This window comes from Salvelinus fontinalis, chromosome 26 (genome assembly GCF_029448725.1).
Source record: "Salvelinus fontinalis isolate EN_2023a chromosome 26, ASM2944872v1, whole genome shotgun sequence".
Taxonomy (NCBI): Eukaryota; Metazoa; Chordata; class Actinopteri; order Salmoniformes; family Salmonidae; genus Salvelinus; species Salvelinus fontinalis.
Window position 1 is genome coordinate 14,255,498 of NC_074690.1, and position 144,179 is coordinate 14,399,676.

Genomic DNA, 144,179 nt, shown 5'->3' on the forward strand with positions numbered 1-144,179 from the left:
GATATTGGCGTTTACCTCAGCTCATTGGCTCTCTACCAAGCTAGATTTCAAGACGATCAGTGGTCATTGGGCCAAAATACAGTCAATCAAAGAAGCACTGGTCATATCATTGGCGCGCAATGGGGTCATTGTTTGGTGTGTTCAAATCAGTTCCTTTCGGTCAATACGTCCCGTAAAAATAACCATCAGGTATGGTTGTGTTACTAACAAACAGAGGATTGCAATGAAACCCACCATGACTAGATACACGTACATTTAGTGTGAGTAATTACATTGACTGTTTCGTCGAAAGTTGAAGGAGTCGAAACTCATGACACAAGCCGTTTACAAAATGTGTCGTGTTATGCTATAAAAATGGATTTAATCGAACAAAACGACCATTTATTGTGAAGATTGGACCTTTTGTATTGCCAAAAGAAGAAGATCTTCAAAGGTAATTGATTATTTTATTGCTATTTCTGACTTTTGTGACGCTACTGCTTGGTTGGGAAATGCTAGTTATACTTGTGTGTGTGGCGCGCTGTCGTCAGATTATCGTACGGTATGCTTTCGCCGAAAAGCATTATTGAAATCTGACACCACGGTTGGATTAAGAAGTAGATAAACTTTTAAATGATGTTAGATACATGTATTTACAAGAACGTTTAATATTACGAATGGTGTATTTAGAATCTTTGCGCTATGCTATTTCGCCGGATGTTAGCCAGGTGGGACGCTACCGTCCCACCTAGCCTAGAGAAGTTAACAAACTATAGTTTTGGCAAGTCGGTTAGGACATCTCCTTTGTGCATGACACAAGTAATTTTTCCAACAAATGTTTACAGACAGATTATTTCACTTATAATTCACTGTATCACAATTCCAGTGGGTCAGAAGTTTACATACACTAAGTTGACTGCCATTATACAGCTTGGAAAATTGAGAAAATTATGTCATGGCTTTAGAAGCTTCTGATAGGCTAATTGACATCATTTGAGTCACTTGGAGGTGTACCTGTGGATGTATTTCAAGGCCTACCTTCAAACTCAGTGCCTCTTTGTTTGACATCATGGGAAAATCAAAAGAAATCAGTCAAGACCTGAGAAAAAAAAATGTAGACCTCCACAAGTCTGGTTCATCCTTGGGAGCAATTTCCAAACGCCTGAAGGTACCACTTTCATCTGTACAAACAATAGTAAGCAAGTATAAACACCATGGGACCACGCAGCCATCATACCGCTCAGGAAGGAGACGCATTCTGTCTCGTAGAGATGAACGTACTTTGGTGCGAAAAGTGCAAATCAATCGCAGAACAACAGCAAAGGACCTTGTGAAGATGCTGGAGGAAACAGGTACAAAAGTATCTATATCCACAGTCAAACGAGTCCTATATCGACATAACCTGATAGGCCGCTAGGCAAGGAGGAAGCCACTGCTCCAAACCGCCATAAAAAAGCCAGACTTTGGTTTGCAACTGCACATGGGGACAAAGATCGTACTTTTTGGAGAAATGTCCTCTGGTCTGATGAAACAAAAATAGAACTGTTTGGCCATAATGACCATCATTGTGTTTGGAGGAAAAGCGGGACGCTTGCAAGCTGAAGAACACCATCCCAACCGTGAAGAACGGGGGGGGGGCAGCATCATGTTGTGGGGGTGCTTTGCTGCAGGAGGGACTGGTGCACGTAACACAATAAATGGCATCATGAGAAAGGAAAATTCTATGGATATATTGAAGCAACATCTCAAGACATCAGTCAGGAAGTTAAGGCTTGGTCGCAAATGGGTCTTCCTAATAGACAATGACCCCAAGCATACATGGCTTAAGGACAACAAAGTCAAGGTATTGGAGTGGCCATCACAAAGCCCTGACCTCAATCCGATAGAAAATCTGTGGGAAGAACTGAACAAGCGTGTGCGTGCAAGGAGGCCTACAAACCTGACTCAGTTACACCAGCTATGTCAGGAGGAATGGGCCAAAATTCACCCAACTTTTTGTGGGAAGCTTGTGGAAGGCTACCCAAAACATTTGACCCAAGATAAACAATTTAAAGGCAATGCTACCGAATACTAATTGAGTGTATGTAAACTTCTGACCCACTGGGAAGGTGATGAAAGAAATAAAAGCTGAAATAAATAATTCTCTCTACTATTATTCTGATATGTCACATTCTTAAAATAAACTGGTGATCCTAACAGACCTAAGACAGGGAAGTTTTACGAGGATTAAATGTCAGGAATTGATCGAATAAATGTTTAAAAAAGGTATAATTTTTGTGAATGATATCATAAATAGGACTGGTGGAGTAATGTCACACATGCAGCTAACACAGACATATGGAAATGTCTGCTCTACCCAAAATTACAACCAATTAATTGCAGCATTACCACAAAAATGGAAGAGGCAGGTAGAAGGGGATAAAAGTAAGGAACTTGAATGTCGGCCTTATATTAAAGAACATAAATGGTTAAAGAAAAGTGTGATGAATAAAAACATATACCAATTTCATTTAAGGACCAAAAAACTTACAGCTGTGCCATATAAATTGCAAAATAGTTGGGAAGAGATTTTCGATGTACCCATCATCACATGGTTTATGAATTGATACGCAAAACAACGCCGGATTCAAAACTTCGAATTTTTCAATTTAAATTATTGTACAAAATTCTTGCAACTAATAGAATGTTATATATATGGGGGATACAATCTTCCCAGCTCTGTAGATTTTGCTGTGAGAAGGCAGAGTCATTAGACCATTTATTTTGGTATTGTCCGCATGTAGCTCGTTTTTGGTCACAGGTCCAGGAATGGTTGAAGAATTGCAACATTTGTGTAGAACTAACGCTACAGATAGCAATACTGGGGGATTTGAAAAGCCATAGTCAATCAATCAATAATATAATAATTATTTTGGCAAAAAATGTTTATTTTTAATTTACAATCCGTGGAAGCTATGAGAATGGGAAGATTCAAATCTTTTGTGAAGCATCACAGCACAGTTGAGAAATATATGGCAAATAAAAATCCGAAATGGATGATGTTGGAAGATAGATGGGAAAGGCTGAGTGGAGCTGAAGGGTGGGACTAATAACAAGATAAACAATGTAGGGCATACGGGATCTGTGAAATGTGTATAGGTGCGGAGCTATTGTGAAATAGCACAGTTACAAGTGGAAATCAAACTGGATGGACAACATAAATAGAGGAAGGACTAAGGACAAACAAGAGAGAACTATTATAAAGTAGACTTGTCTGTAAAATGTGTATAAGATGTATAAATTGAAGGTAAAAACAGAAATGTTTATCAGTTTACTCCAATTGGGGGATCGGTGGTAGGGTTTGCGGGGAATAATAATAAAGGTATACTCTTTAAAAAAGTATGTATGTCTATGTAGGTATGTGTATATATATATGTGTATATGTATGCATACGTGAATGGATATATATATATTTACCCCAAAAAATATGGGGGATTGGAAATGATGCAGACAATTACATTGGAAGCAACATTCTTTCCGCAATATTAAGCTGATCCACCCCCAAAAGAAAAAGAAAAAAAACAACAACAAAAAAAAAACAAGAAAAGAAAAAAGAAAAAAAAATGTCAGGAATTGTGAAAAACTGAGTTTAAATGTATTTGGCTAAGGTGTATGTAAATTTCAACTGTACATTAATGATTAATTTTGTTTGCCTATCCTGATGTGAAGTGTGTTCTATAGAAAGTATTTTACTTGGATGTGTGCCACAGAAAGTGTTTGACTCTAGCCACAAAATTAAGGAAATTTGAAGGGGGAGGACTTCGGCAAAGGCTATTTTCTTGCCTCCCGAAATATCCCCCCTTCTATTTTGGGACTGCAAGGCCTGGCACACTTCAGAATAATTTTGGTAGCTCATGTATGTTGACCAGTGTGCCACAGAAAACACAATTCGAGTATCAAGAAACGTAAACATTTATTTTAGAAATATTTTGTAATGTTTAAGAAAATAAAGATAATAAACAAATATCACACAATAACATAATCCCATCACAGAAAGTTAAGTTTGTTAACAAACATTAAATAAGAAATACACATTTTGATCTTTGCATAATAAGATATGAAATGACAATAAACCAAATTTAAAAAGACAATAAATAACAAACAAATGTTGGAAAGCTACAACAGCTCGACTGAACATTTAGTTCACTTTTTATGGAATTTTTTCTCGGTGATACCGTCACCTGGAACTCAAGTCTAACCTAGTCCTGACAGGCAGCGCAGACATAATCCTCCAATGATGGGATGGTTTTCATACAGGACTGGTGGAACCATCGTGGGCAGCGGTCACAACCAATCTGAAATTTATGATGAAAAATTTTAATATATTTAAAACATTAAATACATTTTCTTGAATTACAATTATTTCATTAACAGACAAAGCAGATGATACTACCTCTAGAAATATTACTGCTTATACAAATTCCTACTCGTAAAAATGTGCCTTTAGAAGTGAACAAGCAATTACCCAGTTAGTGTCTTCCTCCATTATTGTTCACATCCCCACAGAAGTGGCTCAGGTCATCTAGCAAAATACACTGCTCAAAAAAATAACGGGAACACTTAAACAACACAATGTAACTCCAAGTCAATCACACTTCTGTGAAATCAAACTGTCCACTTAGGAAGCAACACTGATTGACAATAAATTTCACATGCTGTTGTGCAAATGGAATAGACAAAAGGTGGCAATTATAGGCAATTAGCAAGACACCCCCAATAAAGGAGTGATTCTGCAGGTGGTGACCACAGACCACTTCTCAGTTCCTATGCTTCCTGGCTGATGTTTTGGTCACTTTTGAATGCTGGCGGTGCTCTCACTCTAGTGGTAGCATGAGACGGAGTCTAGAACCCACACAAGTGGCTCAGGTAGTGCAGCTCATCCAGGATGGCACATCAATGCGAGCTGTGGCAAGAAGGTTTGCTGTGTCTGTCAGTGTAGTGTCCAGAGCATGGAGGCGCTACCAGGGGACAGGCCAGTACATCAGGAGACGTGGAGGAGGCCGTAGGAGGGCAACAACCCAGCAGCAGGACCGCTACCTCCGAGCACTGCCAGAGGGTTGCAATGGTCATGAGAACGGCGAGGAAGCCCAGAACTACACGGGAGGATCTTGTCAATGATCTCAATGCAGCTGGGACCATAGTCACCAAGAAAACAATTGGTAACACACTACGTCGTGAAGGACTGAAATCCTGCAGCGCCCTCAGGGTCCCCCTGCTCAAGAAAGCACATATACATGCCCGTCTGAAGTTTGCCAATGAACATCTGAATGATTCAGAGGACAACAAGGTGAAAGTGTTGTGGTCAGATGAGACCAAAATGGAGCTTTTGGCATCAACTCAACTCGCCGTGTTTGGAGGAGGAGGAATGCTGCCTATGACCCCAAGAACACCATCCCCACCGTCAGACATGGAGGAGGAAACATTATGATTTGGGGGTGTTTTTCTGCTAAGGGGACAGGACAACTTCACCGCATCAAAGGAACGATGGACAGGGCCATGTACCGTCAAATCTTGGGTGAGAACCTCCTTCCCTCAGCCAGGGCATTGAAAATGGGACGGGGATGGGTATTCCAGCATGACAATGACCCAAAACACACGGCCAAGGCAACAAAGGAGTGGCTCAAGAAAAAGCACATTAAGGTCCTGGAGTGGCCTAGCCAGTCTCCAGACATAAATCCCATAGAAAATCTGTGGAGGGAGCTGAAGGTTCGAGTTGCCAAACGTCAGCCTCGAAACCTTCATGACTTGGAGAAGATCTGCAAAGAGGAGTGGGACAAAATCCCTCCTGAGATGTGTGCAAACCTGGAGGCCAACTACAAGAAACGAAGTACCAAGTACTAAGTCATGTTTTGCAGAGGGGTCTTATTTTATACTTATTTCCCTCATTGAAATACAAATCAATCAAGTTTATTTTATATAGCCCTTCGTACATCAGCTAATATCTCGAAGTGCTGTACAGAAACCCAGCCTAAAACTCCAAACAGCTAGTAATGCAGGTGTAGAAGCACGGTGGCTAGGAAAAACTCCCTAGAAAGGCCAAAACCTAGGAAGAAACCTAGAGAGGAACCAGGCTATGAGGGGTGGCCAGTCCTCTTCTGGCTGTGCCGGGTGGAGATTATAAGAGAACTATGCCAAGATGTTCAAAAATGTTCATAAGTGACAAGCATGGTCAAATAATAATCATGAATAATTTTCAGTTGGCTTTTCATAGCCGATCATTAAGAGTTGAAAAACAACAGGTCTGGGACAGGTGGCGGTTCCATAACTGCAGGCAGAGCAGTTGAAACTGGAATAGCAGTAAGGCCAGGCGGACTGGGGACAGCAAGGATTCACCACGCCCGGTAGTCCCGACGTATGGTCCTAGGGCTCAGGTCCTCCGAGAGAAAGAAAGAGAGAAGGAGAAAATTAGAGAGAGCCAAGATTTTCAAAATGTTCATAAATGACAAGCATGGTCAGATAATAATCAGGAATAAATCTCATTTGGCTTTTCATAGCCGATCATTAAGAGTTGAAAACAGCAGGTCTGGGACAGGTAGGGGTTCCGTAAACGCAGGCAGAACAGTTGAAACTGGAATAGCAGCAAGGCCAGGCGGACTGGGGACAGCAAGGAGTCATCATGCCCGGTAGTCCTGACGTATGGTCCTAGGGCTCAGGTTCTCAGAGAGAGAGAAAGAAAGAGAGAACGAGAGAATTAGAGAGAGCATACTTAAATTCACACAGGACACTGGATAAGACAGGAGAAGATCTCCAGGTATAACCAACTGACCCTAGCCCCCCGACACAAACTACTGCAGCATAAATACTGGAGGCTGAGACAGGAGCGGTCAGGAGACACTGTGGCCCCATCCGAAGAAATCAATTTATAACATTTATGACATGCGTTTTTTCTGGATTTTTTTGTTGTTATTCTGTCTCTCACTGTTCAAATAAACCTACCATTTAAAATTATAGACTGATTATTTCTTTGTCAGTGGGCAAACGTGAAAAATCAGCAGGGGATCAAATACTTTTTTCCCTCACTGTATCTAAATCTTCTTGGCTCTCTGTTATTTGATGGTAAAACTGTGAACTTCTTGTTTAACGATTTAATGTGCATTTCTAACGCCATCTATTTAATCTGTATCGAGAGAGTGCGAGGGAAAACGAGCAGAAGTGCCCAATGCATCTCCCGTGCACTCTGGCTGTTCAGAGATGAGTGGAATGTTTCTCTGTCATCTGGACGAATTATCTTCTTGTCTGAGACTCTTTTGGCTTTTAAAAACAGGCCTAGTTTTTTACTTGTGACCTGGTCACTTATAAATTAAAATTATTATAGAAAAAGTCTTAGTGGTCGACGCAGGATATCTCCGAGCAATTGTCAGGATTTCAATCATGATTCCGTTTGTTAATGATTCTAATGCTCATTTTTAGCGATCTGCTAACACAATTGAATTCTACATTTACACCCAACTGCATGCAATAGTTATTTTTTCCACTGATTTTGCTGTTCTCTTAGTCAGTCCTTCCTTGTGTGTCAGCAGTGTGGAAAAAGTTGTTATGTGAGGGTGAAGGGAGTGGTGTTTCCAGGGAGAAAACTGATCTTCTGAAATGTAATTTGTGGATTTATGCTCCCATCTATTGGAATGATTTAGTAATTGCAGTTCATTCATTTTTTTTAACAATCTGATTAGACAATCAAAAGTTTCAATACCTAAAGTTACTGAATAAAGTGTATATCCTTACTGAAGTTGTAATTACTCAGAATTCCTAAATGTTAAATATTTGCTGGTTCATTTTATCACTTACAACCATAAAATAAAACATTTACAGCATAACAATTAAACTGATGGTCCAAAACGCCTTTAATCTGGTTGACAACCTCCTTCGTCCACAAAATGAGTTCTGCCTTTGCCTTTAATCTGTGGTTGACAACCTCCTTCATCCACAAGATGAGTTCTGCCTTGGCCTTTAATCTGTGGTTGACAACCTCCTTCGTCCACAAAATGAGTTCTGCCTTGGCCTTTAATCTGTGGTTGACAACCTCCTTCGTCCACAAAATGAGTTCTGCCTTGGCCTTTAATCTGTGGTTGACAACTTCCTTCGTCCACAGGATGAGTTCTGCACATATATTGTGTTTTAAAATAACATCAAATTGATCAGAAATACAGTGTAGACATTGCTAATGTTGTAAATGACTATTGTAGCTGGAAACGGCAGATTTTTTCTGGAATATCTACATATGTGTACAAAGGCCCATTATCAGCAGCAACCATCACTCCTGTGTTCCAATGGCACGTTGTGTTAGCTAATCCAAGTTTATCATTTTAAAAGGATAATTGATCATTAGAAAACCCTTTTGCAATTATGTTAGCACAGGTGAAAACTGAGGTTCTGATTAAAGAAGCAATAAAACTGGCCTTCTTTAGACTAGTTGAGTATCTGGAGCATCGGCATTTGTGGGTTTGATTACAGGCTCAAAATGGCCAGGAACAAAGACCTTTCTTCTTAAACTCGTTAGTCTATTCTTGTTCTGAGAAATTAAGGCTATTCCATCCGAGAAATTGTCAAGAAACTCAAGATCTCATACAATGCTGTGTACTACTCCCTTCACAGAACAGCGCAAACTGGCTCTAACCAGAATAGGAGTGGGAGGCCTCGGTGCACAACTGAGCAAGAGGACAGTCTGCTTGGTCTTAAAGTTTACACAATTTGTAACGTTCAGCTCTCGCTATACATTGGCTGGTCTAATGTACATTTTGTTAGCCAGGCTTTTATCCTCGGATAAAAAGGGGGCGTTCCATTATGCCGACACAATGTCTGTGCTCACTTGGGTGCGGTTACTGACGGGGCACAAGTTTATATGAAAAACAATTATCTAATTTAGAAGGCTAAAATCACATTGCTACCTTCACAAAAATATTCTCATATTTTATACATTTAGATGTAAAGTTGATACCTAGAATGCGTACACTTTCAGATTTACTTTGTTATACGATACTTAATGACATCACAAAATAATAAACAATATGACAGGATTATTCTTTAGATCCCCACGGACCATTCTTAACATTCCTATTTTATGAATATTGTTCCAAAGTAAATTCATTGGCCGGCCGTTAGAGTTTTTGGTGGCAAAGGTATCTGGAACAAAGATGTTTCAGTCTTCCCATACTAGAGAGCCAGTGGGAGAGTTTCTGCAAACTATTTATGACCGGCTGTTAAGTCATACAACCGGCCCAACTCCCCCCTCTCCTCTCCTGTGGGAGAGAGGGGTGTCTGGCTATCTGTCAGCCATTGCCAAGCTGATCTGGCACCTTTGGTCATGACACTATCCAGAACAATTTTATTGAGTGCACACAGGATGAGTCTTGAATGTTGAAAATGTTGCTACTAGAAACCATTCCCATGTTCATGAATTTGAAAATAAGGCCAACTTTAGTAATTATTCCCAGATAGCAAAATGTTTGTGTCCAACAAAAAGTCACCTGCCAGCATCCCATGCTTCACTGTGGGATGAGACTTCCATTTCCAGATGCAGTGATCCTTGGGACAGATCTGTAAGATAAAGACAGCATACAATAGTCTCCATACCACTATAATATACCCCCCCCTTCCCCGTACGCGGTCTTGGTCTCCAACCAGCTCTCTCTTGGAAGAGAGATTTTATCTCGATGAGACACAACCTGGATTTAAAAAAATACTATTACCAAGTTACAGCTTTTTTTGCACAAAGGGGTGGCAGGTGTCCTAGTGGTAGGTATCCTAGTGGTTAGAGCGTTGGGTCAGTAACCGAAAGGTTGCTAGATCGAATCCCCGAGCTGACAAGGTAAAAATCTGTCGTTCTGCCCCTGAACAAGGCAGTTAACCCACTGTTCCTAGGCTGTCATTGTAAATAAGAATTTGTTCTTAACTGACTTGCCTAGTTAAATAAAGGTTAAAAAAATATTTAAAAATTTGCGCAAGCATATTTACTTGGGTGGATGCCAACCAATGTCTAAATGGCATAGGAGATACAAGTCTGTGACATCCTTCATTGTATGCATGTAGAGAAATACAACAAACCCATGAAAGGATTGGATTAACTCACCCATTCAATGACACTTGCTGTGCCTTTCGAACTGATGTGGACCTCAGAGGTTGGAAGGACATGGCAATCTTCACCTGTTCACCTGGTTGTGGAACAGGCACTAATTCACAGGTAGCACAAGACAGTTTGTCAGATGTATTCAACTGTCTTCATAAGTGATGCATGCTTGCTTGCCAATGATGTCCTCCTCGCAAATCACTTGATGTGGATGGAGGTGTGTCTGTGGATGGAGGTGTGTCTGTGGCAGGAGAGTCTTCTAAAAGGATGGAGTCCATGCACTGTCTCTTCCACACTGATGACCGGTAGTCTATCAATGCGCAGCTGTGGATTGAGAGATCCACCTGTTCTGTTTTAACACAGAATATAATGTGGATAAACAATTTTGGAAAAATGGGACAGATGCACATTTAAAAATGTATACAAGTCTAAAGGCATGGAATGATAAACATACCGCACACAAAGTGAAGGAATGTCTTCTTCGTCCGAGCTGCTGTCCCCAGAATCTTAAAACTCATCAGACTCCTCTTCATCAGAATCTTCATACACCTGTGATTCCTTTTGAGGGACTCCAGGTCTCATCAGCACCAATGTCATCATCCCAATCGATGGTAAGTTTTAAATACAAACAACATAAGTAAGTACACTAGCACATCACAAATACGAAGAACCATCTTACACTTACACACTATTCATTAGGTCATTGACCTCATCTTCATTTACTTCAATGGTCTCTTTGGAGATGCTCATATTCGCCAGACTAAAAAGAAGTGATAGAACATAACAAAAAAAGTAAATTTACTGAATAAGATCTGTACAACATTGTCAATACACATATAGGGTGATATAGGGAATAGTTTTTGCCTTCTGTTGCCTCCAGGCTCCTCCCATCTAGCTCAACCGCTCCTGGCCCCTCCATGGTGCTCCCATCTAGCTCAACACCTCCAGAAACTCATACCCCCCCCCCCCCCCCCCCGTTTAGAAAAAGATAGTCGCTTACACTCCAAGAATATAGTATCTTCATTACTGGCAAACCATTTTGAATACTAGAGAGAGAGTGAGATGATAGTAGCAGAGAGACACACCCCCACATAGGCTTCTCAAAGGCAAGGCAGGCACAAAGAGGAGTGATACAGAAAACAACCAGAAGTGATGCACACACAAGAAAGACATCACTACCCAATAGCCATCACTAAAAATAATGGAAAAAGGATATCTAGCTATTCTCCTATTGAAATGAAGCGTGTGTTCTCACCTATCTGACAGCGTGGTGCTGAATGCCACTCCAATGCTTGATCATACAGGCAGCGGTAACACTTTCCCTGGAGTGGATTTTGGTGAGGCCTTTTCATAACTAGAAGATGAGAAATTACATTTTTATTTCACGCATTATTATATCGCATTATATCTAGCTAGATAGCTTGCTAATGTATGACACAAAACCTAGCTAATGCGCTTGCTTGTCAACTCTCTACCAAGCTACATAATGTTAGCTAGCAAGCTAACATTGTTTCAGTACTGTTCTGTAATATTGTTAGTCACTTGGAAGTCTCAGAAAGGTGAGGCACCATTACAGCTGCTAACGTTACAGCGCTATCACTCTCAAACAGAGAACTGCACGTGAAACGTTAGCTAGCCGCCGATGCAAAATGTAAGTCGGTTCTAAATGATCATGACTCTTAAAAACCAATGTTTATGTCGATATCCTGACTGGTTTTAAATAATAGTTGGTAAATACCATGTACACCTTAGTCAGTGGCGATTTTAGCATGTACATTTTGATAGGGCAAAAAATATATAAAAGTGGGATGTATGCCAGCAAAGCCACAACACTAAACAAAAATACATGAATTGCACTATACCACCTTGCATACCACTGCTGGCTTGCTTCTGAAGCTAAGCAGGGTTGGTCCTGGTCAGTCCCTGGATGGGAGACCAGATGCTGCTGGAAGTGGTGTTGGAGGGCCAGTAGGAGGCACCCTTTCCTCTGGTCTAAACAATAACCCAGGGCAGTGATTGGGGACACTTCCCTGTGTAGGGTGCTGTCTTTTGGATGAGACGTTAAACGGGTGTCCTGACTCTCTGAGGTCATTAAAGATCACATGGCACTTATCGTAAGATTAGGGGTGTTAACCCCAGTGTCCTAGCTAAATTCCCAATCTGGCCCTCAAAACCATCACGGTCACCTAATAATCCCCAGTTTACAATTGGCTCATTCATCCCCGTCCTCTTCTCTGTAACTATTCCCCAGGTTGTTGCTGTAAATGAGAACGTGTTCTCAGTCAACTTACCTGGTAAAATAATGGATAAAAAAATAAATATATATATATATATATAACGGTGACAAACGGTGCCTACATGAAGCTGTCCCCTCAGCAGTCCTATCATCTTACCACGGCTACACCTGGCTATCAGTGGAGCCTTGTCTGGCAGCGAAACAATTCATTCAGCCTCATTTACTGCCTTTAAAAAGAATCGTAGCTGATAAGGCTGACTTGCTGAAACAAATGTGGTTTCTAATAACAATTGAGATGTACAAACTATGGCATAAGGGGATGACAAGCGGATAAGAGGCAATCCGTAATTTCCATTAAGACATTAATGAGCGAGCTAGGACGGACGTAACGTTCGTCAATATAACTATTTGTTTAACACTTTTGAAATGTACAGCAACAGAATTCAGAACATGGGTTGTTCTTACAGTGTTCTCCCTGTACACCAAGTCAGAACGGTAGGAAAAATAAAGGGGGCATATAAGCAGAAAATGAAAGTTCTTTCAATATTCGATGGTTGCATTTCTCTAAAACAGATTATTGGCTACATGTGCAGCACCAAGTCAGAACAGTAAGCAAAATGAAGATTGGTAAATAGACCAAATTATTAAGGTGAGGCTACTAACATCTTACTACACAAAATACTTAGTATTACTTTCTTAGCTACAGTATAAAAAATATAATCAAACTTTATTTGTCACATGCGCCAAATACAACAAGTGTAGACTTTACCATGAAAGGCTTACTTACAAGCCCTTAACTAATATTGCAGTTCAAGAAGAAGAAAATATTTACCAAAATAAAAAGTAATAATAAAAAGTAACACAATAACGAGGCTATATACAGGGGGCACCGGTACCGAGTCAGTGTGCAGGGGTTCAGGCTAGTTGAGGTAATCTGTACATGTAGGTGGGGGCAAAGTGACTATGCATAGGTAACAGACAAACAGCGAGTAGCAGCAGTGTACAAAGGGGGGGGGGGTTCAATGTAAATTGTCCGTGGGGATTTTATGAATTGTTCAGCAGTCTTGTGGCTTGGGGGTAGAAGCTGTTGAGGAGCCCTTTGGCGCTCCGGTACCGCTTGCCTTGCGGGATCAGAAAAAACAGTCAATAACTTAGGTGACCGAAGTCTCTGACAATTTTATGGGCTTTCCTCTGACACAGCCTATTATATACAGTGACACCGCCTATTATATACAGTTGAAGTCGGAAGTTTACATACACTTAGGTTGGAGTCATTAAAACTTGTTTTTCAACCACTCCACAAATTTCTTGTTAACAAGCTATAGTTTTGGCAAGTCGGTTAGGACATCTACTTTGTGCATGACACAAGTCATTTTTCCAACAATTGTTTACAAACAGATTATTTCACTCATTCACTGTATCACAATTCCAGTGGGTCAGAACTGTACATACACTAAGTTGACTGTGCCTTTAAACTGCTTGGAAAATTCCAGAAAATTATGCCATGGCTTTAGAAGCTTCTGATAGGCTAATTGACATTCATTTCAGTGAATTGAAGGTGTACCTGTGGATGTATTTCAAGGCCTACCTTCAAACTCAGTGCCTCTTTGCTTGACATCATGGAAAAATCAAAAGAAATCAGCCAAGACCTCAGAAAAAATATTGTAGACCTCCACAACTCTGGTTCATCCTTGGGAGCAATTTCCAAACGCCTGAAGGTACCACATTTATCTGTACAAACAATAGTAAGCAAGTATAAACACCATGGCACCATGCAGCCGTCATACCACTCAGGAAGGAGACACGTTCTGTCTCCTAGAGATGAACGTACTTTGGTGTGAAAAGTGCAAATCAATCCCAGAACAACAGCAAAGGACCTTGTGTAGATGTTGGAGGAAACAGGTACAAAAGTGTCTATATCCACAGTAAAACAAGTCCTATATCGACATAACCGAAAGGCCACTCAGCAAGGAAGATGCCACTGCTCCAAAACCACCATAAAAAAGCCAGACTATGGTTTGCAACTGCACATGGGGACAAAGATCATACTTTTTGGAGAAATGTCCTCTGTTCTGATGAAACAAAAATAGAACTGTTTGGCCATAATGACCATCGTTATGTTTGGAGGAAAAGGGGGAAGCGTTCAAGCTGAAGAACAACATCCCAACCGTGAAGCACGGGGGTGGCAGCATCATGGTGTGGGGGTGCTTTGCTACAGGAGTGACTGGTGCACATCACAAAATATATGGCATCATGAGAAAGGAAAATTATGTGGATATACAACATCTCAAGACATCAGTCAGGAAGTTAAGGCTTGGTTGCAAATGGGTCTTCCAAATGGACAATGACCCCAAGCGTACTTGCAAAGTTATGGCTTAAGGACAACAAAGTCAATATTGGAGTGGCCATCACAAAGCCCTGACCTCCACCCTATAGAAAATTTGTGGGCAGAACTGAAAAAGCGTGTGCGAGCAAGGAGGCCTACAAACCTGACTCAGTTACACCAGCTCTGTCAGGAGGAAGGGGCCAAAATGCATCCAATTTATTGTGGTAAGCTTGTGGAAGGCTACCTGAAACGTTTGACCCAAGTTAAACAATTTAAAGGCAATGCTAGCAAACACTAATTGAGTGAATGTTAACTTCTGACCCACTGGGAATGTGATGAAAGAAATAAAAGCTGAAAGAAATAATTTTCTCTACTATTATTCTGACATTTCACATTCTTAAAATATAGTGGTGATCCTAACTGACCTAAGACTCCTGTCTCCTGTCTCCTGTTTTTACTATGATTAAATATTAGGAATTGTGAGAAAAAAAGTTTAAATATATTTGGCTAAGGTGTATGTAAACTTCCGACTTCAACTGTATATATTTTACACTAATATAATTGCCCAGAGAAAGAGATTGTGTACTACATTTTTTTTCTAAAAAGATAGGATGTCAAAATTATTGGCACCTCTGTTTTCAATACCTTTCAATACCTCACCTTGTGAGGATAACAGCACTGAGCCTTTTTCTGAAATGTTTTATGAGATTGGAGCTACACATTGGAAATTCACCATGTGAAGAAGGTGGATCTTTGGACTTTTATAGCAATAGTGGTAAATGGAACCGATCAAGTTGAAAAGAAGTCAAGAAAGATTGACATCGTTGTTTCTATTGTTTCTGCTGTTGAACCGTTCCTTGGATTAAAATATTTAATGTACTTTCTCGAGCGGCCCTATCCTCTCATGCCCCAGAGCCTGAGTAGGGAGTTACGGAGGTTTTGACATTTGTTACGTGTAAAAATACATGTTTTATTAGTGTGTGTGTATTAATGACTTTTTTTCCCCATATCTGTAATGGAATGTATACATTTTTTTTTTTACCCCCATCCAGTTGATGGCGGGAATATAACATTAGTTTTGGTCGCTACACCATAAAACCTTAGAGAAGAAGACTGGAACTGAATCCGTTCGTCAACAGGGCTGCCTGAGGAATGTAACCTATTCGGAAGATGGCGGAGGCGGATGTTTTGTTTGAATCAGATGGCGCGTTGAGTGGAGACAAGTGAAAAGGAATGGATTACAGTGGCAAATAAAAAAGGAAACAAGAGAAGGAAAGTGGTTGTGGAGTCTAGTAAATCCAAGCCTTAGTCTGAGTTTTGGATCGAAAGAGAAACCTGGGAGATCCATTTTGAAGTCTCGACGAAAATCTTAGATGAGGTGGCGTCAGTGAAAATAACAAGAAATATATATATTTTTTTGTATGTCCAAGGAGCAGAAGGAGCGTGCTTTGCACCTGAAAAAGATATTGGATTTGAATGTGTCGCGTGTGGATCTGCGATGCAGGGCACCTATCAAGTGGGTTATCTCTGGAGTGGCGCTAGAAGTGAGTGCAAAGGATGTAACTGAAGAAATAGATGCAGTGGTTGGTGCACACCGATTGACCCATATGGTGGATGGAATGAGGAAGCCCAGTGGTTGGTGCAGGCCGACTGACCCATATGGTCAGATAACACACATGGTCACTCCCCTCTATGTAGATGATTAACACCCCTTGGCCTCTTGCCACCATTATCTTTCTTTCTCAATTCATGCTTGTTTACAGATTATATTGGTGGCGTAACCATAGCAATGATACAAAAAAACAAGACACACATAATGCAGGTGTCTGTCTAATGATACTCATAGGATTACATAATGGCTTCCCTAAGTCTGTAATGGCACAGACATACATATATAATACAATCACATGCCTTAAAGCCAGTCACAGGACCAGGCATTGACTTCCCTCAGGCCTACAACTGCACAGGCATATATTTTCTAATTACGTTCTGTTTTTACATGTCTAGTGATTAACTCCATGTCGACTCAGCTCTGTTCAACTGAGCTCAGCCTTTATTCTGCTTGCACATGTCTATTAATTAACCTTATGTTGATTATGCTTACTACTGGCAGAACAGTCTAGATACTGGAAAATCACCCATAGTCATGAATTTCCTCCTGCAAGACCTCAGTAAATGTTGCTCGCCAACCGGATCCTGACACAATGCATGTTAAAAAAAAGGTGGACTTTGTATTGTTTATTGCATTGGTTATAAACTGTACAGCGCAAACAAATAAGACATCTGAGAAAACAGGCATTGTGAGTGTGGCTGAATGTTTTTTTATTTATTTTACAGCAGAGGTATTACAAGGAATCTTGTCTATGAATGCTCTGTCTACACAGGCCCCTGAGCCTGTCTAGGGATGTGATTTGTTTTATCACTGAAGGAGTGCGGTGGGCCTTTTTTTAAATAAATGTTATTTTTGTAATGTATATGATTGTGGTATTATAACCCCCCTGTCCCGCAATGGATTTTCTTCCGTTCACTACCCGTACAGTAGGTGGCGGCAATAAACCAATAGGTCTAGTCTGCCGTAAAAGAACAAGAGAAGCCTGCGTCATCACGTAATTCTGAAGGGAAAAATAATGGCGGCTCTTGTTATGGGATGGGATAGTGCATGCATGAGATAAGTCTTCAAAATATTTTTGTGGTAAATCTTTCCGGGGAAAAAAAATCCGTTAGAATAACCAAGGTGTCAACGTAACAAGTCAGAATGGCTCACCGATACCTCCGCTTGTCAAGAGGTGGCAGGAATTTATTCAAAATGTTGCTACCTCCAAACGTCAGAACATCTAACGTTAGCTGTGCACGATTGGTGAGTTGCAATCTAGCTAACGACGTTACAACATCAAAACAAACCGTGCTTGTCGATTCTTATTGCGTGACAAGGCATTACGAGTTTGTTTTGGGAATAGGCAGTCTTTACATGTCGTCTGTTTGCAGAAAATCTAGATACTGTCCTAATCCAACATTATTTTGCCCAACAAAACAACCTGCCATTCTAGCTAGCGTAACAGGCCTGCGAATGACATTGCCGTGGTTCGATAACACAGGGCGAGATTACATCATGAATTCACTTGTTATTTAACGTTAGCTAGTCAACTATCGCGTGTTAAACCAACGTTACAACATGTCTAGATATTTTAGGTAACGTTATGTAGGCACATGTAGTGACTATTTTGTATTCGCCAATGTTACAATACGGACTACGCCGGGCACGCACGCATGGTGATTGTGTCCTTCCACACCAGATGCGATCAAGACACGCAGGTGGAAAGATCACAAAGAACTCTGAACGAATTCATTTAATTTGGGGACAGGTCGAAACGCATATGAAACATTCATGGACATTTAACTACCTAGCTTGCTGTTGGTAACTAATTTGTCCTGGGATATAAACATTGGGTTGTTATTTTACTTGAAATGTACAAGGTCCTTTTTCTTGCTGGATCTTTGTAGAATATCAACCCATTTTGAGTCACACAAAAGTGTGTGTTCTCTACTCCTACAATTAATCCACAGATAAAAGGGGAAACGCAGTTAGTTAAAAAGTGATCTCTCCTAGTAAGGTCTTCTTTCTATTTTATGTGGTGTTGGCAACCTGCTGGACTGTGGACCTCGTTCATCTTTAATTAAATCACCTAAGCGGGTTTATGCTCCTAAAAACCAATGAGGAGGCAGGACTTGCAGCGCATCAAGCGTACCAAGTTCTATTTTAGCGCCTGGCTATGCAGATGGAGCAATTTGGACGAAACGATTGAATAACATGTATGTGTACATTTATTTTGCAATGCTTGCACACGCAATGCAGCCAGTGTGGTCAGGATGTTGTTCAACTTGACAGTTCAGTGAATCTTTAAGATTTCAGAGCGATCATTAAACTAGCTAATGACGCTTCCGTTTTTTAAATCTCTACCTATTTTATGTTGTAGTGTTACTCTGAGAAATGACAGTAGGCGCACCAACAAAAAATTGTAATGGTGCAATATTTCTGAAGTGTATTCCATGACATTTTCACATGCACTTGTTTTCTATACGTAGTACTCAAGTAAAGACAAGTGTTTCTCAAATCTTTTATATTTTATTTATATCGTGGTATCCAATTGGTAGTTACATTCCTGTCACGTCGCTGCAACTCCCATACGGACTCGGGAGAGCCTGGAATCGAACCAGGGTTCTCTAGTGGCACAGCTAGCAACTGCGATGCAGTGCCTCAGACCACTGCGCCACTCGGGAGGCCCGTGTTTCTCAATTCTAACTATTCCAACATTACTACTACTACTACTACTACTTAAATACGCCAATGTTTTAAAAACTAGACCTAGTTGAGCAGTTGAAAATGTGCTGCTGTTGGAAATCAAAACGTTTAAAAGGAAGGTGGTGTCCACAGATGGAGTTGAGGAAAAAGGGTATTTATTTAGTGCAACATTGCTTTTTTTCCAAGGATTCTGGTTCTGTATGGCTCAGTTCGATGGTGCATGGCGCTTGCAACACCAGTGTTGTGGGTTCAAAGCCCTGGATCGTCCATACGTAAAATGAATTGCATACATGACTAAGTAGCTTTGGATAAAAGCGTGATACTAAATGCCATATGTTATGTTGATTGTCATCTTTCATTTTCAAGGTCTCCAGCCAAGCAGACAGCCAGATAGTACTTGAAAGGAGGACTCTGTTTGAACATGTGTTAGGTGCCTATCAAAGACTCTGCTCCAAACCACCAAAAGGTATGTACCTCAACGTTCACTGTATTCATCTAGCAGATTCCCATTCTGATTATGTATAACACAAAGCATAATGTATTTATGGGTCATTAAAATTAGAGAAGTTTTTCATGCTCATTTATGATTTTGTGCGCTCTAAAGTTTGGTGTTCTTACGTCAGGATTTGAAAAATATTTCCCCAATGGTCCGAAAAATGAGCCGAAGAGCAGTGAATCCAACCCAACCAGTGGAGAAGCCAAAGGTAATTTAGACCACTGACTAAATATACTTTCTTGTCCTATGTTGTTAGCTGGCTAAGACCTACTGAACACTACAGTGCATTCGGAAAGTATTCAGACCCCTTCCCTTTTTCCACATTCTGTGACGTTACAGCCTTATATTAAAATCTATTAAATAAAAAAAACAATCCTCTTAAAAATAAACAAGGAGTGCCCCATAATGACATCCCAATACCCCATAATGACATCCCAATACCCCATAATGACATCCCAATACCCCATAATGACATCCCAATACCCCATAATGACATCCCAATACCCCATAATGACATCCCAATACCCCATAATGACATCCCAATGCCCCATAATGACATCCCAATGCCCCATAATGACATCCCAATACCCCATAATGACATCCCAATACCCCATAATGACATCCCAATACCCCATAATGACATCCCAATACCCCATAATGACATCCCAATACCCCATAATGACATCCCAATACCCCATAATGACATAGCGAAAACAGGTTTTTAGACATTTTTGCACATGTATTAATGTATTCAGACCCTTTGCTATGAGACTCAATTGAGCTCTGGTGCATCCTGTTTGCGTTGATCATCCTTGAGATGTTTCTACAACTTCATTGGAGTGGTACGTTCAATTGATTGGACATGATTTGGAAAGGCTGTCTATATAAAGTTCCACAGTTGACAGTGAATGTCAGAGCAAATCTGGGGATGGTTTATCTAAACATTTCTGCAGCATTGAAGGTCCTCAAGAACAGTGGCCTCCATCATTCTTAAATGGAAGAAGTTTGGAACAACCAAGACTCTTCTTAGAGCTGGCTGCATGGCCAAACTGAGCAATTGGGGGAGAAGGACCTTGGTCAGGGAGTTGACCAAGAACCTGATGGTCATGCTGACAGAGCTCCAGAGTTCCTCTGTGGAGATGGGAGAACCTTCCAGAAGGACAACCATCTCTGCAGCACTCCACCAATCAGGGCTTAATGGTAGAGTGGCCAGACGGAAGCCACTCCTCAGTAAAAGGCACATGGCAGCCCGCTTGGAGTTTGCCAAAAGTTACCTAAAGACTCTCAGACCATGAGAAACAAGATGCTCTGGTCTGATGAAATCAAGATTGAACTCTTTGGCCTGAATGCCAAGCGTCACATCTGGAGGAAACCTGGCACCATCACAACGGTGAAGCATGGTGGTGGCAGCATCATGCTGTGGGGATGTTTTTCAACGGTAGGGACTGGGAGACTAGTCGAGGGAAGGTACAGAGAGGTCCTTAATGAAAACCTGCTCAGGACCACAGACTGGGGGCTAAGATTCACTTTCCAACAGAACAACGACCCTAAGCCTACAGCCAAGACAATGCAGGAGTGGCTTCGGGACAAGTCTGTGTCCTTGAGTGGCCCATTGAGAGCCCGATTGAAACATCTCTGGAGAGACCTGAAAATAGCTGTGCAGCGACACTCCCCCTCCAACCTGACAGAGCTTGAGAAGAATGGGAGAAACTCAAGGCTGTAATCGCTGCCAAAGGTGCTTCAACAAAGTACTGAGTATAAAGGTTCTGAATACTTATGTCAATGTGATATTTTTTTATTGAATTGTTATACATTTTCTCAACACCTGTTTTTGCTTTGTCATTATGGGGTATTGTGTGTAGATTGAAGGGGGGGAAAAACAATTGAATCAATTTTAGAACAAGGCTGTAACGTAACAAGCTGGTGAAAAAGTCAAGGGGTCTGAATACTTTCCCGAATGCACTGTATGTGGTGATTTAACAAAATGTTAACTTTTCCAGTATTTAGATGAGCTATGTCATCATGTAAACGATATCTATGGAAGCCTCTGTGAACTACTGCACTATACCAATTCCATGTTCTAAACAGAGGGTTGACTTCGGTTTTAGGCTGAAAACTAATGTGTCTATCTGCCTTCTCAGAGGCCAAGCCAACTACCAATGCACAGAAGGCCACTGGTAAATCTAGTGGAGGAGGAGGAGGTGGTGGAGGCGGAGGAGGAAAAAGAGGAGGCAGGAAGGATGAGTCCCATTGGTATAGCCGGCTCCAAAAGGTGAGAATCAACACCTGAAACCTGGTCGGAAGTTGACTTCATGATTTGGGTATTTGGAGCATGCTAACCAAGGTCTTACCACTCGTACCAGTATTTTTGCACTACTGTTAGCATCCTGTCAATGCTAAACTGTTGTAAACAAAACCCAACAAGACAATATAGTGCACAGTGCAAACAGAGCAAATGAGACAAAACAATACAATGAAATCGGTTGTTATTTCGAATTCTTCCGCAACGTGTTTATCCTTAGGGTGATGTGCCATGGGACGATAAGGAGTTCCGTATGTACTTCCTGAGTGGTGCTGCGTTTTGGACCATGGTTACGTATTTCTTTTTTTTACGGGAAGGCGGGAGAGAGGTCACCTGGAAAGACTTTGTCAATAACTACCTCTCGAAAGACGTCGTAAGTATTCTATTAGTATCATTGATAGGGAAAATGGTGTGTAATTTTTTAACAATATAGAAATCGTGTGTCAGGCTTGAGGTTAGATGTTCGTTTGCTAGATGTATGGTGTGATGATGATGATCTGATGATTTATCCACTGCTGTTGACCATCTCACATTCGGGGACTTGAATTTGGATCTTTCTTTTTCTCTAGGTTGACAGATTGGAGGTAATAAACAAGCGCTATGTGAAAGTGGTATTTACACCCGGAAAGACTCCAGTTGATGGAGTAAGTTAAATATTTGTACCCATATAAAAATAAAAATAAATTATGCATGTGTTCTCTTCACTTGTTAGAACAAAGGTAGTAATGAGTGGTTATCAAAAAGAAAGGAGGACCAAGGCACTCTTCATATAATTAATTAAAATGCCTTTATTAGTATGGCATGTTCAATAGAAAGTTTTAAAAATCTGACGCGTTTCGGATTTTTTAAAACCTTGTTTCTATTGAATATGCCATACTAATAAAGGCATTTTAATTAATTATATGAAGAGTGCCTTGGTCCTCCTTTCTTTTTGATAACCAATTTACCCCTTTTACCAAAGAGCACCTTCTGTCTACCAAATGTACTATTGTGTACCTTAGTAGCGCTTCCCTTCCTCCTCTTTCTACTAGTAATGAGTGGTTTGTGTTTTGGTACCCAGCAGTACGTGTGGTTCAACATTGGCAGCGTGGACACGTTTGAGCGAAACCTAGAGACAGCTCAGTATGAGATGGGTATCGAGGGGGAGAACCGTCTGCCAGTGGTGTACTCCGCTGAAAGCGACGGGTAAGTTGGACACCAAATGGACTGAAATGGGAAGAGATCGCCTTAATAATAAGAAATGCTCCTTTTTTCCTTTTCCGTTAGGAACACGGCCCAGCTCTAATCCCAGTATCACATCTCTCTTCTCCCCTCAGGTCGTTCCTGCTCAGCATGCTGCCCACCGTGCTCATCATCGGTTTCCTGCTCTTCATGCTGCGACGGGGGCCAGCGGGAGCTGGCCGACCGGGCGGCCGGGGCATGGGCGGACTATTCAGTGTCAGCGAGACAACGGCCAAGGTGTTGCGTGATGAGATCGACGTGAAGTTCAAGGACGTGGCAGGCTGTGAAGAGGCCAAGCTGGAGATCATGGAGTTTGTCAATTTCCTCAAGAACCCCAAACAGTACCAGGACCTGGGCGCCAAGATCCCCAAGGTGAGCCAGCAGGAGAGACCTTTGCTTATAAGGATAAAGAATATGTGAAAATTCCACTTAGCCTATCGTAGGGCAAGGTGGAGCTACCACCATATTGCCTATACATATAAAAAATCTGATATCATCAGGGGATAGGGGCAGGGGGTTATTTCTAGGAGTAAGTAAGCAATGAGCATGTTCCAGAGGGTCGATATGTTATAGCAGTCTTCTGGGATATGCACAGCATGACTGCAAAACCGACATCCTGGAACACCACAAGTCATGCTCTTCTATGTCACAGGGGGCCATCCTGACGGGACCCCCTGGCACAGGGAAGACCCTGCTGGCCAAGGCTACCGCCGGAGAAGCCGACGTCCCCTTTATCACCGTAAATGGCTCAGAGTTCCTGGAGATGTTTGTGGGCGTGGGCCCCGCCAGGGTAAGTGACAACACTGTGGATCTTGGTGTCAGTATACTTTGGGTTGATGGACATTTCTAAAGGATTGCACAATGTATTGTTCATTTCACCATGTCAACCTTTTTTTTTCTTCTTTTTTTTTTTTAAATCAAAGCTTAACTGTGTTCCAACACTCTTTCATTTGAATATTCACCTGACAAAGGGAAAGGACAGCCATCCAATTATTTTACATCTACCTGCCCTGTCGAGCCCCGCCCAGTAGTGCCCCGTCCTGTCAGCCTTGCCAAGTGGAGCCATGTCCTAATGTTCATACTCACAATTCTTGACAGTTGCGTCTTGCTCTCGATTGGAAGATTTCTGAAGCAGGACTCCAGTTTAAAAGCAATATCAGTGATAGGCTTGTGCGGTATCCAGAGTATCATTCCTGCATACCGACCTTTATACCATCCCAGTATATTGGGTGATACCGGCACTGAACACGAGGGGCTATTTATTTATTTTATCCGAAGGTTAGCAATGCAAACAAGTACATGTAAAATACCATAGCGAATGCTAGTTAAATGCTAACAAACGCATGTGAACATTTTATATAGTCTCTTGCAAACTATTTGCAGGACAGACATCCCAGCTCATAAAGTTAAACGAGTAACAACATTTTTTGTAGCGTTTTTCTGCATGCACAAAACAAATATTAGACAGTATGGCTCTTGATCCAGGAAGGGTTTCTCTGCTGTTACCAATAGAGGAGCTTGTTTGCAGGAAGCTAACCACTTAGCTAGATAACTAGGTACTAAGTTGGGCAAACCAAATGCACAACTGCAGAGCATCTATCACATTTTAGAAAGTTAACTTATTAGTTCTAAGATATCTAGCTGGCAAACATTTAGTTGTGAATTCCATTCTGTAACTAGATAACCATAGTGCGTGCTGCACGGTGGTGAGTGATTCCCGATGCTCTGGTCTCTCGTCGTTGTGTACTTGTAAACAAGCAACATGTGACTGGGGACTACCGGTTAGCTTCATAATGTGGCAGGTGAAATGAAGAACACGATCTGCTTTATCTCCTAACGTATTGCACAAGTTGACTGCAGGTATTTACTTAATAAAAAGTAGCTACAAATATTAAGATTTATTAAACTTTTTAAAGAAATTGTTTCAACAGTATTGAAAAACCATCCCGTGGCTAATTCCAAATACCCCGGTATATACGGTGTACCACCCAAGCCTATACACGGTGTAACGCCAAAGCCTAATGTACTCTGGGTTTTATTCTCTCCCTGCTTTGTGCTTTCCAGGTTCGAGATCTGTTTGTCATGGCCCGTAAGAACGCCCCCTGCATCCTTTTCATTGACGAGATTGACGCAGTAGGACGCAAGAGAGGCAGAGGGAACTTTGGTGGCCAGAGCGAGCAGGAAAACACCCTCAATCAGCTGCTGGTCGAGATGGATGGTGTGTATCGCTCAGGGTCAAATTAACGAAGGCTCAAGGCAAAACATGTATAGTTTATCAAATCCAGCCAACATTTTGCAATTATTGTGGCAATAAATGCCCCAGCAAAATATACGTAGTCCACTCATTTTGCGAGGTCTGTCTCTACACAGACCACCGCAGTAGGGATGAACACGGTTATTCGAATATCCGAACATACTTTAGTATTCAATTACTTGGGAGAGTATTCATTTTTGAAAAAAATAGGAAGTGAAAGTGGGGAGATTTTATTCAATGCAAGAATGGAATTCAAATTACGGAATTAAGTTGGCTACAATGATCAACCAACATTCAGGTTGTTTCATATGAATGGAGTTGTAGACATTGGTCAGGGAGCGCAGTAAAATGGCCTCAATTATCCATGCTACCTGAGCTGGCTACCTGAGCTGGCTACCTGAGCTGGCTACCTGAGCTGGCTACCTGAGCCGGCTACCTGAGCCGGCTACCTGAGCCGGCTACCTGAGCCGGCTACCTGAGCCGGCTACCTGAGCCGGCTACCTGAGCCGGCTACCTGAGCCGGCTAACTTGGCTGGCTGGCTAATTTGGCTGGCTACTGATTGAAATTATAATTAGACGTTTCTTAATCCTGGTCTGGTAGACCCAAAGGGGTCCACATTGTTTTTAGTTTTTGCCCTAGCACTACACACCTGATTCCACTAATCAAAGGTTTGATAGTTGATTCAGTGTTTCCCCTGGTATTGGGCGTGGCCAATTGCACGTTCTCCAACCAACATTTTTGCCACAGAGACATTTTGCGGTTTAATGCTAATTTCCTGCAATTCTACACATCTTTTCATGGGGCTGTCGAGAATGTAATGTCATTTTTAAAGCTACTTTCCTGCAATTCTCTTTGTCCGTATGCTATCTGAGTGACTCAAACATTATAACGAAATAACTGGAAATAACCATGCCAAATTTTTGATTCTCTCTCAAAGTATTTTTGTTAGTTCTCTAAGATGATCTTATAAAAAATAAATATATAGGTTTATCTTTTCTACATACTTTTATGTACATCTACAGATTGGTGTCTGTTTGGAAGCACACCACTGGTGGGAAAATGCACATTTTCTTTATGATTTTTTAGAATATTCTGTCACCAGCTGGATGGGTAGCTACTGACAATAGCTAGGCCCGCTATTGCTAAATGAAAATAGGGGAAACACTGATAATGGAATCAGGTGTGTGTGTTGCAGGATAAAGAAACACTGATTTAAACAGAATCCGTATGACACTACTTTTTCCCCTCGGTTTCCAGGGTTCAACACAGCAACCAATGTGGTCGTGCTAGCAGGTACTAATAGACCTGACATCCTGGACCCTGCACTGATGAGGCCCGGGCGCTTCGACAGACAGATTTACATCGGTACGAGCCCATCGTTTTATTTTATCATATGCCCCCTGACTGCTTGGGTTTCCTCCTGTTCTGGATTAATGTAGTTGTTGGATATGGTAAAAAGAAAATATGAATCCACTGTAATAAAGGAACATTTAAGTTGTACTATGGTTGTACTATCTGTTAATGAACCACAGTGTAATGATGATCCTATTACCACAACATGTCACATATCATTACCTATCCAGGAGCCTGAAATTGTTTTCTTTTTAGTAGTAATTGGTCAACCTTTAGTTGATGCTAAAAGGAATGACTGACCAAGTTAGGAAACTGTGGAAAAGCTTATAAACATTGGTAACATTGTTTTCGCAGGTCATCCTGACATTAAAGGCAGATCGTCCATATTTAAAGTGCACTTGAGGCCTTTGAAAATGGATGCAGAGATGGACAAAGAAGCTCTCGCCAGGAAAATGGCTGCCCTCACCCCAGGCTTCTCAGGTAGGTTTTTGAGGCACACTGGGGATGCCATCCTAGACAATGGTGTCAGAACTGCCATCATTGGGTTTATAGGCCTAGTTAAAATGATCAAACTGTTACCATATGGTTGACAAACCATATTCAGATTGTCATATACTGCATACCAGGGTTTAAGTTAGCTGGTAATAACCAGCTTTTGCCCATTTATTTTTTTTAATTAAAGTTACAATATGTCACTTTTTGGGCGACATGATCAAATCCACATTGACAGATCTACAATTCAAAATTTCTTTCTCATTGAAATCAAGTCTAAGAAGTGGTAGATCTGTTCTATGTAAATGTTTTTTTACTTTCGGATTTGTGCACTAGCTGAAAATACAATATTTTTGGTTATGGAAAAGATTAGGTAAATTAGGTAAACTGTTAGAATTTTAGCAACCAGGAAATGGCGACGCGATTTCTGCACGGTACATCTTTTTAAAAGCCGATAAATAAAATTGTAGCAGGCCAAATTTTGCATATCATGCATCCCGATTGCTCGCTTCTGCACCTTCCTCTCACTCCGTGCGCGCTGACTTGGGTGCATGCTGCTGAGAGAGCAAGATTGGAGTCTTGGGCTTCTGTTGATGTAAGAGGATGGGATGCCTTTTTCATTGAAGTAAAACGAAAATGAGAGTGTATGCCTACAGTGAAAAGCCTACAAGGGGAATTTCCTTAAAGATACGTTTTTAATACTGTAGTGAACAAAGATGGGAAGAATGTTGGCACGGCCAAATGCAGGCTACTTTGCAACTCGCTATTCAGGTAGGATGCAATTTCACTTATTTTTTTTCGTATTTATAGTTTTGTATTACTATTGCTGTATATCATTATTATTGTAGACCTATTTATTAATTAAAACCAGTCTTTAAATATGCACAATGTGTTTTGTTTCATTCTGTTGAGACAATTTCCTTGGCTAAATTAAACTGAATCAGTTTTTTCTTTATTTTGTGCTCCGTATTTAGTTTAAGATGGGTTGTAAAGTAGGCCTGTTGTCAAATCAATATTATCATATTGCTGTCATTTGTTGGGTACGGTAGGCACTAACCTTTCTTGTTATTTGCTACAGTACAGCCTGTTCAATACTTTTGTGAAGGTTTATTAAACCAGTTCGTAAATGTTTTGTTTCAATCTGAGCCATTTTCTTTGGCCAAATTTAAGTTCCAACTGTAATGTTTGCCGCAATATAATATCCTACTCATATTTTTCCTATAAACAATGGCTTGAGTCACCCTAATAAAGTTTAGAAACTTTTGTGAAGGTGTGGCTATCAGCCTGTTATACTGCAGTCCTACGATATGAAGGCCATTGCACACCGTCGCACCAATTGACTCCGACAGTTGAACTTGAGGTGAGGAAGAATGTTTTAGTTACACCAAAATCTTAAAATATAATGCTACTCTTCATGAAAAAATAAAGATTCTGATTTGAACATTTGCGAAGTAGCTTCCTGTACACCTATATCTGTATAACAGGCGCAGTAGTCTGACAAGGATAATGAAATGTATGTCGGTGTCGTAGCATGCCGCAGACATCTCTCTCTCTCTGGTGCTAGGTCTAAGCTTCTCTTCCTTTTTTATATGTATTTGTTAAATATCAATATCCTACAGTGGACTCCTAAGTCTGTATGCAATGCCCTGCTGCATTTAGCGTTCAAATATCCGACAGCTGAACCGTGAGGTGGACAATTGTTATTTTAGGGGAAGTAAAAAAACAATAACACAATAGGCTATACATTTTGTAATGCTGCACATCGAAACACAAGGAATAGTGTTTTTGATAATGGCTGTTTTTAAGGACACGTAGTTATCTGTTTGTTTTTGCGCTGGCTGCGTGGGTGGACGCCCTAGTTAGTGCATTACAGATCCAATGCTTATATGGATGACCAGTAAAGTGCTCAAATGTCAGTTAATTAAAACATTTCCCGGTCACTTGTCCGGCGAAAACCCTGCTGCTTACATGCATACATACATACTGTATAATGTTGCATTTTCCCTGTACATTTTCATATTGATATTTGTATACAAAAATTAAAGATGAATTTGTGAGGTCTTTCTTACAATGCTCATATAGATATATTTTTTGCCTTTCAATTTTAATATGCTCGTTGAATACTGCTCTGGATGAGGTTTAACAATAAAAATAAATCAACTTAAATTCTGTTTTGTTAGGTGCTGATATTGCCAATGTGTGCAATGAAGCCGCGCTGATTGCTGCTCGCCACCTAGCGGACTCAATCAACCAGAAGCACTTTGAGCAGGCCATCGAACGCGTGATCGGAGGTGAGCACAAGCGCATACATATACAAATGAACACATCCTGATTTTGTTACATACCGTATTAAGCCACTCGGGTCACCCAAGTGGCGCAGCGGTCTACTGGCACTGAATCTCAGTGCTAGAGGTGTCACTACAGACCTTGGTTCGATTCCACGCTGTATCACAACCGGCCGTGATCGGGAGGCGCACAATTGGCCCAGCGTCGTCCGGGGTTAGGCCGTCATTGTAAATAAGAATATGTTCTTACCTGACTTGCCTAGTTTAAAAAAAGTTTGACCCCTTTTTCGTAGTATCCAATTGGTAGTAACAGTCTTGTCTCATAGCTGTAACTCCCGTACGGACTCGGGAGAGGCGAAGGTCGAGAGCCGTGCGTGTTCCGAAGTACAACCCAACCAAGCCTCACTGCTTCTTGACACAATGCCCACTTAACCCGGAAGCCAGCCGCACCAATGTGTCGGAGGAAACACTGTACAACTAGACCGTGTCAGCGTGCGCCAGACAGGAGTCGCTAGAGCGCCATGGGACAAGAAGATCCCTGCCGGCCAAACCCTCCCCTAACTACGCTGGGCCAATTGTGCGCCGCCCCATGGGTCTCCCGGTTGCGGCCGGCTGCAACAGAGCCTGGACTCGAACCAAGATCTCTTGTGGCACAGCTAGCATTGCGATGCAGTGCCTTAGACCACAGCGCCACTCGGGAGGCCTGACTTGCCTAGTTAAATAAAATAAAAATGTGTAACATGTATTGGCTACTTACAAGCTGTGTTGTCAAGACCAGCAAACCATAGAGATGCAAGGAGCTCTAATATGACTTCTCTGTCAATTGTAACGTGATTTATTAAATTTCACCTGAAATTTATTCAACTGAAAGTACAATGTATTCTAATCTATATGATCTAATTGAACTAGTGTGGCTTGATACATCGACTGGACTTTTTACACAGCAACAAAGATCAAACGTCATTGATTACTCGCTCCTTCTGTTATACCTTCTTCATTCAACCTTTCCATATAAATTGGGTACCTTCTTTGTCATGCAGATTGTTTCGATAGTCGCACAGGTAAGTCAAGTACTTTCTGTTGTTGAATGTACAGGTCTGGAGAAGAAGACTCAGGTCCTGCAGCCTGAGGAGAAAAAGACTGTAGCTTACCACGAGGCAGGGCACGCTGTGGCAGGCTGGTACCTGGAGCATGCTGACCCTCTGCTCAAGGTAGATTCTAGTCACTACCAACATTTTACCTGCCTCTATACAGGTAGATTCTAGTCACTACCAATATTCTACCTGCCCATCAATGCTGGTAGATTCTAGTCACTACTAATATTCTACCTGCCCCTCTATCTGGGTAGATCCTAGTCACTACCAATATTCTACCTGCCCCTCTATACAGGTAGATTCTAGTCACTACCAATATTCTACCTGCCCCTCTATACTGGTAGATTCTAGTCACTACCAATATTCTACCTGCCCCTCTATACTGGTAGATCCTAGTCACTACCAATATTCTACCTGCCCCTCTATACAGGTAGATTCTAGTCACTACCAATATTCTACCTGCCTCTATACAGGTAGATTCCAGTCACTACCAATATTCTACCTGCCTCTATACAGGTAGATTCCAGTCACTACCAATATTCTACCTGCCCCTCTATACTGGTAGATCCTAGTCACTATCAACATTCTACCTGCCTCTCTATACTGGTAGATTCTAGTCACTACCAATATTCTACCTGCCTCTCTATACTGGTAGATTCTAGTCACTGACAATATTCTACCTGCCCCTCTATCTGGGTAGATTCTAGTCACTGACAATATTCTACCTGCCTCTCTATACTGGTAGATTCTAGTCACTGACAATATTCTACCTGCCCCTCTCTCTGGGTAGATTCTAGTCACTACCAATATTCTACCTGCCCCTCTATGCTGGTAGATTAATATAATAGATATAATATTTACGCTACACCGGCTGGCTTTGGTGAGTTGGATGGTCTTTACCATGCATCCTTAGAAAAAGTGTTATGTTAATATTGACGGCTTTGTAAAACATCAGTCTGACTAGCTCTAGAGAATATATGCATACTTTGCAAGATATTAAAGGGATAGTTCACCTTTTTTTCCCATTTTTTAAAACATTTTAATCCCATATCAGCCAGATTTAATACTGGGTGACCAATAACTGCCAGGCTCAACTTACCACTGACATTTTGTCCTCTTTCCAGGTATCCATCATCCCCAGAGGCAAAGGGTTGGGCTATGCCCAGTACCTACCTAAGGAGCAGTACCTATACACCAAGGAGCAGCTGCTGGACAGGATGTGCATGACGCTGGGTGGCCGCGTGTCTGAGGAGATCTTCTTCGGTCGCATCACCACGGGGGCCCAGGACGACCTCAGGAAGGTCACCCAGAGTGCATACGCCCAGGTCTGTCCGTCCCCGTCCGTCCCCACCGCCAGATTTATTAGCGTTTTTCACAGGGCTAGTACACAACGGGTTTATGATTGGGTAAGACGGTTGTACTAATCTCATGAAGGTGTGTGTGTCACATTTCAGTTGTTGTTGTTGAAGTAGAGTGGATTATTATATGAGATTTTGCATTTTATTGAGACAGTAATGAAATGAGAGAGAGATACATTCAAGTGGGAGAGTCTGTGAGAGGGGAGGACATGAGGATGGACCTCAAGTTTCCGGTGGGGAGAAGCATACACTGAGTGTAGGAACACCTGGTCTTTCCATGATATAGACTGACCAGGTGAAAAGCTATGATCTCTTATTGACGTCACTTGTTAAATCCACTTCAATCAGTGTAGATGAAGAGGAGACATGTCAAAGAAGGATTATATGTGTATGTGTGCCATTCAGAGGGTGAATGGGCAAGACAAAATATTAAAGTGCCTTTGAACGGGGAATGGTAGTAGGTGTCAGGTGCACCGGGTTGAGAGTGTGAAGAACTGCAACGTTACTGGGTTTTTCACGCACAAGTTTCCTTGTGTGTGTGTGTGAAGAATGGTCCACCAACCCTGGTCTTTTGGGTTGTGAACATGTACCCAGACCATGGTGCCTGCACACATTATATATATTTGTTTAATTAATTGAATATACTGAAAATCTCAGGACATTCCAATAAAGTGTTACTCTGTTTCTACACCATTGTTTTTACAGATCGTGCAGTTTGGCATGAATGACAAGGTGGGCCAGGTGTCCTTCGACTTGCCCCGGCAGGGCGAGATGACCCTTGAGAAGCCCTACAGCGAGGCCACGGCGCGCCTCATCGACACGGAGGTACGCAATCTCATCCGAGAGGCGTACGAGCGTACCCACACCCTACTGGCTGAGAGGAAAGACGATGTGGAGAAGGTACGTGTGGGAGCAGGTGTGGTGGTAGGACATAAAAACACTTACTCGGAGGCTTACACTGGTCTCACACAGACACACAAGTAAATCTTAAGCCAAATGTAATAATACATTTACCTTCAATGGTTGCCTGGTCAGGTGGCGCAGCGTCTGCTGGAGAGGGAGGTGCTGGACAAGAAGGACATGGTGGAACTCCTGGGGGTGCGGCCTTTTGCTGAGAAGTCCACCTACGAGGAGTTTGTGGAGGGCACGGGGGGCATGGATGAGGACACATCCCTGCCTGAGGGCCTCAAGGACTGGAACAAGGAGCGCGACAAGGAGGAAAGCACCGAGGAACAGGTGGCCCGACAGATCTCCGGAGGAATGCCCTTCTAACGGGGACTGCTTGGCCTCACCGAGGGTTGTTTTTAGTATGAGGCTGTACTGAGATTAGAACAGGTTGGTGGAAGGATGTCAGTAAGCACCACCTAAACGTTACCTGACTGAACCATGCCCAGGATCCCTCTGATTGGTCAGTTGCATCCTTTGCAATGGTCTGGGGGGTGTATTCAGCGAGATGAAATATTCTGAACGTTGCAGATAAAAATGTCATACAGGAGTTAAAAGTTCTGTCATGGTTAGAGTAAACAAAATATATCAAATCTTGTGGGTGGGAGGGGGGGGTTATTATTTTGGGTAAAGAAGACACTAGGCCACACATCTAAATGTCTAATGTACACATCTAATGTACAAAATATAATAGACCCATTTTTTTATTTTTTATAACTTACCTGTTCTGGCCCTCAAAATTGATTTTGACTAACAAATGGTCATAATAAAATAAAATCTGTGCAGCCCTCAGTTGAATTTCAAAATCCCAATGTGGCCCTTGAGCCAAAAAGTTTTGCAGCCAAATCTAAGAACGACGTAAATTGCAGTCATGATTTTTTTATTTTATTTTTGTGTATTTAACCTGTCATTAATAAAGCTATGTATTCCCTGTTCAACATGGAGGAATAAGCATATCTGTTCACCACCAGAATATTTGAGCAGAGTTGAGCAGTTGGAAATCCCACGCATCGCTCACAGATACAAAAAATGTGTTTCTCTCATCTCTTGATGATCAGGTAGGCTACTTCAGTTGTAACTGTGGCTCTGTAGTGCTCACATTTTACAGTTGATGGACAAATTTAACACTGTTACATGGAATCCTTTTTTTTTTTTTTTTTCACAATGGCCTTTTATAAAAATCTAAAACCTCTCTGTTGCTGCTACATGAGCTCATTCGTTGTCTTGCCATCAATTACACAGGCTGCGAACTATTTGTTAGTCGACTCATATCAACATCTTTGAGCATTAGTAGTGGAGGTAGGCTAAAGAAATACACAAGAATAGGCCTAATTTAAAATAACAGTCATGAAGGACTTTTTTTAAATGCTGCCCAGAGCTCGTGGCTGAGCGGTACCAGAGCGAAATTGGAGAGTGAGAGAGAGAAGGCCCCGACTGTTTGTTTTTTAAAAACTTTTTTTATTTTTAGATCCGCTGCTTGCTCCAGCCAAATTACGCACGTTCTGCTCCTCCCTCCACTCTGCTCACATCCTCTGTTTTACAAAGTACATTTCTGTCTAACTCCACCCAGTCTAAACAGGCCCCAGAGAGACTGAATAAAATGCAATTTTTCCAGGGATTGGATGGGAGTACTGCCCTTGATCTTCATGCCTTGAGGCCCCCTTGAGTATAAGGCATGCTGTGTGGGACACTGGAGGAGTGGGAGGGGAGACTTAAGTTTATTATATACTTCACAACCCAGCCAGTATTTAACTATGGATTACTTCAATGACCAAAAAAAATCTAGAATCTGTCAGGCTTTGGAAAGAAAGTTCACAGAAGTGTAGCTTGGGGTTGTTCCTTTGTTTGGAAAAGAGGATTGTACATGAGATGTCAAAGCCAAGGTTGCTTGTATAGATTTTGAGTAGATGGCAAAATGACTGAAATACTCCAGTAGTACATGAAATGTAGAAGGAACAAATGATGTTCAGGAAATAAAGAAATTATGCTTTCAATCCCCCCCCCCCCCCCCCCCCCCCCATGAATCTTTACTTCTGTGAAGTGGAGTCAAACTCAAACTAATTGAAATATGTGAAGATTAATGTCTATTCACTTTAATCCAGTTCGTATTCTTACCGAAAAAACTGACCAGGGCGATGGGTGAGTGATTCATATAGGCCTAGTTCAGTTGTTTCGTATTTCAAATAGCTTGCAGTAAACTAAACTACTACCTTGCATTCAGTAATTTAATTATTCCTGAATTTTCTCCCCAAACAAAATTTTAAGCCAGTTTATATTTTCACAAGACTATCCACATGAAGAACACCTATTAATTAGAATATTCAGACTCCTACATTTTTACCTATTAATTAGAATATTCAGACTCCTACATTTTTACCTAGAAAAATTTTAGCATCGTTGAGACCACCTCCATTTAATTTAGGATCAAACTGTTGGGTACATTGTTTGATATAATTTAAGACTCTTAATAAGTTTCAGGAAGTGACCATTAGTAGCCAACTTCTTGGAGGGGGAAGTTGACTGCCCCGTCCCGGACCTCCTCTCTACCCAACATTAGGCCTACAGCAGCACCACATTGTCAGAAAATCATGATTGTACATTTGCAACATATTTCCAGTTAGCTACTGGAAATTAATTTGCACTCATTTGTATAGGGTTTTCACTTTGTTTTTAAAAGGGTAAGTTCATCAAATTTATGTTTGGGTCAAACTTAAGTTCATCTTAACTGAATGAACATTTACCCTTTTAATGTAGTCAGTCCAGTTTAGATCATAAAAGCATATCATGGACACATTCATCCAAAAACACAATCAAGATTGCTTTCACTTTTTAATTAACAAGTACTCGTAAGTATGTAGCATACCATTCCTACTGAGGCAGTTTTCGGCAAAACAATCACGGGTGTCGCATCTGCGCTGTTGTGGGGTATACAAGGCCGCCGGGGCTGCGCTGAAGTGGTACTCCTAAAAAATTACGGTTGGCAGGTCTGCGTCACATCATACGTACCTCAGTGCTGCTTGTAATCATAAAATGTAATACAACTATTGGTGAACGCATCTCCAGCAATGTTCATGAACGCCAAAAGCTGTCCATATTTATGCCACCACAGTGCAACGCTACGTAGTCGTGTCTGTCGTTCTGTTTTTGTTGTTGGTGTGTGCCATTGGACATTATGGAATATTATCAGTAATCAGCCAAGACAGCCTTGTTATTGTCGCTCAAACTCTCATTGTAGGGTTGTGTAATGTGTACATTTTGTATTTTGCTCAAAAAAAAAATGTTTGATGCAGTGTGAACATGACAATTATATACTGATCAAAAAATATAAACGCAACATGTAAAGTGTTGGTCCCATGTTTCATGAGATGAAATAAAAGATAACAAATGTTACATACGCACATCTTATTTCTCTCAAATTTTTAACACATTTGTTTACATCCCTGTTAGTGAGCATTTCTCCTTTTGCCAAGATAATCCATCCACCTGACAGGTGTAGCATATCAAAAAGTGGATTAAATAGCATTATCATTAGTGGTGCACCTTGTGTTGGGGACAAAATGCCACTCTAAAATGTGCAGTTTTGTTACACAACACAATGCCACAGATGACTCAAGTTGAGGGAGTGTGCAATTGGTATGTTGACTGCAGGAATATCAACCAGAGCTGTTCACAGATAATTTTATATGAATTTCTCTTCCATAAGCCACCAACGTTGTTTTAGAGAATTTGGCAGTATGTCTAATCGGCTGCACAACCGCAGACCACGTTTAACCACGCCAGCCCAGGAACTCCACATCCGGCTTCTTCACCTGCGGGATCATCTGAGACCAGCCATCCCGACAGCTGATGAAACTGTAGGTTTGAACAACCTTAGAATTTCTACACAAACTCTCACCAGGGTTTTGACCTGACTGCAGTTCTACGTTGTAACCGACTTCAGGGGGTTATGTGTCGCGCTGCATGAGGAAAATGGTGGTCACATCTGATACTGACTGGTTTTCTGATCCACACACCTACCTTCTTTAAAGGTATCTGTGACCAACAGATGCATATCTCTATTCCCAGTCATGTGAAATCCCATAGATTATATTTTTGTTCAGTATATTTAATCACAACATGCAACAATTTCAAAGATTTTACCGAGTTACAGTTCATATAAGGAAATAAATTAGGCACTAATCTATGGATTTCACATGACTGGGGATACAGATATGCATCTGTTAGTCACACATACCATTAAAGAAGGTAGGTGCGTGGATCAGAAAACCAGTCAGTATCTGGTGTTTCCACCATTTGCCTCATGCAGCACAACACATCTCCTTCACATAGAGTTGATCTTGGCCTGTGGAATGTTGTCCCACTCGTCTTCAATTGCTGTCCGAAGTTGCTGGTTATTGGCGGGAACTGGAACAAGCTGTCGTACACGTCAAATCCAGAGCATCCTGAACATGCTCAATGGGTGACATGTCTGAGTGTGCAGGCCATGGAACGACCGTGCCATTTTGTCAAGTTCAAATTAAATGGAAACCCTCTAGAAATGTTGAGTGCAAATGATTATATCACTTTGTTTTTAAAATTATGATCATTTAAAAATGGATAAACAATTGAATATTTACCCTTAATGTGTCCGGTTTAGATCATAAAAGCATATCATGGACACCATTTCATCCAAAACACAATCAAGATTGCTTTCAGTATATTTAAAACGCAACAATTTCAAAGATTTTACAGAGTTACAGTTCATATAAGGAAATCAGTTAATTGAAATAAATTCATTAGGCCCAAAAGTGAAACTTACCCTTTTAAAAACAAAGTGAAAACCCTATAAAAAATGAGTGCAAATTATTTATTTCTTTTGAACTTGATTTTACATTTTAACCAAGTCTTAGAATTGCTTTCTCTCTGATATTAGCAGGATACGGCACATAATTTGTGGCGGAAAACAGTGAAGGACAGCCATGATATAATGGCATCTCAAAGTGCGATGATGGCTCCAGCCCCTTTAATTCAGGACGTCATGATTGGACAAATGATTTAAGACAAAGCAAAGAATCTACTCATATTCAATCAGAACAAAAAAGTTATATTTTTTGGAGATAAGGGCTATATTGAATTCTCAACCAGATACAATTCTAATGTCATGCATTTCACTAACAAGGCTGCAAATTAGACAAAATGGACCCATAGCGCCCTCTGATCTAAAGTCAATGGTGTCAGGATATATTATCTTGGAAGAAACGCCAAATAACAAGTCTGAAGGTTGCCAACCTATTTTTTTAAAAACGAGGTAAAAACGAGAACATAATATAAAAATAAACAATTTTACACTGCATCAAAAAAAATTATAGAAAAGTTGGAATAGAATCTCACCGTAAACTATATTTCCCCCAAAAATGAACATAAAAAAAAGATTCACTAAAAACTATTACTTCTAACAGTCAGGGAAAATCACATTCAAAGCAGTTTTTTTGCATGGAGGAAGGCATGATTCTTCATATTTACCATTTTAATATGCTCTGTCTACATCTGGAGTGTCAGTGGGGCACATACTGTACTGTGCTATCACTTAAAGGCTAATAACAAATGGTGTTTATGAGGGGCTACTCCTGTTATCTACTCTACATTTCCCTGATTGTTTATAGTATCCATTTACATTCAAATGGACAGTTGATCACATCATCCATTCCTGTTGGGAAGTCACAGTAAATTTCCAGGTCTCTACAATCTGTGAGAGGCGTATCTCGTCTGGGAAGGAGGCCACCACGTCAGGCAGGACTTCTACTTCTTTGCGGTCCATGTATCCAGCCAACGTCTCTTTGACACTAACAAGGTAGAATGAGAGAGAGAAGAAAAATCTTGTGATTTCAGACCTCAGACTATTTATTTAATTTCACCTTTATTTAACCAGGTAGGCTAGTTGAGAACAAGTTCTCATTTACAACTGCGACCTGGCCAAGATAAGAGCAAAGCAGTGCGACAGACACAACAACACAGTGTTACACATGGAATAAACAAGAGTACAGTCAATAACACAATAGAAACAAAGAAAGTCTATATACAGTGTGTGCAAATGGCATGAGGAGGTAAGGCAATAAATAGGTCATAGTAGCGAAGTAATTACAATTTAGCAGATTAACACTGGAGTGATAGATGAGCAGATGAAGGTGTGTAAGTAGTGATACTGTTGTGCAAAAGAGCAGCAAAGTAAATAAAAACAATATGGGGATGAGGTAGGTAGATTGGATGGGCTTTTTACAGATGGACTATGTACAGCTGCAGCGATCGGTTAGCTGATGTTTAAAGTTAGTGAGGGAAATGTAAGTCTCCAGCTTCAGTGATTTTTGCAATTCGTTCCAGTCACTGGCAGCAGAGAACTGGAAGGAAAGGCGGCCAAAGGGGGTGTTGGCTTTGGGGATGACCAGTGAGATATACCTGCTGGAGCGCGTGCTACGGGTGGGTGTTGTTATCGTGACCAGTGAACTGAGATAAGTCGGAGCTTTACCTAGCATAGACTTATAGATGACCTGGAACCAGTGGGTCTGGCGACCAATATGTAGCGAGGGCCAGCCGACTAGAGCATACAGGTTGCAGTGGTGGGTGGTATAAGGGGCTTTGATAACAAAACGGATGGCACTGTGAGAGACTACATCCAATTTGCTAAGTAGAGTATTGGAACAGTTTTTACCCCCAAGCCATAAGACCCCTGAACAGGTAACCAAATGGTTACCCGAACTATTTGTATTGTGAGCCTCCCAACCCCTTTTTTTTACGTTGCTGCTACTCTCTGTTTATCTTATATGCACAGTCACTTTTTTTTTCCTTTTTTTTTTTTTTTTAATTTAATTTTATCCCCTTTTCTCGTGGTATCCAATCGCTAGTAATTACTATCTTGTCTCATCGCTACAACTCCCGTACGGGCTCTGGAGAGACGAAGGTCGAAAGCCATGCGTCCTCCGAAGCACAACCCAAGCACAACCCAACCAAGCCGCACTGCTTCTTAACACAAGCGCGTCTCCAACCCGGAAGCCAGCCGCACCAATGTGTCGGAGGAAACACTGTGTATCTGGCCCCCTCCGTTAGCGCGCACTGCGCCCGGCCCGCCACAGGAGTCGCTGGAGCGCGATGAGACAAGGATATCCCTACCGGCCAAACCCTCCCTAACCCGGACGACGCTAGGCCAATTGTGCGTCGCCCCACGGACCCACCGGTCGCGGCCGGCTGCGACAGAGCCTGGGCGCGAACCCAGAGACTCTGGTGGCGCAGCTAGCACTGCGATGCAGTGCCCTAGACCACTGCGCCACCCGGGAGGCCCGATTGGAAGGTATTTTGTAGATGACATCGCCAAAGTCGAGGATCGGTAGGATAGTCCGTTTTACTAGGGTAAGTTTGACGGCAGAGTGAAGGAGGCTTTGTTGCAAAATAGAAAGCCGATTTTAGATTTGATTTTGGATTGGAGATGTTTGATATGAGTCTGGAAGCAGAGTTTACCGTCTAGCCAGACACCTAGGTATTTGTAGTTGTCCACTTATTCTATCAGAACCGTCCAGAGTAGTGATGCTAGTCGGGGGCGGGCGGGTGCGGGCAGCGAACGGTTGAAAAGCACTATATTGTTTAGGGCTTAGGCCCATTAATTAGACTAATGCATACATGCACAAAATAATTATACTTTTCCCCTTTTTTAGAAAATGAGTGAAAGTTCATTTTTGAAAGTTTTAACTTATTTTCAACTTTCCCAGGGTGCTGTAGCTTCCTTCAAAATAAAAAAAAGTTATTTAGCTGGTGTCTTTGTGCTAACAGATGCAAGCCGTTTCTACTAGCATTGCTACCATAGAAATTTGAAATAAGAATGAACAGAAAGGGCGTCTCCTTTTAAGTCAATGATGCCATAATGGGTGGACTGGCAGCCATTTTGAGTGTACCCATGCCAGGAAGTAAAACGCAGTAAGTGTACCCTTCAATCTGTTCTGTGATTGAGTCAACTCAACTGACAATAACTGGTCATTTGGATCCTGGATGCTGAGTGGACGAGCAGCTTCAAGCCGTGCTGGGATTGGCCGTCACAGACACACCTATGCCTGCTAACAGTTCCATCTGAAAATGATCCCTGCGCCTCCATAAATATATCTTGTTCATGTTGCTGTCCCAATCATCTCCTGTATTTATCAACTTCCTGCCTAGCATTTAGCTTGGTACAACGGGAGTTAACCTCTAGAAGTCTAAGCAGTTGGGGCGGTCATACCATGGATCATTTAGCAGTTTGATTTTTAGTTTTAGGACCCATTTAGGTATAAAAAAAAAATCTAAATACATTTTAAAAAATCAAATATTGGCCTTTACTACTATAGTCCATAGAAATGCATTGAATAACACATTCATAAATGTAAAAAAAGACAGTCCAAAAAGGAATAAGGTTTTGAAGTGTCTGTCCTATATCCAGGATATATAAGAAAGCTCAGGAATTCGAAAACATTTTTGGACACATATTTAACTCCTTATTTTTATCGGCACAAAACTACTTCCATTTGTTTGTATGGGTTACCTTGAGACGAGTCCTGTGACACTTATGGGGGTCGTAGAGCTAAATGGAGAACAACATCGTGTTCGTGAGAATCTCCCCTTTTTAATGAGTGGTCATAACCATTCAGAGCGTACAGACATTTTCGTGAGAAAACCGGTTTTCGGGATGTCTCATGGTCTGACAAACACAGCTGTATCTCGATCACCTTCCACTACAGAAGCCGAAGGCCGACATAGGTGGATACAGTGGATTGAGACACAGCCCATGCAAATCAGGTATCTCAAGCTTAAACTAAGGAATTTTGACGGGGATTTTTTTTATTATGTTACTTAGATTGATGCACCGGTGCGTCAATAGACTCCCTTAGGGATTAATATAAGCCTCACTGTCTGCCTGTCCAACCTCGGAAACAATGTTTCGATCTCTGTAGTACCATACATAGCTAGCTAGCGACAAGAACGTTGTCCAGCCTGCATAGCAACCATTTTGTTTAGAACGGACGACCAGTCCTTTTGTATAGCAACTACGCAAAAATAATTAACGACTGGGTCGCGTCTCTAGCAACATGGCTAAAATAACTAACAACCAGATTTTTGTCCGGACTTTATCTTCTGGTGAAAGAATGAAATTTGTATGACTTGACTTATCAAAATAAAATGTATGAAAATATGTAATTCATTGTTATTTGAATATGATGGTCACAGTTTTATAAGAGCTATCGTGCCGTGGCTGAGATCTTTGCGGGCTATACTCGGTCTTGTAACAGGATGGTAAGTTGGTGGTTGAAGGTATCCCTCTAGTGGTGTGGGGGCTGTGCTTTGTCAAAGTGGGTGGGGTTATATCCTGCCTGTTTGGCCCTGTCCGGGGGTATCGTCGGATGGGGCTACAGTGTCTCCCGATCCCTCCTGTCTCAGCCCTCAGTATTTATGCTGCAGTAGTTTGTGTCGGGGGGCTAGGGTCAGTCTGTTATATCTGGAGTATTTCTCCTGTCTTATCCGGTGTCTTGTGTGAATTTAAGTATACTCTCTCTAATTATCTTTCTTTCTTTCCTTCTTTCTCTCTCTCGGAGGACCTGAGCCCTAGGACCATGCCTCAGGACTACCTGGCCTGATGACTCCTTCCTGTCCCCAGTCCACCTGCCCGTGCTGCTGCTCCAGTTTCAACTGTTCTGCCTGCGGCTATGGAACCCTGACCTGTTCACCGGACGTGCTACCTGTCCCAGACCTGCTGTTTTCAACTCTCTGGAGACAGCAGGAGCGGTAGAGATATTCTGAATGATCGGCTATGAAAAGTCAACTGACATTTACTCCTGAGGTGCTGATCTGTTGCACCCTCTACAACCACTGTGATTATTATTATTTGACCCAGCTGGTCATCTATGAACATTTGAACATCTTGGCCATGTTCTGTTATAATCCCCACCCGGCACAGCCAGAAGAGGACTGGCCACCCCTCATTGCCTGGTTCCTCTCTAGGTTTCTTCCTAGGTTCTGGCCTTTCTAGGGAGTTTTTCCTAGCCACCGTGCTTCTACACCTGCATTGCTTGCTGTTTGGGGTTTTAGGCTGGGTTTCTGTACAGCACTTTGAGATATCAGCTAATGTAAGAAGGGCTTTATAAATACATTTGATTTGATTTATCGCGCCGGGTCGAACGCCGCCATTTACCCGTGACTGTATTCATGATACAGCACGGCCACTTGTGCCTTATTGCTTAAATTACAAAAAATACATTCCATTGCATGGGTCACATCAGTTAGCATCATTTGATAGAACATTCCAAAATTATTGCATCACAATACCAGGCAGCCATTGCAAGTGTACCCATGAGTTTACCAATCAATTGCCAGGGTTAAAGCTTCCAAGCCCGTTCTGTTCATTCTTATTTCTATGATTGCTACATACTCGAAAAAATGTTAGCCACAAAACAAGCCAAACTAGAAAAGTGAACTATCCCTTTAAAAAAGTTAGAATGAGTGAATATCGTTGCATGGTTTGGAACCTATGATTTGACCCAGAGTTCCTCCATGGTTGCCATTTGACCTCACCTCCAGTTTGGTTTGTAGGTGTCTGAGACATGTGGTTTCCCCAGATTCAGCAGGAGGAACTCGTGCATCTCCAGCAGCCAGGTGTCAACGTGACCCTTGGAGATGAATCCTTGGAGCAGTCTCTTCTGTTCCTCCTCCAGAGGCTGCTGGTACTCTGCAGACACCCCAGAGAAAGGGTCCTTGAAGAGGAGAGAGGGAGGAAACTCTCTCAGCTGTGCAAATACTAACTTAACATTTTACAATGTAATACGTTTGAATTTAAAACATTGAACCCTCTCTCAGAAAGAGCTCACACAATTGACACAGTCACGTTGTTTTGTGGATGATTGTGTCATGTTCTGTATCTCGTTGGTTGGTCTGAACGTGTCTTACCCTCTTCAGACTCTTCAGCATGTTCTCTGATTTGAGGGAAGACAGGAGCTGCCACAGAGCCACACAGTGCTTCAGACTGCACCTGCCCAGAGCCTACAGAAACGGGACCGCATAGAACACACGTTACGAACATTGAAAACAATTCACCACTTGCATTTAAGGTAGAATTAGCGATGCACAAAATAAAAAAAAACAGCAATATCTGGTTGATTTCTAAACAACTAAGAGCGTTGAAGTGCGAAGGCTAAACCTCTCCGCTGTTTTGGTTCACGTTGTAGCAGAGTGAATCGCACAGCCGTGCACATGCACAGATACTCTCTGTGTGACTGTGTGAGAGAGAAGTATCGCATCACGTTCATCTCAATGTCTGCAGTGCTGTTTGTGACATCATCCTGTTGCCGAGTCTCAGTTTAAGTTGATATTGACCAAACCAAGTCATGCGTTTCATGTAATATCATAAATGGTGTGGCGGGGCTGTGTCACCTTTAGGATGTTAGAGTCCATCTGCTCGCCCATCTTCAGCATGTTCTCCAGGTAGCAGACCAGGGGCATCTGGGAATCTCCCCCAGTCATGGACAGGAAGCCCAGAGCCAGCTCCACAGCCTTCAGGGCTTCACACACCTCACTGTACGACTGCAGATCCCTGGACAGGGCTGTGAGGGTCAGCGATGGCAGATGCTCCTAGAAGAAACAACATTACAACATTTTAATATTTTTTGTAAAGTGAAGTGAATAATTACATGCCATATTAAGAGTATAAACAGAAACAAGTTTGATGATGAATAACGACTTGCCTGAGACACATTTCCTTTCACCATTTTGAAAATGATGTCATAATCTCTCTCGTGTCTGGTGACCAGAGTGGGGATTCCCTGAAAGTCAACACATTGGTTCAGTCAGTGAGTGCCATATTACCTTCCACTAATAGACCAATATTCCACTCAGATCTGTGAACACTGGCCTCCCGGGTGGCACAGTGGTCTAGGGCACTGCATCGCAGTGCTAGCTGCGCCACCAGAGTCTCTGGGTTCGCGCCCAGGCTCTGTCGCAGCCGGCCGCAACCGGGAGGTCCGTGGGGCGATGCACAATTGGCATAGCGTTGTCCGGGTTAGGGAGGGTTTGGCCGGTAGGGATATCCTTGTCTCAGTATGTAAAAAATGTAATAAAATGTATGCACTCTACTGTAAGTCGCTCTGGATAAGAGCGTCTGCTAAATGACTAAAATGTAAAATGTAAGCACTGAAAGGGTAGGAACTATAGAAAGTGACTAGGGACTGAAATGGAACCAAGCCCTGGACTTACAGTCAGTGTGATGAGAGGCTTGCCCTGCAGGAAGCGGGTAAGAACCTGCTGCTGGATCTTGGGCAGGTCGTACTCAGACAGGGTCTCCTTGCCACGCTCAAGGCTGTACTGACAGTTAGACAGCACCAGGGGCAGCAGGTCCTTCTCCAGCTCATAGCGGATCACATGCAGCTCTGTCAGCTCTGACAGGCTCACCTTGTAGCTGTTGATGCAGAAAGTAACCACCTATTCAGTCAACAGGCTTTAACCTATTTAATTTATACTGTTCATTGCTTTATTAATTGCTTCCCATATTTTGATCATTAGTCCACTGTTAATACAATCCCCAATTTTTCAATATTAAGCACTTTTCAGTGCAGAGCGAAAACTGTGGTGATGATGCAAATGGTAATTTGAACAAATGAACAAAATCCTTACATATCGTTTTGAGTAAACAATCTAATTGAAATAAAATGTATTTATAAAGCCCTTTTTACATCAGCAGATGTAGTACTTGTACAGAAACCCAGCCTAAAACCCAAAACATCAAGCAATGCAGATGTAGAAGCACGTTGGCTAGGGAAAAACTCCCTAGAAATGCGGGAACCTAGGAAGAAACCTAGAGAGGAACCAGGCTCTGAGGGGTGGCCAGTCCTCTTCTGGCTGTGCCCGGTGGAGATTATAACAGTAGATGGCCATTTAAAAATGTCTCTTTAAGTAAGCGTTCGGTGGAACTATCTCTCATTCTTCATTAGTGTACCTGGTGTCTTCCCCAGTGTGGCGGTCCACAGAGTGCAGCAGCTCATTGTGAAGGGCCACCAGGTGGCTTAGCAGAGCCGTGGAACACAAGCCTGGACCCTGGCGCCGCGGTAGGAGGTAATGGAGGTCACTGTCCAGGTCCAAATCCTCCTTCCAGAAGTCCTCTGGGATCTTTATCTCATCTGCACACACACACACACACACACACAATGACAACGTTCATTATTCACAGACAGGAGCTGTCAAAACCACACACTAAACAGTAGATTCTTGTTTTTGACTATTCATTCTGGTCGTAAGGGCAACCTGCCATGTTTTATAGAGGACAGGGTAACTCACTGATGGCTACAGATACTCTGAGCAGGTTCCATGTGTTCAGAAATATCTGGACTCGCTTCTCGTACCACACTCTCATTGGTCCTGTTAGAAGATAAACATTTATTGAGAACAATTTTATTTATTTTTTATCACAAAATTCTGTTTTTAAGGAAACCTATATGAAATTGGGCAAATCGTCAATAACTCGGCTGGTAACTGTGTTGCATAGTACCACGGATGGATTGTTACGATGCAGTTACCTGACTGTCTTTGGATGAACTCTCTGATGGAGACATCCATCAGGTCTGATGAGTTCTGGAACTTGTTCACCAGACTCTTCTGTAGGACCAGGATATCAGGAAGGAACTTGACCAGCCGAAACTCCGCCTCCTGTTAAATCACCAAATGAATAAAGCAGCCGATCATGTGATTTAAAAATGTCCCAGAATCACTAAGAAACCATTCAAATATGCTGTTGACATTTTACCACATACAATAGCAAGAAAGAGCACATATTTCATAATAATAATAATACATACTTACAGAGCGTTTACGAAAAACCCAAAGACACTTCATGACTGTTTACCTTCTGTAGGAACCTCCAGAGTAATGGCAGCTTGTCCTTTCCGTCATTCTGCTCTACGATGTGGGTGAGGCTGAGTAGGGACACCCTCTCTCTGCAGCTCCAAACCCCTGAACAGTGGACCTGGGAGCCCTGAGGCAGGGAGGACAACGGACACTCGTCCCCAAATGTCACCCTCATGACGAAGTTAGAGGAGACACGGGAGTCGTCTCTGATGGTGGCGTTCACCTCCCTCAGCTGCTGGTCAAGGTTCTGTGATGACACACACAAATGGTTGTCATTGTCCTTGTCAAAGCTGGAATAGAATATCTTTAAATCACGCTGTACAGTACTAGCCAACTGAAAATATTATCCAAAAAGATTCACCTTCAACTGAGGAGTGATGATGTCAGTAGCAACGGTTGTCTCCCAGGTATTTCTGGCCTCTTTAGTTGAGAGTTGGGGATCATTGCCAGCCGGCACTAGAAACAAAGACACGACGAGTCAATGATGGGGCTACTAGTGTGCTATAGTCTTTTTTTTTAGCTTTCATAATTGTAAACAGCAGAATTCAGCAGGTACTCGCACTTAAGCCATAAAAAGGAACAAAATATATACTAAAATATAAAAATAAAGCTATTTTGTTACTTTACAACAGCACTTTATGTTTTCTTTCCAGCATGGAATTAAATTAAGTATATTTTACATCCCGGCCGTCTTGTTTTTTTTCTCCCTTTTATGGCTTGAGTGTGAGTACCTGCCAAACTCAAAACAGTTCCCTTTGAAATGAACGTCCTTACAGTGATTGGTCGGTGGTGGTTCCAGAATGGATCTGACTATCAGGTGGACGGTGGTGACCGTGTCATCAGTTCCCTTCCCCAGGGCTTTGGTCAGCTGATCCATGTCTTTCAGCAGGTGACAAATCAGAAATTCGCAGGCGTCCTGGACTGGAGGCTGAATGATCTGCTGGATGAACTGGAAAGAAAACGGGGAGATTATTGCAGGAAAGAATACAAGAGGGTGAAAGTGCAAGGTGCTGTAAAAACAAACCAAAAAAAAAGGAGCATACGGCTTCAGCCTTTAGTTAAAAAGTTCTACCTGATGACATCATCAAAAGTTAATCACTGTTTTAGAAAATATTTTTATTTTTCAAACACTATGAGATTCGCGGTGACGTGGAGAGCAAGAAAACACCCTGCCTCGGGATAGAAACTTGTTGCAAGTTTTGAAAATCACTGTTTTAAAAAAAACTTTTAATCCTACCCTGTGATGTCACAGAGAAGTATTCTTTTAGGACCTCCTTATCTTTTGAACCACAGATCATAGAAATTGTGCTATTTTCACATATTGTAGACGTTGGTTAGGTGCTGGAGATAACGAAGGAAGTTTAAACGTGGCATAAATGTCCTTTAATACTAATGAAGTATATTATCATACATTGGTTTGGTGCTGGAGATAATGAATGAGGTTGAAAAGTGCCATAAATGTCCTTTAATACTAATTAAGTATATTATCTTACATCTCGGCCACGTTGGGTCTTTCCTTTTCGTGGTTTTAAAGTGCGACTACCTTTTGAACTCTCTAGATATTTTTTCTCCTACGTACCAGCCACCTTTCATTCTAGCCTGAGCGCAAACCTTCATACTGACTTTCGTGGAGAATTTTATTGTGAAATACTGCCTTCTATAAACTTCTTTGGATTTCATTACAATAGAACATTTGAAATTAGTCAAATAAAACTAACAAGCTGACTGATGCTACATCTACACAGGTCTTATTGTGAGCTATATAACTGAGTAAACAATGGTACACAATTTAAATTTACTTAAGGTAGGTTGTCCAATCAAAAACGCATATTTTGACCAACGGGTAAAATAATATGTTAATTGTGTGGATCGGTGCTGTTCAAGATGAGGAGGACAATATTTTTTTTTATGACCATGGCCTTATTTCTATTACAGCATATTGGATGAATGTCATTCATATTCCATTCACCCAGCTCAATGTAACATCGGTAGGTTTAGGTTACTACATGATACTCGATTTTCCCTATACCCGTCATGAGGTTGCTACAACCTAGCCTATGAATGAAATTTTACAACGTAGCTTGAAAGAAACAATTTGAGTAATGAAGGTGACAGTCAGTGACACATTCAATACCACCTTGCACTCTTGCCTGCATCTAGCTGATCTAGAGTGTAATCATTAGTCCAACATTTGCAAACGAGAGTTTATTTTGGACAAATTTAGGTATGTTTATCCCCATTTCGTTCTTTATGCTTCCGTTTAAGAAATGTTTTTCAACAGAATCGGTTGAATGAATACACCCCTGATCACACGCAAACACAGTTCACTTTCATAGCAGCCACATACAAACAGCATAATTCCTTCTCGCATCGACGCACTGCACTCTCCTCCCCTCACCTTTTCCCTTCGCTTGTGGACTTCAGTGCACAACACATCAGCTGTCTGGGACCTTTACAAGCCAAACCTTCATATCCTAACTGCTAAACACAGCCTACATCGTTGTCACCATATTAGCTAACGTCATAGTCAACATAGCTACTAGAACTAACGCGTTATTAAACACGCTACAATCTTGCTGTACAGTGTACAGTCAGCAAGCAGTTTAGCATTTACACCGGCGGGCCCTGGTGGCAATACATATATAAAACCAAAAGCTTACCTTGACTTGGAAAGGTTTGAGCCGGATGTTTGAGTAGGCTAAACTAGCTAGCTAAGTAATTGGAGGAAAAAAATACAACGAAATCTCTCTCTCTCCTTCATTGAAGAAATGAATTTGTTCAAAACTGTTCAACTATTGTCTTTATCGCTCTGAGTCAACTACTCACCACATGTTATGCACTGCAGTGCTAGCTAGCTGTAGCTTATGCTTTCAGTACTAGATTCATTTTCTGATCCTTTGATTGGGTGGACAGTGCATGCTGCAAGAGCTCTGATAGGTTGGAGGATGTCCTCCAGAAGTTGCCATAATTACCGTGTAAATCTATGGAAGGGGGTGAGAACCGTACCTGACCTCTGGCTACACCATGGTGCAACCGTACAGAGTGCTGTTGAGACTACTGTAGACCTTCATTGCAAAACAGTGTGTTTTAATAAATTATTTGGAGACGTAAAAATTTTAGTATGGTTTTATCTAAAGCATAACTTTTTTACTGTTTCACTATTTTTATGGAATTCACTGAAGATGGTCCTCCCTTTCATGCTCTGGTATAGATAATCCTCTAAGAAAACCAGTGGTTCAAACCTCATGTCTCGATCACAATCTGTTAAGAAGTTAACAGAGTTTTTACCCTTGTTGGAAGGACAGAATTAGGGCGACTAAATCAAATGGGGGCCAGAGAGAAAAAAAGTGGTCAGAAATGTTGAACATTGTATTGTGTCAGCTAGTCTGGATTCTGTGCAAGAATTAAGGCTACCTGACAGGCAAACTTTCTTGTTGAACTCGTTCTTTCTTCTCGAACCCACAGGACATAAAAAAATTGAGAGGTAAGATAGATATCGATTTTGAGACAAATTATTTCATGTTCTTTTTCAAATATTTCTTACAAAAACTAGCTTATCTCTGAAATGTCAACTGAGCACTGAGCGTATACCAAGCTTTTTATTTTCAAAGCCTTTTACATTTAATTCAGCTCGTCATGCAAATGTTGCTTTTAGCGACCTGCAGAAACGACTTTGAAGGCGAATACCCCAAAAATATAAAATCATCAAAAGTTGTTACTAGATACCTGCAGAGCTCGATAAATCAGATTTATAATGTTGTGAAATCCGACTTTAATGTTGATGATAAGTTCAAGAAAGAACCCACTGAACAATTAATAACATGAATTATCATATTTCTATTGGTAAAATGTATTTTATAATACAAGGAAGTGGAATTTCATCACCAAAGCAATCACTCTGGGCAGCGTGGGTGGACTCCCTACTTAGTTAAGGCACTGTTCTTTCACACACTGGACCCATTAAGCTAGAAATAGTTGGCAGCCTTTGGCAGACCAAGATGGCCTACCTGTGGCTGCTCTGAGGCCCCTCTCAGCATGGCCAGGTGGGTGAGCAGTCTGACCAGGATGAAGGGGGTGAGGGACATGTTTTTGGTGTCCATGGTGTCTGGGTTGTCCCTCCTCTGAGGGTCTCCCAGGATGTGGCCAGTCCTTGTGAGATCTCCCCTAAGAGGACACGTTCAGTTATTAGTCATGACATGAGATCTGGAGCCATGTATCAAACGTATCAGAAAACACTCTTAGAAAAAAAGGATTCCAAAAGGGTTCTTGTCTTCATAGGAGAACCCTTTGAATAACCTTTTTTTGTTGTTCCAGGTAGAACCCTTTTTGGTTCCAGGTTGGACCCTTTGGGGTTCCATGTAGAACCCTCTGTGGAAAGAGTTTTACATGAAACCCAAAGGGTTCTACCTGGAACCAAAAAGGGTTCTTCAAAGAGTTATCCTATGGGGCTAGATGAAGAACCCTTTTTCTAAGAGTGTGGGAGTGCTGATCTAGGATCAGGTCCCTCCTGTCCATATACTTTAGTTTAACTTTAAAGGCCAAACTGATCTTAGATCAGCACTCCTACTCTGATGCTTTGTCAGTAATATCAATGTTGGGCCCTTAGAGAGCTGACTTACTGCTGTATCTCCATCTTCTGGAAACCAGTCAAGGGAACATGGTTCTCCCCTCCAATCTCCGCCCCACACTCTAGACATTTTGCCTTATGTGTGGGTTGACCACACTGCAATAGAGTGGGTAAATCAGTTGGCTGTTTGCTTAGCTAATGAACATAAAATATTAAACTAACGCAATTTTACATGAAGAAGTTTGCTTACCTTATCCACAACACAGGGGTGACCATTCGGACAAGCTGTTGAGATTTGAGTCAAAACTGAGCTTATACAGAAATGTCATTGTTTTTGACCCAAAATTTTATTAGCTGAATCTGAAAATAACAATCCATTTCCAACAGTAGATATCCATAACACAGTTACTGTCTATATGCTTCCGGTAGCACGATGTTAACAAATAAAATTTCACAGAGGTGTACCTCCGATGATTTACTCATAATTCAAGTTACAGTACAAGCGAATCTCAGGTTAGGATTCAACATGTCTGTACTTACAGTACCAGGAGAGTCCATAATCCACCTCATTCTGTGTTATAAGCCTTTGAGCGACAGCCAGCATGTCCTCAGGCATTGTGGGTAGAAAGGCACTCTGTTGGGGTAGACATAAGCAGATAAAGACAACTCTCACAGTCAATAAGGATAAGGAGAAAGTCAATGTAAGGAGAAATAATAAGGAGAAAGTCAATGTAAGATATTGACAGGTGCTGATGAGAATCATACCAGCATATTGTTGGGAGACAGGCCAAGCTGCTGTAGTGGTGTGAGCAGCCCTTCTGTCCCAGTGAGCAGCACAGCAGACATGTGGACAGCCAGCTCTATAAGGGTGTGCTCCACACTGGACCGGTCTGCCAGGACACTCAGTCCTCCCATCCTGTTGTGAACCAATTCTTTGGCAAAGTCCCTCACTTCCCTGCGATTTAGGTACCTTGATCCCTCGATGAAGTCCTCAAGTGCTTTGCATTGCTGGAGGAGTAAAACAAAGGACAGTCATTTTGGATAAGTGTAATTGGGATTTTCTGAAGTCTACAAAAGTCTATATAATTCAAAGTATAACTATTATAACATCAAAATCAGAATAGTTTGCCAACTCTATTGTTAGTTTTGGGCTAACAGTTTTCCCTCTGATGTGGAGTTGAAGGAGGTGGTCTAATGTGTATAGCTTAGGGGCGGGGTAGAGGCCTGTGTTCCTATCTTAGGGGCGGGGTAGAGGCCTGTGTTCCTACCTTAGGGGCGGGGTCGAGGCCTGTGTTCCTACCTTAGGGGCGGGGTAGAGGCCTGTGTTCCTACCTTAGGGGCGGGGTAGAGGCCTGTGTTCCTACCTTAGGGGCGGGGTCGAGGCCTGTGTTCCTACCTTAGGGGCGGGGTAGAGGCCTGTGTTCCTACCTTAGGGGCGGGGTAGAGGCCTGTGTTCCTACCTTAGGGGCGGGGTCGAGGCCTGTGTTTCTATCTTAGCGGCGGGGTAGAGGCCTGTGTTCCTACCTTAGGGGCGGGGTAGAGGCCTGTGTTCCTATCTTAGGGGCGGGGTAGAGGCCTGTGTTCCTATCTTAGGGGCGGGGTAGAGGCCTGTGTTGTCCTACGTTAGGGGTGGGGTACAGGCCTGTGTTGTCCTACGTTAGGGGTGAGGTAGAGGCCTGTGTTGTCCTACGTTAGGGGCGGGGTAGAGACCCGTGTTCCTACGTTAGGGGCGGGGTAGAGACCCGTGTTCCTACCTTAGGGGCGGGGTAGAGGCCCGTGGTCCTACCTTAGGGGCGGGGTAGAGGCCCGTGGTCCTACCTTAGGGGCGGGGTAGAGGCCTGTGTTGTCCTACGTTAGGGGCGGGGTAGAGACCCGTGTTCCTACCTTAGGGTCGGGGTAGAGGCCCGTGGTCCTACCTTAGGGGCGGGGCAGAGGCCCGTATTCCTACCTTAGGGGCGGGGTCGAGGTCTGTGTAGTCCTACCTTAGGGGCGGGGTAGAGGCCTGTGCTGTCCTACCTTAGGGGCGGGGTAGAGGCCTGTGCTGTCCTGCCTTAGGGGCGGGGTAGAGGCCTGTGCTGTCCTGCCTTAGGGGCGGGGTAGAGGCCTGTGCTGTCCTACCTTAGGGGCGGGGTAGAGGCCCGTGTTCCTACCTTAGGGGCGGGGTAGAGGCCCGTGTTCCTACCTTAGGGGCGGGGTAGAGGCCCGTGTTCCTACCTTAGGGGCGGGGTAGAGGCCCGTGTTCCTACCTTAGGGGCGGGGTAGAGGCCCGTGTTCCTACCTTAGGGGCGGGGTAGAGGCCCGTGTTCCTACCTTAGGGGCGGGGTAGAGGCCCGTGGTCCTACCTTAGGGGCGGGGTAGAGGCCCGTGGTCCTACCTTAGGGGCGGGGTAGAGGTCTGTGTTGTCCTACCTTAGGGGCGGGGTAGAGTCCTGTGCTGTCCTACCTTAGGGGCGGGTTAGAGACCCGTGTTCCTACCTTAAGGGTGGGGTGGAGGCCTGTGTTGGCTGCTCGGTACAGACTGGTGACTTCTCTGAAAAGAGCCAGCAGGATATACAAGGTCCGCCTCCTTGCAGGTGCAGTACATCTCTACAACAAAACAACACACAAAGCTGAGGACAAATTCACCAAACATCCATAAACTCTTAGGTTAGAAATAGTTTTAATAAAACTAATACACACACATTACATACAGTGGTATTGAGTTTAGTGGAGTTAAAGTAATACCTGGCAGGTATCCTCAATCTCCTGCACACTGTCCTCTAGTACTGCTTTGGCAACAGCCTCGCGGATATCCTGGTAATCCTCTCCATAGATGAGATACTGGTCCATCTGGCCAACATCTTCATTCTGCATACAAGACGATGGAAGACCCTGATATCTATAACATCGTCCTTCACAGTACTAGCTAGGAAAATACACATCGTCGTATCTAACCCGCTCAGGTCCTCTTTAGAAACATGTTTGTAAACACTAAGAGGACAGAAAACAGGACCAATGGGTATTTTCAACAGTTTAAAAAAAAAATGGGGTTGTATGAAACGTTTCATGAAACCCTGTGATGTACCTGTTGCTGCACCTCTTCAGGAAAAAGCCACCCGTACTTCTCTGTATCCTTCAGCATCCTCTGGACATACTCTACACCCTGCTGGCTGCTGATGTTGCGAATCAGATAGACCCGGTACCAGTCGTTCTTACTCTCCTTACACAGTCTCCTAACAGCGCACAGGAACTCCTCGACCACATCCTGAGGATCTTCACATTCCCCTGCACACAATGTGAGGAATCGAGGACAGATCTTGGATCAGTCAGTCAAAGTGATTGCAAGTGTTCCTTATAAAACATTCCTTATAAAAAAAAACAACAACATATAATTAATTTACACCAACAAGCACAATTTTTGAAAGCAACAAGGATCAGAATTGGTGACGTCATATCGACTGAGTGTTTTTTACCAGACTGTGTGCTATGGAGCAAGTGTGCAGCCGTGTCCAGGCATAGACGGACCCTCGCGATCTGTTGCAGGTACTCTATTGTGACAGTCTCAGCCGACGCAGTGACAGAGTCCAGGAAGTGACTCAAGAACTCAGTCTCTTTCTGCAGGTAGGCCTGCTGATCTGCAGGCTTCTGACATTCATGTGGTTTTCTGTCGAACATGGAGTCCTGCAGAAAAACAGTTATAAACATCTATTCTATTCATTTAACCTTTATTTATCCAGAAAGTTCCGCTGAGGTTAGAAGACCTCTTTTACAAATAGAATAGTGATAGCACTCCATTGATTTAGGGTGAAATCCTGTCAGATCCTACCTCAAGGCAGTTGATGTAGAGCGCATAAAGTTCATTTTTATCCTCAGCCTCTAGAATGTTGCTCTCTTCTATCAATGTCAAATACTGCTGCAGATATTCTTTGACTTCATCAAAGCTAAAAACACAACAACAACAAACAAAAAAAAATTCAGTCAAATGTTTGATAACATCTGAAACAAACTGAATTGCGTTGCTGGTTACAGCAGCATTGCAGTGATACACTACATGACGAAAAGTATGTGGACACCTGCTCGTCAAACATCTCATTCCAAAATCATGGCATTAATATGGAGTTTGTCCCCCCTTTGCTGCTATAACAGCCTCCACTCTTCTGGGAAGGCTTTCCACAAAATGTTGCAACATTGCTGCGGGGACTTGCTTCCATTCAGCCACAAGAGCATTAGTGAGGTCAGGCAATTAGGCCTGGCTCGCAGTCGGCATTCAAATTCATCCCAAAGGTGATCGATGGGGTTGAGGTCAGGTCTCTGTGTAGTCCAGTCAAGTTTTTCTACACTGATCTCGACAAACCAATTCTGTATGGACCTCGCTTTGTGCACAGGGGCATTGTCATGCTGAAACAGGAAAGGGCCTTCCCCAAACTGTTGCCACAATGTTGGAAGCACAGAATCGTCTATAATGTCATTGTATGCTGTAGCATTACGATTTCCCTTCACTGGAACTAAGGGGCTGAGCCCGAACCATGAAAAACTGCCCCAGGCCATTATTCCGCTTCCACCAAACTTTACAGTTGGCACTAAACATTGGGGCAGGTAGCATTCTCTTGGCATCCGCCAAACCCAGATTCGTCGGTCAGACTGCCAGATGATGAAGCGTGATTCATCACTCCAGAGAACACGTTTCCACTGCTCCAGAGTCCAAGCTTTACACCACTCCAGCCGACGCTTGGCATTGCGCATGGTGATCTTAGGCTTGTGTGCGGAATGCTCGGCCATGGAAACCCATTTCATGAAGCTCCCGACAAACAGTCCTTGTGTCGACGTTGCTTCCAGAGGCAGTTTGGAACTCGGTAGTGGAGTGTCGCAAACAAGGACAGACGATTTTTACGCGGTACGGGCTTCAGCACTCAACGGTCCAGTTCTGTGAGCTTTTGTGGCCTACCACTTCGCAGCTGAGCCATTGTTGCTCCTAGACATTTCCACTACACAGTGATAGCACTTACAGTTGACCGGGGCAGCTCCAGCAAGGCAAACATTTTACGAACTCACTTGTTGGAAAGGTGGTATCCTATGACGGTGCCACGTTGAAAGTCACTGAGCTCGTCAGTAAGGCCATTCTACTGCCAATGTTTGTCTATGGAGATCGCATTGCTGTGTGCTCGATTTTATACACCTGTCAGCAACGGGTGTGGCTGAAATAGCCGAATCCACTAATTTGAAGGGGTGTCCACATACTTTTGTATATATATATAGTGTATAAACAACACTTTATTTTCTGGTTCACTCACGTGTACTTGAGCAGAAGCTTGAGTATCACTGATCGCACCACAGGATTCTTGTCCATAGACTCATCAAATGGTGAGAAATCTTTGGTGTGTATCTGACTTTGTGCTGGTACAAATATAATACAAATCAGAACACAGATAAAAAACATTTTACTGAGACACAATCTTCCCTCCGGTCTGTTTAAATGCTTAAAATGTAAAAAGGAATACAGGAACAAACGGAATCTAAACTCTATATTTTTGACTAGTGTGTTTATGTGTGTGTGTGTTATAGCATGTGTGTGTTGAGGGTACCTCTGATGAGTGGGATGGGTTCTGTCTCGACCATGAGGAAGGACAACAGGTGCAGGATGACACCTTTTGATGGGGGGATGTTGTCCTTGAAGCACACAGTAGTGACCAGGTCTATGAAAAACGCATTGCAACTCTGCCTGAACTGGGCGTTTAGGGTGATGCAAGCTCTGCAAAACCATAATAGACAGATTTAGACAGATAAGACGGTTACAGGGAAAGACATGTCCTTTATCATTGGCTATCCAGTTTTAAAAAAAAAGGGTAAAACACACCCACCTTATGTCCTCAGACACTTTGACCTGGAAGTCATCTGGGAGTTCGTGTTTGCACATGGGGCAGTACATTTGGCCTGTGTTGAGACATCCTCTGACACAGGTCAGACAGAAGATGTGGTGACAGGGCAGGTCCACCGGGTCTTGTGGTTCCCCCATGCACACACGGCACTGGAAACCAAACCTAAGAAAAAAAATTGCTGGCGTCATTAAACATCAAATTCTGTATACAGCTTATCAGCCACAGCGAATAATGTAGACATATAATATGAATAGCTTTTTACACTAAATAAATTATATCATATAGACTTACTTGCAAATCAGATCACTTGCTTTTTGCTTGCAAGTCTTCAGTACTGTAATGATGGCCGCAAATGGTTCCTCCGATTTTACGTCTGAGTTTTTTGCCAGAATCTGCCACACGAGATAATTAGCAGTCACATATTAGTTAAAATTACATCTAACCAATTGAGTTGATTTCCGTTTTATTTTTATTACACAGTTGTCGCCCATTACTCCCATTGGTTTTCAGCTAGTGGTGTCAAAAGTTAGCTGAAGTTCCAGGGTTAGGAACCGTTTAAACATTCACTTGTAAAATACTGAATTTATCCTTTAAGCACAAAGTTCAATGTAATGAGAAAATTGCAATACGTTAACATAGTTCAAGAGCTCAGGTTCACATATACATAGTTTAAGTCTGATGGGTGCTAAACCTGAAATATGGGATGGAAATAAATATATAAGTATAAACAAAGCACAAAATGTAAAATCGGTGGCATGTTGACTTAAATAACAAAAATATATTATGTGAACTCACTTTGCCTAAGGTACGAGTGTGATCAAGGACCAGAGACTTGAGCTCCCTCTCCTCAGACTCAAAGCCTAGCAGCATGTGTTCCACAAACAGAAAGACGATGCAGATACGGTTCCAATGATTACTAAAAACACAAAACAAGGACAAATCTTTACTTATTCTGGAAGAATTAGCCATATCTGGAAGAAAGTTAATTCAGACACACCAATTACTTACTTTACAGGTCTCTTCCTCTTGCCTTGCACTAATGATTCTCATGAATATATCTTGTCATAATTACAGCCAGTGTGATATAAATATATATATATATTTGTTTGACTATTTTCTACATTGTATCAAAACACAAACACAGGCATCAAAACTATGAAACAACACATATGGAATCATGTAGTAACCAAAAAAAGTGTTAATTCAAAATATATTTTATATTTGAGATTCTTCAAAGTAGCCACCCTTTGCCTTGATGACAGCTTTAAACACACTTGGCATTCTCTCAACCAGCTTCATGAGGTAGTCACCTGGAATGCATTTCAATTAACATGTGTGCCTTGTTAAAAGTTAATTTGTGTAATTTCTTTCTTTCTTAATGTGTTTGAGCCAACCAGTTGTGTTGTGACAAGGTAGGGGTGGAATACAGAAGATAGCCTTATTTGGTAAAAGACCAAATCCATATTATGGAAAGAACAGCTCAAAGAAGCAAAGAGCAGCGAGAGTTCAGCATTACTTTAAGACATTAAGGTTTCTTCAAGTGCAGTCGCAAAAACCATCAAGCGCTATGATGAAACTAGCTCCCATGAGGACCGCCACAGGAAAGGAAGACAGTTTTATACTACAATGTAGAAAATAGTAAAAAGAAAAGAAAAACCCTTCAATGAGTAGGTGTCCAAATTTTTGACTGATACTGTATATTTTTTGTTATTGCTTTTTGAATATCATGGATATGCTTGCTTTACTACTTCATTCCAACATGTGTGGATGGACTAGCACCTTGAATTCAGAACTTTATACAGTGAAGGTCTTCACCTCTTTCGCAATGCATATTGACTTTCTTAAAAAAAATTATAATAAAGAAAGTCAAATGGCCCTCTGTAGTCTTTCAAAGAGACATTAGTCTTTCAAATAGACATTTAGTCTTTCACACCCTTAGTCTTTCAAAGAGACATTTCCCTCACCAGATGTAGTCAAACAGTTCCCGACTCCTCTCTCCATACTGCTTCAGGCTTCTCTGGGAGCAGACCAGCTCCATAGACCCCTTCAGTCTTTTCACCTGCTTCAGCCAGTCCTGGCACTGGGCATCAGAGTCCAATGCAGGGGGTTCCAGGAGCTCAACACAGGCAACTGCTGCATAGACATCCAGAACCTGGCAGAGGAGTGAGAAAGAAACATGGTATAGTTACTGGCATGTTTACTATGACATTTCTATCAGTATGTTGGCAGTACAGTATATACTGTACTAGTAGAAAGAGGAGGAAGGGAAGCGCTACTAAGGGACACAATAGTACATTTTGGTAGATAGAAGGTGCTCTTTGGTAAAAGGGGTAAATTGGTTATCAAAAAGAAAGGAGGACCAAGGCACTCTTCATATAATTAATTAAAATGCCTTCATTTGTATGGCATGTTCAATAGAAACAAGGTTTTAAAAACCCGGCTGCATGGCCTTCGTCAGGGAGTACTCCCTTTGATGACAGTATATACCGTACTGTAGATAACCTGGTAAAAGTTCAACTACCATATATACTGTATGTTCAACTTCTATCATACTTTCATATATACTCTATACAAACATTTGGCACATAACAAACCTGATTTCTCATAACTAAATGTGGCAGTGTGTGGAAAATATATACACTTAGCATCTCTGGGCTGTCCTTCACTAGTGTGATCCTTACCTTCTCTGGGCTGTCCTTCACTAGTGTGATTCTTACTCTGGGCTGTCCTTCACTAGTGTGATTCTTACCATCTCTGGGCTGTCCTTCACTAGTGTGATTCTTACCATCTCTGGGCTGTCCTTCACTAGTGTGATTCTTACCATCTCTGGGCTGTCCTTCACTAGTGGGATTCTTACCATCTCTGGGCTGTCCTTCACTAGTGTGATTCTTACCATCTCTGGGCTGTCCTTCACTAGTGGGATTCTTACCATCTCTGGGCTGTCCTTCACTAGTGTGATTCTTACCATCTCTGGGCTGTCTTTCACTAGTGTGATTCTTACAATCTCTGGGCTGTCCTTCACTAGTGTGATTCTTACCATCTCTGGGCTGTCCTTCACTAGTGTGATTCTTACCATCTCTGGGCTGTCCTTCACTAGTGTGATTCTTACCATCTCTGGGTTGTCCTTCACTAGTGTGATTCTTACCATCTCTGGGCTGTCCTTCACTAGTGGGATTCTTACCATCTCTGGGCTGTCCTTCACTAGTGTGATTCTTACCATCTCTGGGCTGTCCTTCACTAGTGGGATTCTTACCATCTCTGGGCTGTCCTTCACTAGTGTGATTCTTACCATCTCTGGGCTGTCTTTCACTAGTGTGATTCTTACAATCTCTGGGCTGTCCTTCACTAGTGTGATTCTTACCATCTCTGGGCTGTCCTTCACTAGTGTGATTCTTACCATCTCTGGGCTGTCCTTCACTAGTGTGATTCTTACCATCTCTGGGCTGTCCTTCACTAGTGTGATTCTTACCATCTCTGGGTTGTTCTTCACTAGTGTGATTCTTACCATCTCTGGGCTGTCCTTCACTAGTGGGATTCTTACCATCTCTGGGCTGTCCTTCACTAGTGTGATTCTTACCATCTCTGGGCTGTCCTTCACTAGTGGGATTCTTACCATCTCTGGGCTGTCCTTCACTAGTGTGATTCTTACCATCTCTGGGCTGTCTTTCACTAGTGTGATTCTTACAATCTCTGGGCTGTCCTTCACTAGTGTGATTCTTACCATCTCTGGGCTGTCCTTCACTAGTGTGATTCTTACCATCTCTGGGCTGTCCTTCACTAGTGTGATTCTTACCATCTCTGGGTTGTCCTTCACTAGTGTGATTCTTACTCTGGGCTGTCCTTCACTAGTGTGATTCTTACTCTGGGCTGTCCTTCACTAGTGTGATTCTTACTCTGGGCTGTCCTTCACTAGTGTGATTCTTACCATCTCTGGGCTGTCCTTCACTAGTGTGATTCTTACCATCTCTGGGCTGTCCTTCACTAGTGGGATTCTCTGCAAGTGATGAACCACCTGTGGTTGCAACGACATCATCCTGGTGAGGTTGTGCAGACGGGTACGGTACATGTTGTAGGCAGTGTGGATCAGGGGCAGGGAGGGAATCTCTTCACTTGGAGCTTTTCGTCGCCTCTGGAGCTCATTCACACAGCAGCTCAGGGCTTCACACAGATGCTGGGAAAATAGTATTACATATATTCATTAGGATCACCTAATTGATGGGTAGCCATATTATTATCATATTTGACAGTAAATAAAAAGGACCTTTCTATAAATGGAACCTAATTGTTTTACTATTTGTATGTATTGAAAACATGATGATGTTGCAAAGGCATACCTTTAACTCCGCCTCCGAAGCCACTTTCATCGTCATGGCAACGAAGTCCTGCAGGTACCTTTGGAAAAATTCCCTCTGCAGTTTCTCACCCAATGTAGCCAGATACTGACCAAGGGGGATTTTCTCAAAGAACACCTCGACACGTCCTACCAAGATTTTTTTTTGTAAAAGTTTGAGTTTATACAACTAAATACTGTAAGTAGTCCCACATGAGAGTTAAGAAATACACATTTTTACTAATAATGTATTACATTTGCATAAGCTATACAATTGTTATCTAAATGTATCTTTCATTTATTTTTTTAAAAGTCTGAATTAAAGGCATTCAATTATTTACCTCTGGTCTGCTGAGTCTGAATCAATAGTTCATCCAGGATATCTCTGATCCTCCAGCTAAAGGGCATAGCGCAGCACATGGTCCTCTCAGCTGTGACATGGCTCTGCACCAGGATGGTCTTAGACTCAGAACTGTGGGAAATGGGGAGTTTGTAAACAGTGACATCTACCTGTTCCACTGAGACACAACACAGGCTACATAAAACCTTACACATCATACAAGGACTCCAGGCAGTCCAGTCGGTTTCTTAATCCAGTATGTGTATCATCACACATAAATCACTCACTTGAGATCAACGTTAGGAATATCAAGCATCTCGTTACTGCCGAATATCTTCAGCCACAGGTTTCTGACTTCCTCCCCACTGTTGCTGTCCAGCAGAAGGTCAAGATTACAGTCCCTGTCGATGACTGAGACCAACTGGGCCAAGAGGGGTGTGACCACTGCTTGGATTTTCTTCCATAGAGTTTGTCTGTGGAACAAATACAGTATGAACTGACTATACTTCTGAACAATGACAAGACCAAATAACCATTTGAAAAGGAATGAAATTATAGATATTCCATATGCAGAGTAGCGCAGTATCATTGATTAACATACGTGAAGGTTCCCCCCTCCTGAAGAGCATCGATGTTGGATGCCTCCGTTAACACCCAGTACTTGGGGGAGGGGATGTTTCTCTCACGGTTCTCCAGAAGAGAGTGAAGACGGCTTCTCAGGGTTGTCAGGAACGTAGCTTAAGGGCACAATACAGAAATCAAGCATATAAATTCATGTAAAAGCCAGTTACCTTTAGTTACAGTATTTACTTGCTGTTACAATCTGAGATAATTGTTCGTCACAGACGTTCTATTTTTTGATTTAGAGCCCCTTTATAATAAAAAGTACTATAGTATTCACTGTAGTATTTTTGCGGATTTGACTGTAGTATACCGCAGTATTTACAGCTAAATATAGTATAAATTACTGTAATAAAACAAAAACTGTAGTAAATACTAGAGTAATGAATGTAGTATACTGTAGTATTTACTGTAGTGTTTTTACAGACATAAAAAAGTGTTTTGGCTTACTTTACTGTAGTATATACTGTAGTATTTACAGTTAACTATAGTATAAATCCTGTAGTATAAGAAAACTGTAGTATATAGTAAAGTATTTAATGAAGCGGATTCCACGCTTCAAGAAAGCTTCGATCACGTGGACTGGGATATGTTCCGCATTGCGGCAAACAACAACATTGACGAATACGCTGATCCGGTGAGCGGGTTTATTAGCAAGTGCATCGGCGATGTCGTACCCACAGCGTCTATTAAAACATTCCCAAACCAGAAACTGTGGATTGATGGCAGCATTCGCGCAAAACTGAAAGCACGAACCACTGCTTTTAATCAGGGCAAGGTGACCGGAAACATGACCGAATACAAACAGTTTAGCTATTCCCTCCGCAAGGCAATCAAACAAGCTAAGCGTCAGTATAGAGACAAAGTAGAGTCGCAATTAAACGGCTCAGACACGAGAGGTATGTGGCAGGGTCTACAGTCAATCACGGACTATAAAAGGAAAATCAGCCCCGTCGCGGACCAGGATGTCTTGCTCCCAGACAGACTAAACAACTTCTTTGCTCGCTTTGAGGACAATACAGTGCCACTGACACGGCCCGCTACCAAAACCTGCGGGCTCTCCTTCACTGCAGCTGACGTGAGCAAAACATTTAAACGTGTTAACCCTCGCAAGGCTGCAGGCCCAGACGGCATTCCCAGCCGCATCTTCAGAGCATGCGCAGACCAGCTGGCTGGTGTGTTTATGGACATATTGAATCAATCCTTATCCCAGTCTGCTGTCCCCACATGCTTCAAGAGGGCCGCCATTGTTCCTGTTCCCAAGAAAGCTAAGGTAACTCAGCTAAATGACTACCGCCCCGTAGCACTCACTTCCGTCATCATGAAGTGCTTTGAGAGACTAGTAAAGGACCATATCACTTCCACCCTACCTGACACCCTAGACCCACTCCAATTTGCTTACCGCCCCAATAGGTCCACAGACGACGCAATCACACTGCACACTGCCCTAACCCATCTGGACAAGAGGAATACCTATGTGAGAATGTTGTTCATTGACTACAGCTCAGCATTTAACACCATAGTACCCTCCAAACTCGTCATCAAGCTCGAGACTCTGGGAACTGGGTCCTGGACTTCCTGACGGGCCGCCCCCAGGTGGTGAGGGTAGGTAACAACATCTCCACCCCGCTGATCCTCAACACTGGGGCCCCACAAGGGTGCGTTCTCAGCCCTCTCCTGTACTCTCTGTTCACCCACGACTGCGTGGCCATGCACACCTCCAACTAAATCATCACGTTTGCAGACGACACTACAGTGGTAGGCTTGATTACCAATGACGAGACTGTCTACAGGGAGAAGTTGAGGGCCCTCGGAGTGTGATGTCAGGAAAATAACCTCACACTCAACGTCAACAAAACAAAAGGAGATGATCGTGGACTTCAGGAAACAGCAGAGGGAGCACCCCCCTATCCACATCGATGGGACAGTAGTGGAGAGGGTATAAAGTTTTAAGTTCCTCGGCGTACACATCACGGACAAACTGAAATGGTCCAACCACACAGACAGTGTGGTGAAGAAGGCGCAGCAGCGCCTCTTCAACCTCAGGAGGCTGAAGAACTATGGCTTGTCACCAAAAACACTCAAACTTTTACAGATGCACAATCGAGAGCATCCTGTCGGGTTGTATCACCGCCTGGTACGGCAACTGCTCCGCCCATAACCGTAAGGCTCTCCAGAGGGTAGTGAGGTCTGCACAACGCATCACCGGGGGCAAACTACCTCCCCTCCAGGACACCTACACCACCTGATGTCACAGGAAGGCCAAAAAGATCATCAAGGACAACAACCACCCGAGCCACTGCCTGTTCACCCCTCTATCATCCAGAAGGCGAGGTCAGTACAGATGCATCAAAGCAGGGACCGAGAGACTGAAAAACAGCTTCTATCTCAAGGCCATCAGACTGTTAAACAGCCATCACTAACACTGAGTGGCTGCTGCCAACATACTGACTCAACTCCAGCCACTTTAATAATGGAAAAATGTATGTAATAAATGTATCACTAGCCACTTTAAACAATGCCACTTCATATAATGTTTACATACCCTACATTACTCATCTCATATGTATATACTGTACTCTATACCATCCACTGCATCTTGCCTATGCCGTTCTATACCATCACTCAATCATATATTTTTTTATGTACATATTCTTATTCATTCCTTTACACTTGTGTGTATAAGGTAATTGTTGTGAAGTTGTTAGGTTAGATTACTCGTTGGATATTACTGCATTGTCGGAACTAGAAGCACAAGCATTTCGCTACACTCGCATTAACATCTGCTAACCATGTGTATGTGACAAATAAAATGTGATTTTGCGGATTGTAGTATACTGTAGTATTTGCTGTAGTGCTTTTGCAGACTAATATTGTGTCGTGTTTTTTGCAAACATTACGGTAGTATTTACTACAGTGTTTTTGTTTTACTATCTTTGACATAGAGGTGTAGGCTTTCTCCTTGAGGAAACCTACTGGATAAATACTAAAAGATTACATTATCCATAACCTGCAGGTAGGTAGGACTGGGGTCTGAACGGATAGTTCAGAGATTCTGCTCTTTTGTATAACCTGTAAGGAACACAAAATATGGTCTATACTTGGCATGCAGGTTTCCAACTTATGGGTGGCACAAATTGGGATATGGGGATGGGAATGGGCAGGGTATATGCAAATTAAATACAGTAGTATTTACTATAGATTTTTTTTTTAAGTGTTGTGTTTTTGCAGACATTACTGTACTGTATTTACTACAGTGTGTTTTGTGTGTAAAATCCTATAGTATTTACTATAGTTTTCTACAACATTCGATAGTAAGTACTACACATGATCGAGGGATACTACAGTGTGTAATATAGTTCTTAATATAATATAATTCTACATTATACTACAGTATTGTTGAATACTTGTTTCTGATTGGCTAGAAGGGCATTCTAGAATGGGCATTAAAACCAGATAATGGACAGTTGGAAAATATACATCGGGACACCTACACATGCAGACCGTACTTGCTACAAAGTTACAGAAAGTTAAACCAACAACCACACAAACCAAAATAGGATACATTGTAAACACAGGTCTAACAAGGAAAAACTCAGCTAGTTAGCTACTTTTTTTGGAGCATCTGATGACCTAACATGATGAGTGATGAACATTAATTTCTCTCGTCCCTACTGTTGCAGTCATGATGCAAGTGGCGCTATGCTGTCAAATACTCCCACGGCTCTAGTTTAGTGGTGCTATGCTGTCATATCCTCCCACGTTTCTAGTTTAGTGGTGCTATGCTGTCATATCCTCCCACGTTTCTAGTTTAGTGGTGCTATGCTGTCATATCCTCCCACGTTTCTAGTTTAGTGGTGCTATGCTGTCATATCCTCCCATGTTTCTATTTTAGTGGTGCTATGCTGTCATATCCTCCCACGTTTCTAGTTTAGTGGTGCTATGCTGTCATATCCTCCCACGTTTCTAGTTTAGTGGTGCTATGCTGTCAAATCCTCCCACATGTTTCTAGTTTAGTGGTGCTATGCTGTCAAATCCTCCCACATGGTTCTAGTTTAGTGGTGCTATGCTGTCATATCCTCCCACATGTTTCTAGTTTAGTGGTGCTATGCTGTCAAATCCTCCCACATGTTTCTAGTTTAGTGGTGCTATGCTGTCAAATCCTCCCACGGTTCTAGTTTAGTGGTGCTATGCTGTCATATCCTCCCACATGTTTCTAGTTTAGTGGTGCTATGCTGTCAAATCCTCCCACGGTTCTAGTTTAGTGGTGCTATGCTGTCAAATCCTCCCACGTTTCTAGTTTGACCAGCTGTTTTCAGCAATTGATATTTTTTTTATTTACAGGTTCAACAAATTATTTAGCTAGGTTCTAGCCTAGTGTTTGATACGTAATGCAATCTCCTTGTAAAGAACAGTGTCAAGTGTCCTGACAAGAAGGCAAACTTTTCTAGCTATGCCAGGCAAAATCAGGCATCATCAGATTGATATGGATGTATCCAAATGAATGTCAATAGAGAACAGCTTAAACAAACGCAAATACAGCTACTTCGCTGTTATTCTGGCTGCAGAGGTCGTAACTGCGTTAGCCGTAGCTATTTGGCTAGTTAGCAAAAAGAGGATAAGAACGTTGCCAGTGAAAATATCGAAGAAACACATATAGAACCATCAATATCAAACTAATCGAACAAACGACTGGGTCGCGTCTCTAGCAACCAAAAGATGAGGAAGTACGAATTTGTTTTTATAAACATTTAAATATCGACTTTTTTTGTTCTACCGTTAAAATGTGTGCTTTAATATTATTTTCTTTGGCAACTAATGATATAAGCGGAATAAACGCCTCCTTTCTGCACATTACATTGGAAAAACGAACTCCGCAAGAGGACTCGGCTCTGCCTTGTGTCGCTGCCTCGTCCATTATTTCCAAGGTAATGTACAGAACGTTGGCGTTTATCCCTTACACATAATACAACATAAGCACTACACGATCGAGGGATACTACAGTGTGTAGCATACTGTTCTAGTTTATTACAGAATTCTATAGCAAGTACTGTAATATTTTATAGTGAACTGTAGTATTTGTTTTTCAAGTGAGAGGGTTCTAGGCCATGTCTTTAACCACTGCAACTACAGTAACACACTGGAAATATTGTGGTTCCGTAACCTTTCATGTCCTCGTTATCACTGAAATTACGGTAAAACACAGGAAATATTGTTGGTTAGTAACCTTTCAGGTCCTTGCTATCACTGAAACTACAGTAACACACTGGAAATATTGTGGGTCAGTAACCTTTCAGGTCCTCGCTATCACTGAAATTACGGTAAAACCTAGGATATATTGTTGGTTAGTAACCTTTCAGGTCCTCGCTATCGTCCAGAAGTGTCAGCAGGATCTCAACCCTCCTGGTGCTGAGAGCTCCACTGTCCTCCTGATCTCTGAGCATGCTCACTGCACTCTGCACACAGCTTCGCATCAGATCTGTGGCATCAAACTCAGCCTGAAACAACAACATGCTCACATGAATAACACACCTCATACCTTGTTAGGTTTACAGAAACCAGAAGCACCTGCATATCTTAATTAAGAACTGCAATACAAACTTGTATACAATATGTAGTATACATTACTTACAGAGTGCTCTACCCCATGTGTCTCGATGTATGTGTCATCTGTTTGCATTGCTGGAACAAGAAAGAAAACTATGAAAAAACGAATTATCTAGGATTATTTACAGTCAATTCTCAACTATGGCATTTGTGCTACTGTGCAAAATAACAGTTGGTAAAGCATGGCACTTGCAATGAAAGGGTCATGGGTTCTCTCCCTACTGGGGCTGGCCATAAAAAAATTGTATTTAAGTAATTTGGGATATTTATCATTTATAATTCAAGTAAAATGTACCCTCGGACGGCTCTTCAATTTTCTCAAAAAGTTGGCTGATGGGTAGCTTTCTCAAGGACTGGACGTCTGATACAAACTCTTTGGATTTTCTAAGGTCGTCAATGTGAACTGATTTCCAGGGTCCTTTGCAAAGAAAAAGAGGATGGAAAATTGCATACCGGTAAATATTAAAGAGAAACCCGGCATACTGCTATTGCTAGTATCACTGTTCTTTATTAACGCATCGCGCCTTCAAGGCCTTTTGTCAAAGCTCTGACGATACTATAAGCTTGAGTAAGAACAGTGACGCTAGCAAGAGCTGTATGCTGCTCTCTCATGTCTTTCATGTTATTCAATTTTTACCATGCACCTACAAAAAAAAGATTGCTCGCATTGAATCGACATTGAACAGATCATTTCTTTGTGGGATGCTAGATCATACCATTAAATCAGCCTGTTGTATAGCTTTTAACACAAACTCACCTCCATGAAATCCAACATAGGAGGTTCCACCTTTAATTCGGGGCAGTTTGGTAACAAAGTATACAAACACCCTTCCATTGTCACCTTCTTTTGATTTGTTTATTTCATTTATGGATGAATATCTGAGGAGATTCAAAGATCAAACATTTAAATGAAAAAAAATACAACAAGTGTAACCTAATACTTCAGTTTAGTTCTCTCCAATAGTTGTGACGACAAATCTAAATGAGAATCACTCACTTGGCAGATGCCAGAATGTTCATGCTCTGGGAGTCCTCATCATAGTCTGTTTGGATGATGAGGACTTTGTCGGCAGATGTGGAGTCAAGAAATTGCCTAGAGAGAACACAGTTATTTTCCTAATCCTGTACCATTCTTATGAATGATCTACAAGGTGACACACACAAGTGATACAATTAGGGTTGCAAAAATTCTGGTAACTTTCCCAGAATTCCCAGAAATCCTGATTGGAAAACGCCTGGAATCAGAACGGAATAAGCAGGAAATCCAGGAATCTTCCAACCAGGAATACTGGAAAACATTTTGGGATAGTAATTGGAATTGTGCAACCCTATATACTGAGCTTCTCTTCAAAATGTTAAGCAGACCTGATTTCTTTGAGGAAGGAATGCTCCGTGTCAAACTGTTGCAGCGAGAGAAGTTTGACGTCGCAACGCTCTGTGATGTTCTGCAGCTGATGGATATCTGCTGCTGTCAATAGCCGGGAAAATGTTGTGACCTTCAAAAAGAGCAAAAAACGATTTATGAGCAATATAAGATGCATTCTATTCAAGGTATATTCTTAAAAAGATAAGATTCAAGTGAATTACCTCTGTAAAGTAGTAATGCATCCATTCCTCCTCTTGTGTGTGAGAGGCAATGAAGTCTGCCAGGGAATGATGATTCTGCTCCTCAAAATAGATTTGCGTCAGGTTCTCGGTCTCATCATCAGATAATTTAGTCCCGTCAAGTCGAATGACAGAATCTGGAGTTGCACAGTTCAGCATGATAAGTTTGGCTTCATCCAGGACTCTCCTCTGAGTGTCAGATTCGTCAGACTCAGTTTTCATCTTCTCAGTCACTTGCAGGACCACAGAGGGGCATGTGTCTGAGTGGTAACCAATGAAGACATCATGTGGCTTGTAGCGGTCTGTTTTGGACTGTTGACTTTTCAAGGAGACAAAGTGTTTGACCCATTCCTTTAGTTGTTCGACAATCTCCTTCTGGTCCTTCTTGAGAACAGTGTTGATGTCCAGGTAGTGCTTTTCCAGACGGTTTATCAGGGGAATTGGGAACTGCTTGTAGACCACCTCTTTCTCTTCAATGACAATTAGCCGGAAGTCTTTGTGAACTCTGCACTTCACACGATGGGTTCCCAATCCAAGATCGACATACTTCTGACCCCCAAGTGAAACATAGTATTGGTTGAGAGCGTCGTAGAGACTTTCGTACAGATTCTGAAGGTTCAGAAGCACAACAGTCTGGCCAGTTTCCATGCAGATCTTCACTCGGTTGATATTTCTGCAGATCTGAGTGTACTCTTGATCCTTTGGGAAGCTGGAACCAAAGATGATCTCTGGATGGTTGTTCTCTGAGAAGAATGTCTGCTGGAGAATCTGAAGGGCCGCATAGTTTTTGGTGAGGACAAGGAGATATCGGCACTCCTCATCTTGGTAAATGGAAACGATGTTTTGTTTCACCAGATCAATAGTGCTGATGCCATCCAAATCAGGTTGATTGAATTTGCCCGGCAGCTCTTTGGTGAATATACGCACTGCGTCCACATCATCCCTTCCACTGAAGTTCCTTAGGACTGCTTCAATGATTTTACCTGTACTGGGGCTCTGCTTAGAGGCCTTGGTGATGGCGAACATCATCTTCACCAGACTATAGTAATCTCGTAGACCGAAAAACCCTTTGCCTTTCTTGCAAGTCGTCATATATGCTTGGGAGAAAGGTGTGAAGAGGTGCCTAACCTTCTCCAGAATCATCTTGTCAGATGAGCATATGCCTTTCGCACTCTCAAGTAGCTCATTTTGGTCTGGGTCACCACGGGACACAAAGAGGCCTCTGTTCATCTTGGCAGGGTCCAAGGCCCAATTGGAGATGCCAATGAATCCAACTCTCTTATGAGGCAGTGGCTCATCATCAATGCAGCCTTCCTCCAGTAAAGGGTGCAATGTTTTCAGAGGCATTTTTGGGGAGTCCTCTGCCAATCCAATCTCATCTAGCACAACAACAGAGATGTACTCCTCCAAATTCTTGCTCTCTTGGAAGCGGGCACATTGTCTGAATGTGTTGATGATGCCCTCTGGCGTGGAGTGAGGACTGCACTGGAAGGACACCAGGTGAACCTGTTTCAGCCTTTTGTACAGTTCAGAATGTGCAGCTTGGCCCTGCATGGCATCTGCAACCAGAGTTTTAGACAGAGATTTGGAGCTCCCTGGCTTGCCAACCAAAAACAGGGGGATTCGTAACTCGATACAGATCACCATCATGAAGACATTCTCTTTCAAAGCCTTGTTTCTTGCTATTGTCTCTCCCATTGGGACACCGCTTAGGAGAAGGTCCTGCATGACTGAGATTTCCTGCTTCATCTGCTTTGGGATGACTTCGGGAAGGAAGTTGCAGATTGCGGTCTGGTATTCACCTTTTGTCTTTAAACAGGCTTGATAACATACACCAACAGCCATCAACAGTGACCAAACAACTGGATCACTGGCAGGTGAGTGTAGCTGGTCACTCCTGCTCCTCTCCTCCTGGGGTTGTTTCTGGAGGAATGCTTTTAACTCATCCTGAAACAGTGAGTGGTTGTTGTAGAACCACACAAATACTTGCATGCAGCGCTCCACATCCCTGAGACTGACGAAGCTGCATTCGTCTTTCCTCTCTCTCATAAATCCCTGTGATGACGACAGCACATCAGTGATCATCCTGATGGATCCTCTGTTGATTGAATTTGTTTCCACAACTCTCTGTACGATCTGCTGGATGTACATTTTCTCTGTGTGATCACTGAGTTGCCCAAAGTCCCACACCAGAGGGATCATGCTCGGGGGCAACACTTGGACCCTATACACCAGCTGACGAAGAGGGATTGATCCAAGTCTTTCTTCAGTCTCTTCAGCTCGGACCCTGTACCCCAAACCAGCTTCCTCCAGCCTCTTGATCATCTCATCTGTGTGTTTCCTGTAAGGATTGCACGCAGCAATGATTTGCAGGCCAGTTTGGGAGCTGAGTTGTTGTCCTTGCACAGTGTTGTCACATAGGATCTCCTTAATGCTGCTTATTGCTTCAGTGGTATTAGCTTCATCGAAGAAAAGAACAGAATCAAAATCGTGTTTCTCTTTATTGGCAACCGCAATCTTCTCTGCCTCCCGCACCTTGTTGTAGATCATGTCAGATGTAGTTCCACCGTGAACTTTGACGAGTTTCATGTTCTCCGTGGGCGCCCCACTCCTTCTCAACTCACACAGGAACTTGATGAGTCGTGTCTTCCCACAGCCAGTCTCCCCCATTATGATGACTGGAATGCCACACCTGAATCTCATGTGAATGGCCATCATCTTAAGTATGTTGTCGGTGGTGAGCTCATACGTTTCATCAGGGTCTGTTGGCCACTTGGTCCCCAGCACACTACATAGACGCTCAATCTTATCTGCTCGAGAAAGTTGGTCAAAGTCGATGTTAAAGGGAACTCTTTGATGTCTGAGGCCATTGTACAGGTTTTTGGTCATAATGTTTCTCTTGATTACCGCATTTGTTAATGGATTGATGGCGTCAACCCCATTTTGCTCGTTCAGCCGTAGGTGAAATCCAATGAAGGTCATGGACACATGGTCATCATTGAAGAAGATGTATGGATGTGGTTCTGATTCCCATCTCTTCCTGATGAGGAACGGGGCTAGATCTCTTTCGTTGAGTCCAGTGTCCATCGGCTGCCTCCCATGGCTCTGGTCAGCGATGCAGAGAGACGGAGTGGCAAAGTCCTTGGCCATCAAGATCATGAAGTCAACCACAAAGTTTCTGAATCCCCTAAGAGTGTCTCCAACAAACTCAAAGTTGCAGAAATCCGATGTCTCACAGTCTAGCAACTGAAGATTGAGGAATCCAGCAAAGTTCTTCAACTCTGCCCAGGATGGATCAATTATACCACAGTAGATGAAGAGCATTTGAAGACACTCTGCATGAGTTCCTTCAACTCTTTGGTAGTTGAAGCTGTCGAGATTTTCACCCCTATGGAACCGTGTTAGATACTGGTATGGTCTTTGAAAGGTCTCACTCCTGAAACACTGGTCATCCATGAGTGGGTCCTCAGTGTCCAGTACTGGATCATCGCCATTTCTCGCTTCCAACCCCATAACCTCTTTTGGTGGACGGCAGAAGACCTTAGGAAAGACCTCAAAGAGAGGAAAGTGTCCCTTTGGATCCTAAACAGACAAATTCATGTCATATTAAGTATTTTGACAAACACTACCTCCATGACTAAAATGAGTTGTCTAACAGAAAAAGTATTTAAAGATATATTTATTAAATATTGTTGTATTTTGTTCATTAGTCCACTGTTGATATGATCCCAAAAAAAGTGTGCATGTCAACAATAAAAGTATTAAGATAAAAGCATTTTATGGACAAAGCAAAAAGTGTGATGATGAAAAATGCATCATTTAAAGCTAAACGCAATGCTAACCGTAAATCACTGTAGCCTAGTAAACAAAGTCAAATCTTGGGTTGCTGACTCCACCCCACGGACTACTTTCAAGGTAGAAAAGGTCATGTTTTTTCATGTGAAAAGGTCTATCCCCTTTAATAATATATATATATATATTTCCTGCTCATAGTTGGTTAAAATTACATGATGCACACTAGATGATGTCATCAGTGTTTTCAGATAATGACATCGGAAAACACTGATCTTCCTCTATCTCTTTTGACCACAAAGAAATGTCCATTTAACACGCTAGCAGCTAGCCACTGGTCTGCGTTTGGTAGGGCTATTTAACACTATACTTCAAACCGTTTCACGTGACTTGACAAAAAAAAAAAAAAAAAAAGATTGACACTTACAGATCTTGAAGCATGTCTGAGCGGTTCATTGGTTGATAGTAGTGTCTCAATCACATACAAGTGCTTGTTGCTGCATTTCCACATCAGTCCATCGGAATCCGTCAGGTAGCGCAGGAAGAACAGTTTGAATAGAAATTCATGCAGGCCTTTCTGTACCTGAAGCACATCAAAAGCACGCAAGTAAATCTCCTGTCACAGAAAAACATAAACTATTTTCAATATCTTATTATTTACTAGGAATATTTACCGAGGATGTGACATCAAAATGAAAGACTTTGTGTTCCTTGCTCTCTGGCGTTTCAAACAAGGACTGAAGAATGATATGCTCATCGACCTTGGGCTCAATTAAGCGAATGCATTTACGGAATGTGGTTCCCATTGTCACAGTCCCCTCCAGTTTTTCATACAACCTCTGTATGTACAGAGATTTTCCTACAAATAAATAACACATTTGATTCAGCTCTACAAAGACCTAGGTCAAATGGCATTGAATCATTTCTACTTAAATAACTAATTTATGTGTTGAGAGTATAAACTATTAGTATTCCTGAAACTCAAGACTTGCAACTGAAATTAAAAACGCACGTTTAAAAAAAGAACACATTCATAATATTAAATATACCAGGGTTACATTTGAAAGCCCATGTTTGGTTCTGTGGGACTATATGAAGTGAAAAAAAAATCAGTATGGTATGACTTACCAACTCCAGCCCTCTGGGAAGACACAATCCCAACAAAGTGTCGACCTTTGAACACAGATGCCGCACTGGTCTGGTGTGAGGGGACAGTGTAATGCCTGGACAGGTATCTCTGAATCCTCTCAAGAGACTCCTGTGGCACCATGTTCCGTTTGAACTGACTGAAGGCCGAGGGGATGTAGGTGTGCTCTCTTTCTGCGCTGCAGATGATCACCAACCTGTAGTTGCTCCTGAAACATGAACTCAGTTTCTGAAATAACTTCTCCACTGCGTAGCTCACCTCATAGCTCAGCTGGTCTGCGAAGAGCAGGGTATAGATCTTCTCACCCAAGTAGCCTGGTGTGAGACATCGGCGGAAGAAAAGCTCCACCTGCTCATAAGACGTGACAGGGGTACACAGGAGGACTTCATCGTAGGTAGGCAGCTGCTCATAATCACTGGTCATATACAAGCAGATGCTTGAAGTCAAGATTTCATCTTGTGGGCAGATTATGAGATTAGGTTGACAATTGAAGAGGCCTTTTGGGAGCTTTCTCCGGACTGTATTCTCACTTGGTTCTAAAAACATGGGTTCTTCATCATCTTCTTCCTGGTTCTCTTTGTTGGCCAACATCTCTAGCAATATACCAAAGCTTCTGGTGTCTAATGAGTCCTGGAGAATACTCCTCATATCTTTCATGTAAGCATCCCAGACCAGATCCAGTTTTCGTAAACCAACAGCCTGATCCAGAAGGCTCTGCAGAACATCAATGGCGCATTTTCCCTCATCAGCAAAAGAAGAATCAAAGTCTTCCATGTCATTATGAAGGTCAATGAATGTCTGAAATCTGGTGTCGTCATCTTGCTCGGTTTCTGTCATGTTGTTCTGAAAAGGTATCCACGTCTCCCACACATCTGACACGGAGCACTCAGGTTTGATGAAAGAGAGCATCATCAACACTTTTTCATCCAACTTAGTGTTCAAATTCTTCTCTGTCAACACACTACAAAGGTAGACTATCTGCTCTGCGGTGTAATAGTTGAGGTAATAGTGCTGAGATCTTTGTTTGTCCATGAATCTGTTCCAGTCATCCAAACACACCTCTATCTTCCTGCACAGGTCTGTAAGATGGTCCATTGCATTGCCCTCCACCTTTATGGTTTGTAGAATGTTGCCAAGGTTGAATTCCATTACGATACCAGTATCACTTTGAGTATTACAGTGAATCCTGGCTTCCCAACACCTAAAAAGTGGGTTCCCAGCTGCATAAAGATCTACAAACGCTACAGCTAGCCTCTGGACACTGTCAAAAACCTGAGAAGATAAAGCAAGTTATTGCTTAAAACTTCAGTTTCTGTACATAAAATCATATATTACAAATAAAATATATAAATCTCAGGTATGTTCATTTAAAGATTCTGTGATAGCATGATATTTTCAGTAATTATTATTTCAGGTGTGTGATGATCCTCAAGGTCCCCAATCACATTACCTCAGTAAAGTGATCCACCTCAATCTGGCTTTGTTCCCCCTTTCCAGACATCAGCATTAGCTTGTTCTGCAGATCTCTCAGGTCTTCTAAGGAGTAGTTGCGCATCTGATCTTCCTCCTGCTGCTCTGGAATCTGCAGCTTCAGGGCAGTGTCTAAACACAGCTATTGAAGAAAACAAAATGGACAAGACCCAATATAAGAAGCATCAATCTACTTATGCGGGTATTCAGGAAAGTGCTTACAGATATTTGTTAAACAATTGTCACGTTCCTGACCTGTTTTCTGTTGTTTTGTATGTGTGTGATGGTCAGGGCGTGAGTTTTGGGTGGGCAGTCTATGTTTGCTGTTTCTATGTTGGTTTTGGGTTGCCTGGTATGGCTCTTAATTAGAGGCAGGTGTTTTGCGTTTTCCTCTAATTGAGAGTCATATTAAGGTAGGTTGTTCTCACTGTTTGTTTGTGGGTGATTGTCGCTGTGTCTGTGTTTGTTGCACCACACGGTACTGTCTCGTCTCGTTCATTCGGTCGTTCATGTGTTCTTCGTTTCATGTAAGTTCGTAGTTTAAGTCTGTCTAGTTCGTTTTGTTATTTTGTATATTTAGTCAAGTGTATTTCGTGTCTGTCTTCGTCTTACAATAAAGTCATTATGTATTCATCACCCGCTGCGCCTTGGTCTACTCACTCACCGAAAGAGGGCCGTTACAACAATAGCAGAAAGAAATTGAAGACCTCGTATGAGTACAAACACAGACAGCAGTGCTGAGAGATTAGTGCCTTCCAAGGTCGGTAATCGCTCAACACTACTAGACGGTAACTCCTTAACGAAGATACATCTTCCAACAAACTAATATAAACTAATCTTTCAGTTGTTTATAAACACAGTAACCTTCCTAATTTTATTGAACATACCTTCTTCTGGTTTTGTGCACTGATAATGTAGATGCCTCTTGTGTTGATGGATTTGGCCAATGATAGAGAAGAGAGTTCCACCGAACCATGGCTGTCCTTCACCGTTTTCAGCCACTCCAAATGGCGTGCAGTATCCCGCTGCAATCAGAGAGTAAACAATTGTGAATATGGTTTTAAAGCATTATTTCTGTAGCTCAGTCTATAGAGCATGGCACTTGCAATGACAGGATAGTGGGTTCGATTCCCGGGTCCACCCGTAAGTAAAAAATGAATGGACGCACGACTGAGTCGCTTTGGATAAAGCTATCTGCTAAATATATTACATAATATCATGTCCGGTAAATGGTGCTCTGCAAATAAAACACAATTCTGAAAGTGTAGTGCTGAAAATCTATTATCTACAACGTTGAAATACAGGCCTCAGTCCTTCAGGTTTGACACGTTTTCCCAAAATGTTAAATATGTCATAATTATCATAACATCTAACCAGCTTATTTGGTATGTTGCTGTCATTTCCAAGCGCCTTCCACAGTTTTGTCAAAGCATCCTTGAAGGCATGAAAGTCGGCGTCTGGTGGAAGCCCATAGAGCATGGAGGAGTAACCAAGAACAGCATCATGGAAACAGGCCACACGGTCCACATCCAAGTCGTTCTCTCCGGCGGAGATGGAGGCCAGGTCAACAAACACTTTCAGCTCGTTGATATCTGCAACAGCAAAGAAAAACGGTTTAAGTTCCGTTATGGGAAACCCTAACCAGTTGGCTACTACTGATGCTGTTCTTTCTCTGCCTTGCCTTCTGGTATGACCTCACCTTCAAGAGCTTCTTTCACCCATTTGACAAAGTTTCTCCTCAGTCCGAGCTCTCGAAGACACTGTCTGCGAGGTTCTGTGATGTCCTCAAGATCCTTCTTGATCTCCAGCAAATTGTCATCAATGCGATTCAGACTCTCTTCCTTAAAGTCCTCCGTGTTCTGGAAACACCATGATAATTTATATGAATAGACGATAGTAATGCTACACTCTTAGAAAACAGGCTTACAAAATGGTTCTTCGCTGTCCCCATAGGAGAACCCTTTTTGGGTTCCAGGTAGAACCCTCTGTGGAAAGGGTTCTACATTGAACCCAAAAGGGTTCTGTAAAGGGTTATCATATGGGAAAAGCCAAATCACCCTTTAAGGTTCTAGATAGCACCTTTTTGTTTTCTAAGAGTGTAGAAATGCTTAATATATTGAACCAAGATCACTTTTGTGAAGTGATAATTTTTCCAACTCACCATATCTAGCAGTGTCTGTAGCACTTTGAAGTCCCCCTGAGGACAGACAGTCTCTCTGACATCCATAATGACCTTGGCTGATTCCAATGCTAGATGAAGGTCATGGTATTGTTGGATTTGCTGGACCCTGCTCTTGATCCATTTTCCATCATCAGATGAGTTGATCCTGCACATTATCTTCAGATCTTTTTCCATGTCTTTGTACTTGTCTTTGTAGGCTTCAAAGATGCGATCCACCTCCTCCAATGGTATCGTACCAGATTTCAAACTCTCATAGATCCTCGTGTAATTATCGTTGCAACTCTGGAATATTTCGCTGTGGATCAGATCGAGAGTGTACACTTCTGTCTCCCTCTCAGGCTTTGCTTCTGTCTCATCTGTGTCAAGTTGGTTGTGTGAAAGCTCTTTGGCTTGGTTCTCCCAACACATAGTGAAAATGTAGCTGTCCCTGATAGCACGTAGGCTAGATGCCATCTGCCTGGTGTCGTCACACAGGTTGAAGTATGTGACCACCCCAGTTACATTAGAGGAGTCACGGTCAAGTCTGTGAACTTCCATGAAATCATCCAGCGTCATCTGATCTATGTTCTCTTGGTTTTTGCGCTGCAGCTCTCTCACGTCGACTGTGGATTAATATGGCATTTATGAGAACCTTAACCATGTCAAGTCATAGGGCTACAATTTCCTCAAGCAAAGCACGCAATGAACAAAATAACTATAACAATCCAAAATTCATGGTGATTTGTGCATTCTATAACTGAATCACACAGTTTACTTAAACTGTGGTTAAATATATCGTCTCCTTCTCAGGGAAATCATTTGCACATATCGGTCACTGGCGTAGCACACAGCCCCGCAGCCCCCACAAGGCAGGGGGGCCCACGAGATTAAAATGTATTTCATCTTTATTTAACTAGGTAAGTCAGTTAAGAACACGTTCTTATTTTCAATGACGGCCTAGGAACGAGGCAGAACGACAGATTTTTAACCTTGTCAGCGCGGGGGACCCAATCTTGCAACCATACAGTTAACTAGTCCAATGCTCTAACACCTGATTACATTGCACTTCACGAGGAGCCTGCCTGTTACGCGAATGCAGTAAGCTAAGGTAAGTTGCTAGCTAGCATTAAACTTATCTTATAAAAAAACAATCAATCAATGACTGTCATTGCTCCAATGTGTACTTAACCATAAACATCAATGCCTTTCTTAAAATCAATACACAAGTATATATTTTTAAACCTGCATATTTAGCTAAAATAAATCCTGGTTAGCAGGCAATATTAACCAGGTGAAATTGTGTCATTTCTCTTGCGTTCATTGCACGCAGAGTCAGGGTATATGCAACAGTTTGGGCCGCCTGGCTCTTTGCGAACTAATTTGCCAGATTTTTACGTAATTATGACATAACATTGAAGGTTGTGCAATGTAACAGGAATATTTAGACTCATGGATGCCACACGTTAGATAAAATACGTAACGGAATAAACGTTTTGTTTTCGAGGTGATAGTTTCCGGATTAGTCAAAGGTATATGGTTTAGAGAGAAATAGTCGAAGCGTTATAATTCCTGTAATAACTTGCGGCTGAACTTGAAAGGGGTTCCTTCGTTATTTTACCGTTCATGTCTTCCATAAAGAATGTCTTGATCTACTTCAAATAAGGTCTGTTTCGCGGAGGAGCAGACTGACAGGGGACCATGCAGACAAGCTCTGCTCATGTTATTTGAGACTAAATTGATTTTATTTATGTATTATATTAAGTTAAAATAAAAGTGTTCATTGTTCATTCAGTATTGTTGCAATTGTCATTATTACAAAAATGTGTGTGTGTGTATGATATACAGTGGGGAGAACAAGTATTTGATACACTGCCGATTTTGCAGGTTTTCCTACTTACAAAGCATGTAGAGGTCTGTAATTTTTATCATAGGTACACTTCAACTGTGAGAGACGGAATCTAAAACAAAAATCCAGAAAATCACATTGTATGATTTTTAAATAATTAATTTGCATTTTATTGCATGACATAAGTATTTGATCACCTACCAACCAGTAAGAATTCCGGCTCTCACAGACCTGTTAGTTTTTCTTTAAGAAGCCCTCCTGTTCTCCACTCATTACCTGTATTAACTGCACCTGTTTGAACTCGTTACCTGTATAAAAGACACCTGTCCACACACTCAATCAAACAGATTCCAACCTCTCCACAATGGCCAAGACCAGAGAGCTGTGTAAGGACATCAGGGATAAAATTGTAGACCTGCACAAGGCTGGGATGGGCTACAGGACAATAGGCAAGCAGCTTGGTGAGAAGGAAACAACTGTTGGCGCAATTATTAGAAAATGGAAGAAGTTCAAGATGACGGTCAATCACCCTCGGTCTGGGGCTCCATGCAAGATTTCACCTCGTGGGGCATCAATGATCATGAGGAAGGTGAGGGATCACCCCAGAACTACACGGCAGGACCTGGTCAATGACCTGAAGAGAGCTGGGACCACAGTCTCAAAGAAAACCATTAGTAACACACTACGCCGTCATGGATTAAAATCCTGCAGCGCACGCAAGGTCCCCCTGCTTAAGCCAGTGCATGCCCAGGCCTGTCTGAAGTTTGCCAATGACCATCTGGATGATCCAGAGGAGGAATGGGAGAAGGTCATGTGGTCTGATGAGACAAAAATAGAGCTTTTTGGTCTAACTCCACTCGCCGTGTTTGGAGGAAGAAGAAGTATGAGTACAACCCCAAGAACACCATCCCAACCGTGAAGCATGGAGGTGGAAACATCATTCTTTGGGGATGCTTTTCTGCAAAGGGGACAGGACGACTGCACCGTATTGAGGGGAGGATGGATGGGGCCATGTATCGCGAGATCTTGGCCATCAACCTCCTTCCCTCAGTAAGAGCATTGAAGATGGGTCGTGGCTGGGTCTTCCAGCATGACAACGACACGAAGCACACAGCCATGGCAACTAAGGAGTGGCTCCGTAAGAAGCATCTCAAGGTCCTGGAGTGGCCTAGCCAGTCTCCAGACCTGAACCCAATAGAAAATCTTTGGAGGGAGCTGAAAGTCCGTATTGCCCAGCGACAGCCCCGAAACCTGAAGGATCTGGAGAAGATCTGTAGGGAGGAGTGGGCCAAAATCCCTGCTGCAGTGTGTGCAAACCTAGTCAAGAACTACAGGAAACGTATGATCTCTGTAATTGCAAACAAAGGTTTCTGTACCAAATATTAAGTTCTGCTTTTCTGATGTATCAAATACTTATGTCATGCAATAAAATGCAAATTAATTACTTAAAAATCATACAATGTGATTTTCTGGATTTTTGTTTTAGATTCTGTCTCTCATAGTTGAAGTGTACCTATGATAAAAATTACAGACCTCTACATGCTTTGTAAGTAGGAAAACCAGCAAAATCGGCAGTGTATCAAATACTTGTTCTCCCCACTGTATATATATATTTTTTTTTAAATCGTCCGATTAATCGGTATCGGCTTTTTTTGTCCTCCAATAATCGGTATCGGTATCTGCGTTGAAAAATCATAAATCGGTCAACCTCTAATTTGTACTACATTTTTTAAATAATCTAATGTTTGAATTAAACAATCAAGGCCTTTAAACACTTGCTGGACAATGAGTGTAAAAATGTCATACCTGACAGTTGACATAAATCCAGTTTAGTTGCATTTTATGAAAAGAAATATACAGTATATAAATAGGTTGTTCCTTTACATGGTGTATTAGTTGATACTTTGGTCTATCAAATATATATTTTAAATGTTGTTCATATTATTCATATTGTGGAAAGAAAGTTTAGTTTTACTAGTTTTTTAAGAATCCCTGAGCTCTAAAACAGCAACATTGTTTCTCAGCCTCATGACAAAATTTGTAAAATAGCATGAGATTAATTTTCCCTGGTGGACATTCCTGCAGTCAGCATGCCAATTGCACGCTCCCTCAAAACTTGAGACATCTGTGGCATTGTGTTGTGTGACAAAACTGCACATTTTAGAGTGGCCTTTTATTGTCCCCAGCACAAGGTGCACCTGTGTAATGATCATGATGTTTAATCAGCTTCTTGATATGCCACACATGTCCGGTGGAAATGGCAAAGGAGAAATGTTCACTAATAGGGATGTAAACAAATTTGTGCACAACATTTGAGAGAAATAAGCTTTTTGTGCTTATGTAAAATTTCTGGGATCTTTTATTTCAGCTCATGATACATGGGACCAATAGTTTACACGTTGCGTGTTCAGACCGTGCGATATGCCACTGTTGTTTTGCGTGAGGAAATTGCTGCAAATACTTAAACAAATATCATAAGCTCTTAAGAAATATATACAGTGTTGAAAACATTGAACTCACTTTTGAGATGTTCCTGGAGTTTGTGGCAAAATTTGAGAAGGCTGTCAACCATCTTCTTGTCATTGACGATAGCCTCCACTTCCTCCTCTCTCCATCTCAGTAATCGTTTCATGGCGTCCCTGTCCTGACAACGACCATCGTCACACAGGTCATCTGTTTTGGAAAAATACTGACGTCAACACACATCCTACAGTTTGAGATGTTCTTTTTCCATCTGGAGTGAAACAATATTAACTATATATATATGTTTTATTGTTGACTATTTCCCAGAACAATCACCTATCTTCAGCAACTCAGTGAATTCTGTTTTTCTTTCAAGGATTTGATTGAGAGTCTTAATCTGGATTTTCCCGATGATGAATTTATTTGCGACAGAACAGAACGCAGAGCTTGCCACTGCCATCCGCTCTTTAGCTTCATCTGTCAACCGGTTAATCAATGCTCCATTTGCACCTGAAAGTAGACAAAAGTGTCAATTGTGGGTAGAAAGAAATGGGGGATAATATGATCTTACTCAAACACAAGGCTCTGAATGCAATATAGGCAGGTATGTGTTCTTTTCTTTTTTGTATGTGTTGCAATGCAATGCAATGCATGTATACTATATGCACCTTGTACTCGGAAGATGCTTATGGCCATAGGCCAGCTGAGAAGGTGCTTCATCACCAACTCCTCGCCCTCGACGTACTGTCCATCGTCATTTTTGCGCCAGGACTTCAGGACTATCATAGACATCAGCTTCCCAAACTTGCTGAAGTCACGTTTCTCCAACAGCTCACGAAGATCAGATTTGTTCTGATAATGAAAAGTGGTAAGACACAATCCAACATCGAAACCATTCCAACTTTTTCAAATAGGATGAAGCATTTACTGTCATACGCACTTCAAATACATTTTATCATTCGAGGTACATACAGTATCAAAAAAAATGTAATCTTGCCTGGCAAATGGCGGTGACTGCCTCCGAGGCACATTTCTCCAGAGAGTTACACAAATAGGGACTTGTCTTGCCCACTTCCTCGACCTTGTCACAGTAGATTTGAATCTGATGCATGGGCTTCTCCTGATGGACACACACGATCAACAGTTTTTACTTTCACAGTAGTACAAATGGCTATTTGTTTGGTTAAATGGGCAATCCGGAAACCAAAAACTGCAAAGCGATCACCCCGTCACGTGTTTGGTAAACAGCTGAGGGTATGGGGCTAGAGAAATGTAACCACTTTAAATTTCATAGACAGAGCTATGAATGCAAGGACCATCAATGAGATCAAAATGATAGTTTTAACTATGTTGTGAATCTATACAACATTTATTTACAATTACCTTGTTTACAAACAAGCTTTTTGTTTCTGATGGGGAATGACAGTTCAACTATGCATATGATTAGACATTGATTCTTTTAAAAGTAAAAGAAATATATGTACCAATTCCGGACATCCCACTTTAAATGTATTATATGTTTTACAGTAAATTTAAATATATTTTACAATTGATTTAAAGCATAAATACCTTTTTTAGTTTTCCTTCAAAATCATTCACAAAAGTACTTCTCCATTGTTCAGTGAATTCTTCATTCCCAAAAGTGACTGAGATCAACCTTTTCCAGACCTAGAGGAAATAATCTCTCTGAATGTGAAACAATCACTGTACACATCAAAATGCTATGCTAATGTACAATTATTTTTGACAGATTCTTCTGATAAGGATTTAAAACTGCACAGTTCTCATTGCTTGGACTTTAAGCCCAACAATTCCTACCTTAATTTCAGGCTCAATCTTTGAGGTAAAATAGGACCCATGGTTAACTAGTTTGTCTGGGAATGCTTTTCGTCGCCAGTCCCTCATTGTTCGAAGTGTCTCCCCCAGAACTTTGTTTTCCTTACTTTTCACTGGCTGGAAACCAAGACATTGATCATATTGAGATATTATTATACTATAATGATCATATTATAATTATGAAGAATAACACTGATATTTTTATCTGATTCCTCATTTAAAATGCATTTGCGTTCAAATCACTTTTACCAAGAATTGTGCTCAAATAAAGCAATACAAAAATATTACAACATGAACAAGTTGAGAATTACTGAAATATCTCCCATTATGTCATTTGACTTAGTCTGTCAGAACTATTATGTTGTATGGAATTGAACAGCAAAAGATATTCACAACCGCCATTTGTAAATATTGTATCACCCATCTCATAGGTATTACATTTACATTTTAGTCATTTAGCAGACGCTCTTATCCAGAGCGACTTACAGTAGAGTGCATACATTTTATTACATCTTACATACTGAGACAAGGATATCCCTACCGGCCAAACCCTCCCTAACCCGGACGACGCTATGCCAATTGTGCGTCGCCCCACGGACCTCCCGGTTGCGGCCGGCTGCGACAGAGCCTGGGCGCGAACCCAGCTCAGCCTGGGCGCGAACCCAGAGACTCTGGTGGCGCAGCTAGCACTGCGATGCAGTGCCCTAGACCACTGCGCCACCCGGGAGGTGGCATCCAATGACGGTCCCACTTTAAAAGTCACTGAGCTCTTCAGTAAGGCCATTCTACTGCTAATGTTTGTCTATGGATATTGCATGGCTGTGTGCTCGATTTTATACACTTGTCAGCAACGGGTGTGGCTGAAATAGCCAAATTTGAAGGGGTGTCCACATACTTTTGTATATATTGTACTTTGAAGAACTAGTCAAATTATTTTGTCAGACAGATCTGCAGCGTACTTATGCTTTTTAGCTAGGCCAGCCTGCCTGACTAAAGACTGTACAGTATGGTGAGCACAGATAACATTGTCTGGCTGGCTAGCTACTACTGCCTCAGCAGAGATGCGATGACTTTAAAAATAATAAAGTCAACTCTACACAATTGAAATATTGTATTATTTCTTAGTAATTTCCCATTTTTCTATTGAGGTTTACAAAATGTGGACATGACAGAGACAATGAAATAATTTTCAATGTTTTAGCAATTGAATGTTCACTATTTTTGGCTTTGGAATTCCCATGAAAAAGCTCTAAAATAATTTGAACGGCAATTTTTCATAATGCATTTAAAATGTTTATTTTTAATTAATCAAAACCATGATTGTTTTTTTTACTAATGGAACCGAACCGGCCTCAAAAAGTACTAGTCGCTCAGCACTACTGTAACGCAGCCAGTCTTACATTCAAAACTTTTAATTGTGCATACATTCTGTTTCAAGACATCTTTCATCACAAAACCATTGATCAAAAATATAAGTTTACTGTGAAATAAATTGAGTACATTGGTTTAAAATCACCAAAACACATCATAAATTACATCTTCTCAATTTAGTTATTCTAAGAACCAGTTCATCCAATAGCATTGCCCTGTGAATGTATTAAGCTACAGTACATTATGCTGTTTTCACATTAGGCAATAACAGTGCTGTGTTCGAGACCACCTAAAGTGAGACCAATTCAAGACCAAGAGCGGGACGAGAGAGTCCAAGACCAGAAAAATGCAAGTCCAATGAGACTATGACTGTAATTTTGTCAAATCGCCACCATAATAAGAGTTCAAAATTTCAAAGAGCGCGCCGTAAGCTACGCCCCAGTGGGCACAGCTAGGCATGTTGCACTGAGAACAGAGGAAATACTCACATTTTACACAATGGCTCCGCTGTGGTTCTGTGTAGCCTAGTTATGCAAATATATTTGAGATCAGTGTATTGCAGTTAATTTCGTCTGACTTAAGTCAAATATCTTTGGAGTAGTAAACATGGAGCCAACAACGAGTCCCAGACAGTTTGCAAAAGATCATACCAAAGGGGGCATTGTTTACTATGCTATGTAAATTATTGGGATCAAGTATTTGGAATATATTGAGCTCGTTGACAAAACAGACCATGGGACGCCTTTTCGTACAAAAAAGGTCCGCGGTGAGTCTGTAAATGATGTGATTATAGACAGGTGTATAGCAGTGAGTGTCATCTATTCATTTAAAGTAGAAGACATATCAGCCAGGGAAACCAATTGTTCTCACTTTATGATAGAACATTCAGATGTCTGCCTGACTGTGGGGCTCTTTACCGGAATTATTTTCAACAAAACTACTTATTTTGCTCAAATAGAAATATAATTAAATTGGGTTTACTTTGAAGAGACGGGCCTACAGTATGGGGAGTGGTTTACGGAGCGCTCTTTGAAATATGCGCTCGTTTCCATTAGGCCTAGGTCCAATAGGTTCGCCACTGCGTAAACATGTCTAATTTAGATATAAAAGACTGTTACAATTTCCCATGGTCTCCCTTTACCAATAGTGAGAGCTCAACTTTACAACAATTCCCCCCACTCTTCCCTACCAGCGAGTCAAGGAAATTCAGACAAAGTTTTAGGTTATTTTTCAAATAAATGAAAAGGACAGTAATGTTACTATTAACGTAGGAAGCTCAGATTTCAATAGGCGATAAGATAACGTTTGAAGAAAGGAGTGTATATATTTGGCTTGCCAAAGCGGTTTTATGCGCTGACTGAATGGAAGCTGACAATTAGTTTTTTTTACTCCTATCGTCTCAGGAGAACTTACGGGAAAAACATCCAAGCCTGACATTGTGCCCAGTTTATTAGGAACACCCATCTAAACTATATACAGGTATATACTGTACTCTATACTATGCCACTGTATCGTAGTCCAATGCTGCTCTGACATATGTATATATTTTCTTAATCCATTACTTACTTAGATTTGTGTATTTTCGGGTATATGTTGTGAAACTATTAGATATTACTGCACCGTCGGGAACTACAAGCACAAGCATTTCGCTACACCCGCAATAACATCTGCTAAACACATGTATGTGACCCTATAAAATTTGATTTGATATTCAGAAAGCAAAATACTTTCCATTCACATAGGGCGTACCTGTGGATGGGAGCTTCCGGAAGTTTCTGCAATCAGACTGACAAGATGCAGGCAGTTCAGTGGAAGCTCACAGCGGTCTGAATCAGCAGTGTCTTTACAGATTGTCCCCAGAACACTCACAGCTGTTTTCAAGCAGAATTCTCCATATCTGTTATCACTGATAACGACAACAACAACAAATAACTTGTGAGGGTCAAGGAACACGACAGGATGTTCTGTAACTGCATGAAGCTCAAATTATTTATAATACAATATTTTAAAGGAATGTCACTTTTAAATTGTTGGATATTTTCTCTAGATATAACATAGTAAAAATATAATTTCTTTACCTGAAGTGTTGTCCAGTCATTTCAATAAGATATGACAAAATCGCTTTCACTGGTTGCTAGATAAATGACATATCGTTGTTTAATACAGTATATCGCCACTAAATCTTGGACCTTGTACTACCTTGATATGAATATATGCTGCAATTCTCAATCAAAGCAGACTATGAACTCACAAAGTTATGGACTGCATCCAGAATTCAATCTCAGTCCATAACACATTCTTTAATTCATCATTTTTGCCTCACTGTTGCAAGAAATAACTGCATTTTCAACCAAGGACACATACCCCATCGTTGTAGTAAGATGTTACAGACTTGAGACTGAACTGGAGTTGCTGAAGGGTGTCCAAGACACCCACATGGATGACTGATATAAAGCTCATCAAGTCTCCCAACTCCAGCAGACACATCCAGGAGCGCACAAGTAGATGATCCACCTCCACCAGGTGTTTTTGTTCTGTCATGACCTTCATCAGGCCCCTGGATTCAGAGTCAGAGTCTCATTAAGATATTAAACATGACCAATAAAATATTCTACAGTGAGAAGGAAATGTTTTCTGATACAAGTTTGAAATGCAGCTCATCAAAAACGGTTGTAGTTTTAAGTTCCATTTAAACTCCAGCTTTGGAACCAATCTCAGTCAACATTTCACAGATTCATACCTTGTGTCTCTGAAGGAGTCTTTTGTTTGGATTCCTTTAAGCCCTGCCCAGGTGGCAAACGGTGGATCCATGGTGGGTGGAATGGGCTCAAAGGGCTTGCTGTCCCCTCTAAGCAGATGCAGGAGAGGGATGACCAAGATCCAGCTCACAACATTCCCCTCTCTTGCAACGTTGCATAGCGACTTAACTTCCTCTGCAACACTAGATGGACATATACAAATGACCACATATTAGCTTGACATTCATAATAACCTCCGGATTTCAAGGTTAACTGAATAAAAGACAATGAACATATACCTAATATGCTCGGGTAGGCCTTTGGTGAAGTCTGTCCAGTAAGCAAGGAAATCATCTCTTGGCTTTTTTGGCAGGCAGAGCAGCTGACAAAGATGAGAGAGTTGACCTCTGTTGTCCTCTTTCAATCTGTACTTGTTGTACACAATCAGGATAATAATTCCTGCTTTCAGTGGGTCTGAGAGGAAAACCTCATGCTTTTCTCTGCCCTTTTGGGACTGAGGATCTAGTTTTTCCTCCATGAAGTCTTTCATGAGTCTTCTCACCTGTGGGAGAAATAAAAATCACTCAACATATTACTTCGCAGTTGAAACATAATTACTTTCTATGGCCTCACATTTAAAAAAAGACAGACTTACATTTTACAAATGGGGAAAGTATTTTGTGTTTGTGTGCGCGTACGCATGTTTCATTTTGTTGACTTTGTTGACACACGAATATGACAACTATAGATTTAAAGTCCTGGGCGGTTTAATTAATTCAATTACATGTATATCTACAATGCCTATAGAAAGTCTACTACCCCCCGCCTTGGATTTCTTCACATTTTATTGTATTACAAAGTGGGATTCAAATTGATTTAATTATAATTTTTTTCAGTCAACGATCTACACAAAACACTTTGTAATTTCAAACTAAACTTGACAATCACCGGCTGACAAAATGGAAGATAAAAAAATACAAAAGAATGAATGAAAAATAAAACATATATACAAATATACCTTGATTAGATAAGTATTCTTCCCCCCAAGTCAATACATGTTAGAAACACCTTATTGGGTAAGTCTCATAAGAGCTTTGCACACCTGTATTGCTCTGTCAAGGTGTTTGGGATCGTGGCTAGCCAGCAATTTTCAAGTCTTGCCATAGATTTTCAAGCAGATTTACACTGAACAAAAATATTAACTCAACATGTAAAGTGTTGGTCCCATGTTACATGAGCTGAAATAAAATATCCCATATATTTTCCATATGCACAAAAAGCTTATTTCTCTCAAAGTTTGTGTACAAATGTGATTACATCCCTGTTAGTGAGCATTTCTCCTTTGCCAAGATAATCGATCCACCTAAACAGGTGTGGCATAACAAGAAGCTGATTTAACCGCATGATCATTACACAGGTGCACCTTGTGCTGGGGGACAATAAAAGGCCACTCTGTAATGTGCAGTTTTGTCACACAACACAATGCCACAGATGGCCACCGATGTTTCAAGTTTTGAGGGAGCGTGCAATTGGCATGCTGACTGCAGGAATGTCCACCAGAGCTGTTGCCAGATAATTAAATGTTCATGTTGCGCAACCAACGAATTTCTGCACAAACTGCTAGAAATCGTCTCAGGGAAGCTTATCTGCATGCTCGTCGTCCTCACCAGGGTCTTGACCTGACTGCAGTTTGGCATCGTAGCCAACTTCAGTGGGCAAGTGTGCTCTTCACGGATGAATCCCAGTTTCAACAGTTTGCTGATGTCAATGTTGTGAACAGAGTGGTATGGCAGGCATAAGCTATGGACAACGAATAGAATTGCATTTTATCAATGGCAATTTCAATGCACTGAGATACCGTGACGAGATCATGAGGCCCATTGTCGTGCCATTCATCCACCGCCATCACCTCATGTTTCAACATAATGCATGGCCCCATGTCGCAAGGATGTGTACACAATTCCTGGAAGCTGAAAATGTCCTGGTTCTTCCATGGCCTGCATACTCACCAGACATGGCACCCATTGACCATGTTTGGAATGCTCTGGATTAGGGCTGCGGCGGTCACAAAATAATTTTGTCAGCCGGTGATTGTCAAGCAAATAACTGTCGGTCTCACGGTACCAATAATAATAATAAATTAACATAAACACATTTAGCATATCCTGGCTTCCATACATAGTCTACATGCCACTGATGCAGACCTTCGGAACATCTACATTTTAAAAAGTATATTAAATCCATGTAATATAACCTACACCTTCACAATAAATACATTATTTATTTTATACAGGTCTAAAGAAGCATGATATGAAGAAAATGTAGTCTATTTCAGAAGAACAGAATAGCATACTCTGAGTTGTCCTTATGTTAGGCCCTGATATGGCTATGCCATATGGCTGTGGGCTACACTAGTTCATTAAGCAGACAAGATTTGGTTAGAATTCCGTGGCATTATTTTATTGTATGAAGAAGAAAATTGAACAAAGCTGAATAAAATAGAAAGGATATTTTATCCAAACGATTTGAGGGAGTGCGCACATGCAGCTATTCTGTGTTGAGCGGTTAACAAATAAATAGGTATTCCTATATGCTTAATTTAGAGTTAATGTAATGTTTTCCACAAACGTTGGGCTATATGTTTTGATTTTTAATACATAGTAATGCTGTGACTAATGATTTGAAAAAAGTCACTTGAAAGGCATGAGCTCTGCTTTGTTTTTTTGCGCAGGCTGTACACACTTCATCAGTCGCTCATTCCCAATTTGACAAGCACTTGATAATGCCTTGAATTTCCCGGCAACATCCCCTTTCTGTGGCCTTAATGCCCCCTAAAAATAATCCATGCCTTTTGCGGCCAGTGGCCGTTGTTCCATTCTCCCTGAATGCTACAAGCTCCGAAGCACCTCTCACTCACATGGCTCTCCATCATGTGATTAGGTCTTTCTCACGTGCTACAAGTGAAGAGACACTGTCCACATTTACTTTGTCAGCCAACAAGATGGGTAGTCCTAACGAACAACCAAAGCATTAGCCCATGTCAATCTACTATCCCCCATTGTACAAAAGTTGAGCTATTCTATTTTGTACGAGAAATAAATATTCCAAACATAGTCTGGGACAGTTGTGGGATGAAATAGATCCCAAATTAATTCAACCACTAGCATAGGAAAAAAAAAATACGCAATGAGGCTGACACAACAGAAAATGGGAAAACACCATTATCAAAAGTGACCGCAAATGCGATTTTGCATGTAATGCTTTTATTATAAAAGGTGCATTTTTATGGTGAAAATGATCCTCTCCCAAGGCAAGGCTACATGAGGTGTGTGACTATGAATCAAAAAAGTCACAAAAAAAGGCATTGTTTTGTGTCTTACGCTGGGCATCATTCACAAGTGAAAATATATAATTCACAAGTGATAGGCTAATATTGTCACCCATCAGACCATTCTTCATTTAACCTTGTCTTTACATATACAGTTGAAGTCTGGAAGATTATACACTTAGTTTGGAGTCATTAAAACTCGTTTTTCCAACAACTACACAAATGCCTTGTTAACAAACATAGTTTTGGCAAGTCGGTTAGGACATCTACTTTGTGCATGACAAGAAATGTGTGGAGTGGTTGAATGACTCCAACCTAAGCGTATGTAAACTTCCGACTTCAACTGTATATCCACAGTAAAACGAGTCCTATATCGACATAACCTGAAAGGCCGCTCAGCAAGGAAGAAGCCACTGCTCCAAAACCCCCATAAAAAACCTGACTACAGTTTGCAACAGCACATGGGGACAAAGATCATACTTTTTGAAGAAATGTACTCTGGGCTGATGTAACAAAAATAGAACTGTTCGCCCATAATGACCATCGTTATCTGTGGAGGAAAAAAGAGGGAGGCTTGCAAGCCGAAGAACACCATCCCAACCGTGAAGCACGGGTGTGGCAGCATCATGTTGTGGGGGTGCTTTGTTACAGGAGGGACTGTTGCACTTCACAAAATAGATGGCATCATGAAGGGAGGAAAATTATGTGGATATATTGAAGCAACATCTCAAGACATCAGTCAGGAAGTTAAAGCTTGGTCGGAAATGGGTCTTCCAAATGGACAATGACCCCAAGCATACTTCCAAAGTTGTGGCAAAATGGCTTAAGGACAACAAAGTCAAGGTATTGGAGTGGCCATCACAAAGCCCTGTCCTCAATCCGATAGAAAATTTGTGGTCAGAACTGAAAAAGTGTGAGGCCTACAAACCTGACTCGGTTACACCAGCTCTGTCAGGAGGAATGGGCCAAAATTCACCCAACTTATTGTGGGAAGCTTGTGGAAGGCTACCCGAAACATTTGACCCAAGTTAAACAATTTAAAGGCAATGCTACCAAATACTAATTGAGTGTACTTAAACTTCTGAACCACTGGGAATGTGATAAAATAAATAAAAGCTGAAATAAATCTTTCTCTCAACTATTATTCTGACATTTCACATTCTTAAAATAAAGTGGTGATCCTGACTGACCTAAAACAGGGAATTTTTACTCGGATTAAATGTCAGGAATTGTGAAAAGCTGAGTTTTTGTTTCTTCTGAAGAGGAGTGGGAACAACATTCCACAGGCCACAATCAACAGCCTGATCAACTCTATGCAAAGGAGATGTGTTGCGCTGCATTAGGCAAATGGTGGTCACACCAGATACTGTGTAGTTATTTAATTTTTATGAATTTGTCAAATCTTATTTTCACTTTCACATAATCAGTTATTTTGTGTTTATCAATAACAAAAAATTACAATTAAATCTATTTCAATCCCACTTTGTAACGCATCAAAATGTGAAAAAAGTTCAAGGGGGTATAGACTTTCTATAGGCACTATACATGCAATGCAGTATTCTATCGATGTCAAATTGAAATATACCTGTTCTTCCCCAAACGATAATTGCCATGGTGTCTTTCCACCGTCATAGACACAAGGATAGCTGTATGTGGAGAAGAATTGCTGGAGCTGGGAAAAGAAACTCCTCACATTCACTTCAGTCCAGGTTCTCAGAAGATCAAAGATGCCTTCCAACATCACCTTTCCAGCCAGCTCTCTTCCCTTTACTAAGGTGCTCTTCATGTTATCCCACCACTGAAACCAGTTTGTAATACGTGACAAAACATCTTGTTTTGGTTCTGGATATATGACATCATCATACTGGTGCCATTCCCCTTAAGAGAAAGAATGTCACAGTTTTGTTAAAATACACTCCAACTTATTTTATTTGGACACTTTAGCTAAAAAGTTTAATTTGGCTCTATACTCCAGCATTTTGGATATGAGGCCAAATGTTTTATATGAGGTGACAGTACAGAATGTCACCTTTATTTATTTACCAGTACCAGTCAAAAGATCGGACACAACTACTCATTCAAGGGTTTTTCTTTATTTTTTAATATTTTCTACATTGTAGAATAATAGTGAAGACATCAAAACTATGAAATAACACATATCGAATCATGTAGTAACCAAAAAAGTTAACAAATCAAAATATATTTTAGATTCTTCAAAATAGCCACCCTTTGCCTTGATGACAGCTTTGCATTCTCTCAACCAGCTTCATGAGGAATACTTTTCCAACAGTCTTTAAGGAGTTCCCACATATGCTGAGCACTTGTTAGCTGCTTTTCCTTCACTCTGCAGTCCAACTCACCCCAAACCATCTCAATTGGGTTGAGGTTGGGTGATCGTGGAGGCCAGGTCATCTGATGCAGCACTCCATCACTCCTTCTTGGTCAAATAGCTCCTTACACAGCCTGGAGGTGTGTTGGGTCATTGTCCTGTTGAAAAACAAATAATAGTCCCACGAAGCAAAAACCAGATGGGATGGCGTAACGCTGCAGAATGCTGTGGTAGCCATGCTGGTTAAGTGTGCCTTGAATTGTAAATAAATCACTGACAGTGTCACCAGCAAAGCACTCCACTCCACACTTCCTCCTCCATGCTTCACGGTGGGAACCACACATGCAGTTCACCTACTCTGCGTCTCACAAAGACATGGCGGTTGGAAACAAAAATCTCACATTTGGAATCATCAGACCAAAGGAAAGATTTCCACCGGTCTAATGTCCATTGCTCGTGTTTCTTGGCCCAAGAAAGTATCTTCCTATTGGCGTCCTCTAGTAGTGGTTTCTTTGTAGCAAATCGACCATAAAGGTCTGATTCAAGCAGCCTACTCTGAACAGTTGATGTTGAGGTGTCTGTTACTTGAACTCCGTGAAGTATTTATTTGGGCTGCAATCTGAGGTGCAGTTAACTCTAATTAACTTATCCTCCGCAGCAGAGGTCACTCTGGGTCTTCCTTTCCTGTGGAGGTCCTCATGAGAGTGACTGCACATGAAATTCTCCGGATTGACTGACATTCATGTCATAAAAAAATGATGGACTGTCGTTTCTCTTTGATCCCGAGTGGCACAGCGTTCTAAGGCACTGCATCTCAGTGCTAGAGGCGTCACTAATGACCCTGGCTCGATTCCAGGCTGTATCACAACCGGCCGTGATTTGGGAGTCCCATAGGGCGGCGTACAATTGGCCCAGCGTCGTCCGGGTTAGGCCGTCATTGTAAATAAGAATTTGTTCTTAACTGACTTGTCTAGTTAAATAAAGGTTCAATTAAAAAACTATTGAGCTGTTCTTGCCATAATATGGACTTGGTATTTTATCAAATAGGACTATCTTTTGTATACCAACCCTACCTTGTCACAACATCAGATTTGCTCAAACGCATTAATGAGGAAAGAAATTCCACAAATGAACTTTTAACAAGGCACAACTGTTAATTGAAATGCATTCCAGGTGACTACCTCATGAAGCTGGTTGAGAGAATGCCAAGAGTGTGCAAAGCTGTCATCAAGGCAAAGGGTGGTTATTTGACCCCTTTTTTGGTTACTGCATGATTCCATATGTGTTATTTCATAGTTTTGATGTCTTCACTATTATTCTACAATGCAGAAAATAGTATATTTCGCAATTTTCTAACAAATGTCATGCAATGCCACAAAATCTAATCGACCATGATAGATGGCCGCTAAACTAACTTAGCAAGACATTTGTTTTTTGCTGACCTTGGCTAATTGACTGACTATCAGTGACCGACATAAGAGAAAAACGACTGATGCACAACCACATTTCAAAATTGCACCTTGTGTATTCTATTTTAACTTGCAACAGTAAATTGAGACCCCAACTGAATTCCCCCCCCAAAATAAGGAAATGTATCCAAGGGCTATCAAAATCGGCCGCAGGCCGGTTGTTGCCTTTCCCTGGTCTAACCTTATCTCAACAAAATGTGTTGGAATTGCAAGTGCAGAATTTGGTATAAGATACTTAACTGTACCTTCATGTGTCAAAAGATCTTGATTGATGGACAGGCATCTGTTGACAATATACCTGGAGTTTGTCTGGTAGATGTACTCATATGTACCGTGATCAAAGTGCTTCCCATTCCACTTACTATAAACAAAATATTTATAGGGTATGGAGCGCATTTCAATCTTACTCCTGTCGGGAATCACCATTCGTCCAGCAACAAGGACTCTATCTTTCCCCAAATCTCTGTATAAACAACAGAAAATGTTCAGTGGTGACTAAATATCATTTTGATATAAGTTGAATGAAGATAATGTACAACTAGTCTAAACATCCATCTTGAAATTGTTATCAGTTAAAAAGGTTATAATTTTTATCAATGACAGTGAGGTATTTCAGTAATATATTCAGGGTATACTAATATCCTTCTCCACAATATTGCATTATTTGAATTAAAGACCATACCGGGTGACAGACATTTCTACGCCGTTTATGTCCCAAGATCCAAAAAGACTTCCAGATCTTAAGAAAATCCGGTCATTTGAGTTCAGTTTGAAGTCTTTGGAAATGACGGCATGGAAATAGATGGTGAGGTCATCACTCCCAGGGACCTGTTGTGTTCTTGGTGGCCTTTTTGGAAGACAAGAAGCAACAGAAAATGTTTAATTTTATTCCCAATATATAATTGATCATGATAACATTCAACACTAAATTATTTCAATTTACATGATCAACTTTTTCTGCTGTTAAATGTTATGATATTCTGGCACCCAAAACATACTGGGTCCAAGATAGTTACACAAGTCTTAGATGGTTGTTCCCTTCCAACACTGGGTCCAGGAAAGTTACACTTGTCCTTCCCAATGTTGCTTAACCCATGGCCAAAGCAGACATAAAATGACAAAATTCTTCAAATGCAAACGTGTTACAACTGGCATTGGGACTACTGGTTGAAGATTAAACTGTGACAGGAAACATACACTTAAAAATAAGACGGAACTGATTCACTCTACTGAACTTACAACTGAGGTGGCAGTGGCTGATGCTGGAAGCTGTCTTCATTGCGTTGGTTCGGAGGCAGATCTTTCCCTACAAGTGGGGCGTCAATAGTAGATGACTTGGAGGCATCTCCACCACCCGTATTACTCAGCTTCTCTGGTTCCTTGTTTGGCTTGGAAGTCTCTTGTCTTGATTCTTGAGGCTTGTCACCAGCCTAATTATTAAGTGCAAGAATGTTACAATACAAAAAAAAAACAGTTCATTGAATAAGTTCGCTGAATAATAAAAGAATAGAAATATATCTATTACCTCTGCCTTGTGGGATCCAAAAACAAAGTTCTGTGAGTTTGCTTCATTTTTCCTGCTCTGGTCTCTGTGGTTACTGGTGCCAACCCCTTGCCTCCTGGACAGATCTCCCGTCTCCTGAGAGGTCCCCACCAGAGCGTCTTTATATGGGAACTGCCCTACTGATTGACTTGGAACTGAGGCAGGTTCTGTTTTGTTCTGATCTTTTCTCTTAGATGTCTTCTCAGGCACCTCCTGTGTTACTGAGGGAGTTGGACTAGCAGGTTGTGTTTGACTAGTGTTTGGCTCATCTGTTGGGTCAGAACCCCTCTGATCACCAAGGGATACTTGCGATTGGTCAACACACTTCTTTGAGTTTGCCTCATTCGTGATATTCTCGTCGGTCTGGTTACTAGAGGACTTCCGTTCATTCAGAACTCTAACCTCTGTGTTACCTTCACCATCAAGGCTTTTTGATGGCTCCCTTGACCCGTGTGATGTCCCCTTCAGGACTTCCTCATCCAAGAGTTTACTGGCTGGTTGAGTTGGGTCTGAGGCAGGTCCTCCTATGTTCTGATCAGCTGTCTCGGGTGTGAATGAGGCCTGTGTGACTGATGTAGGACTAAGTTGGTTTGGCTCATTCATTGGTGCGCCTCCGTTTACCTTCGATGGACCCTTGGTCTGGTCTTCTGGCAGTGTCTGGTGGGAGGATGGGTTTGGAGAGGCTGTAGGCATGGTTGGAGGGCCAGCAGGTGTGGCAGTGTTGACAGGAGGGCCAGTAGGTGTGGCAGTGTTGACAGGAGGGCCAGCAGGTGTGACAGTGTTGACAGGAGGAGGGCCAGCAGAGGTGGCAGTGTTGACAGGAGGAGGGGCAGCAGGTGTGGCAGTGTTGACAGGGGAAGGGCCAGCAGGTGTGGCAGTGTTGACAGGAGGAGGGCCAGCAGGTGTGGCAGTGTTGACAGGAGGAGGGGCAGCAGGTGTGGCAGTGTTGACAGGAGGCGGGGCAGCAGGGGTGGTAGTGTTGACAGGAGGAGGGGCAGCAGGTGTGGCAGTGTTGACAGGAGGAGGGGCAGCAGGTGTGGCAGTGTTGACAGGAGGCGGGGCAGCAGGTGTGGCAGTGTTGACAGGAGGAGGGGCAGCAGGTGTGGCAGTGTTGACAGGAGGCGGGGCAGCAGGGGTGGTAGTGTTGACAGGAGGAGGGGCAGCAGGTGTGGCAGTGTTGACAGGAGGAGGGGCAGCAGGTGTGGCAGTGTTGACAGGAGGCGGGGCAGCAGGGGTGGTAGTGTTGACAGGAGGAGGGGCAGCAGGTGTGGCAGTGTTGACAGGAGGAGGGGCAGCAGGTGTGGCAGTGTTGACAGGAGGAGGGCCAGCAGGGGTGGCAGTGTTGACAGGAGGAGGGGCAGCAGGGGTGGCGGTGTTGACAGGAGGGCCATCCACCGCTGAAGTAGGAGTAGAGCTCTCACTGCCAGACAACTCATCTTTCTCTTGACGTGTGTCGGTGCTCAGCTCAGTAGCGCTGGAAGAGCCTCCACTCTATGAACAATGTATAGAAAAATGAAGCCTTTTAACACATTATAAATCATTAAGGATCAGCATTTCTGATTCATAAGCCCTGCCCATTAAAGCATTCCCATTCCATGCTAATTTCACTGGGTTCCCTTGATGTAAAACCCACATCTGGTCACATCCTAAAGGCACAAATTGAAAGTGTGACTGGTTCTGTTAAAAATATATATAATTGTAAATCTCTTATCGTCTCATAATAATGATACTCTGACTTAATGACAGCTGTTGAGTCATTTAGGAGGGTTCATAAATAAAATATTAGAAGCCTTTTAATAAGATGACATTATAAAGGCTTAAGAATGCTCATAACAGGAAATAAAACATTATACCTGTCCGCTTTGAGTAAAATGTTACCGAATTTTGAACTATGTAAAACAATCCTGACTCTGCATATACTCTATATTCTAGTGGAGATTGTGACCTTTTTCTTGACATTGCCCCCTGGTTCTTCCCTGGAGTGTTTCATAGGTGCGTCGGTCTTGTTCCCTGATGATGTCACTGGTGCATCCTCCATCTGGGGGTCTGCTTCACGGACCACAAATGTTTGATGCTCTGAAGTGGTCCCATCTGACATGAAGGGCAAGTCATTTAAAATCAACATTAACTACATGATAGAGACATGCAACCATTCTGACCTTTAAAAAAAAAAAACGATTTTACTGATTTGCTTCCTTGTCCTGGACAATACTGTATACATAGGGCCTTTCTGGATAAGGTCACGTGATCAGAAGCAGCTCCTGCATGGGTGTGCATACTGAAACGGGATCCTTGGGGCTTCCAATTCTGACGTCACCCCATTAAACTTGAAATGCAAAAAAGGTTAAGGTGATATTCTAACTTAATGGCAGCTATTGCAAGTCATTTAAAAACAAGTTTAGGGTAAAGTTTAGGGTAGGGACATCCCAAGGATACCGGATGCATACTCCTGGCAGCAGTGGTTCTCAAACTCATGGCCGGCATTATGGGTGGGCCTTAGGGGGCCTGGACCGCCCTATCTACCTCCTGGCCCATCCCAAAAAATGTATAATAATAATTAGATATATGTTTAGCTATAACACTGATTTATGTATGGTATAGGCCATTTAATGTTTAAATTACCTCAAAAAAATAATTGTATTGTTAAATTAAATATGGCTCAGGTAATTATGACAGACAGGGTTTAAGATCTATGATATCCATCATGAAGTCATGTCTCTTTTTACCGGCAGTTCAAATTAGCAGCGGGTGGAGCGTTAGTTAAATACAACAGTGTGCCTCAGTGATCAGTAACCTTGGCTACCTTCAAAATGGATATTAGGCATTGGTTTAAAAAGAATGCATCATCTTCTGCAACAAGTGGCGCTGAAACTCCACTCGTCCAAACCACTGCTACAGTTGCTGGCGATCATGGCAATGTGGCTAGCCCTCAGAGTTCATTTTATTAGTACCATAATGTTTCTTAGGACAAATTAATAACGGATTTCTTTGTGATTGCGTATATTCAATGGATTTATTAAAATAACTGGTAAGCGCACGGTGTGGTAAATAGCTCTTTTTTGACAGCGGTTCTACATGTTCGGTGACACTCAAGTTATTTCTATGTTATTCTGTTGTATTCCGCTATATGATTGTATTCCATTATATTAAATATTACTATATGGGTGTGTTGACTGATCAGCGCAGGGGAATGTAAGTGTGCATAGTCAGTTTAATGAACAAAATAACTATTGATTTAATTTGCATAGCACAGCCATGCAGCCAAGACAAGCAACATAGTTGAACTCAAAATATTCCCAATTTTTATTTTATATTAAGTCTTATGTTTCTTAGGACCTGCCTAAACTAAAGAATAACGGGTTTCTTTGTGATAGTGGCAGGCGTGCGTAATAATGGTGGTAGGTGCACGAAACGATGAGTAAACTGGTGATGTCGAGCTGCGGAGAGGGGGAGCGGGAGTAGACGTGACAGTACCCCCTCTCTAACGCGCGGCTCCAGCCAGAGGAACGGTCCCGTGGACCAGGCCGGTCGCCTCTAATGAGGCGCGGGAGCCTGTCGAACCAGCTGAGGATTGGAAGCCTGATGGGCTGGCTGAGGCATTCCCGGTAGTTTCGATAATGGAAGCCTGACTAGCCAACCGAGGCTTGAGAACCTGACGAGCCAGCTGAGGCATCCCCGATTGCCTCGACAGTGGCCCTAGTTTCAAATAAATCCCCGTTGCTTCCATTTGTTGAGGCAGTATTCTGTAACGTATTCGCTGGGAGTCGGAACGCAAGCGCAGGTGGTGAGTTTAATAGTAAACGGAACATCGAACAATACAACGTACATGAGTAGCGTATAAACATTAAACACAAACTGAACTAATACTGCTTGGGGAAAGAACCAAAGGGAGTGACAGATGTAGGAGAGGTAATCATAGAAGTGATGGAGTCCAGGTGAGTCTCATGAGGTGCAGGTGCGCGTAACGATGGTGGCAGGTGTGCGTATGTAACGGATGTGAAATGGCTAGCTAGTTAGCGGGTACGCGCTAATAGCATTTCAATCGGTTACGTCACTTGCTCTGAGACCTGAAGTAGGGAGAAGTAGGGAAATACCGTGACGAGATCCTGAGGCCCATTGTCGTGCCATTCATCCCTCGCCTCGTGTTTCAGCATGATAGGGCATGGCACCAAGTCTCGAGGATCTGTACACAATTCCTGGAAGCTGAAAATGTCCCTGTTCTTCCATGGCCTGCATACTCACCAGACATGTCACCCATTGAGTAAGTTTGGAATGCTCTGGATCGAAGTGTACCACAGTTCCAGTTCATGCCAATATCCAGCAACTTCACACAGCCATTGAAGCCGAGTGGGACAACATTCCACAGGCCACAAGCAACAGCCTGATCAACTCTATGCGAAGGAGATGTGTCGTGCTGCATTAGGCAAATGGTGGTCACACCAGATACTGACTGGTTGCATTAGGCAAATGGTGGTCACACCAGATACTGACTGGTTGCATTAGGCAAATGGTGGTCACACCAGATACTGACTGGTTGCATTAGGCAAATGGTGGTCACACCAGATACTGACTGGTTGCATTAGGCAAATGGTGGTCACACCAGATACTGACTGGTTGCATTAGGCAAATGGTGGTCACACCAGATACTGACTGGTTGCATTAGGCAAATGGTGGTCACACCAGATACTGACTGGTTGCATTAGGCAAATGGTGGTCACACCAGATACTGACTGGTTGCATTAGGCAAATGGTGGTCACACCAGATACTGACTGGTTTTCTGATCCACGCCCCGACCATTAAAAAAAAAAAAAAAAAAGTATGTGACCATCAGATGCATATCTGTATTTCCAGTCATCTGAAATCCATGGATTAGGGCCTAATGAATTTATTTCATTTGACTTGTATGAACTGTAACTCAGTAAAATCTTTGAAATTGTTGCATGTTGCGTTTATATTTTTGTTCAGTATAATAAAACAATAATTAAACTAGCCTACCAGCCTGGTCTCATAGACTAGACGTAATATAGTAAATGTAAATCTGAGTACTCAAATTGGTATATGTTACGTTTGCTATGGTTACATAAGACAGAAGTTTACTTAAGGCAAAATCTAGTAGGGTCTAGCAATCCAAAGGTTGCACGTTCGAATCTCATCAAGGACAACTTTAGCATTTTAGCTAATAAGTAACTTTGGAACTACTTTGCAACTACTTAGCATGTTTGGTAACTCTTCCCCTAAACCCCTAACCCCTTGCTTAGCTAACGTTAGCCACCTACCTAACGTTAGCCGCCTAGCTAATGTTAGCTACAACAAATTGGGAATTCATAACATATCATATGTATAGCAAATTCATAAGGTATTGCATGAATTGCATTTCATAAATATCATATGAAATGGATGATTGACAGCCATAAATTAATACACACCATATGAAACATAACGTTTCATTTCATCCCATTTTACGTTTACTAGGTTACATCTACCCCTGAGTCCAGGTTGAGCCTACTAAAATGGTGCGGTTGCATAACATATAGTTAATCTAGCCAGTTATACTGCATAGCCTAATGCTGGGCATACACTACACAACTTCTAAAATCTTAATAACTTGGACATGTTCACATTTCTTGATTTCGTTGCCCCAAATCTTTCATTCCATCCATCCTCAACCCCAGTACATGGGTGCTAACATTACACGATGATTCCCTAGTTGATCCTGCCCCGAGTTTGTCGGTTGTCATAGGAAAAAAATGCAGACGCAAACAGTGAGCATATTAGAAAGCGAAATGGTTCCAATCGTTTTTCCACCGTTCACTTTTCCCATGTTGGATTTTGGAAGCACTTAAAGGCCTATGTTTCATGTAGGCTAACATTGGCGTGATGTTTTGATAAACATGTAAATCTCTTTCGGAAACGGTGACGTTTATCAATATATCCCAAGACAGTTCACAGAATTATAAATGTAAAGAAACGTAGCCAATTTCTTCATTATTACATTTAGCAAACATTAGATAGTTAATCCAGACATTTTTACCTTTACCTCAATTTGACAGTCTTGTCCAGATCATCATGGCATTTGTAATTCTTTATGATAGCCACATTAGCAGCTAATTAGCAGTTCATTTGTTGGGGCTAAATACAGGCAAATATATTGATAAAAGTCATCTTGTCCATGAGAGATTTACACGATTATCAAATAGTCACGCCAGGGTAAGCCTTCATGAAAAACAGCCCTTATGTTTGGCGTTTCTAAAATCCCCCTTGGGAAAAATGAATGGTGGAAAATGATTGGAGCCATTTCCCTGTTTGACTGCTAGGTTTTATGGGTAAAAAATGACTCATACTGTGGTACTCTATTTGGCTGCCAGAGCCAGTCTACCCCTGAAAATAACATATAGTCCTTGGACCTTAACGAGCAACGGTAGGCTCCTTAAGAGTACATCTTGGGCTAAGTGTAAGCATCCAAATATGATAGCTTTATTCCCCGCCATTCATATATTACATTCTTGAAAACATTTAAAAAAAATAATATATATATATATTACCTGTGGTGCAAATTTGAGCAGCTAACCTAAATCCGCATTCACTGCAAAATTTTGACGATTTTGCCGCTTGGTGAGCACAGGCAGGACACTTCATCTTGATGTAGCCGATCTGTTTGCAATCATAAACACGCCATCATTACAAACCATTCATATGATTCAGCAGCCTGATCAGCATGCTTTCACTTTCAATTTGCCAACGCCTCATCGAAAGATATGGTTGGGCTCATGACTTTCCAAAGTAGGCTACCGCTCTAGTTGGCCTATGAAAGACTACTTACAATGAATATTAACTGAGGTAACTGTGATTTGGAATTTATTTCTACGACCTGCAAAACAGTATAAAACAGTTTCTCACTTTTCTATCGAGACAAGGAGGATTTGACCAAACTAGACTACTTGTGAACAAGGATTTGTTTTTGATCATCAGTTTTACCCCCAAGATAATAATCAACGAGTAATTTTAACACCTGCTACGCCACAACTTTAACATAATTTCGACAAAACACAAAACAATTTAAATATTTTGCCCAATAATATTGAAACATACAGAAAGATCCATTCACCTTTTACATGTTAATGTGTTCAACCAATAAGCATCGTCTTACCGTTTTGTCGACTCTTCTTCACGCTGTCAATGCTCTGTCTGTGTCGATGCTGAAAGTCTATCGAAGATATGGACATGTTGTACTGTACATTCTGATAACTTTCGTTTTCCTGAGAAAGGGTGGAAACTTTCCTTCCGTGTACAAATATAGATATCCACACGGTGCATTATTTTTTGACAAAGTGGAATAATAGGCTAGTAGGCCTATTTCTTAACATGTTTTGTCATGTAACTTTTCACGTTTGCCTAGTGGTTTTCAACCTGTGGACCGTCCGCTTTTTTTGTTCTAACAAAATGAATAACAGTTGGGGGTTTTAATGGTATTAAATACAGTTTACATTACGTTGCACAATGCAAATTATTAATAATAAGTATTTAATGTCTTACATTCACTGCTAAAATTGACCAAATTTGACCGCCAAGTTTTCATGCTAAAAACATTCCGCGAATCCGCGAATAGCTGTCAAGAGGTTTTGACAGAGATTTGGTGGTCCCAGGAATGGAACAGGTTGGGAACCACTGACTTTGCCTACTTTAAGGCACCATCCAATTTTATTTGACACATTTACTGACAGCCATCATTTGATGCGTGCGTGTGGTTGGCAGGTGGTTGCTTAGGAGTGATTTCAGTGCCAACAGAAATTGTATTTGAATTCCATAAGCTTGAATTTGTCATGCACAAATTTAATATGTATTTCATTATTTGAGGCCAAGATTAATTTGAATATTCAAATGTTATATTTAGTTTCAATATGGTAGATATTGGAGTCATTGTCTACAAGCCTTCAGTTGAAGATGATCAAAATTATATTCAACTTCTCAGATGCATTTACATTAATGGCAGTTTGGAGTGACCGACTGGGAAGTTTCACTTTAACGAACCTCCAAGTCGGAAACTGAGAAAATGTTATGGCAGTTGACAGTTTTACCACCGACCTTTGAACAATAAGGTCTGGTTTTTTTTTACACTTACAAACTTATTGTGGATAATGTAGATAGTTTGACCATATTGTCAATGTTAAGCAAGCTAACCTTTATCAGCAAGTTAGCCAGCTCAAGTAGAACTGGTTGAAGTACTGCTCAGACTTCTAAAGCACTTTAACACAATCATGTTGGACTTATGAGGAAGTTACTTCACTTCTGACTAGCACGTGAATACTCAATTAGTGAATTAGTGTTCAAATTATGTTCTCTAAATCAAAGATGTATTATGTTGACAATATATAGTCAACTGACAGCTCTAACAATGGGAAATACATTGTATAACATTTACTATAAAGTATAGACTTATGTTTCACTCTTCATGCGGTGCGCAATGCACAGAACACAGGAATAATTATTACTCAATTATCAGTGTAATGTGTAAATTAATCCGGTAAGGAATGGGTTGCCAACTGACGACACGAAAATAAAATGTTATTCATTCATTCAGTCCTAGCAAAATTCTTGAGAAATTCCTCTTTGCTATGAAGCTATTTTTCTTTGACCACTTAATTGTTACCCAGAAATGATTTGATATTGAGACAAAAAAAAATAGCTGCATTAGACTTTTAAAGAAAATTAAGCCCTTGTTTCACTCAATGGCATGTTTCCAGTTGCAATACTGCGTCATCATAAAATGAGTCAACAGTCGCAGATGACGAAGGAAACGTCCTACTAGGGAAACAAAAAGCCACATCAGCCTTTAACGAGTTTTCTAACGTCACTCCTAAGAAAACAAGTACTGTTTTTTCTCCCCATTGTAAAGGCGACATGGGTATTTGTCCAGTATCAACCGATTGGGCTTATTGTTTGAATGTTAAATGACGAGACAGAGGCATTGATGCGAGTAACCAGTCTTGTTCAGTACATCACAATACATCCGGGTATCTCAAGCACCCCGGTAAAACACATGAGTTGCAGTAATGAACATTTACCAACAGATGGCATCACTGTGCCATCTTACACCCATAACATGTTCCCTTTAATAAAATAGGACAGGAGGTGTCAATTCACTAACAAAACAAACCTAGTAATAATAATTTCCAACATAAACAGTTTAGTATTTTTATTTTTAATTTTTTTTCTCAGGTAACAACAATACATTTTGATACTCTCTTCACTTGTATCTCTGTCTGTCAACAATCCCTGATGGGAAACCTACAGATTAAGTATTTTTGGTGGTGGGACAGAAGCCCGCAGGATGAAAAGACAGGGGGCTTGTCTGCGAGGACTGCGGGTTCCCGCACAGGAGTGTCACCTGACTGTCTAAGGGGAGTATTGATGGGCGAGGGAGCGGCCAACCTGTGATCCCCTGGCTCTTCGCCCAGTGCCTCAGGCCCCATGTGACTTGCTGGGGTTCCGTCTTTTGTCATGCGACCCCTTTGACCATCAGGGTTCTGAGTAGGTGCTGGCTCAGCAATCCGAAGGTCAACCCTTTTGCGACGGTACAGTCATCCATTCACTTCGACCAAGTAGGAGCGTGGTGCCACTTTCTGTACACAGGATCCGAGTCTCCAGAGGCCCGTCCGGTCTCCTGGTAGTGGCTTCATTCGCACCGTTTCACCCACCCTGAGCTCAGGTAAGTCTTTTGCTGATTTGTCGTAGATGAACTTGGAGACCTGTCTTCTGTGACGTAGCTTCACCAGCACGTCTGACACCACACATGGCTCCAGGAGAGTGCTGGCTACTGGCAGAGCTGCTTTTAAGCGCCGTGCCATGAGGCGCTGGGCCGGGCTGCTATCCATGCCTTCTGTCGGGGTATTGCGCCACAGCATGATTGCTTTCCAGACATCTTTGCACTCTCGCAGTCTTTTTGCAGAGGTTCTTTGCGATTTTTACTGCGGACTCCGCCTTCCCATTAGCTTATGGGTGTCGTGGTGATGAAGTGACGTGTTCGAATTTCCATCCTGCAGCAAATTTTCGGAACTCAACTCCGGAGAATTGGGGTCCATTGTCTGAAATTACCCTATCTGGCTGGCCATAGCGGGCAAACTGAGCCTTGCAGCGTTTGATCGTTGTCTCTGCTGAGAGGTCGGGGAGGAGGTCAATCTCCCAAAAGTCTGAGTAATGATCGACTACCAGCAGAAAGTCTTTGCCACTGTGCTGGAAGAGATCTAGACATACTATCTGCCAGGGGCGCATTGGTAGCTCGTGGGACATCATCGTCTCTCTCTGTTGCTCACTGGCATATTCATTGCAGATTGTGCATTTACTGACATAGTCTTTGATTTCACTCTGCATTCCTGGAGAATACAGTGTATCACGTGCTTGTCTGTAACAGGCCTCACCTCCTATGTGACTTGAGTGCACACGCGCCAACATCTCAGGGCACAGAGACCGGGGAATAACGACTCTCTGACACATGAATATTACTCCGTTTTGAACACTGAGCTCCTCTTTGACTGGCCAATATTCTCTGACGGCTAAAGCAGTTTCTTCCTTGCAGTCGGGCCAGCCCATCAGAATCACAGACCTCAATACCTGGAGTTGTCCGTCCCTGTCTGTGTGCTGTCTGATTTGTATAAGTCGCTGGTCCGTAACATTGAGGTAGCCAGCCTGGTTGATGTGTTCAACATCCACTTGCTCTGTTTGTAAGCTGCACACTGCGTGTTGTTCATGCATGGAGCGTGTGTAAGTGCCTGATGCAGTAGCCCTGCTGAGCGTGTCACTCACATACATCTCTGGTCCTGGCTTATACACCACCTTGAGGTTGTAGTTTTGTAGGGCCAGTAGCATGCTCTGCAGTCGTTTTGGGGCATTCAGAAGAGGCTTGCTGAATATAGCAATAAGGGGCTTGTGATCTGTCTCTGCGGTAATATTGTCGCGCCCGTACAGGTAGTGGTGGAAGCGTTGGCATGCAAACACAAGGGTGAGGCACTCCTTCTCTATCTGGGCATAGTTCTGCTCTGTTGGGGTGAGTGCCCTAGAGGCGAATGCCACAGGCTGGCTCTCCTGCATGAGGCAACAGCCAAGTCCATACTGGCTTGAGTCACTCTGAATCGTGACAGGTTTTGACACATTGTAGTATCGCAGTACAGGTGTCTGGGTGACCAGTTGTTTTATTTCCCTCACCGCTGCGTCATGTTTTGGGAGCCAATGCCAGATGGCGTCCTTGTCCATGAGCCTCCTTAGTGGCTCACACGCTTCAGAGAGCCGCGGTAGGAATTTGGCCAGGTGGGTGACGAATCCGACGAAGCGCTGCACTCCCTTCACGTCAGATGTGGTGGGGCATTTCCAAGACAGCCTTCACTTTTTCAGGATCCACCTTCAATCCAGTGGAGGACAAGATGTGCCCATGAAAGCGGACCTCTGGCACTTTAAACTGAAGCTTTTTTATGCTTAGCCTTAGCTTGACCTGTTTGCATCTGACCATCAGGGCCAGCAGCTTGGCGTCATGGTCACATTCTGCCTCCTCATCACTGTCCCCACAGCCCACTACGAGAATGTCATCTGCTATGGGTTCCACGCCACTGAGTCCCATCAACAGCTCGTGCTGTTTCCGCTGATACACCTCTGGAGCCACGGAGCCACCAAACAGAAGCTTCAACCACCTCTTCCTGCCCCAGGGTGTCCAAAAGGTGGTCATGTAGCTGCTGGGCTCGTCGAGCTTGCACTGCAGGAAGGCATCTCTGGCATCCACAAGCGTGAAGACTCTGGCCTTTGGGAGCTTGTAAAGAACATCCTCCAACGTGGGCATAATGTAATGTGAACGTCGCAGAGCCCGGTTGAGGTGTTTAGGATCAATGCATATCCGTAGCTTGTCTGGTTTCTTGACGATAACCATATTACTTATCCAGTCTGTAGGCTCAGTGACGGATATCATGTGGCCATCTGCTTCGTATTTGTCAAGCTGAGCCTTCGTAGCTGCTTTCATGACCACTGGTACATTGCGGGGTGCACACTGGACAGGCTGGATTGCTGCGTCCAACTCAAAGTGGACTTCCCCGGGAACTGACTCGACCGGTGCGTTGAAGACATCATCGTACTTGCTTAGGAGTGTCTCCTTGCTCAGGGGCCTAGCCTGGACTTTGTCTATAATGTTAAGATCAGCTGGGATGGTGAAGTTAATAAGCCCGAGGCACTCGCATGTAGAACCTGACAGTAATGGCTGTTGACTAGCCTCAACTATTTCAAACTCAAGGGTGTGTTTCTGGCCACATAAAACACACTCTGTCACAAACAGGCCTAAAGAGGTCATGTACTGGCCAGAATACAGTTTCAGCTTGGTGCTACTCTGTGTGAGTTTGTCTCTGGGCGCGAGCCTCCTTTTGTCTTTAAGGCTCATAACATTGCATGTGGCCCCTGTATCTAGCTGGTATTGCTGTGGTTTATTATTAAGTAGCAGTGACAAACCACTTTTGTCCTTTTTCCCTCACTGCCCCTATGCACTCACTAGCATATGCATCCTCTGTGCTGTTGTTCTCTTCATCTGAATCACTACCTCATCGTCCTTTTCCAGAAGTCCCGTTGCTAGCGCATAGTCCTCCCATTCACCTCTAAACGTATCCCAGTTCGTGCTCCAATCCCCGCTGAGCTTCATAACGGCGGGAGGGGGAATGTTCGCTGCCATGTCTAACCGGTGCTAACAACACTGAAGCTAACTAGCAAACTCACTCTAGCAAAGGCCAATTCCGGCGAAATTTTACTCAAATAAGCATTTGTTTGGTAAACGAGACCAGATGACTCTAATTTGCGAAAAGCGTGTTTAGTTATCCCACTTCTGACACCATGTTTGAATGTTAAATGACACAGCCAAGATCCTCCGGTACCGTGTTGAGGGTTGGTTGATGCGCCGGTCCAAACGTACAGCTAGCTGGTAGTGCTAGCAGTAGCATGTAAGCTAGCTTGCAGTGGTGACAGTTGAGGTAGAGCCCGGGCTAGTTTCTAGTAAGTGGCGGGCCAGATTCAGTTGAAGCAGCATCGTTGATCGTGCTTGGCATCGCAGAGAATCTGGTGGTTCTTCAACAGACCTATAAAGGCTACTATATTGGCTATATAAAGCTAATCCAACTTTAACTTTAGCTAGCTAGCTGCTCAGGTACCATGCAAACTTTTAAAATTGTATGAGTGTCCATATAAATTCTAATTAGCATATGGTCCACTAGCAAATGGTCCACAGAAAATTCAAGATATAGTTATTTTTTCTTTTTTAAATGGACATGAGCAAGAAAAAACCCACAACACAAATATTTCAAGCAACATCTTTTACTTCAACAAACAGGGAAGGATTCCAAACTAATTGAGCTGTCATCAAATTGTTTTGTTTCAACTTACGGTAGGTATTTAAGAGGGTCATGCTCTACTTAACCACTGTCACTGCATGCAGGCTAGTCAAGAGATAGGGTCCGACCTCAAGAAGCACAAAATATGGGACCAAATTACGCACACACATCAAGTACATCACACCACTTAAGTTTAAAAAGAAGATGATGATCCCGAAGACACATTGTGGGTCGAACCATTGTTCTAGTTACAGTAGAAAGGGAGGGGCATACACCATTGAGCAGGTTTGTTCCAAGAACAGAAACAGAAAAATACACAATATTATCCGTCCTTGCACGTGAGAGCAGTGGTCAGTCTGGTTTTAATAGCTAGGCTAGAAATGTGCATGATTTAAGTGTAATATAAGGTCAAAAGATTAAATGTACCATAAAAATTCTGTTGGTTCATGTCAGCCCACTCTAATTGAGTATTGGTGCATCACACTAATGTCAAATATTGTCTTTCATTTTCTTTGTAAAATAATACTGATTTAGTGGGGGGAAAGTAGTAAGAACAGCATTGATCCATCAGAGTTATGACCCAGAGTGAATTAAGTAAAATTAAAAAAGATATCAAAAGAGTCAAACGTGTATTACCATACAGAATACATAGATTTACATTTTAGTCATTTAGCAGATGCTTCAGATGCAGAGCAACTTACAGGAGCAATTACTCATACATAAGAGTCTACCGCCATTCTCTTGATTAATGGTTAAAACGGTTTACTCAAACTGGTGACATCTATGAAAAATTCCAAGTAATATACAAGAATAAGTAGGAACAGGAGTAGTACTTAGACATGTACATGAACATTTACCTATGAGGTTTTAAAAAGGCATGCTTACCAGGCCTCTAGACTGGCTGGTGAACAAGAATAAGTCAAATAATACAACTCCTTTTTAACAAGGGTAGGCTAAATAATAAATTACTTTAACTACTCACATAAATATCTATTTCACATAATTAAGAAAGTATTTACATATTGTTTTCTAAAAACCTTTCCTTATTTTGTCAATATTAACAAAATCAAGGATTTATTGTAGTCGGTATCAACCACCCAGAAATGTTTGCTTAAAAAATAAGCTTAAACCTGAATGTTACAATTTTGGATCACCCAAAAGTCTGCAGTCCCACCGTTTCTGTCACAAGACATGAAGGCTTTATAAATCATCCATAAACTATTATTAGGTGGCGTAACACCTTGTGAGGTGTTTCAGTTACACATGTTTTAAACAAGTTCGTAAATAATTTATAAACCTGATGTATGCCATGTTTGTGAAGGCTTTATCAAAGGATCATGCAGGCTTTTTGACGTGCAATTCATTAAAAGGTGTGACCCCAACTTTAATTATACTGAACGAAAATATAAAACGCAACATGTAAAGTGTTGGTCCCATGTTTCATGAGCTGAAATAAAAGATCCCAGACATTTTCCATACACACAAAAAGCTTATTTCTTTCAAATTGTGTGCACAAATGTGATTACATCCCTGTTGGTGATCATTTCTCCTTTGCTAAGATATTCCATCCACCAGACAGGTGTGACATATCAAGAAGCTGATTAAACAGCATGATCATTACATAGGTGCAACTTATGCTGGGGACAATAAAAGGCCACTCTGCAGTTTAGTCAAACAACACAATGCCACAGATGTCTCAAGTTGAGGGAGCATGCAATTGGCATGCTGACTGCAGGAATGTCCACCAGAGCTGTTGACAGAAAATGTTATGTACATTTCTCTACCATAAGACAATTTGGCAGTACGTCTAACCGGCCTGCCAAACGCAGCCCTCTTGTAACCACGCCAGCCCAGGACCTCCACATCTGGCTTCCTCACCAGCGGGATCGTCTGAGATTAGCCACCCGGACAGTTGATGAAATTGAGGGCTATTTCTGTCTGTAATAAATCCCTTTTATGGGGAAAGACTCATTTCTGATTGGCTGTGCCTGGCTCCCAAGTGGGTGTCTATGCCCTCCCAGGCCCACTCATGGCTGCACCCCTGCCCAGTCATGTGAAATCCATAGATTAGGGCCTAATTTATTTATTACAATTGACTGATGTCATTATTTGAACTGTAAAATCATAGAAATGGACCGGTTTATATTTTTGTTCAGTAATACAAAGTTAATGTGCCGGATTGGCACTTTTCACAAAAAATAATTGGCTTTTAAAATACACAAAGTGCTACAAATGTTATGGAGATTCTATAGCGATCACTTAGTGCAAATTATATTGTAGGCACTAGGCAGTTTCATTGTGAAAAGAGACCACACTAAAAAGTGCACCTATACAGCCTAACAGAACGAGCCCAGCCTTTGCCATAATTAAGGTGTACTACAGGTCATCTAAAAAATGACATTTTTGTTTATTCTAGGTAATAAATGCAACAACAATAAAAAATAAAAAAGTGGAATGTTCTAAGCGTGTCTAATACGGTTTAAAGCCTACGTCGAACACCCCTGACATATATATAACATGTCAAATGTCAGCTAATGACAACTGAAGATTGAGGCGGGATGAACGAGTGCACACTTCTGGAAAAGGGTAGAGAATCGAAAATCTCTTACTTCACAGTTTAACTAAAACAACCTCAAAACATGCCTCTATACAAGTTCTACATCCGAGTTGGGTTCATACATATTTGAAGAGACACACGACTACTCTATTTAAAAACACCTTTGAGAGCAAAAACAAAAATCTGTCAGTTCAGTCCAAGGCATAGTATAACTTGAAATCTGCCCTGACAACCTCGTAACACGGGCACGTAACTTCAAAGTAGAGGAAATTAGTTAAATGTAACAAAGAAACAAAACTTGCCCCCTAAAATGCATTCCACAGTCAAGAGCTACATTATTTTTCTTTAACCTTCTTCCAAAGTGTGCAACCCCCCCCCCCCCCTCATTTAAAAGGATGGACTGGTGTCAGCAACACGGTGAAAACACCCTCCAGCTATGTTGCACCAATCCAATACTTTTAAATTGCATGAGGCGGGATGAACGAGTGCACACTTCTGGAAAAGGGTAGAGAATCGGTAACTTTGAACACCAGAAGGTTGTACAACAGAAGGGTAGAGAATCGGTAACCTCGTACAACCATCCGGAAGTCTCGTAAGCTTACATTCTGTTTCGCTACACGGATTCCGCAGCGGTAATCAGTTTGGTAATACGAGGCTAGAGAATCGCAACCTAGCCAAAGACAAATTATTGCACTAAGGACTACAAGCGCCACTTTTATCCTTCAACTTCATTGGCTTGGATGATGTTTCACAGACCCATATGAGAAAATCCAGATGTGCCTAAATCTGGGTCAAATGTTGGCTTGGTTAAGTCAATGTCTATAAATGTGATTTTAAGGGCATAAATGTAATCTTGAAATACTGTTGGATTCACCAGACAGTGACTGAAACTGTTTAAAGTAATTGTTTAAACAAAAGCAATAAGTCTGATTTGTCAACTGTAATATATATATATTCCAATATAACAAAGACAAGAAAAGTGTAAGTCCTACCAGGGGAATCAACCAGTGTCCATTTAACTGGTCAACCACAAGTCACCCTGAATAAACGTGGTTGCAATTAACCCGTTCTCATATCTGTCCCAACAAACTGATTGTCCACCAACAGCACACTGGTCAGCTTATTCTTTTGCTGTCTCATTGTGATTCGTCAACTGCCTGGTCACGTCCTAATAGTAACATGGGAGACGTAGGGCAGATCTGAGATCCAACATCCAGCAGGGGCTGTGGTCAATTTTAATTGAAGGCAGTCAATTCAGGACATAAAATAAAAAAAACACTAGAAATAAATAGCTTCTACTCCTCAGTTTATTGAAAAATGAAAATAGTTTAAAATTGTTATTCAAATTTACTTTCTGAATTGACCACCTACAATTCCAATTGACCGCCTTCAATTCAAATTGACGCCAGCCCTGAAGATCAGTTTACCTTACACTGCCGAACAACAACACTCCCCTAGATTGGTTCTAACCCCTACACAGGCCCAAAACTAGCAACACTCCAGAGATTGGCAAGGGCTGAAGTGCCCCCTAGAGATAGGAGCCTGCCTGTGCAGACAGAACTGACATCCCAGCAGTTGCTCACACACACCCTTCAAATTATATATATATATATATATATATACAAAAAAACTGAATTAAGTTGTGTGTCAACATTCAGGGAGAGGAAAAATATAAGCAAACTATGCTTTTATAAGATACCTCAGAGTGGGTGTGTTAGTATATCGTGGGTGTGTGAGTGTACTGCGGGTGTATATTTGCGTCAGATTACAAATATGTGCCGGTATGTATTTGTATCTATTCTCAAATGTGTGTGTGCTTGTTTGTACGCGCGTAACCAAACAGAAGTACGTGCTTAAGGATATCAGAGCAGCTGTGTGCACTTGAGGAGGCAGAGAGAGTAAGGGGGGCTATTGAACGTGACACGGTGGTGTGGCTATCCTGTTCTGTAAAGAGCCATGTCATTGCGGAATACTCTGCCACCAGAGGTTTCTCAGGCAAAAAGCAAGTATAGCTTAAAAAAAAAATCACCTCTCCTCTTTCTATAGAGCTAATCTAACTTTACTGTATATAAGAATATGAATATATGACGTGTGAATAGTACTTTTGTTGTGTCTTGGTGTCTTACACACACACACACGCCTCTTATTTCATTGTTATTTTGAATTTAATGTAATATCTTATTCTTGTTTATTACTGCTCTGTACTTTGTAATGTATTTGTACATTTTATGTGGACCCCAGGAATAGTATTTGCTGCCTGTGCACTAGCTAAACGGGATCCCAATAAAGTAAACTCAGCGAGGGTGGGGTAGGGGTAGGGGAGGGCTATTGAACGTGACTACAAGGTGGTGTGACTTCACTCCTGACTCCCAAACAGCTGTAGGAGGAAGAAGAAGATGTAGACCACATCCATGTAAAGACACATCGCTCCGAACACGTGCTCCTCCGGACTCAGGGAGTACCTCCGGTTGCCCATCAGCAGCTGCACGTCAAAGGCCAAGAACTACAGAAGAGAGGGGGAGGAAAGAGGGAGAGCGAGAAGGAGAGAGAAAGAACAAGGGATGGGGGAGAAAGGAGAGAGACCATTACTCAAGGTTCTAGAACACTAAGTTGTCACTAACATTCACTTTTGTGGCTTTTTAGAAATACACCACATGGTCAAAAGTATGTAGACACCTGCTCGTCGAACATCTCATTCCAAAATCATGGGCATTAATATGGCGTTGGAACTAAGGGACCTAGACCGAACCATGAAAAACAGCCCCAGACCATTATTTATAATTCACCAAACTTTACAGTTGGCACTAGACATTGGGGCAGGTAGCAATCTCCTGGCATCCGCCGAACCCAGATGGTGAAGCATGATTCATCACTCCAGAGGACACATTTCCACTGCTCCAGAGTCCAATGGCGGCGAGCTTTACACCACTCCAGTCGAAGCTTGGCATTGCGCATGGTGATCTTAGGCTTGTGTGCGGCTGCTCGGCCATGGAAACCCATTTCATGAAGCTTCCGATGGACAGTTCTTGTGCTGTCGTTGCTTCTAGAGACAGTTTGGAACTCGGTAGTGAGTGTTGCAACCGAGGACAGATTATTTTTTTTACGCACTGCACACTTCAGCGCTCTGCGTTCCTGTTCTGTGAGCTTGTGTGGCCTACCACTTCACAGCTGAACCGTTGTTGCACCTAGACGTTTCCACTTTACAATAACAGCATTTACAGTTGACCAGGGCAGCTCTTTGATGAACTGACTAGTTGGAAAAGTGGCATCCTATGACGGTGCCACGTTGAAAGTCACTGATCTCTTCAGTAAGGCCATTCTAATGCCAATGTTTTTCTAAATATATATGCATATTATTATTCCATCCCCTTACATTGTGTGTTTACGGTAGTTGTTGTGAATTTGTTCGATTACTTGTTAGATATTACTGCACTGTCGGAACTAGAAGCACAAGCATTTTCGCTACACTCGCATTAACATCTGCTAACCATGTGTATGTGACCTATAAAATTTGATTTGATTTATGGAGATTGCATGGCTGTCTGCTCGATTTTATACACCTGTCGGCAACGGGTGTGGCTGAAATTGCCTAATCCACTCATTTGAAGGGCTGTCCACATACTTTTGTATAAATATATATATAGTGTACATTCAGCCTAATATTTATACAGGTGATTCATTGCATTTAGATCAGAAAGACATTTTACAAGAGAAGATACACCTGTCCCAACACCACAGCAATCATACACTCATTAAGTGATGATTCAATGATAGATGATTAAGTACCAACGTGAAGACAAGGGCACCCAGTCCAGCATACGCTGTCTGCAACCAAGGTATCTGTGAAAGACAAACGAGGTCAGAAAAACACAGCATAAAGAGAGACAGCCAGTCACAAATGAGAGGAGACGGTCCTGTCCAACAAGGTACAAACTCTTGTCGACCTTTCAGGTAAAAATCACAAAAAAAGTCAGTGGTAGAGTTGTGAGAAAGTTCCAAGTTCGTGATTATATCTCCGGATACACAGAGACGTATGAAAAAGCATTTCATTCAAACACTGTTCAACCGTTTTTATTTATTTTTTCCCGTCAACAGTTCAACCCATCTCTACTTCTTTTGGATGAGTTGCACACGCACAAAAAGCGGACAGATTTTTGTACGGACACAAAATCTCTGTGTAGCCTTAACCTTAAGGACTTAATTAAAGCTACAGTCTGTGATTAGAACATACATTTTTGGACTTTAAATTAATGATATATATATATATATATATATATATATATATATATATATATATATATATATATATTGATTGATTTTATTTGTCAATAAAAATAAAATAAAAACATTTAAAAAGGACATGGATTGCACAATATAGTCAGAGACTTATACTCATTGAACATTGAAGATTCTAAGTCCTAAATGCTTGATGAGCTTCAGGGTAGACATGTTCATTACAGGAAGCACGAGGGTAAAGAACTTTACTGTTTGACCAAATCATGGTTTAAGTCCTTAAGGTTAAGAAATGAATGTACCAATCACAGACTGTAGCTTTAAGTCCTTAAGGTTAAGTAATGAATGTACCAATCACAGACTGTAGCTTTAAGTCCTTAAGGTTAAGTAATGAATGTACCAATCACAGACTGTAGCTTTAAGTCCTTAAGGTTAAGTAATGAATGTACCAATCACAGACTGTAGCTTTAAGTCCTTAAGGTTAAGTAATTAATGTACCAATCACAGACTGTAGCTTTAATAGGCGTGCTGCTTACATATCCGAAGGGTGCGGTGAAGAGGAGCAACAGTCCCGTCACCATCAGCACCATCATGAGAGAGAAGAGCAGACCGTGACACGACGTAAAATCAACCTGGAACACAACGTCAAGACAAGACCGAAAACCAGGGGGCCACGTTCAGCAGGGAAACATAACAAATAGAAATGTACTGGAGAGAGCAGAAATGATTCATTATTTTACATGTCAGAGAGGCATCTGAACGTTTTGCTCTGCTGAACATGACTAAGCATGACATGACGTCTAGTCAACAGAGTTAAATGATCAAAATGACGTCCAGTCAACCTAGTTAAATGATCAAAATGACGTCAAATCAACCGAGTTAAATGATCAAAATGCCACTACTTTCACGCAACAGAATGACTTTACTTGACAAGAGAAACACAGATTGTGCTGTTAGCCATCTGCTTGTAAAAGCTCACCTTGGTCTGGAAACAGAAGAGCGTGATGAACAGACACACCATGGCGGTGATGCCCACACACAGCATCACCACTTTAGTGTTGTGGTAGCTAGGGACACAGAGGAAGGATAACCAAGTTACTACCACCTCTGGTACACACTCAAACACAAAGTCATAGACTCAACAAAAAAAAGTCACCAGACAGCATTTCCACACATGTAGAAAAAGAGTGGACAGTGTACATTCACACACACAATTTACCTAGCCAGCATTCCTGCCATGTAAGACATTGCCAAAGTCTGGAGACAAGAAGAGGATCACAAACACAAAAATATTACAGAGTAGTATGTATAGTACATCATTTGGAGTACCACAGTGTCAGTAAAATGGTCATAATATCATTGAGGCACTAACTAAGCATACCACTAACTATCAAGCAGAGATGCTGTACCTCTGGCTGATACTTACAAATATCCCCAAGAGAATGAGGTTGGTGGGATACTGTCGCCTGTAAAAAAAAAGACAATGGGATACAATGACAACATTTTAGTATGAACAGAGCACCAATTCATGAGTTAAGACTTGAGAAGGATAGCCAGATAAAACCTTTTCACAAAACTTTCATTAAAAAAATAAAAATAAAAAATTGTCATCAACAAAAAATAGATCATTGTTAAAGTCAAGTGCCTCCATCTTTTAGTTATGAAAGTATGAATTGAGAATGTTGTAAAGAAAAACAATAAAAGGTGAAGAAAGTGGTAGAAATCCCAAAATAATAGTAAAAGTAAAGCTGGTAATATTGACTAAAGAGTTGGCTTCTTACCGGGCACTTGTGCTGCACACTAGTACCAGGTATGCCCCCATGAAGGTGATGCTGGAACAGGAACATTTATGTGGTCAGCAGTTATGACGGTTGGCTCAGAGTCCCATATCAGTGTGCCTAAATCCAATGACGACAACACCACATCTAAAATGGTGGCACTACCACCGAAATAACAACATTCACCGAAGGATCAACACCAGTGGTCGCCAACCTTTTCTGAGTCAAGATCCCTTTCTGAGTCAAAAATGCAAGGCAGGATCTACTGCTCAGATTTCTTTTAAACATGAACATTAAGTCTATGCAACATTAACCAATTAAAAACAGATCTGTAGCAATGAGGTTTGTGCAGTAGGCTATAGGCCCAATACATTATCACTGCATATTGGTTATACTTGAATTGCCCTGCCAATGTTGTTCTTCTGAGACCATTTTTAAATTATATTTCAACATGTAGGTCTATGATCACACTGGTAATAGATAATTTGTTGTATTACTTGTGAGGCACAGCTGAGTGAGCGTTAATAATTTAAAAAATTTTTTTTTACTGGACTGACGGCCTGCATCTGCTAGTCAGTCTGTGGGGAGGGAGCAGCCGTAAGGCGGCCTCTCACCCATCTCACCATCCTTCCTCTCTCCCTCCCTCCGCTGACAAAAGGGGACAAGGTCTTGCAGCTGATGGCGAAACTTAAGTCGCACTGCATTACTTCTGCCTCATGCACCAATTCATGTTTACTCCAACGACCAGAGAAAGTGAAATATTCCTCGCTATTAAATAAGACACAAGCCACTGATAATAACAACACAAGTGTAACGGAACACGTTGCTATAGTCATTCATTGCAGCTACAGAGCATTCGATGGTTTATTTAAAAAAGTGTTGAACAATGTATTGACAGCGCTGAATAACAACCTAAACATGAACTAACTCATTAAAACACCATCTCTCTGTTGTATTCGTTGAGTCTCTCTCTAGTCATGGTTTCAATCGTTTTTAAATCTCAAAGTATAAACTCTGCTGAGCGTCCGAGGCATCTTTTTTTTTTATTTGGTCTATGGCGCGAGGAAACTGTACAGGCACGGTGATCTGAGCTATCTGATTGGCCAGACGTAGACATATGGGTGCACTTGATTTGCTCTCTGGGTCTGCCAGGTAGGCGGAGTTCTACCTTCAGACATATGAAATGGTTCAAAATGGAAACACTTTGGCTTCCCGGCGCTAGGGCTGCTGAATCAAGTGCACCTACAGCGTGAAATTAATTTAAAAAAAATTGAACGCAAGGGCTTTATCGTTAAAAAAAAAAAATTATGTTTGGAGATCGACTAGGAATGCCTTGAAGATCGACCCGTCGATCGCAACTGACCGGTTGGTGACCAATGATCTACACAATAAATGGACAAGTTGCTGCTTTCAAGGTAAGAAAATGTCTTACCTTTAAATACCCAACTTCGACTTCGAGGTGAACATTGGGATGAAGAATCATCCTCACCTTTAAGTCATTTTATGATATGCATTAAGTCTATTTGACCAGTTTGTCATTGGTAGACAGCACATGAAGTTGAAGATACTCACTATGAGGCAAGGTAGAGGATTCGATTGTACTGCACAAACTGCCGGACTGGTTCACTGTAAAGTTGAGTGAGAATACATTAGTTTTTAACAACTTATGAGTGGATGGGCACCCATTTTTCAGCTTCAGATATATATATATTTTTTTTTAACTTAGCCTCATCTTTATCAAACCATCCAGTGAGAAGCACACAGCATGCAATGAGTGTACAAAACATTATGAACACCTGCTCTTTCCATGACAGACTGACCAGGTGAAAGCTATGGTCACTTGTTAAATCCACTTCAATCAGCGTAGATGAAGGAATGGGAGGAGATAAGTTAAAAAAGGATTTTTAAGCCTTGAGACAATTGAGAATGTATGCCATTCAGAGGGTGACTGGGCAATACAAAACATTTGTGCCTTTGAGCGGGTTATGAGAGTAAGTACCAGGCGTACAGGTTTGCGTCAAGAACTGCAACGCCGCTGAGTTTTTCCACACTCAACAGTAGTCCCATGTGTATCAAGAATAGTTCACCACCCAAAGGACATCCAGCCAACTTGACAACTGTGGGAAGTATTGGAGTCAACACGGGCCAGCATCCCTGTGGAACGCTTTCGAAACCTTGTTATAGTCCATGCCACAACGAATTGAGGCTGTTCTGAGTACAAAGGTGGTGGCAATGCAATATTAGGAATCTGTTCTTAATGTTTTGTACACTCAGTATATATATTAGGTGAGAATACATTTTTGATCACAATATGGAGACAGCATTTTCTAACGACGCATTTGTACAAGTGCAAAGTTTGCACATAAGGTGTTTGGGGTTTATTACATTCGGAAAATAACCAGTTTGCGAGTGCAAAAAAAATAAAACACTTTGTAAAATTGGGCTCTCAAATATTTTCTGGAGTATGGATTCATGTTAGGGGCCCTCACCAAAATGTGAAGAGAGCCACGATACCAAAGGTCACCAACAGTTGGACCATGAGGATGGAGAAAACCTGAGGATAGAAATAAGACCGGTTAGATAGAAATAAGACCGGTTAGAGTCTCTCACAAGAGGCCAGTTGTGAGAACTACACAGTACTGAGAGGATAGCTGAGAGAACTACACAGTACTAAGACAGACAACAATATTGGGCTTTACACAGTACTAAGACAGACAACAATATTGGGCTTTACACAGTACTGAGGCGAATCGAGCCGAGCCAGACCAAGCTGCGCTGAACTGGCCTGGTAAACATCAAACATAGTTGCCGAAGAAGATCATGTAAAAGTGACAGCGCAGTTTAGTTCAGGTCGACACGATAGAAGATAGTATAGTGTGAAACAATCTACCAGATCAGATTGATCTACGTTTCTATGGTAACGTCTAGTGCTGTACTGATGAAATACCACTCACTGTGGGCTCATGATTTCACGTTCTGACGGTAGTCTTTTGACAGTGATGTAAAGAGTGTTAAAAAAAAAACAATAGGACAGTGTCATGAGGATCAGAGATAATGAAAGACTAAATGGGTCAAAATGTTATTTCTTTTTTATTTAACCTTTATTTAAACAAGGCAAGTCAGTTAAGAACATTGACGGCCTACCAAAAGGCATCCTGTGGGGATGCGGGCTTGGGATTAAAACACATTTTTAAAAGAAATACAATATAAATATAGGACTAAACACACATCACAACAAAAGAGAAACAACACTACATAAAGAGAGACCTAAGACTACAACATAACAAGGCAGCAAAACATGACAACACAGCATGGTAGCACCACAAGGTGACAACAACATGGTAGCAACACAACATGGTACAAACATTATTGGGCAAAGTCAACAGCACAGAGGGCAAGAAGGTAGAGACAACAATACATCATACAAAGCAGCCACAACTGTCAGTAAGTGTCTATGACTGAGTCTTTGAATGAAGAGATTGAGATTAAACTGTCCAGTTTGAGTGTTTGTTGCAGCTCGTTCCAGTCGCTAATTGCAGCGAACTGAAAAGACGAGCGACCCAGGGATGTGTGTGCTTTGGGGACCTTTAACATAATGTGACTGGTAGAACGGGTGTTGTAGTAGATATCTCAGATAGGGGAGAGTGAGGCCTAAGAGGGTTTTATAAATAAGCATCAACCAGTGGGTCTTGAGACAGGTATACAGAGATGACCAGTTTACAGAGGAGTATAGAGTGCAGTGATGTGTCCTATAAGGAGCATTGTTGGCAAATTTGATGGCCGAATGGTAAAGAACATCTAGCCGCTCGATAGCACCCTTACCTGCCGATCTATACATTATGTCTCCGTGATGAAGGAATTTATATGTTTAAAGTAATGACTAAAGGATTCCACCCTGAAATCATATGATTTCAGTATGAAATGTGTTAAGAGTCATAATTCCATAATGTGTGTGACTAGACCATTGTGTTACTATTTCGCAATATGAGCTGGGTAGAGTTGAGACATTCAAGGCCAACTGAACTGTTGACTTGTGATAACTCTGAAACCAAATCACAGGAAAGAGGCCTCCCCAACTTAGGTAAGGGGGAGCAACTGTTAGGAATGGCTAGGCTTGTAGAAGATAATGAGAAATTGTGTGTGTGTGTCCGTAGGTGGGGGGTGAGTTATAAAATGACTATGTATGCATTTTTGACTTCAGAACGTTCTCTGAATAAAGGATTGATTTATTGTCTTTGAATAATTATTTATTAACCAGGGCATTACAACCTCTGGGAATTATTTAAAGCATGAGTGATAGTTGAGTTAAACAATTGGGATAAAAATTCTCGTGACACTAATCTAGCATGGGTAGGATGGTCATCTGAATCAGGGTTAGTTTGGCAGCTGGGGTGAAAGAGGAGCAATTACAATAGAGGAAACCAAGTCTAGATTTTACTTTATCCTGCAGGTTTGATATGTGCTGAGAGAAGGACAGTGAACCATCTAGCCATACTCCCAAGTACTTGTATGAGGTGACTACATCAAGCTCTAAACCCTCAGAGGTAGTAATAACACCTGTGGGGGGAGGGGCATTCTTCTTACCAAACCACATGATCTTTGTTTTGGAGGTGTTCAGAACAAGGTTAAGGGTAGAGAAAGCTTGTTGGACACTAAGAATGCTTTGTTGTAGAGCATTTAAAACAAAATCCAGGGAGGGGCCAGCTGAGTATAAGACTGTATCATCTGCATATAAATGGATGAGAGAGCTTCCTACTGCCTGAGCTATGTTGTTGATGTAAATTGAGAAGAGCGTGGGGCCTAGGATTGAGCCTTGGGGTACTCCCTTGGTGACAGGCAGTGGCTAAGACAGGAGATTTTCTGACTTTATACACTACACTCTTTGAGAGAGGTAGTTAGCAAACCAGGCCAAAGACCCCAGGTGGGTGGATATTGAAATTCAGTCTGTTAGCTTTGTAAATTAATATATATTTAGTCCCCATTTAGTTTTCTATTCAGAGACATGGGGTTTGGACTACTGTTTTTCTGACGTCATTTTCTATTGAATGGACATTTGTATAAACCTTGAATTAATTCATCCTTTCATGGGTGAACATTATATCAAGCACTAGGTGTAAATATAGGAAAGCAACGCAGAGAAGTTTGGAAGAAAGTTGTCCAGAGAACTTATTAGAAATTGATGGCAGATCGATCCAAAGTGCTTGGCTATTCCATGAATGGCTTATTTCTCTGATCATTGTCTTGTAATCAGAAACACCTGTAAATTATACAAACCACCATTAATAGCATACAGCGAAGAATTTTAACATGAACCCGAACAAAAACCTCATCCCCCATCTCTTGAACGTGGTATGGCGGTGAGCCTTTGTCAATAAAATAATATGTTGACAAAAGAGAAAAAGGACACTAGAACCTCTCACCTTGCGAATGAACATGCGTCGGATATTCTTATCCTCCCAGTTGCTTCCATCCAAGCTGTCGCTGGTGCTGGGGTCGGAGAAGGGAGAGGACATGTCGGAAGTGTAGGGGTTGGTGTAGCCCGGGCCTAACAGAGGCAGAAAAAGAGAATTAGAAGGGGAGAGGAAAACTGGGCAAATAAAGTGGCGCTCATCTCATTTCAGAACAGACCGTGTCATTATAAAATCAGCTCAGAACTTATTGAAACAACAAAAAGGTTGGTATGCAACAGATCTGGAGATTGTATTGCAAATCCACACTCGTTTTACATGTACAGGCTAAAAAGCTATTTTCTGGACATTGTACAATGAAGTAATTGAAGTTAGTGACCTGGTCTCTTTTAACGTGATCATTTTGCAGCGATACAATTGGGCCCAGAGGGTGTGGGGGGGGGGGAGAGAATGAAAGGACAATACTCTTGGGAATAACAGCGGTCACGCACTGACTATACCAAGACAGTTTTGATGAACAAGCAAGGCTGAAATCTTTGTCCATAAAACGAGATTAGGTATTTTTTTAGGATCCCCATTAGCTGTTGCAAAAGCAGCAGCTACTCTTCCTGGGGTCCACACAAAACATTACATAATACAGAACATGAATAGACAAGAACAGCTCAAGAACAGAACTACAAACACATTTTAAAAAGATACACGTAGCCTACATATCAATGCATACACAGACTATCTAGGTCAGGGAGATTAGGGAGAACATTATAAAACAGCATACAAAAAAGGGGTTAGTTAGGACATAGCAATTCCATTTCTATAAGATAAGGAGGTAGACCATATTGCCCCTTGACTCACTGGGACTGGGGTGCACGTAGGCCCAGCTGGTGTGGATGGGCACCGGTGGAGGGGGCATGGGGGGCAGGTTGTCACTGTAGGGGGGCATTGCAACCATCACTCCACCGTACGTCTGCTCCTTGTCCCCTGCCATGGCTTCAGCGTAACTGGGCGGGGCGGCCGGTAGACTCATGAGTGAGGTGAGGCAGTCTGTGTGGGGAAAAAGCTGAGGATGACAAAGGACGTTGAGACTTAAACAATCTTTAACTTCTTTCCCCTCAACTGCACTCTTTCAACGTTTGCAGATCAGAAGGAACCGGATAGACCTGAGCAGTGTGTCAGAAACCAAACTCTCCATAGCCATTAGAAGGCTACACGTCTCCTGGCTGTCCGTTCAGAACTGCAAACATTGAAGGGGTAAACGTAGGGCAGGGGTGCCAATCCTCCTCTCAGAGAAATGTTGCATCTGCAGGCTTTTGCTCCAGCCCTGCATAAACACACTTAATTCAACACCGAGGAGAAGTTGATTAGTCAGGTATGTTAGACTGGGGCTGGAACAAAATCCTGCACGAGAGACCATGGCACGAGAGACCATGGCATGAGAGGTAGCTAGCTGTTTTTAGAGAAAATGTGTTGGCTAGTTAGCTAGCTACTAACGTTAGTGTTTACTAGCTCTCACAAGGTGAAAATATTGATTCTGCGCGTAGCAACACAACAGGTGGCTAACTCAACTCAACTCTAGCTAGCAAGCTATTAGCCGAGGCTCTATAGAAGTCTAACATATTAGCTAGCATTACACAAAAATGCATTAAAACGCATAATCTGTAATGTTACAATTGACACTGTTTGCCATCGTTGCTAAAACGACAAGGAACAGCTAAATTAGCTAGCTAGTTACTGTAGCTAGCTGTAAGCTTGCTAGCTAACGAGTATCACATCCACTTTTGTACTATTAGCCATGTAACATTATGTCTGTTATTTTTACATGTTATTGCTGGACTGCAGATATCCAATAATTTCAAGTTGTCGTACCCTAGTTAAATGCCAATGAAACAATGATTTTACCTGTTACACAGTTGCCAATCGCTCAATGACCCAAATAATAACGCGCATAGAGAGCTTAATGCAATTCGGGATCCTTGAGACGTCCCTACCCTAAAGGCTGGTTTAGACTTTGTTTAGCGACATGTCTGTAGACAACTTGAATGCGACAAGTGTCGCTAGTCAAAACTACATTTAATTTATACTCCGGTAGAATGTCTATAGACCTGTCTGTTTCACAGACAGATTTTTTTTAAATCAACTTTAACCCTGTAGCTGCGTCCGTTGTCATGGTTACCCGACAGCTAGCAATGAGAGACGGCGCACAAATTCTAAAATCCTTTGGTGGAAATTGGTGCGTTCAAGACAACTGGGAGCTTTGAAAATAATAAATAAGAGGTCAAATCATGACGTCCGTGATCTTCAGGTCGGAAAGTCTGAACTCTACAGAGAGGCCCGAATTCCGAGATGGATGACCATTCAAATCGCTTTTTCCCATCAAGGGCTAGTTTTTCCCCCAAGTTCCCAGTTATTTTGAACGCACTATAGTCAGAAGTCGAAGATTTCCCGAGTGCCCAGTTCCCAGTTGTTTAAATGTGGCATAAATCCTGCTTTTATTTCGTTACACCAGGGGAGGCTGGTGGGAGGGGCTATAGGAGGACGGGCTCATTGTACAGGCTAAAATGGAATTCATGGAACAGAGTCAATGTGGTTTCCATATGTATGATACCATTCCATTCCAGCCTTTATAATGAGCTGGCCCTCCTATAGTTCCTCCCACCAGCCACCACTGCTTCACACTCACAACTGTAAGCTCTTTTCTGTAAATAACTCGCAATTAACATGTAGCTAAATAATTATCTTGTTGTGAGTTTATTTTCCTGTAATAATTCGTTAAAAAATTCTAAAGTTAAGAAGTTGTCAGTTATGCTCTGGTCATAATTTGAACTGGCTAGGCCGCTAGCTAACAAGATGGAAAAGAAACAAAATAGTGTTTAGAAAGTTGATTGTAGCTGCCTAGCTTTACTAAATTTGTTTTTAAAAGGATGGGTTTATTGGTATTAACAGTGGATACCCGTCATGCAGGGCAGCATGTTATTTTGGCATTAATACATGTCACACATCAGTTTATAAACCATGTAAAAAAATATATCATTGTGTTAATAAAGCTGCATGCAAACATGGTCTCTTTTTTTTGTTTTCTTGATTAAGGCAGGTCCAAAATGCAGGTGTTTTAGCCTAGCTAAGTGCTTTCTGTGGTGGTGGGGTAAACCAGCACAAAATTTGGAGCGTTGCGCTGTGATTGGCTCACTGTTCTGTCACTCATGGGGACACTATGTCACTGCCAATTCTTAAGGGTAGAGCTAGAAAATTCTAGCCCCTTGGGTGCTGCCATAGAGTTACATTAGAAGTGCCCATCCAAGAAGGCTCGAGGTCATTGGCCACAGATAAAATGAAGTAAAATCACGTTATATGTACAGTAGCTTTGATTGGACTGATCATGTCAACATCATACTTTCAAAATCTTAGCTAGCAGTCATCATCATGAATCAAGTTGACAATCTACTGGCAAATACTTTTTAATCCTTGTCATGTGAAGAGAAATAATGAAGAGAAATTATAGATAAAACCTATCAGTGCTCATTGGCTATTGGACATAAACATTACACAAGTTGGAAATCGCAAATTCAACAATGAGTGGTTTGAAAGTAATCGGTGACAGTGGCTAACTGCAAGAATTGCAAAACAATCACTAGCCTGCTATTCAGTGGAGTCGCTGTGTGGTCCCAAATCTCAGATTAAGGGTCTCTTTTCCAAGTTTAAGATGAAAAACATTCAACATTGGCCATGCTGTCAATGAAGCAGGATTTGTGCCGCGCCCAAAACAACTGTTAACTCGGAACTGTGAAAACTTGACTTGAGTGAGTTCAAGACAACTGGGAAGTCGAGAATAAATGAGCTCCGACTGGGAAAATACATTTTGAACAGTCATCCAACTCTGAATTTTAAATCTGGCCTCTTTCTAGAGCCATAACCTGAAGATAGATCAATGACGTCATCATGATTCAACCTTGTTTTTGTCTGAGTTCCCAGTTGTTTTGAAAGCACCATAAATACAGAGAAGGCCAGACTTTGGTGACAAAATTTGCCCACGAAGGATCGCCTCGCCACCTTCCTGTTCAAGTGAGCACAGCACAACAAGGTGAGTCCAAAAATATATTGTATGCTGCTGCATAAATGATGTAATATGCCAGGTAGCTTTATATTTACAATTTACCTACCTCACCCCCCATACTGCTTTTATTTATTTACTTTTCTGCTCTTTTGCACACCAGTATCTCTTCTTGCACATGATCATCTGATGATTTATCACTCCAGTGTTAATCTGCTAAATTGTAATTACTCGATTTATTGCCTACCTCATGCCTTTTGTACACATTGTATATAGATTCTCTTTTTTCTACCATGTTATTGACTTGTTTATTGTTTACTCCATGTGTAACTCTGTGTTGTTGTCTGTTCACACTGCTATGCTTTATCTTGGCCAGGTCGCAGTTGCAAATGAGAACTTGTTCTCAACTAGCCTACCTGGTTAAATAAAGGTGAAATAAAAAATATATATATATACCGTAGCTAAGAAAGTAATACTAAGTGTATGTTGTGTAGTAAGATGTTAGTAGCCCATGTGCCTCACCATAATAATTTGGTCTATTTACCAATCTTCATTTCCCCTACTGTTCTGACTTGGTGGTGCACATGTAGTCTATAACCTGTTTTATAGAAATGTAATCATTGAATATTGTAAGAGTTTTCATTGTCTGCTTAAATGCCCCCTTTATTTATCCTACGATTCTGACTTTGTGTACAGGGAGAACATTGTAAGAACAGCCTACATTCTGAATTCTGTCGCTGTACATTTCAAAAGTGCTGAACAAATAGTTATATTGACTATGTCCGTCCTAGCTCGCTCATTAATGTCTTAATTGAAATTGCAGATTGCCTCTTATCTGCTTGTTGCTCCCTTATTCCATAGTTTATAAATATTTTGTCTATCGACGTGTCTGTAGACAATTCGAATGCGACAAATTTCAGATTGCCTATTATCCGCTTGTTGTCCCCTTATGTCATAGTTTGTAAATCTCAATTGTTTGTTTACGAAAGTCAGCCATGTTTTTTTTTAAGGCAGTATTTACTGCAAAGCCACAACACAACACTAAGCAATACATTAATTATCCTTTAACGGTGCCCACAAACGATTAGGGCCTACATAAAGCTGTCCCAACTGGTTTAGTGATGTGATTTGTAGTGGCTTTGCTGGCATGCATCATGCACCCCCCCCACCAAGATACATATATATATATACACACAGTATATCAGCTGCGACTGGAAAATTTGTTTTGAATGGTTATCCAACTTGGAATTCCAACTCAGGAACTTGAGTCTCGTTCTAGAGCTTTTTTATTTTATTTCTAGAGCTCTGCCTTTCGGACCTGAAGATATGACGTCATGATTTGACCTCGTATTTTTTCCGAGTTCCCAGTTGTTTCGAACGCGGCATTAAACCCCTACCGAAACCATTTTAAATGTCCAATGGGGTAACGTCGGGGTTGGGACGTCCCAAGGATGCCAAGTAGCAAGGACGTTCATAGAAAACACACCACTAAAGGATTTTCCGGTTTCTGCCTTCAAAATAAAAGCCCCTACACCAGAGATATTAGAGAAAGGAGATGGGAATCCCGTTTTCAAAAAGCGAGCAATAGTAATGGCGTCTTTTTGTAGGCCCCAATTCCGAGATGGTTCGTTCGAAGGGGAAAGCCTATGGCACATGTATCAAACTCATTCCACGTAGGGTACACCCTTGTACTTGATGGATGAATTAAGGTCACTAATTAGTCAGTGGTGTAAATTACTTAAGTAAAAATACTTTAAAGTCGTTTTTTGGGGTATCTGTACTTTACTATTTATATTGACAACTTTTACTTTCACTACATTTTCAACAAAAAAAAGTACTTTTTACTCCATACATTTTCCCTAACACCCAATAGTACTCCTTACATTTTGAATGCAAGCAGGACAGAAATGGTTCAATTCACACACAGGTTCAAGTGAACATCCCTGGTCATCTCTACTGCCTCTCACCTGGCGGACTCACTAAACACAAGTAGTATTTTACGGGGTGACTTTCATTTTACTTTTACTCAAGTATGAGAATCGGGTACTTTTTCCCACCACTGTAATTAGTAAGGAACTCCCTTCACCTGGTTGTCTAGGTCTTAATTGAAAAAAACAAAAACCCACAGCCCCTTGGCCCTCCACGGAATGAGTTTTACACCCGATTGTACTTTGGCCATAGGCCAGGGGTGTAAAACTCATTCCACGGAAGGCCTACCCTAGCTTCTGCGGGTCTGTTTTTCCCTTTCAATTAAGACCTAAGCTGTGTTCGAATACTCATACTAACTGTACTATTTGTGATGTAAATTGAGTATGTAGTATGCTTATTGGTCATACAGTTAGTATGCCAATAGTTCCCGGATGTCGTACAACATTTGCCAAAATACAAAGTATACAAGCAGTGGACACTTTATGGTTTTAGGGCCCATAATGCAATTCCTCATAAAATGGGAGTTGCTTCACAACTTTTTAAGATTTGAAGAAAATATGCAGCCGTAGTCCAACGAGCGGATACAAATACATTTGAAAAGTCAATAAGCATACTCAATTTACATCACTAATAGCAGTTAGTATGAGTATTCGAACATTGCTTAGGTCTTAATTGAAAGGGAAAAAAAATAGTTATATATTACAGAGAACAAGTAAATGATCTCACAATATTTGTAGTTCACAAAATTAATTTGTTGCGCCCAATTGATTCCCATTCACTACTTGGGAGTGCTTTACTTTCCCCCAGAATGTAATTGACGACACATAGGCAATGTACACAACGGCCATATATTGGAATCATATTTCCTCAAGTGTCTCTGCCCATATTTGACAAAAGATCGATCCCTCTAGCCATAACTGTGTAAAGGTCAACAGTACTACTAATAGGAGTGGCAACTACAGACAGGATTCTTCAATTAAGTGTTTGTCATTCAACAAGAAACACATTTTTATTTCATTTGACAAATTCTGCAGCAAACATCTTAGATGTAAAATTGCGTGACAGACCTATTCGGGAAAAAATATCAATTTATCCTAGTTGAGGAAGTGTATACTGGCTGCTGTTGCTATGGCATCTCAAGAGGGACAAACTATATTGCTGCTTTGCTAATTTTTCAAGCAAATGTCTTAAGGGAGTATGCGAGGCACAGACTTTGGCAAGGCCTAGCCCTGCTAAGAGCTAACCAAACCTAGTATGTGGGCTCTAACGCCAATCAATTAAATTATCTACACAAATTTAGAAGGCTAAAAAGACACTGAAAAAGCACAATCATTTCAATTTACTGATTAAATCAAAATTAACATGGTCATGTTACTTAAAACAAACCAAGTCAGTTATTTTGCTCCTTTATTTCAGACATTCCCATTATTGCAGGTACAGTGTTAAATAATGACAAAATAAAGCTCTTTTTAAAGTGAAAGTAAACTAAAATCGGTATAGGCGGCTAGTAACTGATTACATGTAATCTGATTACTAAAAACTAATCAGTTACGTTCCCAGCAAAACATATTGTAATCAGATTACACACACTTGAAAACTAGATTACTTCTTGGATTAAAAGTATGATTACTGAAATAAATACATTATGACACCTTTCTCAATGACAATTCAGCATTGGGGGGGAAGGTGTAAGTTTAAATTTGTTCCACCTGAGCGAGTCTGACAAGTCAGACCACCGATGACAACAAATGCGTTTCATGGATCATTTTGCGTCTAATGCCTCCTAAAGGGGAAAGTAATCAGATTACGTTACAGAGTTTGGGTAATCCAAAAGTTACGTTACTGATGACAATTTTGAACAGGTAACTAGTAAGGGATTACATGTAGAACCTACCCAACCATGCAGGCAGTTTATATCCTACTAGATCTGATCTGTGGAAAAGTCATGAACCGTGAATTAAAAACAAAGTGCACATGTTCTCCACTACATTAAATGGATACATATTTTTAAAACTTTTTAATTCAAAGAAATTAAGATACCGTATGTATGCCTGTTGAAGGGGTAGCAATGGAAGGCAACTAGGACGCACCACAACCTTCCAGCAGTCTGTAAAGAGGCTTTAAGCAGGAAGGAAATGGGCATCTAGAAAAGGAGCAACATGCTTCATGAGATAAATAGTCAAGTGAAGATGGAATGGGAAATTGGGAGCCCAGTCTTGAATCTGGGGAGGGCGTTTTTTTTTTTTCTTCCCCAAAAAGAATTTATACACCATGCGAATTTTTGTCAATCTTCTTTTTCAGATGGTGTTTGTAAGCCAAGATGTCCCGGTTCCATTTGGTGATGGTCTGCTTTTCACAAACCCAGATCTCCTGTGCCACCTAGGGAGCGAAGAGAAAAGAGGTTGAGAAAAAAGGGACAAATGTGCATCAATCCCAGTTCTTCCAACAAAGATTTTTCATAAGTATTATGTAAACTAGGACTATTTATAATAAGCTCATTCAAAATATGTTGACTCTGCTACTGTATATTAATGGAGTGCAATGATGCAGCACCAGTGTGCCAATGGCATGGTGGAGTATATTCAGACAATGTGGCAGTTGTCCAACAATGTATTTAAAATCAACCCTTTCATACAAAACAGTGTTCTAATCTTTTTATCCGGACCTGCTGGATGAGCCTGAAGTCGTGGCTAACCAACATCATGCCTCCCTCGTACTCGTTGATGGCGTCGGCCAGGGCGTCAATGGTCTCGATGTCCAAGTGATTGGTCGGCTCATCCAGGAAGAGCATGTGGGCATTCTGACCAGCCAGCCAGGCAAAGCACACCCGGCACTTCTGCCCATCAGATAGGTTCCTGATGGGGTTCACCTGGTAAAATGCAGAAAAGTCAGTAAATCAGGACGGCAGGTAGGCTAGTGGTTAAGAGCGTTGGGTCATTAATTGACAACTCGCCGGTTCCAATCTCTGAGCCGACTGGGTGAAAGATCTGCCGATGTGTCCTTGAGGAAGGCCCTTATCCCTAATTGCTCCTGTAAGTCACTCTGTACAAGAGTCTGCTAAATGACTAAAATGTAAATTGTCGTAAGACAGTCCCCCAATTCATCTAGGGTTTTAATTAAATTTCCGACTTCGGTTTAATTTAAATTAACTACAACCCTGCAAACCTGGGCTCAAATATAATGAGTTTTTTCTCCAAATACATAAGCTGCCCTTGGAGTTTGAATGGTACAAATGGAACCAATGGAATAGTCCCAAAAGTACAAACCCCACTCCCGTGTCATGCCAGACGGGCTCAATCAAACCCCACTCCCGTGTCATGCCAGGCTGGCTCAATCAAACCCCACTCCCGTGTCATGCCAGGCTGGCTCAATCAAACCCCACTCCCGTGTCATGCCAGGCTGGCTCAATCAAACCCCACTCCCGTGTCATGCCAGGCTGGCTCAATCAAACCCCACTCCCGTGTCATGCCAGGCTGGCTCAATCAAACCCTGCTACATGACAATGTTTTAGGATCACTAATGATCAAACTGACCTGCTGTTTGCCCGTCAGCCCATAGCGGCCAATGATCTTCCTCATCTCCTCCCTCTCCTTGATCTCTGGGTAACACTTCATCATGTAATCCAGGGGCGAGAGGTCGAGTTCCAGCTGCTCTGTAAGATGCTTTAGAGGGGAAATAAAGAGTAGGATCAGCCATGTGAATCATGCAGAGTTGTAAAAAAATGTCTAACTTCTGAAGTTGTCCCAAGATGGATGCGGTGGATTGAGACACACCCCCCCCCAAAAAAAAAAAAAAAATATATATATATATATATATCTCTCTAGCTTAAACTGACAGATTAATGGATTTATTTTAATGCCAATTAGATTTCAACAGGGGCGCAGACGTCGAATCTAAGGGGTTAATGTGTGTACATCACTTTTTATAATTGGGATAAGTGCAAATTATTTATTTTTTTAGATAATAAATAAAATCACTGGAGGATGTCTTTAACTTCAAGTAATGAAATAAAACTAAAGATGCCACTGACCATCCCGCCATCTCAAAATTTGCAGTCTACTCTAATTTTTGCCATTGTAAGAACACGCATAAAAAAAATGTTAATGTTTCTGTCCATTACGGACACAATTGTCAAGACAGTTTAGGCTATTAGTACATTTTAAAATGGTACAGTACCTGGTGATATCTTCCAATCTTAACGTGGGAGTTCTTACGAATCATACCGTCAGTAGGGAGGAGCTGAGGACAAAGAATGAAGTCGGGGTGGAGAGAGGAGATGCCTGATCAGAAACATTTATACTTCGAGAAGTTGAAGCAAAAAAAACAAACACATTTTACTAGAAAAGACAACTGAACAGGAAATGGAGAAAAAGATGACAACTTACATGGTCTCTACTCATTGACCCCTCACTTATCAGTAAAAATGGTACCATTAAGGTAATGCCTTATGGCATGGCCGAATAGCAGAACAATTAGTTAGCTAAATGACCATATAATCAATAACAATGTCAAGACTCACCTCTCCAGTGAGAAGTTTGAGCAGGGTGGATTTCCCGGCCCCGTTGGGCCCCACAAGGGCCACTCGGGTGTCGAGGTCTATGCCAAACTCAAGGTTCTTGTATATATGGGGCTGAAATGTCAAACAAGGGAAAAATATAAGAAATTCACCCAAACAATATCGCAAAAAACATGATTTGAGTAGTTTGGAGCTGGAATTTCTCTTTAATCATAAATAAAACAAATAGATAAAAACATTCAGTCAGAAGTGAGAATCACCTACCTGGTCATCAGAGTACTTGAAGCTGACATTCTGTACCATGATGACCGGAGGGGGAATCTTCCCACAGGGAGGAAAACAAAATGACAGGGTCTAAAGGAAAAGAGAAGAATGAGCCAACTGTCCCTCGGGGAGGAGTTTAGGACGCTATGAGCCAACTGTCCCTCGGGGAGGAGTTTAGGACGCTATGAGCCAACTGTCCCTCGGGGAGGAGTTTAGGACGCTATGAGCCGACTGTCCCCCGGGGAGGAGTTTAGGACGCTATGAGCCGACTGTCCCCCGGGGAGGAGTTTAGGACGCTATGAGCCGACTGTCCCTCGGGGAGGAGTTTAGGACGCTATGAGCCGACTGTCCCTCGGGGAGGAGTTTAGGACGCTATGAGCCGACTGTCCCTCGGGGAGGAGTTTAGGATGATGAGCTGACTGTCCCTCAGGGAGGAGTTTAGGACGCTATGAGCCGACTGTCCCCCGGGGAGGAGTTTAGGACGCTATGAGCTGACTGTCCTCAGGGAGAGTTTAGGATGATATGAGCTGACTGTCCTCAGATCTGAGGGAGTTCAGGATGATCCCTGCCTTGTGACCTACCACCCTGAATGGAGCTATGAGATTTTGGTTTCTATTTTGCAATTCTATAAAACAAATCTATTATCCTGGAACTCACTCTCTGTGGCATCTACTGTACACTTCTTGGCATCACAATAGACCATAACTATGTTCAGATTTTTTTTAAATAAAAGTTAACTGCAGTAATATCCACTTTAACTATAGTCCAGAGAATTCTGACCATGTGACTTGCCCTGGGCTGTAGTCAAAACTAATTGCACACAAAAAAAAGACCACCTGTTCAAACCCTATATTGGAAGCACTGTCACCTTTGTCCACCGAGTCAAAGTCACTAAACAAACTTACTTTGTCATTGGAAACGCTCTCAGTCAGGCCAGAGGCCACCATCTTCTGCAGGGTTTTCTCTTTACTCTGGGCTTGGCGAGCCAGCTTGGCTGAGCCGTGCCCAAACCGGGCTATGTAGTTCTGGTGAGGTGGTAAGGAGAGAAAGGGAGGTTTACAAAAGAAATAACTGTTTGGTGAAGCCCTTCACTCCCAACACTTCCTCTCATCATTGCGTCACTTGAGTTTATTGAACTTAAAAACAGTTTGTATGAAACGACCACACCCTAGGTGGTTCCAAAATAACCCATCACTATGCTTGATCCATCACATAATACCGGCGTCAGACCGAATTTCACATAAATAAAAAACGCCAAACCACTAGTGAATGAGGAAGCGTGTTTAGAGAAAGGGAATCTTAGATACCTTCATGTGTTTGATCTGGTCCTGCTCCCAGTTGAATCTCTTCATCTGGTTCTCTTCCAACTCCTCCCTGGTCTTTATGTACTGATCGTAGTTGCCCTACCAGGAAGTAAACAAACACAGTTGCCCTACCAGGAAGTAAACAAACACAGTTGCCCTACCAGGAAGTAAACAAACACAGTTGCCCTACCAGGAAGTAAACAAACACAGTTGCCCTACCAGGAAGTAAACAAACACAGTTGCCCTACCAGGATGTAAACAAACACAGTTGCCCTACCAGGATGTAAACACACAGTTACCCTACCAGGATGTAAACACACAGTTACCCTACCAGGATGTAAACACACAGTTACCCTACCAGGATGTAAACACACAGTTACCCTACCAGGATGTAAACACACAGTTACCCTACCAGGATGTAAACAAACAGTTACCCTACCAGGATGTAAACAAACAGTTACCCTACCAGGATGTAAACAAACAGTTACCCTACCAGGATGTAAACAAACAGTTGTTTTTACATGAGTACCATTTTACACTTGAAATGGGATGTACTCGCACACCGGAGTCATTTTCCTTTGTACTCATGACTTGAATATAGTAACTTTTATCCAGAGTAACTCACCAAGGGCAAATTTAATATAAAACTAGTAGATGGTTGAAGCCTGAGAAAGTATCAAGGTGTAACACTAACTTTTTTGTATACCAATCACGGTGGCAGGTAGAAATATTTTCTACCAGACAGATTTTTTTTTTTTTAAACCAGCCAAAATATTTTTGCAATAATTACACACAAAACACGAGCATGCTTAATCCCCATGTTTGGTGTAAAAGATTATAGTCAAAGTAAGTATATAGCTAGTGGTTTAGCACAGACGAGTAAATGTTTCTAAAACAAATGTATTACGAGTAATAAGTGATGTGGTATATTGCTCGATTTAATTTACACTGAACAAAAATATAAACGCAAGAAGTGTTGGTCCCATGTTTCATGAGCTGAAATAAAACAATCCCTGAAATTCTCCATACGCACAAAAAGCTTATTTCGCTCAATTTGTGCACAAATTTGTTTACATCCCTGTAATTCACATGGCTGGTGAATTAGACATACTTACCCGCCAATGCCGAATTCTACCCATGTTTGGCAGGTGTTAATTTTAGGCCCTGGTAAGTATGATAAACTGGTGTTTTATTTATCGACTGAAGACAGGAAATGCAACTGCTCTGACTTGGAGCATTATTCTAAGCATCTCATTGGTCCATGTTGGCTAGTGGCATGTTGCAGTTGCTCTTACCGTGTAGTATTTCAGCTTGCGCTCGTGTAAGTGCATGATGTTGGTGCACACGCCGTTAAGGAAGTCTTGCGAATGGGAAATCAGGACCAAAATACGTTTAAATCTGTTAAAAAATAAAGAAAAAAAGCGGACACTTCAAAATACCAACAAAGCTAATCTTGAGTTACATTTGGATGAAGAATCCCCATGTTTGGTGTAAAAGATTATAGTCAAAGTAAGTATATAGCTAGTGGTTTAGCACAGACGAGTAAACTCCATGAGCATTGTCTAAAACACCTCATGTTGGAACTAACAAACCCTGTGGCGTCCGTTCTACACTGTGGCATGCTGCTGGGATCAGATAAACGCTTCGGTATAGTTTTTGTCAACGCGCCCCCGCACTGACAATATACTGCCAGGCAGGGACACTATAATTCGGCCTTTTGTTTACATCATGTCACAGCAGCAGTAATATCTTAAAGGAGTAGATGGCAGAAACACGTTTAAATTATTTCCTAGTTTACCTGTCGATCAATCCAAAACACAGTAGGTCATAGCAGAAACCTGTTTTCAACCAATCTAAAGTGGCCTTTCAGGTTAATAAAAGTAAACGATAAACGGCACAATTGTGTCTGGAAAAGTAATGTCCTACATCTTACACACACGTAAATGGTCTTACTGGCTAAGCTCTTCCTCCAGCCACACACAGGCATCCAGGTCCAAGTGATTGGTGGGCTCATCCAGCAGCAACATGAAGGGCTTCAGGAACAGAGCTCTGGAGACGAGGAACACACAAGACATAACTTTTTGAAGGGGGGGGGGGGGGCTACCCAAAACGAAAGAAACAGGGCATTTGCAAATGAAAAACACCCATTCACGCTAAGGTCTTATTGATGTGTGATTTAGAGTTTTTCATCTTAAAACCTTTTAATCCTATAATTGTTTTTAATGACTAAAACCATCTGGGCAAAGTGAAACGGAACACAAGAGAAGAGTGCACAGAACTGTAGGGATCAGATAAACGCTTCGGTCCATTTTTGTCACCGCGTCGCCGCACTGTGAACATACTGCTTGGCGGCGGCGCTATCATTCGGCCTTTCTTTACATCACTTCCCAAACAGTTCTGAGCCAAACGCCTACGCAGCATTCAAATATATATCCCATACTCCTAGGCCCTTCAGAACCCTAGTGGCCCATGCCCCTACACGTTCATGAAAATAAGACTTTTTTTTCTAGACAGATGATAAAAAGAGAATTTTTGTAGCGATGCTTGAGAGTCTAGGAAAAAGACTGGGCTCAAGGCCTGTATTCATAAAGTGTCTCACAGTAGGATTGCTGATCTAGGATCAGGTCCCCCACCTGTTATGATTCAAAAGTTATATAACGGATCCTAGATCAGCACTCCTTCACTGAGATGTTTTATGAATACAGATCCAGAGCTGTGGATAATGAAGACCTGATCCTAGATCAGCACTACTACTATGAGACGCTTTATGAATACAGGTTCAGGTTTGTATTGTACAGGGAGGGTTTTACCTTGCCAGAGCAACACGCATCCTCCAGCCTCCGCTGAAATCCTTAAGCTTCTTCTGCTGCATGGTGGCGGTAAAGCCCAGGCCGTGGAGGATCTGGGAGGCCCGTACCTCGGCCTTGTCTGCATCCAGCTCTTCCAGACGCTCGTACAGCTCCATCAGCTTCTCACACTCAGCTTTAGGGGAGAGAAAAAGGAGCGAGAGAGAGAGAGAGGGAGTAGGAAAAGAGAAGGGAGATGAATTGGAGTGGTGGACAGAAGGGAGGGAACTTCTACTCAATGGTTTTCATTTTAACTGGTTGGGGGTGAAATGTAATCACGGTTGTCATGCCACCAAATAAGCCTTTGTGCCCTTTGCCCGACGCTACATCATGAAGGGAACTCATTCTGTAGGACTGTTCGGGACATGGGAAGTAGTGTACCACGCCTAGGAAGGGAAGCTGCCACGGTGAGCACAGTTCCCATGGTAACGTGGAAATACTCTAAACTACTACAACCTATCCACCATTATTAAAGCAATCACTATCACCACAGCAATGTACAAAACGTTTAGCTAAATAGGAACAACCTTAAAATGCTCCATTTGAGACACTTTTAGCAATGGTCTTCCTACGAGGACAAAGTAAGCGAAGGACGAATGCAAGACACTCACAGTCCTCGGAGGCCAGGCGCTCGGCCTCCTTCTCCAGATGGATCCTCTCCGCGTCCACCTCCATGACACACTGCAGGGCCGTCTTGTCGCTGGGCGCCATCTCACGAGTCAGGTGGTAGATGTCAATGTGCTCTGGGATAGGTATCTCGCGGTGGCCAATGGCTGACAGTAACATGGATTTACCTGGAAAAGTAGAGTCCCCATTAGGAGATCAAATGTTGTATTCATAAATAAGGTGGTCATTGTTCCAATAAACGGCTGAGTTGGTTGAAAAGGTGTCCCACTGAGACGGGTGTACCCACCGCTGAAAATGACATAGCAAAAAAGGTGTCCCAAATGTGCTGGGTCATGTTCATTAGAACACACCGTAACAAAATGTTTTGCAATGAAAAATGTAAATTTGTGTTTCTACCCAAAATGTTAGTTGAGGGGTTTCTTCCGTTTTGTGCCTAGTGAACACAACTCAGGTGGCGGTAACTACTTACCGGTGCCGTTGAGGCCAATGAGGCCATAGCGGCGGCCCGAGTTGAGCTCCAGGCTGGTGTCCTGCAGCAGCTCCTGCCCGTGGAAGGTGAGCGACAAGCTGGCGACGTGGACGTCTGTGCTGTTGGGGTGCGACGCCAGGATGCCGGTCACCGCCCGCGCCTCAGTTTTCTTCAGCTCAAACTCGTCCATCTCCTGGGTCAGGATATCCACTCCTGTGACACAGTGGGACGTTAGTTTGCCATTTTCTTTTATACATGAAAAAGAGGTTATCCATCTCCACTGACAGACATATGCGTACCAATCAACCCATATTTAACATGAGGCACCAACCACCCACTTACATGACAGTAATTTAGCAGACGCTCAAGAGCTATTTACATTTTAGTGCAAGAAGAATACAAAATATATTTCTGAGCACCTAAAGTAGCTGTGAAGAGGATTTAGACTTAAGCCCTTTAGTTTCTCTATGATAGACAACTATTACCATTGCTTTCTGCTCCATTCTGCTGGCCTTGCTCTGGTTTCTCTCCGTCCTCTCCGTCTTCTCCTGGTTTTTTGGCCTTCTGCCGGGTTTTGGCGGCTTCCTTCTTCTTCTGCGCCTTCTTCTTGGCCAGGTCAGAGGGCATGGCTGCTGCGGACCTCGGGGAAAAAAATTCAACCTGAAGACACAGCGAGAAGGGGGACAAAGCAGGGGCAACCGGGTCAGTAACATTGTGTTCCCTGCATCTGGATTATCAGAGAGGCTAATACGGTAGCTAAGCAGTCTTCAGGTGAAAGTACATTTGTATTGTTTGATGCAGCCACTAAAATGGAAAATAGTAGCAAGCCAATGTTGGGTGTTTCCCACAACCTTATTTCCATTAGCTAGCATAAGAGTAAAAAAAGTAAAAAGTATCATTATATAAATGGTTGACTTAAAGGGTCACCTGTGTTAGATTCAAGGTGACTTGTTGCTGACCAGCTAAATGAGAAATGCAATGCATTCAACCCTGATAAATACCTGCTTGATCGGGCTTTAGTGGAAGACTTGGAGTACTTCCAGCCTTAGTTGCCATTATTGATATGTATTAACCCTAGATGACATACAGGGGGCACTGTTTTGAAACCACTGTACAGCCATTTTGGTATTCCAAAGTAAAAAAAATAATATTTGAAAGCGTGTCCGTATATTCTATTAGACTCCTCAATGCATATTTTAGTATTATATTATGTAACCTAAATATTAAAAATATATATAAACACGGCCTCCCGAGTGGCACAGCAGTCTAAGGCACTGCATTGCCATGCTAGATTCATCACTACAGACCCAGGTTTGATCCCAGGATGTGTTGCAGCCGGCCACGACTGGGAGTCCCATGAGGCGGCACACAATTGGCCCATTGTCGTCCGGGATGTTTTTGTCCCATCGCGCTCTAGAGACTCCTTATGGCGGGCCGGGTGCATGCACGCTGACTTTGGTCGCCAGCTGGACGGTGTTTCCTCCGACACATAGGTGCGCCTGGCTTCCGGGTTAAGCGAGCAGTGTGTCAAGAAGCAGTGTGGCAGGGTCGAGTTTGCGGACACACGGCTCTCGACCTTCGCCTTGCCCGTACGGGAGTTGCAGCGATGGGACAAGACTAACTACCAATTGGATATCATGAAATTGGGGGGGGAAATGGGTAAAAATAACATTTTTGTAACAATTTGACTGCCCCCACTACAACAAATACATGTAATTTGGTGCTTAAATGTTTTTGAAATACTGCAGAATTACATTCATTCCTATGGAGGACTGGGCCTTCCGAGGAGCACCAATATGGAGGCCGGTGGCTTCAAAGCCTCATTAGCTACATCGCATTAACACAAGCTAGTGTTTATAGACGTCATTGGTTTCCATTCATATGAACCGCAATCAAAGACGAGACATTGGAAATTGCTAGTTCATATCTGGTTACACCGCTGATGGATTTTACGCCAAGATCGCTAACGGTATGTAACTAGCTAATTATATTTGTGTAATGCATTGGTGCCGTGGTGATAGCAACAGCAGTACATTCCGGGCCTACCATCGTTACTCAACACCAATAAATGCCAGATACCAGGATCATTTTCCTTGTAGCTAGGTTAGCAAGCTTGTTCGTTCTTACAGCATAGCAATAAGTGTTGAAGAACCGGGGTAGTTAGACAGGTGGGTAATGTCATCTCACACGCATTTCCTGCCATTTACCTAGTTAACTATTTTAACCAATATCCTGTAAGAACTGTGCGTAACTAGTAGCTACATAATTTAATCAACTAGCCAACTGCAGTAGCTAACTAGATGCGAAACTGGCGCCCTAGGCCATTTTATATGGAGGCTGAAATAGAGGGCCCGAAATGACCAAGCTAACATTCGCTAGCTAAAGGCCAGGTCGAAAAGATACAACGGATATATTCAACCAAAGGCAAAATTGCCTAGCTAAAATTACCTCCGAATCTAGAGTTAGAAACCTTATCACAAATCCAGGAGTTCCGTGTGGGCCTTCTTATCCTTTAATTTGACAGATGCCATTAATTCCGCTGGCTAGAAATCCAAAAACGATTGAGTCAGACTCCAAGTAATGATTCAGCTAACTGGTGGCTAATGCCGAAGCAACTCGTGGTACTCTTCACTGCATTGTGTAACTAGCTAGTTTACCGGCGGGTATGCTAGCTCGACTTTAGTTAGCTAGTTACTGATCGAATCAATAATTTATCACTTACCTTCTTACTAAAGCCCACACCCGAAAAACATTATTCGTGACTATATCAGGTGTGGTTCATATACGTTTAAATATAATGAAAGCTTTTTCTCACCGGTCTTGTACCTGTTCACCGGCGGCGGCGACGACGTTGGAAACGCACAAGAAAGAATTATCTAGTTGTCGCGTGTTCCCAACGCCGGCTCACCGACCAATGAAACGCCGAGTTGTCTTTGTAGCCCCACCTTCTCATTTTAATATAGGGCGGGTAAAGTAAGAAGGGTTGCTGGGAAATGGTGTATTCTGTACGTCATTACCGACAAAAGTGTCAAGACAAGAAATGATTCATTATTGCAACATCATTGATCGAGTGGAGTGGACCTCACACGTCAGCGCCAGAACTCCTGTGATTGTAACTATTGAACAGTAGACAAGCTTGTTTACACATCTAAATCAAATAAAATGTCATGTTATTTGTCACATGGGCCAAATCAACAGGTACCTCAATCTTACCGTGAAATGCTTACAAGCCCTTAACCAACAATGCAGTTCAAGAAATAGAATTAGGAAAATATTTACAAAATAAATAAAAAAGTAACACGAGGCTATAGGGGCAGCGCACAATTGGCCCAGCTTCGTCCGGGTTTGGCCGGGGTAGGCAGTCATTGTAAATAAGCCTCAAACATGGTTAGACTTTGCATATTTTTATTATGTATTATAATATAAGATGTTAAATATAAGTTATAGGAAGTTTTCACTTCTCAAGTTGAGGAAACATGCAATTGGCATGCTGACTGCAGGAATGTCTACCAGAACGGTTGCCATAAAATGTATTGTTAATTTCTCTCCAATAAGCCGCCTCCAATTGTATTTTATCGATGGCAGTTTGAATGCACAGAGATACCGTAACGAGACCCTGAGGCCCATTGTCGCGCCATTCGTCCGCCGCCATAACCTCATGTTTCAGTTTGATAATGCACGGCCCCATGTCGCAAGGATCAGTACACAATTCCTGGAAGCTGAAAATCACCCCGTTCTTCCATGGCCTGCATACTCACCAGACATGTCACTATTAGAGCATATTTGGGATGCTCAAGATCGATGTGTACGA

The 144,179-nt window shown here is 41.8% G+C and overlaps 4 protein-coding genes, 1 long non-coding RNA gene and 1 other non-coding gene across 9 annotated transcripts in view; 2 read left to right on the top strand and 4 right to left on the bottom strand.

Moving 5' to 3' along the window:
* Positions 1-17,235: 17,235 nt before the first annotated feature.
* On the top strand, positions 17,236-34,738 carry afg3l2 (AFG3-like AAA ATPase 2). Of its 2 annotated transcripts, none has more exons than XM_055882590.1 (17): positions 17,236-17,500; positions 19,310-19,409; positions 19,567-19,647; positions 21,581-21,711; positions 21,962-22,114; positions 22,311-22,385; positions 22,802-22,926; positions 23,058-23,334; positions 23,615-23,752; positions 25,027-25,180; positions 26,475-26,582; positions 26,925-27,050; positions 29,243-29,353; positions 30,443-30,558; positions 31,566-31,766; positions 32,505-32,699; positions 32,835-34,738. In XM_055882590.1, the coding sequence occupies exons 1-17, from the start codon at positions 17,399-17,401 to the stop codon at positions 33,069-33,071; spliced, it is 2,430 nt and encodes an 809-aa protein (XP_055738565.1). In that variant the 5' UTR covers positions 17,236-17,398; the 3' UTR covers positions 33,072-34,738. The 2 variants fall into 2 exon arrangements, with proteins under 2 accessions (XP_055738565.1, XP_055738566.1); XM_055882591.1 differs by having other exon boundaries at positions 22,805-22,926.
* Positions 34,739-37,575: 2,837 nt separating this feature from the next.
* Positions 37,576-104,272, bottom strand: LOC129823686 (E3 ubiquitin-protein ligase rnf213-alpha-like). Its single transcript, XM_055882592.1, has 67 exons — positions 104,191-104,272; positions 103,586-103,694; positions 98,988-99,133; positions 97,025-98,533; positions 96,739-96,929; positions 96,182-96,346; positions 95,745-95,962; positions 93,287-93,579; positions 88,673-88,935; positions 88,376-88,576; positions 88,000-88,192; positions 87,714-87,769; positions 87,385-87,541; positions 84,247-84,381; positions 83,998-84,096; positions 83,426-83,548; positions 83,097-83,280; positions 82,765-82,938; positions 82,486-82,638; positions 78,120-78,742; positions 77,658-77,817; positions 77,333-77,550; positions 76,846-76,983; positions 75,939-76,100; positions 74,470-75,760; positions 74,016-74,200; positions 73,769-73,924; positions 69,532-73,131; positions 69,310-69,440; positions 68,942-69,037; positions 68,702-68,823; positions 68,240-68,362; positions 67,970-68,019; positions 67,691-67,835; positions 62,318-62,453; positions 62,004-62,189; positions 61,718-61,848; positions 61,381-61,526; positions 61,008-61,217; positions 59,011-59,198; positions 57,842-57,962; positions 57,338-57,438; positions 57,029-57,208; positions 56,753-56,919; positions 56,462-56,564; positions 54,997-55,111; positions 54,644-54,851; positions 54,256-54,455; positions 53,916-54,038; positions 53,667-53,777; positions 51,958-52,200; positions 51,733-51,826; positions 51,443-51,477; positions 51,245-51,348; positions 50,633-50,789; positions 47,400-47,574; positions 46,987-47,081; positions 46,624-46,872; positions 46,298-46,427; positions 46,059-46,139; positions 45,721-45,901; positions 44,982-45,183; positions 44,474-44,551; positions 44,163-44,360; positions 43,680-43,772; positions 43,308-43,486; positions 37,576-38,566 (listed from the first exon to the last, which is right to left on the bottom strand). Exons 2-67 carry the CDS (start codon positions 103,677-103,679, stop codon positions 38,416-38,418), a joined length of 16,425 nt encoding a protein of 5,474 aa, XP_055738567.1. The 5' UTR covers positions 103,680-103,694; positions 104,191-104,272; the 3' UTR covers positions 37,576-38,415.
* Positions 65,287-65,339, bottom strand: LOC129824615 (U7 small nuclear RNA). Its single transcript, XR_008754769.1, has one exon. It is a non-coding gene; the product is annotated as a U7 small nuclear RNA (small nuclear RNA).
* A 6,087-nt stretch (positions 104,273-110,359) lies between the features above and the next one.
* faim2a (Fas apoptotic inhibitory molecule 2a) lies at positions 110,360-126,568 on the bottom strand. 2 transcript variants are annotated; one of them, XM_055882594.1, is made up of 12 exons: positions 126,265-126,568; positions 125,221-125,409; positions 124,381-124,505; positions 121,450-121,514; positions 120,533-120,586; positions 118,964-119,014; positions 118,609-118,648; positions 118,402-118,439; positions 118,162-118,249; positions 117,719-117,814; positions 116,736-116,789; positions 110,360-115,452 (listed from the first exon to the last, which is right to left on the bottom strand). In XM_055882594.1, exons 2-12 carry the CDS (start codon positions 125,390-125,392, stop codon positions 115,306-115,308), a joined length of 930 nt encoding a protein of 309 aa, XP_055738569.1. In that variant the 5' UTR covers positions 125,393-125,409; positions 126,265-126,568; the 3' UTR covers positions 110,360-115,305. The 2 variants fall into 2 exon arrangements, with proteins under 2 accessions (XP_055738569.1, XP_055738568.1); XM_055882593.1 differs by having other exon boundaries at positions 125,221-125,425; positions 126,265-126,567.
* Positions 126,569-131,732: 5,164 nt separating this feature from the next.
* LOC129823689 (ATP-binding cassette sub-family F member 2-like) lies at positions 131,733-143,288 on the bottom strand. Of its 2 annotated transcripts, none has more exons than XM_055882595.1 (15): positions 143,184-143,288; positions 140,854-141,028; positions 140,369-140,581; positions 139,884-140,066; positions 139,237-139,408; positions 138,380-138,475; positions 137,722-137,824; positions 136,430-136,525; positions 136,028-136,147; positions 135,123-135,212; positions 134,862-134,972; positions 134,519-134,581; positions 133,876-134,004; positions 133,008-133,211; positions 131,733-132,721 (listed from the first exon to the last, which is right to left on the bottom strand). In XM_055882595.1, exons 2-15 carry the CDS (start codon positions 140,993-140,995, stop codon positions 132,605-132,607), a joined length of 1,839 nt encoding a protein of 612 aa, XP_055738570.1. In that variant the 5' UTR covers positions 140,996-141,028; positions 143,184-143,288; the 3' UTR covers positions 131,733-132,604. The 2 variants fall into 2 exon arrangements, with proteins under 2 accessions (XP_055738570.1, XP_055738571.1); XM_055882596.1 differs by lacking the exon at positions 143,184-143,288 and adding an exon at positions 142,817-142,961.
* The window catches only part of LOC129823691 (uncharacterized), a 4,010-nt gene continuing 1,886 nt past the window's right edge, over positions 142,056-144,179 (top strand). Inside the window, exon 1 of the long non-coding RNA XR_008754667.1 lies at positions 142,056-142,337. This is a non-coding gene — a long non-coding RNA (uncharacterized LOC129823691). The remainder of the gene's footprint in view (positions 142,338-144,179) is intronic.

Bases quoted from the DNA above. Each gene is read 5' to 3' on its own strand.
- afg3l2 (XM_055882590.1), top strand. From the start codon at position 17,399: ATGGCTCACCGATACCTCCGCTTGTCAAGAGGTGGCAGGAATTTATTC. The intron at 22,927-23,057 runs GTAAGTTGGACA...TTCTCCCCTCAG, and splicing joins TACTCCGCTGAAAGCGACGG to GTCGTTCCTGCTCAGCATGC. The intron at 30,559-31,565 runs GTAGATTCTAGT...TCCTCTTTCCAG, and splicing joins ATGCTGACCCTCTGCTCAAG to GTATCCATCATCCCCAGAGG.
- LOC129823686 (XM_055882592.1), bottom strand. From the start codon at position 103,679: ATGAAGTGTCCTGCCTGTGCTCACCAAGCGGCAAAATCGTCAAAATTT. The intron at 77,818-78,119 runs GTGAGTTGGAAA...TGGTGTTTCCAG, and splicing joins TACAGACACTGCTAGATATG to AACACGGAGGACTTTAAGGA. The intron at 57,209-57,337 runs GTAAGTCTATAT...TTTTTTTCTTAG, and splicing joins GCAAGTGATCTGATTTGCAA to GTTTGGTTTCCAGTGCCGTG.
- faim2a (XM_055882594.1), bottom strand. From the start codon at position 125,392: ATGAGTCTACCGGCCGCCCCGCCCAGTTACGCTGAAGCCATGGCAGGG. The intron at 118,649-118,963 runs GTAAGAAGCCAA...TTTTTTTTACAG, and splicing joins GTGTGCAGCACAAGTGCCCG to GCGACAGTATCCCACCAACC. The intron at 118,440-118,608 runs GTAAGTATCAGC...TCTTGTCTCCAG, and splicing joins TCATTCTCTTGGGGATATTT to ACTTTGGCAATGTCTTACAT.
- LOC129823689 (XM_055882595.1), bottom strand. From the start codon at position 140,995: ATGCCCTCTGACCTGGCCAAGAAGAAGGCGCAGAAGAAGAAGGAAGCC. The intron at 136,526-137,721 runs GTAAGAGCAACT...ACTTCCTGGTAG, and splicing joins GCAAGCTGAAATACTACACG to GGCAACTACGATCAGTACAT. The intron at 136,148-136,429 runs GTATCTAAGATT...CCACCTCACCAG, and splicing joins ACCAGATCAAACACATGAAG to AACTACATAGCCCGGTTTGG.